This window comes from Nyctibius grandis, chromosome 4 (genome assembly GCF_013368605.1).
Source record: "Nyctibius grandis isolate bNycGra1 chromosome 4, bNycGra1.pri, whole genome shotgun sequence".
In the NCBI taxonomy this organism is placed as follows: Eukaryota; Metazoa; Chordata; class Aves; order Nyctibiiformes; family Nyctibiidae; genus Nyctibius; species Nyctibius grandis.
In genome coordinates this window covers 970776-1089599 of record NC_090661.1, presented here as the reverse complement: position 1 = coordinate 1089599, position 118824 = coordinate 970776, and the positions used below count along the sequence as shown (strand labels likewise).

Here is a 118824-nt window from a genome sequence, read left to right as displayed (position 1 = left end):
TCGTTCCGGCGGCGCCAGGAAATCACCCAGTTCTTCATCCATGTTTTTCACCCATCATTTCTTTTCAGCAACCTACTCCAACAGATCTGTGTGCATCTTGTACCATCTCATATAACGTAATTACTTGTGGTTTCTTTAGGGATGCGAAAGAGCAGGATGTACGTCTGTCCCTCTGCAACACCCCTGAGGTTTTTCATCCTGAGAGTAAGAGCTATCAAGAGCAAAACCTAAGAGATAACTTAAAATAACTTAAAAACAGCTTAAGCCAATAACAGCTTAAGCCAGTAACTTAATAACAGCTTGAGCTTAATAAAGAAGTATTGTTCCTCCTTATTGCGCGTGTCAGGAACGCATCACTAGCACAATAAACCATGATCTGTGGTGGTTGGGCTTCGTGGGAAGGCTTCTGGTGTTCGGTTGGCTGAGGAGGGACTTCGTGTACTTGGAGCAAGGAGGTTTGAAACCCAGTGCTGCAGCTGGACGTGGCCTCTCGGCTGGGCGTTGACAATTAGCCGACATTTTGACATTAACGCCTGCTTTTTCATTTCCAGTCCACAACGTGGTGTCACATACTTCCCCTTCTCTGAGGTGGGGTGGGCCCTGTGGTAAGTCTTCAGTGTTTCAGCCCTACTGGGTATCAATACCAATTTGATGAGGAAAAAGAATAAAATATATATGAAAAAAATGAAAGCCCCATATAAAACTTGATGAGGAAAACAGCTGTACTGCCAGTGCAGACCTCCTAAGGACGCCACCACGCTGACTATTGCTGTCTGAAAAGCAGATTTGTGCCAGCGTGCAACAAACCAATCTCACATTCTCAGGGGAGATATTGTATTTATTCTGCGCAGGGTGCGCGGTGGGATCACCCACAAATCAAGCACCCCTACTGCAACTCCCAGTACATCTTTTATCCACAAAGGATTACATGAAATCATCTGTCTCTTTGCATAACATACTTTTCATTGGTTAATATATGACTCCAATTAACATAAATGCTTAGTCATTCTTATACGCCCTACACATGCTCAGGGGACGGGTCTTCACCTGGGCGAGGGTCTTTTTGATCTGTGGGTGTGATTTTTAGTATTATGATGTATTATAATGAGCACAGTTTACTTCAGAGCATCCTAAAACTAATACCTCTGTCAAGGTTGATTTACATTAAACAATAGTTATTAGTTTGCTTTAAACAGGCCGCAGATTAAAGTGCTTATGTTCCGAGATAGTCCTTTGTTCTCCTTCTAGCTAGTCTCCCAAGATGTAGATAAGGGCAGTATCTTATTTATTTTGTTCTCCTTCAAGCTAGCATCCCAAGTGTAGATGAGGACAATATCTTCTTTCCCTCCAGGTGGACCAGACGTACCCTGACAAAATGCACCTCTAAGCAATTAGCAAGTACCCTCAGCAAACGTTCAAACACCACTACAGAGGTTACTACATCACTATGGGGGGGAAATAAAGCAGCGGGGGGGACGTGCCGCCAGCTGATCCGCTCCTGAGGGGTTAAAAGGCACCGCGGCCGCCCCCGGCCCCTCACGGATTCCCGCCCTCCCGCCGCTCCCCTCAGCGCTCCCCGTCAGGCGCCGCCGCGCGCACGCGCGTCTCCCGCTCTCTCCGCGCACGCGCATGAGGAGACGGCCGCCGCCGCCGCCGCCGCCGGGCCCCGCTGCGCCCCGCGCCATGTCGGACCGCCTCGGCAAGCCCACCTGCCTCATCGTCGCCAGCGCCGCTGCCGCGGGTGAGACGCTTTCGGGGGGATACCCCCGTCCCGCCGGGCCGGCCGTGCGCGCTCCTCCGGCCTGCGGGGCCCCCCCGCCCCGCCCCGGGGTGCGGCGGCCGCGCTGTGTGGCCGGTGCCGTGCCGGCGGGGCCCTCGGCGCGCCCAGCGGTGCCTTGCCGTGCTCCTGTCGCCCTGTGTCCGCACCGTCTTTAGGTCTAGGCCTGTCCCGCGTGTGCCCGCGCCCCCCCTTAAAGCCCATCCAGCTCCAACCCCCTGCCACGGGCAGGGACACCTTCCACCAGACCAGGTTGCTCCAAGCTCCATCCAGCCTGGCCTTGCCCCCTCCCTGGAGGTGTTGTTCATCCACAGCTTCTCTGGGCAACCTGGGCCAGGGTCTCACCACCCTCACAGCAAAGAATTTCTTCCTAATATCTCATCTAAATCTCCCCTCTTTCAGTTTAAAACCATTACCCCTCGTCCTGTCACTGCATGTCCTTGTAAAAAGTCCCTCTCCCGCTTCTCTGTAGCCCCTTCAGGCACTGGAAGGCTGTCTTCTTTCCCTCTGCCCTCCCTGTAACCTCCCCAGCCCAGACAAGCAGAATACCTTCATCATGTATTTTTTAATACATAACTCACCTATAACGAAGGTTGTGCATTTCTTGCATCTTAAAATAACCCTCTGAAATTACTGAGAGTTTTTAAAATGAGCAAAAAACCAAGCTCGTGCACTTTACTAGATAAAATGAGCTGGTGTGGTTGGGATTAAAATATAGCTGATGTTTCCTTAAGTTGTTGGACTCTGTTTTTCAGGTGTGTCAGCCCAGTCCTTCCTTCACTGCTTTACACTGGCTAGCTCTGCTTTTAATCTGCAAGTTGCGACTCCTGGGGTAAGTAAAAATGGGCAGTTACTGTGATTTTAGTCAGAAACCAACTGATATCTCAGTTGACTAGAGGGAATTATACTAAACTTTTTTTGAGAGGTTATTTGTTTTATAGATTAAGGGAGTTTTTAAAAAAATTCTGTTTTCTTAATATTGAAGTGAATGCATGCTTCCTATACTATGGTTCTGAACTTCTCTGTCCTTCTCTGTCACAAAGAGTGAGGGGAGAACTATTAGAACTACTTCAGTGGGAAAAATGAAAGCTTAAGTTTTTTTGAGAGCTGAAGTATCTTAAAATCCTGCCTGGTTATGCTTCAAGAAACGTAGCGGGTGTCTGTGCAGTGATGCTAACCACAGGCTTGGAACCGTGTTTCCCCTAGGGGAAGTCAATTGATTTTGTGGATGTGAATGAGAGCAACATGCGCTGGGTCCAGGACTTTCGTATGAAGTCATATGCAAACCCTGCCAAGCTGGAGTCGATTGATGGTAAGGGCTTTACTGTCAGCCAGGGGGTCATCTCCATTCATCAGAGCAACAGATGCTTTGTAGTGGTAGGTCTTTAGGCAAGAATGACACAGAAAAGGCATAAAACTTGTGTTTTAAGAGGAAGCCATGGCAACTACAGTTGTTATTTTTGTATTTATCTTGGATTGGTAATTTTCCCTTATTATATATACACACAAGACATATATTCTCTCTGTTGTATACACACACACTATATATTGTTATTTTTTTAAAATAAATATTTTACTAAAGTAGAAGCTAGCAGACAAAGCAGCTTTAAGCTTTGCCTGGGTAAGAATGTCTCATTAGAAGTGCGTGTTCTTTGTCCTAAAAAGGAACTTTTTCTCTACTCCACATAGATCTGTTAGTTTCTTTAGCTCATTCAGTTTATACAGTTTTTGACTGACTTATGTGGTATTGTCTTAATTTTGTCAAATAAGAAACAGATTTATGGTCAGGCTTTTTTGTTTATTACTTGTATTACAATTAGTTGCTCCTTTCCTATTTACCAGGTGCTAGATACCATGCATTGCTCATTCCAAACTGTCCTGGGGCTATGACTGACCTTGCAAACAGTGGCTACCTGGCAAAGATCTTGCAGCACTTCAGCACTGAGAACAGTAGGTGAACATCAGTAGATATTTTGTTAAATAAAACAGTATTACTGTACTGGTCATGTAAGACCTTCCAATGACTTAAAAATGTTTACATAGTTAAAGAGCATTCAGAACTCGAAAGAGCTGCTTTAGAGAAATGTATCTTCTCCTAAAAAGTCTCCTCTTTCTGTAAATATATATAAAAACAATCAGTAGCTTTTCAATGCTTGTGTCAGAAGAGGGTTCTCTGCCTTACAGAGGTACAGAAATGTCTCTCTCCAAGTCAGTAGGATTCAAGGTTCAGAGCTGAACGTGGAATGTACCAGGATCATCATAAAGGCTGTAGTTAATCAAGGCTTGTGTGTGCTTCTCATTTACCATTTGAGTATGTGTTTTTCTCTTTGGTGTTGTCTCTGGACTTGGGAGTTAACAGCTAGTAACTCTTCACAAGACTGGGACAATTCTTATTGTAGTGTGAGGGAAAATCTTACAGCCTAAGAGAGTATGAACAGTGCAGTATAATTCTGTTGCAGGAAGGCAACATGCTGTAACATGAATCTGGTGAATGCTTGTCTGTGTTTTGGCTGTTTGAAGATGCTTATAACCTCTCACACATGCTTTGATTTTCCTCTAGAGCCTATCTGTGCGATCGGACATGGAGTTGCAGCTTTGTGCTGTGCCACCAATGAGGATAAATCCTGGGTATTTCAGGGATACAGCCTGACAGGGGTAGGTCAAGCTTTCATCTGACTGTTGCAGTTTGGAGGCTTTATTGCTCTGCAAGGGCCTGTGATTTCAGGTGCTGGTGTTTCTGGTCTTACCCTAGAACCTCCTACAAATATAAATCAGTTTAGTACCCTTGGTTTATGCGCAAGATGTGGAGAGTTGTCATTGGCAAAGAGGCCCAATGCAGTGCATGAAGAGGTTGTCTCACTTCAGCTGTCATGTGGGGGGAGTTTTCCTTCTGATTGTTCTGTAGAATTTAAGCTGAATCAATAGAATGCTGGAAATTGTTGCTGCCTCTCTTTGGATTCATAGTTGAGGGCTTTTAAGAATTAACTTTTTTGGTTTCATGAATGCTGGAGGTAAGTTATGCTTCTCAAGGTGTTTTTTCATTTTAAAAGGTAGAGGAAGTTTAAGGAAAAAATGCTGTTTGTACAAACTGGCTTGTAATTCACAAAGTAGCCAGATACTATTGATGTTTTATTTAATGTATAGTCATATCTCTGACCTCACAGACCGACCATTTGTGTGGCAGTTGTACCTGTGTGCCAAGACGATGCAAACCTCTATAGTACAACTTCTGGGGTTGAAAATTTATATGCAAAGTTAAGAAATGAAGTTTATGGGACTCACAAAAGCTATCAGTGTCCTGATGTGCTTGTATTTGGCATTACAATCCATGATAAAATATTTTAAATAAGGCATGATGTGGCCTAGCTATAGTTGCTATGGAAACCATAAAATTCAAGTTTCTCCTGTGCATATAAAAACTGAACTAAGTACTCTTAATTTTTCTCTCTTTATTTAAGCTGTTTCCCATATTCATTCCAAAGTGGAGTACTGTTATTTGGACTCTGCAAGTCACACAGCATTTGTGTCCAAATATTTGTGTCCAACAGCCAAATGGCTCTGTGCTCTCACGAAGTTAATTGCACGCACGCTGTTCAGGGCCCAGTTGATGTGCAGGAATTGCTTGTTGTCATTCTTTTTATTTATCTCACGTGAGAATTTTCAGTTTGCTCCCTACAGAAAATCCATAGAAGCTGCTTGTGGTCGTTTGGTTTTATGCTTCATTTTTGTTTCGTGTCCTGTATATAGTTGGGAGAAACGTAGGGAGAACAAAAAAAAATTGCAGGGGGGAAGTGTGTGTTGGTTTTGCTTGGCTTTTTTTATAAAAAACAAGGCAGGCTTAATTCCTTTCGATCTTTTTCAGCCCTCTGTGTACGAACTAGTAAGGCAGCCGAATTTTGCCAGTTTGTCCATCATTGTGGAAGATTTTGTGAAAGATTCTGGAGCTACGTTCAGTGGTATGTCACTCTTGTCCAGTGCTTTGTGTTTTGGAAGTGAATGTTTGTGTGCCAGTTTTACACAGGTGAACAGGACTCTGACAGAATATCTCTTGTCTTGCATTGATTCCAATTTCATAGGTATAAACAAATCTTGGTGAATTAGAAATCATGAGTGTTTTAAGAATGAGTGCTATGAAATATTGTGTGTGGAGCAGTAGGGCAGCACAGTGCAGCACACTGATCTCTGTGGTTTTCCACACACACTCTTTCACCCCATGGTAAACATGAGGTCACTCGTCTTGCTGGGAAGGAAGAGCATGTACCAAAGGGCAGGGTGTGTGCAGGAGAGTTGCCAGCGAGTCCATACCTGCAGAGAATGTCTGTAGAGCAGTAGTGTGCTGCAGCTGCTTCCTTGCTGCACGGCAGTGAGTGTGTGCTCTGCTGGGAGAGGTGAAATTCTAGATTCTGGGGTTGTCTTATTCATGCAAATGCTTCATTATTTAAAGCTGGAGGCGCTATACTGAATGTTTTTGGTTGCTCTGATTAGTTGTCTTTTACCACGAAGTATTTTACTTGTAGCTAGATCTGGTTTTGTAGTATCATCTTGATTTGTTACTAGTAATTTCATTAATTATTCTTAGTCAAAATGTAGAAGTTTGACTTTTGAACTGCAAAAGACAGTCTCTCACACAGGACAGAACTCTAAATCCATTAAAGCAGAGAAATGTCACTTTTTTCCTAGATTATTTCTGGATGTGCAGGGAAAAGTGCCATTTTTCTTCTTTACATGCTGCTTTCTTGCAATACTGAAGAGCTACAGGGAGAATTACATAATAAGCTATAAATGACTCTCTTCAGTTGCAGCTGTCATTCAGTCTGCTGTTTTGTTAGGTAATTTTTTGGAATCTGTCCTTAATGAGAACAATGAGATGCCTGTGGTATTTAAGTCATCCTTTATTTAACAGAATAGTGAACTGGTAGCCCTTGAAGTGGCCACATCAGAGATTACACCCATGGCATGGACAGGAAACAGAACCAGGCTCCTAATGCCATGCATCTATGTGCCACTTTGAAGAAATGCCACTGTCTTATCAAATTGCTGTATATTCTTTGCTTAATCCTCTTCCATCCTTGTGTTTGTCAGCCTGTTTGTGTGTTTAAATGGCATCTTTCTGCTTTTTGAATGAGCTGCTGCCGCCACCTTCTGCATGATGGGTTCAGTACTGACAGCTGAAAAGCTGGTGTCTTGGTGGTACCTGTTACATCACGTGTGCTTGGGTGCAGTGGTACTGAAAACTGCAGCCAAAAGAGGAAGAGCATGTGTGGTTTGAAGGCACTTAGCCTGTATTTAGACAGTCAGTGGCTGGGAGAGGAAGAAGAAAGTGAGTTGTTTGTTACTGATAAAACAATGGTTCTGTCTGGAATGAGGCTACTTAAAATTACTGGTTGGACTACTGAACATTTGCTGGTAGATATTAACGTGTCAGGGTATTATAATTGGCCAGAAAATAAGTATTTTCCTGCAGGCTCTTTGTAGTGTGTTGATGACAACTTTGATGTCTTACATAAGAGTTTATATTGTCTTGCAGGGTAATTACAACTTAAAAAATACATACTTTGAGGTTTTTATTATGAAAATCTCTTGATATATGCACTTTACCCACCTGGTGTTAATTGAATCAAGGGACCAGTCCTGCTGTCCTTTGAGAAGGACTTTCTAGTGCAGTTGTTTCAGGACTGGGGGCTCAAGATTGTCCCTGTGTGGGGTTATAGATCAGCGTGTCAATCACCCAGCAAATATGGTCAAGATAGTTATCTTCTGTGTTAGTTCTGTCAGAGGGGTGATACTGAAACTGAAATAGTGTCCACTAACACAATGCTTGTTGCTTTTTCTCCTGTGTTTAGCCAGCAGTCCTGATGCTGTACATGTCGTGCTGGACAGGCACCTGGTGACAGGACAGAATGAAAATTCCACTCTTCCTGCAGTCCAGAATCTTCTTATTCTTTGCAATGTCAGGTGAGGCAATAAGGGTGATAAGAACTAGGCACAGACAGTGGTGTGAGCTCTTTCAGTTTCAGGAATATTGTCCCCCAAAGAAATTTATTTGTCTAAGTTGACTGCTAAAGTGCACATTGTCTTTGTTTGATCTAGCTGTTCAGTCAGTTATGTCTTTTACTAAAAAGCATTTGTGATTATTAAAAAAATAAGGTAGAGTGGGTTTGGAAATGCACAACTATCTATCAGGACTGGGAAAGTAAAATGCAAACAGGCTTCACTAGGCATTTATGTTGAGAAACATTTCTTGTGTGGTGTTATTTGTGCGTTGGTGAGTTGGAATTTAGTCAGCTATGTTTTAGGATTCTGGGAATGAATGGATTTAATTTCTTTGCTAATGGCCTGGCTGTTTGACTGTCTTTCATCTTGTCAGATAGAAGAACACATATAAATAACCACAAAAATCTTCTTTCGTTCAGGTGAATGTGTAGAAGGCCTTTCCTGGCTGTGGACTAACAGGTCATGTCGTTTTGGATGTGTTTCATTCAGCAGGAAATGAAGGAGCAGGTCTCTTTGCAAATAGGATGAGTGAAGAGCCATCAGGCTAAGGATTTTCTTGTCTATTAACGGGATAAAACACCCCTCAAGTTCTGTCCTGGACTGTGAAGTGACTGTGACAGTGAAGTGGCGATGTCAGGTTTTGCATGTATAGCATGGATGAAGGTTGTGGATAAGAAAACTTTGAAGTGCATCACACTTCTGAAGCAATTATGAAACCATCTTGCATTTTTGTTGCTACATCTTTACTGCTGCTCTCTAGACCCTTAATTTACAGATGTGGGAACTGTATCTGGTTTAAAAAAAAAGTTGGTGCTATGAATACAAATTGCTGAAGACGCTGCTCTGTGCTGACATTACACTGACTGTTAGTAACTCTGTCCCAAAGAGCACTTGGAACTCTGTGAACCATCTGGTGTTTGTTTCATGTATCAAAATCTACACCTAGAGCTTCATTGAAATGCAATTTCAGTTGTGTTCTCACCTGTATTTTGGTAGGTCACGAAGTTACTGTCTGGGACACTTGGATGTACTTGGAATAGGATGGAAAGTGCTTATCTGAACTGTGAATAAAGCAGAACCAGTTGTTTGAAGGCAGCTCACTGTGGTGATTCTCTTGGCATAATGTGCCCTTGTTTTCTTCCTTGCCTGTCCACATTATTGGACTTCTGTTGAAAAAGTTTGCTCAGCTGTTTTTAAGTCCATCTAACTGCTTATCTGTTCTCCTTTGTGGTGCTTATGTTAGGATTTTTGTTCTCTTTGAAATGTTTGAAATATTTTTCTGGCAAGTACATTGTGGTTGTCTCTTGCTGGATTTTTATGGACAAAAGAAAAATGTAGGTGGCTGATGTGGATCACCTCTTCTGAGGAACCAACTGTAAGGTGGAATCTGGCTTTCTCTTTCCTTTTGAGCAGCAGATGTGGCTTGAAGTTGAGCATGGAAAGGAATAATCAGACCGAGAATATTTTTCACTGTTCTGTAGACCAATCAGTATTTTTCCTTCCCTCTTGGAACTGAGGGCAACATTTCTGCAGTGCTCTGTGAGAGAAAGGACCTTTGTGGCTGCATTCTTTTTCTTTACAGGATAATACAATAGATTTGTTATAACCAGTCATCAAGGAGGGTAACTTTATGTATTATGTAGAAATTCAATTTTTTAGTTCTGTTAAGAATTCAGTGTGATTTTAAAAATATAATCTGCTATGGGATTTGTTGAGTCTTCTGTTATATTGTGGAGCCCAGCTTACAGATTTCTGGCTTTGATAGAAATTAAAATTAGAATTTGAAATTAAAATGGACCTTTGATAGAAATTAAATTAAATACAATATTGCTGTCTGCCTTAAAGCCATGCTGCTCCTGTCCCTAGTTCTAAGAATACAGTGGGCTCAAACTGCTCAGCAGCCCAATTTTAAACACTTTTCTTACCCAATTATGCATAACAAGGCTGTGAAAATAACAGCAGCTGGTTTTTTTTGTGGGGGGGGGCATTAGCATAGATGAGAAATGTTGCTGCTTATTGCTGTGCCTGCTAATCTTTAGCTTAAAGTTAATTTGAATGTAGAGAGATGTGTTTGTGATCCATCTAGTGATGTGGGTTAGAAATCATGTATAGCTGACTCGATCTGGTGAGAAATCAGCTAGAGACAGTATCAGGAGTCCTCCAAACAGGCCAGCTCTTGACATGCTCAGCATGTGCTCTGCAGCGTGGTGGCTTTCCCCCCTACCTGGTGTGAGTGTAGCAGTTTGAACACTGCAGGGCAGCTGAGCTTTGCAAACACTTGGTGTTTCACTGTCTCTGTCCTCGGTTGTTTATAGAGGATTCTGGGATTTAAACCCCATGACAGGCCCTTCTGTCCCAAAGCCAGAAACTGCTGCTCAAACACATCAAAAGCTTCAAATTCTGGAGGCTTTCAATCCACACAAATCCTGATTGTTTCAGTGTTGTGCTCTGGACTGCTTGGTGCTTTGGTCCTAGGGATGTTATCAGCCAGGCTGATTTCCTTAGAAATCTGTCTGTTCCTGATCACATCCAGCTGCTTTTTTTTTTATTTAGGGAACCCCAGAAACAAAGAGTGTTATATCTTGTCTGGACTTAACACATGGGAGCATATTCTATATTTTCCTCTGTTCTTACAGGCAGACATTGAAGGATCTGCTAGAAGCATCAGAGTGCCTCTGCAATACACAGAACAGAAACATTTGTGGGATGAACCCAAAGGGACAAGGGGCTTTCTCAGATGATTTATCCCTCACAGGATCTTTGAACTCAGTCCTTGTCGCTGTCTGCAGCTAATGGTTGTTAGTCATACTAGTGTGCATTAAAACATTTAAATAAGATTCTTTTCCTGGAGCTTCCACAGTATAATCTTTTAAAAAATAAAAAAATTATGAACCTTCTGCTGAGGAAGACCATCAGCCTGCAAACAGCCGTGCTTTGCTTAAAGAGCAAAGGATTCGCTGAAGAACACTGCACTGAGAATAGTTCTTGCTTGCTTTTAAGATAAAGGAACTGTGACCAGTTCACAGGGCCCCTTGAGGTGTGAAACAAGTAAACACGTGTTGAAGGTCAGTTCTGAACACAGAACTGAAAACAAGGAATGGTTGTTGATGTTTGGAGCCCAGAACACCGTAGCTCAGCATGTGAATGTTGATGCATAGTCCGGCTCCTGCTTGTAGTATTTAAGTAAGGTAGTAGAATAATAATAAACATCTTTGCTTCCTTGAGCAGCAGAGTCCAGGCCTTCTTTCCAGCTCGCAGCAAACGGCACCTGAACATGGTTGAAAACTTATGAACAGGCTTGAAAACAAACCGGCGGCGACTCTGTGGTTGAACGACTGTCGGGTGATAACACGCCGAGAGCCACAGGGACCGGTGAGTTCCGTGATCGCAGTAACCATGGGACAGGCTGGTTCCCAAGAGCACAAGCTCTACCCTGAGGTATTACAGTGTATATTACGTGAACAGGGCTGTAAGGTCCAATTAGTGAAATTGGTGCGGTTATTAGTATGGATCAAAGACAACTGTGCCTGGTTCCCTGTATCAGGGACCTATGATGCAAAGATCTGGGCGAAAGTGGGGGAAGAAATGCAAAAAGAGAAGATATTGCAGTTTGATATTCCAGAGGATTTAGGAGCAACGTGGAGGGTTGTTTTTACATCCTGGCCTCTATGAGGAATAGTGTAGCCAGCTGGTCTAGGGAAGTGATCGTCCCTCTCTACTCAGCACTGGTGAGGCCGCACCTTGAGTACTGTGTCCAGTTCCGGGCCCTGCACTTCAAGAAAGATGTTGAGGTGTTGGAGTGAGTCCAGAGGAGGGCGACTAAGCTGGTGAAGGGTCTGGAGGGTCTGACCTACGAGGAACGGCTGAGGGAGCTGGGGGTGTTTAGCCTGGAGAAGAGGAGGCTCAGAGGTGACCTTAGTGCAGTCTACAACTACCTGAAGGGAGGTTGTAGCGGGGTGGGAGTCGGCCTCTTCTCCCAGGCAACCAGTGATAGGACAAGAGGACACAGCCTCAAGCTTGGCCAGGGGAGGGTCAGGTTGGACATTAGGAAGCATTTCTTCTCAGCAAGGGTCATTAGCCATTGGAAGGGGCTGCCCAGGGAGGTGGTGGAGTCACCATCTCTGGAGGGGTTTAAGAAAAGCCTGGACATGGCACTTAGTGCCATGGTCTAGTTGACAGGGTGGTGTCAGGGCAACGGTTGGACTCGATGATCCCAGAGGGCTCTTCCAACCTGAGTGATTCTGTGATTCTGTGAGATACAGCACTCTCTGCACTCCAGCCTGCAGAGGAGCATTTCCAGTCCCAGGCATCCCCTCCTTTTAACACCTTGGTGGATGTGAAGGAGCAACAGGAGCCTGTACATGAAACAGTCTCTGGAGAACCAGACAATCCTTACGATCCTGGTTCCACAGATCCAGAGATACAGCCCGATTTATACCCCCCATTAACACCAGTAAAAGAAATGGCTGCAGCTCCTCTGTATCCTGCATCTGCTGTGCCACCTATTGGCTTTTCTGAAAAGATACCAGAGTGAGTCCCATGTAATGAAATGCAAAACGCTGGCAGAAAAATGTAGAGAGGAAGCCGCTCGTAAAGGAGATTTTACCATGCTGACAGCGATGTCAGAAATCTATTGCCCAAATCATCCTCCTGAGTATCACTACCTTAGTTATGAAATGATTAAGGAAGTACAGGAGGCGGTGAGAGATTATGGCTTGCAAAATACCTATACTTTAATAACAGTTATTGGGGAATGCTGTACTATGACTCCACATCATTGGAGGTCACTTTTACAGATGATTTTAACGGCTGTACAATACTCAGTGTGGCTGGCGGAGTACCAGGAGGCTGTTATGCTACAAACTATGGATAATCTGGAAAATATGCAAGTGGGGCATGGATGAATATCTGGGAATTAATTGTTATGTGACTCCAGAAGCACAGGCAGGGCTATCTCGACAGCTTTTACAGCAGGTCTCTACGTTGGCTTTAAAGTCTCTGAAACGCGTTCCGGAGGCAGGGAAACGCCAGCCCTCTTTTGTGGCTGTCAGGCAAAGAGCCCTATGGTACATTTATTGATCGGTTACAAATTGTTATTGATGATGAGAATGCAGCAGAAATGCTGTTATTACAGCTGGCTTATGAAAATGCAAATGCAGATTGTCAAAAAATTTTGGCACCTCTAAGAAACTCTTCCAAAAGTGTAGTGGAATTTATTAAAGCCTGTCAGAACGTTGGTTCTGAAGAGCATAGGGCTACTTTACTTGCAAGTGCCTTGGCTCAGCAGCTCGTCATGGGACAGCAGAAATGAAATGTTTCAAGTGTAATCAAATGGGACATATTAGAAAGAACTGTCCAAAGCTGACAGTAAAGAAAAAAGGATGAGCAGAAAGGATCAAAAGGACCTAAACACTTGGGGTGTCTCTTATGTTGCAGGTATCCCGGACAAGCCATAATTGAACGGACACACCAAAACTTGAAACACATGTTACAAAAACAAAAAAAAAAGGGGGAGTGTAGCCACAACTCCTCAAGAACAATTAGATATGGCTGTGTTCACTTTAAATTTGTTAAATCTGTCATCTTATTGATTAGATACCACAGGAGTGGAATGACATTTTCAGGGTTTATGCAAAATCCTAAGGTTTGGTATAAAGATCTGCCAGGCCCGACTGATTGGCGTGGACCAGTAGAGTTGTTGACACAGGGGAGGGGATATCCTTGTGTTTTAGTCCCACAGGTCCTCGGTGGCTACCTGCGAGATGCGTGAAGCCATACCATGAGCTGGACAAACCACAACCAGAAGCCAGCACCGGAGATGCAGACGCTGAAAATACAGGGACCACGCAAGCGACGTAGAGCAGTCAGCTCGACACCAGACATCACTTGGGGGATGCTGAAACGACTGGATGAGCACACAAGTAGCATGCTGCGAGGGATTGGGGCCGAGCCTACACCCTGTAACACCCTTCTAGCTTATTTTGCCTTGATCTCTGTGAATTCAAAGGTGAGTATAAGAAGCTGGTTGTCCATTTGATTTATCAACATAAGGACACAGCCAGTTCATGGGGCAATTTAATATTTATTTCAATTCCTGGAGTGAATTCTGATGTGGAAAGAATTGATAATTTGAATTCTCCTGTACAGCTTCCCATATGCAAAATTGACAAGGAAGCAAAAGAAATCTGAAAAATTATTTGCAAGGTACATTTGCCGTGAACTTAGATGGCCAAGTGTGCAAGACCTAAAAGCTGCCCTACAAAATCAATTATCTAATCTTAAGGAACTAGCAAAAAAGAGTGTCTTGGATGATATATTGGACAATGTTAAGTGGTTAAATCCAAATAATTGGTTTATGGGTTTAAATTTATGGTTATGGGTGTTTGTCATAGCGGGAGGTTTTATACTCTTGTTTTTTGTAGGCTTTCACTTTACCTGGTCAGCAATCAGAGGACTCTGAAAAGCCACAACCCACATCATGACCACCCTTGTCATTGAAATAAACAAAAAAGGGGGAAATGTGGAAGACCATCAGCCTACAAACAGCTGTGCTTTACTTGGGGAGCAGAGGATTCGCTTGGGAACGCTGCATTGAGAATAGTTCTTGCTTGCTTTTAAGATAAAGGAGCCGTGACCAGTTCAAAGGCCATGAAACAAGTAAACACGTGTTGAAGGTCAGTTCTGAAGACAGAACTGAAAACAAGGAATGATTGTTGATGCTTTGAGCCCAGAACACTGTGGCTCCTGCCAGGATGGGTGATGGGTGCTCAACGTGTGAATGTTGATGTTATCTTGAACTGCATAGTCTCGCTCCTGATTGTAGCATTTAAATAGGGCAATAAAATAACAATAAATGTCTGCTTCCTTGAGGAGCAGAGTCTGGGCCTTCTTTTCAGCTCACCACAGAGTCCCACAACTCTGTAAGAAAATACCTGGCTGCTGCAGCTGTCACACCACTGTCCCAGAATGCTACACCCAGGGTGTTGTCCTTTGCAGTGCCAGAGTGTTCTTTACAGGAAAATGTCTAATACTAGCAGGAAAGAAAAGGATCCTGTTGTCAAATGCAGACTCCTAGGTCTGTAGGGTGTTTAATTTCAGCTCAAGGGTCAGTGTGTTCCCTCAGTTCCCCTGTCTGGGATCTCCATGTTGTCCCCTAGGCTGCAGAAGAGAGTGTCAAAAGCTGACCTGTCATCCTGCTGAGACTAGGCAGCTGGGAGCACTGGGGCACTGCTTTCTCCTCTGTAATGCCAGTGCATCAAAACAAGTATCAGAACAAATGGAAATGACTCTTTGATCCTGATTTGCTTTAAAATTTCAGATGCTACCTATGAGATACTGTCTGGCTTGTTTAATGTAGTCTGTAATAGCCTGTGATGGCTGTATTGGATAGTCCTTAAAAATGAATCTCTAGGGACTAATTTCAAAGTGAAATTCTATGTTGGCAGGCTGAAAATAAATGACTGTACTTACTGTGTTGGTTTTGTGGACCCTAGTGGCTGTTTTCCCAACAGCTCTGCTCTCCTGTACCTCTCCTCTTGCACCCTTGTTTCAAGAATACAGGAGGTGCTGAGAGCAACTGTTGGGGCAGCAGCGTGTCTCCCTCAGTGTGTTGCATCATGGAATGCAGGAGGGAGCTGGAAGAGGAAGGAAAAGCTTTTTCTTCACCCCCACAAGCTTTGCATGTTTGTGTACAGCTGGATGTTGAAATTGGAGAGCTGACACCACGAGGGAAGGGTGAGAGCTTTGCTTTTGTGCTCACCAGTTGCTGCTCTGTGAATCTTGGAAAGGAAGAGGTGTGGTGGGATGATGCAGCCTCTCCCCAGGGTGGTGGGACTGCTCTGCACAGAGCTTCGCCTTCCTCCTCAGACACCACCAAACTCCATCCCTGGACACCAAAGACCTTATTTTCCTCTTGCAAATTCCCCAGGAAGGGCCTGCTGCTTGTCTGTACCTGTGCTGGGCAGGTGGGCCACGGCTGGAAGAGGGACAAACCTGGGACAAAGCTGATCTGAGCTGCCAGTGAGTTATAGTTGTATAGACTTAAACTACTAATTCTATCTAATCCTACTCATAACACTTGTCATATGCTATTTCCTATATTATCTCATACTAAATATTATTTATAGGTCTATCTTCTATTTTTTTAATTCATTTGCTACAGATTGTACTTGTGTTAAACACATTTTCCACAACTTTGTACTGAATATGACAAACTTAACCAAGAAGCATCAAAATCACTGAAATTGGTTATTTCACATTTTCTCTTTGAAATTTACTGAATCACAGAATCAGTCAGGTTGGAAGAGACCTCTGGGATCATCGAGTCCAACCATTGCCCTGAATATATATTTTATATATATATATAAAAATATATATATATAAAATATATATATAATATATATTTTTAAAGGCTGCAGAAAAAGCCAGGAGACAAAATGTTGCATATGACCCCAAATAAAAGGTATTTCAGCTTTTTACTTCCATTTATCCTGCTTCTTGTAAGTCCCAAATTTATTTGTTTCATGATTTGCATGTCTTGTGTGGGTTGTTTTTGTTTTTTTTTTTAAATTCTGTGAGCAAGCCAGAAATCATTTACTTGCCAGCTGTATTCTGTGCTCCCAAGCTAAGCTGCCTGCACAGTCTGTTAAACAAAGTTTGCTCTTTCTCCTGGGGGTTGGTTTTCTGAATATTTCTGCCACTTATTTCCCTCCCTGAGCATTACAATGAAAATAAGAGTTCACAATGTCTGTTTCGATCACTTGCTGACCATGGAATACAGTCTGCTGTTGTCGGAGGCTCTAATGTTTTAATGAATGTTTTTCTCTTGCAGGAATACCCCGGGACTCTGATCCATGTGAAGATCTCTGATGACAGGCACTACTTGCACAGGAACTTATGGGATCCTGCTGCGTAGGCAAGACCCACGTGCACGGTGAGATACAGCACTGTTTCCTCTTGGAATTTGGGACTGGAGGATAGAAAGAACGTCCTTTTCCAGCCTGCTCTGCCAGCAGACTCATGGGGCCTGTTTTCACTCTCCCTGCAGTTGCAGGAGGTGTCCATAAACTCAGATGTGGGTTTGCCCGAGGGTGGCCTCCCACCTGGAGAAATTCCAGGCCCAACCTACTACCTGAAGGGAGGTTGTGGTGAAGTGGGAGTCGGCCTCTTCTCCCAGGCAACCAGCGACAGGACAAGAGGACACAGCCTCAAGCTTGGCCAGGGGAGGTTCGGGTTGGACATGAGGAAGCATTTCTTCTCAGCAAGGGTCATTAGCCATTGGAAGGGGCTGCCCAGGGAGGTGGTGGAGTCACCATCTGTGGAGGGGTTTAAGAAAAGCCTGGCCATGGCACTTAGTGCCCTGGTCTAGTTGCCATGGTGGTGTCAGGGCAATGGTTGGACTCGATGAGCCCAGAGGGCTCTTCCAACCTCATTGATTCTGTGATTCTGTGAAATTCCTGCTTTGTTTGAAGTGTGGGGGTCTCCCTCCCTGGCTGCCTCACAGGGCAAACTACCACTTTACGTGTACGTGCAGTTTGTAGCACTCCACGGCCTTACCCTGGGCCCTGGTGCTTCGACTGCAAACTCCTGGAGGAAGGGGGTTGATGGCAGCCCTCTTGTGCTGGTTCTGCTCCTGGCATGGGGCTGGGGAAGCCCAGGTGAACCCTGTCTCGTGGGGAGGGCCTGGTAATGGGGCTCAGGTGTAGAGCAGGTGGTAAAGGGAGACTTTCCGTCCCAAGGGGTTGGAAGGGTTTAGCCTTTGTGGCTGGGAAGGATTACTGGCTCTGGGTGTGTTTAATAGAGTGCAAGGGCATTTTTAAATCAAATTTTAAAGTGTAAGTATTAGTTCTTTGGAATTTACACATCTTATTTGCCAGTCTGAGCTTGTCCTTGTGACTGTGATAGCTAAAAACCTTTCTGGGAGGCAGCAAACATCTCCTGCTCCTGATTTCTTAATCTGAAGAGGTATGGAGATCTGGGAAGCCACTAGAAGAGTTTGTAAGCTGGGTTCAGACAGGATCCTGGGAGAGATCTCTTCATCTCCTGAAAAGAGATGAACTTGAGGAAGAGTTATGGGGTAAAGGTGCTCTGTGTGACTGGATAAACAGGTGTATAGGCTGAAGGTTTACGTGGCTGTTGGGTTTTTGCTCCATTTCAGGATGGATGTGGACTCTGCGACTTAGCCATGTGCACCAGTCACCTCACAACATCTAGCCTGTGCTGAAGAGAAAGGGCCCCAGTGCTGAAGTGGGAAACTGCAGCTGCTACCAGAGCAGGTAAGGGATCCTGGGACAGGGAACGTTTTAAGCATAACTTGTTCATCTCCTGCTCGCTCAGCTCTTGAGGGACCATGTGTCTGTAGGTAAGCGGAGTAAGGTTTGACTGTTACTGAGGCACCTTTTCCTGCCTCCTCTCCCCCTTTCACTGCAGTATTTTATTGTCTCTTGAGCAACTTTTGGAATGCTTCAGAGTTATGTTTGTTACGTTTGAACCCTGTGGTGTTACTGACCCTGGTCAGCTGTGTCCTAGCTAAGTGAGGTGACAGAACCTGTGGCTCTGCTGGTGGTGTGAGGGTGCAGGGCACTTGCCTCATCCAGGAGGATGAAGGGGTATTTCATGCAGAGGCTCAAAGCCAGTCATCTCTGATTGCTCTGGCTGCCATGGGTCTCACTGCTCTCATCTCTGCAGCTGTCAGTCTCACAATGGTGCTGTGCAGGTTTATTAAAGCTATCCCAGGGACGTGTAATTCTAGCCTGGCTGAAAGCCTCATCTTCTTGCCTGAGGAAGTCATGACTTCATATTTTTGTAACTGTTAACAGTTGCATCCAGATGTGCCTGTTTTGAAAATTGTGGTCTGCTAAGAAGCAAGACCTCTCACTTCATATTCTGGAGCAGAAAACATGTTGAGAAAGCTCGACCCAACCTGAGAGCCTACAGACTTGTACTTGGTGCTTTTGTACTTGATGTTCAGTTCCCTTTTCAGCAGGATCCAAGTACTCTGTTAACAGTTTTTTGAATCACAGCACACACTTCGACTTGCAGTGGTGGGTCAGATGGCCATGTGGCACAGTGTAGGGAGGTGGTGGCAGGGTCAGCTTGTAATGCTAGCTTGACCTTTGAAAGGGAAAAAGGTCACCTCCCATGGGACAGTTTGCTTTCTACTGTGGCCTGCTTCTCACTGTTACCTACACCTGTAGAGCAGAGGGGTCCAGATCAGTCCCCGAGGTGTTACTGACCAGTTGTTGCCTTGGCTTGTTTTTCTTGTATCGTTCAAGCTGGATGTAGCACGTGTGTGTAAGTATTGTAGCCTTAGTGCTGTGGCTGTGGGGTTTGTAACAGATTAAGTTCAGGCAACTTTATCAGGAAACAGTTAATTATGTTTACATATAAACAGGAACCTTTTGCCTATTCTTGATGAAACTGGACCTATATAAACTAATAACAGATATATTTAATTAGTCTTAATGAAATACAACACACAAAGTGTAATCACATGCATGCCAACTTAATAGAAAGCCCTGTAATGGGTAAGTGCTGCCTTAGGATTAGGTCATTCCTGAGGAAGGCTGGCACAGAGCTCCTCCTCTTCCACAAAAGCAGCAGCTTAAGAATGATGAGGAAAGGAGTGGTGAGAGAACCTCAAAAAAAAACCACAAACCACAAAAACCCTGCACAAACCCCCCTCATTTGTGGGGTAGAGTTGGCAGCAATTCCATGACTGTTGCATAAAGACAAGTAGTAACTCCTCCAAAGACAATATACAAAGCTCTAACAGACGAGCTGGAGTTGTATCCACATGTTCACTCTGTCAGCTCAGATTAACGAATTGTCAAGTTATTTCTTAACTGCTTGAGAGGCTTAGTTACTTAATTTTGAATTAAGAATGAATTAATATTGAAGCTTTCAATAACATTGCTGTACTTGTAGCTTATGCCTGTGTTGTAATTGCAGTCGCATTTTCAGCTTAAATTAATTCCGTGTTCTTGCTCTTACCTTGCTTTGGGCTCTTAGGCAAGTGGTAAAAAACCCTGATATTTGACAAAATTCCTAAAAATTGCTCTTGATACAGCTTTTTCCCCTGTTACAAAGCCTTGAAATACCAGTTGTGATGGCATTCACCAAGTTTGCCAACCAGTAAGTCACTACTGCTGCCACCTTGGCTGCAGAAAGAGGAAAGGGACTGGAGCCTAGTTGGTTTAGTGTGTATACATACATCTCTCTCTCAGAAGAGTACTTGTGGGTTGTGTACAAGGAGGGATTTTGAAATCTATGTCTTCTCTTAGTCACAGTAAAACAGCATGAAAGACAAAACTGCTTTCTTCATGTGTTAGGGCTGTAGACTTAAATAGGAATTTAATACAAAAGGTTAAAAAATTAAAATGCTGTGTCAGGTTAAAAAAATTAAAATACTGTGTCAGGTTAAAAAAATTAAAATACTGTGTCAGGTCCCCCCTGCAGCAGTGAAATGAACACGTTACAAGACAAGGCTGTGTTAATTTGCATGTATTGACAAAAGTGCCACAAAAATTTGAAATTCTATTTGTCCCTTTGCAAATTGATAAAAAAGCATGATACGGAAATCTATCCATACATAGCGTAAGACTTTTACAGGTAAGACATTTGTACATCCATTTAACCTCAGGTGATCCACTTGTTCACCCTTGACCACTCAGGAGAATTCTGATTTTTTTTCTACTTTCCATTTTCAGCACTGAACATTCGCTCCTAGAAAGAGAGAAGTAAACAAACAGCAGCTCAGTAAGAGTTTGGGAACTGTGCTTTAGCAACACAGGCTTAAGTCACTATTAATTACTTGTTGGTCAACAAGCACCCAGATCAGGTGTATTTGGCGTGTGTTTTTCCCCCCAAAACACACAGTTTTATTAATCTACTTGAAAGATTCTCCATAAAGTGACAGAAGACCATCGTGTGCCCCGGCTGTACTCAGAGTATCTGTTCTTGGTGCCTCCTAATGCCAAGTACAAACATGAATTATTTCCAGCTCACTATCTGAAGATTATTTACGTGTCTTGTACCACTGCTGATGCTAACAAGTTTAGAATTAGGCTTAAGGGACTTTTCACTTTGAGAGCAGTGTTATCTTGATTAGCTGCCAGTCTAAACACTGTCTCGGGCCTCAAACAGCAGGTGTGGCTGCATACATCTGGCATGAATTCTTTCTTGAGTGAAGTTTACCAAGTTCACTTCATTTCGGTGGCCAGTTTGCTGCCTGTCCTACCTAACTTGTACCACCTATATAAAAACCTGATGGGACTTGCTTACAGGTTCCTAATCCTTAGCCATAGCACAAGGAACTGTGGGTTAGCTGCAGTACTTGGAGGAACACGAGAGGTGACAGGAGGCAACATCTACCTTTAACATCCTCTCCAGTTTAATTGCATCTGCAGCAAATTTTCTGATCCCATCAGATAACTTCTCCACAGCCATTTGGTCTTCATTATGGTGCCAGCGGAATGCCTTCTCATCCAGGTGGATCTTCTCAAGCTCACATGCCTGAGCTGTGCAAGGGCAATTGAAAAAGAAACAAACCATCTTACCAGGTTATTACCAAAAACTTCCTAAAACAGTCTCAAGATTCTGACCATCTCCAGCTGTTGAAAAATTTCCAACACCACTTTCAACATCAGCACTTTGGGATGCAAGACTGAAAATGCTCCTGGAGAAATATTTCTCTTAAAATATAATGTTTATGTGGATGTCATCTCATATCTGCTTCTGAAGGGTACAGTACTTTCAGGCCTATTCTAAAGAATTATGCAACAGTCCTACTGCAGTGAGACATTCTAAGCAAATATGCTGAACAATTAGGTCTTTATTTGGCCAGTCCCTAACAAAAGCTCAGTTGATAACACGCCTACAAGCCAGCTCGCACCCTGTAAGCACCAACCCATGACTACGGCTGTGCACGAATCTCATTTTCTGAGTTGTGAAGTAGCATTTTAATAAGGCTACAGCAAAGGAAGAGTAGTGCCATAGAAACATACATTCAAAGCCATTGTGGCACAGTATCACTAGATCAATTCACTTAGTCTTGGGTACAATTAATTTCTAGAGTTTATGGAGGGAAAACCCATCTTGTGGCATGTCTAGAGTGAACTGCATCACTGATGCAACATAAGATTAAACCAGGTTTGGCATCTTTGCTAATAGGCAGTAAAATTTCATCCTGAGCTTATGAAGTATAAAGTTCTTCCTCCTGCTCTCCGTGTCCTTTCAGGGGGGGTGCACAGTATTTAAGCACACTCAAAATGTATCATAATTCTAGTTAGTGTACTCAGTGGGACCCAAGACCCTCAAGAAGCGACTATGTGTGTCAGCAACTGTAGCAGCACTGTTGTAGTGAGGCTACAGTATTTCCTTCAGAGAGGGGTTAAGGCTTACCCTTAAAGCAGAGCAGAAGCAAGCACCACGGAGCTGAGTGAACAACATGCTCTTAACATTCAAGAAGGGAGGCTGAGCAAGCCCATGTTACGTAGAAGTGGACTTCTGTGGACTTACCCTCCTTTGCACTGAGCGTGGGAGTTAACTTGACGTACTCTTTGCTGAGCTCTGCCAAAAGCTTGGGTGAAATAGTGAGATAGTCACAGCCTGTGAGCGCTTTTATTTCTCCTGTATTTCGAAATGAAGCACCCATCACGATAGTTTTGTAGCCAAACTTTTTGTAGTAGTTGTAGATCTTAGTGACGCTCTTGACTCCTAAAAACCACAGAATCACAGAATCAGTCAGGTTGGAAGAGACCTCTGGGATCATAGAGTCCAACCATGATTTAAAAACATCTTTTTTGGTAAGAGGGTTTATGAGTAAACTGCAGTTTGAATGAGTAGCTACTGTACTTTTAAAATACATATTAAAGGGAAAGCTTACCTGGATCCTCTGAAGGCTCATAGGTTTTCTTATCTCCATTTGCAACATACCAGTCCAGGATACGTCCTACGAATGGGGAAATCAGAGTAACTCCAGCTTCAGCACAGGCAACTGCCTGAGCAAAGGAGAACAGCAAGGTCATGTTGCAGTGAATCCCGTACTCTGCTTCCAGAACCCTGCAGACACAGGCTGGTTTAAAACAGCAGTTTGCTCACCTACTGAATTTATATTCCAGTAACAAGCTAGTAGGTTAAAACTACTGAATTTCTTGAGTTAAATTAGGGATGTGGTACAGTTTATAAGCTTTAAAGTCTTAAGCTAACAGCAAATGTTTTGTGCTGCCAGACTCTGCTTTATTTAATGCTGTTCCTTGAACCAAACGCACACAACTTAGCCTGATATTTCAGGAAACTCTGTGGCCTGGCCCTTGTATGAAGAAACTTTTCCTATTTCAACAGAAAGCTGTAGCAGAGCACCTTGCTTGCTAGCTGTAGCCCTAGCAACACATTTCCTGGTGCAGTGCTTTCAAAACAATTCTTTATTTTAAATGCATTTGTCACGTGCCTGTGAACAGGCAGAAGCACGCTATGAATCAGCATGCCAGGTACAGAAACACTTACTTGCCAGCCTGGATTCCTTCCCATGTTGAAGAGAGCTTTATGAGAATACGATCTTTTCCAATTCCTGCTTCCTTATAAAGGTCGATGAGGCGCCTGGCCCTTTGAATCATTCCTTCCTTATCAAAGGACAACCTTTGAGACAAGAGCAGGACTGCTTAAAACTGACTATTGTTTTTTTAAATGCTCTCCCCCCTAAACCTCACTGAAAATCATTGTCTGTTTTATCAGCATTTATGTTCTTGTTCTCAGAGATACTTCCTGGATTGTCAACCCATCAAGTAGGTATATGACAGCACCGGAGCTCCAGACAGCTTCCCTTGAGAAAGGGATAAAGTTTTCCTCAAGTTTTTCATAATGAATGCAGAAGCTGAGCATTCAAAGTGAATGGCAATGAGTAGGTTAACAGACAAATCCTATTCAAGTCTTGAAATCACAGAATCAATGAGGTTGGAAGAGCCCTCTGGGCTCATCGAGTCCCACCCTTGCCCTGACACCACCATGGCAACTAGACCAGGGCACTAAGTGCCATGTCCAGGCTTTTCTTCAACCCCTCCAGAGATGGTGACTCCACCACCTCCCTGGGCAGCCCCTTCCAATGGCTAATGACCCTTGCTGAGAAGAAATGCTTCCTAATGTCCAACCTGACCCTCCCCTGGCCAAGCTTGAGGCTGTGTCCTCTTGTCCTATCGCTAGTTACCTGAAATCAACTGTTAAGACAGATCTCTTGGTAAATTGAGAAGACATTATCACACAGAAGAGAATGAGCAAAACTAAGTGTAGTGGAAGCGTGAGGTTTCCCTCGCTTAAGAAACAACAGGAAGATTACAAACATTCAAGCTCAGCATTACTTGCTTTCATTAATTTTTATCACAGAGTTACAACCAAGCAAACTAGGGGAAATCCATGCTCTAATTAAACAAGTATTAACAATATAAACTCTTGCTAGTCTTTCAACAGTGACTTGTCTAGTCAAGAACATCGTTTTCCAACTCACATCATGTCTCTTTTTGTATGTACAAATATCCAGGGTAACCCAGAGGAAAAAGAGCCAACCTTGCATCTACTTCTGTGGACACACGGCCAGGTATCCTCTTCAATATTTCAGCTCCAAATAATACAAAAAGTTTGTCACAAGCATTTGTGATCTGCTCCTCTTCTGACCTGCAAACCACAAAGAGCAAAATCACTTCTATGGAGGGAAAAAAAAGTGCATTTACACCTTGCCATGGATTTGAAGATCAAATTTCACAGCCCATTTAACATTAAATTCCAGAGTTCAAACAGCCACTTCTGCTCTGCTCCATGTTTCTGTTCTGCCCTCTCTTTACCACCAGCAGTATTAGCCTTTGGACACGAGTTCCTATAATGCTGTAAGTGTTGAGGCTTTTTGGGGCAGGAGATACACCCACGAGCACATGAGGGGAAAACCCTGGTACATTGCTAATAGTATTAAACATTATTTCTATAAATAAGGCATCTTAAATATAGATCTACTGAGATAAAACCCCCTCTTTACTTACCCACCAAGCTTCTTCCCATAGGCAACAGCATCATCCACAAGTTCCTGGTAAGCTGGCATCTGAGCAGCAGCCAGTATCAGAGATGGGTTTGTGGTGGCATCCAGGGGCTTGTACTCATCAATTGCTAGGGAAGGAAAAAATAGCCTGTTGAAAACAACCAGCAAGCCTGAGCAATTAAAAGGATTTTGCTCAAATACATGTGAATGTAAGTACTTATGGCTGTGGGATAGTGGCCTTCGTGACAGAGCAGATGTGCACAGTGATGTTTAAATACCCCTGCCTGAAGGCTGGCTTGTGCCAGAAGTACCAGAACAAGGTAACAGCTACAGTAACAAGGTACAGCAAAGGTTATTCCCTACTATAGACATTGCCCAAAATCATATTCACCAGCGTAGCTGAGTTCCAGGAATGACAGAGGGGGAGTAAAGACAAGGGGATCCTTCTTCCCTCCTAGCAGTGAGGCAGCTGGGTTCTTGTTTGTCTACGACTGAGAACCAGAACAGAACTCATCTGTTAGGCTCTAGCAACTTTTCTTACTGTGTTTTAAAACTTTTTCAACTAGTTGCAGGTCATTTCTTAGTATCTATCTTGTAATTTCCTCGTATTACCAGGCTTCCTTCCTTCTAGGAGATATTTGAACCTTTGGCTTACCTTAAGCCCTGGCCTACACCTATTTGAGGTGACAGCAGTTGTTTACCAGAGTAGGCTGTGACCAGGCATTGTCTGGCCCTAATCACAGCAGAGCTGCCTGGCATGCAGAGCCTGACTCAGCAAGCAGGGGAGAGCCCCTGCAGGCCCTTCAGCCATTTCTGCTTACAAGCTCCCTTGTTAACACAGCTAAACATGAAAAATAACAAAATATTTATTACCAGCTCATTTTCCTCAGCGTTAAACCTAAGTTAGAGAGTGCAACTTTATTTTTTCAGTCATAGAAGAAAATCAGTATTGTTTTTCCATAGCTCCCTCCTAGGCAATGATCATGATCCTGGAGCAAGTCCATTCCGTACAAACAGGTCCTTTAAAACACACTTTGGTTCTCGTGGATGCTGCTTAAAAGCAGCACACCAATGAAACTCTGAAGTGTATGTACAATTTTAGAGAAGTCTTTTGACAGAGTTTATTATTTCTCTCCAGCCCTGGAGCATTTGAAGACTCTTAGAGGTCTCTGACAACATGCATAAAGTAACCTCACTGCATCAGGGCAACGGTTGGACTCGATGATCCCAGGGGTCTCTTCCAACCTGGTTGATTCTGTGATCTGCCACCCAGGTGTTAGCAACAGCTGCCCCAGAACCAGCACCAGTGTTTAACCTGACCAGGGAGGGAGTCAGAGGCTGACTGTAGCCTTGTCTGGACTGGAAGACAGACCCAAGGTGACAACAGGCAGCCAGAGATCAACTGCAAAACTGTTTCAAGGAGCTTGTTAAGACTTGCTGTTGGGCAGTGCCCAGCTTCCTTTTGCCACCTGTGAACAAACACCCCCTCGGCCATCACAAGGGGTTTTTTTTTCATCATGCTTTTTTAAAACCAGGGTAGACAGCGCAATGTTTTAATTCATGCACTTTCAGCATCCACGGGGCTTTAGGCAGGTTTGTTGCTACCCAAAGGTCCACAGGTCTGACAAGGCCAAAGTTACCTTGTCACTTAGTGTCTCCTTGATGCAATGCTTGATAAAGCCACATCAATGCTCCACACCTTCTGTGGCTGTCACACCAGACAGACTCTTAAAGGCAAGTGACAGTTTCTCCCTAAGGTTTCATGCAGCCTGACCCTTGGAATCGGGCAAGCCAGAGCTCTTAACAGGCACACGTTACCCGGAGTCAGTGCAAGTACGTAAATACACACACAGCGTCATGAGGCACGTGTCTGAGCTGCTGCCACCCCTCTGCATCCTTAATCTTAAATTTACTAATATCAGACATTTGATGGTTGCTGTTTAGGATTGTTTATTCATCACCTGTAGGATTAGGTAAGCACCAGATTACCCCAGGCCTCGGTGACGGCAGAACAGGATCCAAGAAGCGTTGCTCTACGCAACCAGAGACTTTCAGGGGAGGGATTTTTCAGCTCTGATGCACTGAGACAGTTGCATGCCCGTGCAGGCGCTCAGGCGGTGACAGCTGTGGCACAAGTGGCTTTATAATCCAACGCCACCTCCCTTCCTCGGAAAGCAGAGTGCTTGCTCATTCTCATGAGATAAGGAGGACAAAAGCACTCTTGCATTATTTTCTTTGCTTCACAACCGCTTTGCTTCCGCCATTAGGAAATTCTTTGCTGTGAGGGTGGTGAGACCCTGGCCCAGGTTGCCCAGAGAAGCTGTGGCTGCCCCCTCCCTGGCAGGGTTCAAGGGCAGGTTGGATGGGGCTGGGAGCAACCTGGGCTGGTGGAAGGTGTCCCTGCCCGTGGCAGGGGGTTGGAACTGGATGGGCTTTAAACCAGCTTCGTTACCCCCCAGAGCTCATCTTGGAGAGTCTGGCACTGACTAGGGACAGCGCGTGGAGCTGAACACGGGGGTTTGTGTACACCCCAGGGAAACAATCGCGGGAGGGTTTGGCAAGGGCACGGCACGGCCCGGCTCAGCCCTAGGAGCTGCCAGGGCCGGGGTTCACACGAAGCGTGTGGCAGGAGGAGCAGCGGTAACCGGCACCGTCGGGTGCGGCGGGGCCGCCGGGCTGCAGCTGCGGGACGGGCGTTACTAAACGCCCAGCAGCGGGGCCCGGCCCGGGGACACCGGCCGCCTCGACAGACCCTCCGCCAGGGCCGGGACCCCTCCGCAGCCCCGACAGCGGACCCCGGGGAAGCCACCGGCACCGCGCAGCAGCGCCGCTTCCAGCCCGGCCCTTCCGGTAGCCGTGCGGCAGCCCGGCCTCGCGTACCGGCCGCCCCCCGGGCCGGGGCTTCGGGGAGGGCGGAGCCCCCCGGGAGCAGCCACCCGGGGTGCCGCCGCCCCGCGTTCGGTAACGGCGCCTTGCGCAACGCACCGGCACCCCGCGGCCCCGCCGCCTCCCGCGCGCGCGGAGATCTCACCCCCCCCCCCCGCAATGGTTCGCTCCCCCTCGGGCGCTCGCCCCTTCGGCCGGGCGCGCCCACTCTCCACGCAGGGAGGGGGGGGGGTGGGGGAGAAGTGCGGTGACAGGGTCCCCCCCGCCGCCTCTCACCGTTGAAGTCCCCGGTGTCGGCCACCACGGTGGTGTGGTGCTTGAGCTGGTCCAGCGCCGACTCCATCTTCTGCCGCTTCACGGGGGACACCGACATAATCCGCGGGGCGGGGGGGGGCTCGCGCCGCCTATGAGGAACGCTGCGTGCCCGGAGGGGAGCCGGCCTGCGCGCGCACCCGCCGCTCGCCCGCTGCCGACACCCGCCGCCAATCCCCTCCCAGCAGGGAGGCGGCGAGCCAATCGGGAGCGCGGAGTCAAGACGGGCGCGGCCGGGAGGCGGGAGAAAGTTTCTGATTGGGTGGTTCGGCGGTCGGGAGGGCGGGGAGGTGGTTACCGTGGTGACGGGGATGAGGGTACCCCTGCCCGCCATTGCCCCGAGCGGGGAGCGCGGCCCCCGGGGAGCCGCTGTCCCGGAGGGCCGGGGCAAGGGGGGCCCTCCTGTCCCCAGTAGCTCCCGGAGGGCCCCCTCAGGGCCGGGCGTGGCGCCCGAGCCGCCCCGCAGACACCCGTCCCGCTTGGGCCTCTCGGGGGCAGGGCCCCGCCGATGACACAAGATGGCGGCGGGCGGGTTGCTGGGGTGAGGCGCTCGCCCCCGTTAGCAGCCGTGGGGAAAGACTCGCAGCTGGGCCTCGCTCCGTTGAAGGAGCCGAGTGGGGCGTTTCCTCCCTCGCTGCCGTGGCAAGGCTCAACACAGCCTGTCAGGCAGGGCTTGGCCTGTGCTGCTGGGCCGGAGGGAGCCCCTGGCCCAGCGAGGCCCGCGTTCTCCTCGGGCACCTACAGCTCTTCACTGGCCTGAACTTCAGCTCTAGCAAAGGCGATCCTGTTCATGTGGTTGTGCTTCTGAAATAGGGAATGGACCTGGCTGGAAATGTTGCAGAATCTGCCACCTGGCCTTTAAACAGAGGCTCTTCGGATCATGTTCTTCCCCTCATTTTGTCTTGTATTGTTTTCACTTGTGGAAGCTGCCACAGTAATTTCCATTCCTGAGATACAAGAACACGCTTTTGCACAACCTCATGCTTTGTCCACTCCAAAGAGAAGGTAATGGAAAGAGGCATTAAGTCCTGTTTGAATTCCATGAATGTGGAGGAAATGTGTTCTCATTGTCTCCAGAGGAATAAAAGTGCCTCCCTTGTATATCCCTTCCCTTCCCTTTGTTCTTGGCCCCACGTTAGCTGGCGTTGACCACGGTTGGGTGTTTTTAGCTTGTCATTGCATAATGTAGTCTTGGACAGTGCCTGTGTCTGTAAATGCTGGCCAGACAACATGCAACTGGCCTCTTGTCTCAGTTGCATGTTCCAGAGGTAAGAGATGATGAGAAAGGGGAAGTTTTGGATTCAGCTGGTGGCTTTCCCAGCATTTGATTGCTATCATATGTGGGATTTTCACCCACCCCTGTTTTTAGAATGATTATCAAGGCCATAACACCCTGCCTTTTGAAGGGTAGTCCCCCAGAAACAAAAGGAAGCGGACTCACAGTGACAAGCCATTATGAAGAGCCAGCCCTTAACAACTGTGTTTTGTGTCCTGATGCTTTAATTTATATCCAAGCAAAAGAGACAGAGTTATAAGTATAACTTAACTATTTTAATAAATCTTATACAGTGCATGGTTATATCATTTTATCCTTCGTTCAATTACATTAATGTACAGTACATTGTAGCGTTATCTGCAGGCAGTACAAATATAACAGATGCACAGCTCAGTCGTGTGGAGATTTTTTAAAAGTGACTTCTGCAATAAGGTCTACTGATAGAGTTATTTTACCAAATGCTCCCGTGGCTCCTGGCTTTACAGAACTGTTGTGTGTGCTTCTATTAATTCCAAGTAGCTCTAATTCTGTGTGATTTGTTTTCCTTTATACCCAAAGACAAGACTGGTGATGTGTTTCCTAGCTCACCCTTTGTTTTTATTTTCATTTTAGAAACGATTCAGCCTCCTGTGCTTGTGAGGCCGATGGTTTGCCAGCATTCCCACCTGCTTCACCTCTCCACCCTAACCCAGAGCCAGGGCTTCTCAGGAGGATTGTCCTCTTCATCCGTCCCTGACAAAGTGTGTGCCCTCTGCGAGCTCCAGCCGCCGTGGCGAGCCGGCAGCGTCGCGACTCAAAACAGGATCCTCCTCTGTAAGTTCCCTGCCTGCACCCTAATTCTGCTGGTGCTAACAATGTCCTATTTCAAGAGTAAGAAAATAGATCATCCATTAGAAACATTTTTGGAAGAACAAAGCCAAAACTGAGAGGTGCATCAGTGTTGTCAGGTTTAGACACGTGTTCCCCAGCCGCTGCTTTATAGCTGTAGAGCTTTTTCTGTTAAATGTGCAAGGACAGGCCCAAATTATGCAAAGACTTAGGCAGGTGCTTAACCTTCAAAGGCAGTGGGACCATTCACAGCACGTAAAGGAGAGCACATGTGTAAGTCTTTGTGGAGTCTGGGCCTGAATTCCCCTTCAACCAAAGTTTAATGTGTGAATGAGAGAGAAAGACAAAGGCTTCCTGGCCTGTGAGCAGCTCCTGTAGGTGTGTTTGCTTTACTGGGTTCTTATCAAGTTGGTCTGTAAGTAAAATACAGATATAAATGCAGTGTGTACTGAACTGGCTGTGGGCAGGAAATCTGCTATATGCTTGCTTGAGTGTTTAAAACTTTTAAGTAAATTGTTGAGGCATAACCACTTAATTATGCCTCTAGGGAAAGGGATTTTTTTTTTCCTCATCCCTATTTATAGATTGTAAGAGTGAGGGGATATTTCACTAGATAGATACATGCATATGCACATAGCGTTATTAAGGAACAGGAGGTGAAGAACAACAGCCTCTACTAAATAATTTTATTTTTTTCTGGTGGCCATTTATTGTGTGCTAAAACAGCCTTTCCAAGTGTGCTTTTGTTTCTTAGATATTTAGGAAGCACTTCAGATTACTCTGCAATGAAAACGTGAAGGTGGGGATCACCCTGGGAAGGGCTTTGGGTGTGACTGGGTTGGGAGCAAATGGTAGGGGCTTATTTTCTCCTTGTTTGAGGCCTGGCTTTGGCAGTACTGCAACTTTCCGACAGAGGATCAGCGCCAAGGTGACGGGCTGCACAGCCCTCAGCCCCAGCCTCTCCGTAAGCAGGGATGATCAGGCTGAGCTCGCCTATTTGCAGATTCAAATCACTTCAGTTGTCACTCGGATCCTGCTCGTTATTACGCAAGGAAAGCCCCTTTCCAGTGTTCAAAGACAGCTCTAACTGGTACAGGTACTTAAGGAAGCAGCCAGTCTTAGGGAATGCGTGTTGAGATTGGTGCCTGGTCCAATGAGGGGGCGTGGGGGGACAGAAGGACAGTGAATTGCCACAGGGCCTTTGCTAGTGGGCTGCAGGGGGTATCTGCCACAGAGAAGGAAAGGAAAAGTGAGGGAAAAGACTTATTTCCGTGGTCCAGACGCTAAACAGTCAGGCTGGCTTGTTCTGTGCTCTGTGCCATGCCCTCTCCTCCCGAGCCACGCTGGTGGGGGGCTTGGGAGCAGGCACAGCCCTCTGAGAAAAGCTTTTTGCTTGAATCCAGCCATTGTCGTACGTTCAGACACGTGTGAGTTCTGATCTGCTCTGACCGCGTGCACGTAAAATTTCAGTATAAAATATATAGTTATAAAAAAAAAAATACTTCATGCAATATTAAAACACCTTTCCCAGTGGGACGTGGTCTTATTGTCTACCCTTATCAACGGTGTTGGAGGAATTGTCACTTGGGTGGCAATTACACCGCTAAGTGTGGAGCGCTGCTGTCTCTGGTCTGGCTTGGGGATCATTGCTTTCATTCCCTTTTTCTGCACTACTATGACTAATAGCTGAAATAAAGCAGATGATAGATTTTAATTAGCGGAATCAATCCTTTCCTGGCGACGCTTCATGATTTCTTGGAGCTCTGACTCCCCTCTGCTTTTCTAGAATGGAAACAAAAGAGGGAGTTTGAATTTTAAGTTCAAGCTGTAGTTAAATTATAATATTTAACTAATGCTGTAAGAGAAGAGCTAGTTTCAAAGGGATGAGTGATACCAGTAAGAAGGCAGTTCATTAGTAGAGACAGGGTGATCTGCCTTACAGATTTGGGGGCCTTTTTCCTTAAAAGACTTCTCAGCTGTTTTAGGTGGTGTGGGTTTTTGGTTATGTAGGTTTTGTTTGTTTTAAATTGGGTTTCTTAAAATGTCTGTTCAATGGGATGTCTGACACTGCTGGTACAGGCCCCCGTTCAAGTAAGGATTGTCCAGAAAGCTACTTACCTCCAGCTGGTTTTTCTCCACTGTGATTTTGCTGTATACTCTGTTTCCCTCATCACCACACACTTTCTTCAGCTCCTCTCTGTTGAGGGAGAAGAGCTGAGCTCCAGTAAGGATGCCAAGGTGTTCCACTGTCCTGGGAAGACACAAAGCGAGGAGATAATTACGCTACATGTGGCTTCTTGCCAAAGGTGAGGAGTCAGAGATAGGAGCAGCTGATGTGCAGCCCCTGCACCAGGACTGTGTCACATGCAACTGTTGGGTGACCCAAGCTCTTGGTGGGGATGGCAGCAGGCCATGAGGAGTGGGTGAAGCCAGCATCACCCTGGCATCCACTGTGTACCCAGCCCCATGGGGATTCCAGTGGTTTCACTCCAGTTGCATCACGTTTGGGAGCAATCCTGGAGCTCCCCTGAGCTCGCTGTGCAGAGCGTGAGTTGTAGTGTGTAACCCTTGACCACGTGCAGCTTCTTGGTCCTTCCCTGGTGGCTGGGAAGATTTGCTAGCCCCAGCTGAGGGTCTGGCTCTTCCTCAGAGATATTTACGCCAGCTTCTCCAGAAACAGGCAGTCATCTGGAATTTGCATTTCAGGGTTTAGTTGGTTCATTAATTATTTTTCTCTTAGTTCAGCACTCTGAACTGGCTAACTGGGGCCAGACAAGCACCAGTGGTAGGATGTCGTGCAGTGTTTGGCTGTGAGTTGTGTCAATAAGCAAGATCATTCCTTTATTTGCAGCTACTCCTTAGGTCTTTTGCTGCACTGTAAGACAAGCTTTATTTGATAGTGTATTAGAAAGGGAGCCAGTTTGGGCTCTGAATGTACTGGTTGTGTAGCCTGGATTTCATATGATTGAAATCTAATTTGCAACAGGCTTTGTAAGTAAATACAAGTGACTTGTAATCCAGTTGCAATGTTGCAAGCTGCCTCCCCCGCTCCTTTTTAAATGAAACACCCTCATTTCACGTGGTAGTAAAGCAGATCTTACTCTTTGCTGAATGACTTTGCCTCCAGCCAAGCTTTGACTTCTTCAGTGCTGGATTCGAAGGTGAGGGGCACAAAAACTTCCTGAGGCTTTTCCACTTTGAAATTCCTCTGGGGAGGCTGAATTTTATTGTTTGTGATCTTCTTTAGCAACTCGTCGTTCAGCTCGTCCATTTGATGAATAAGTTCTGGGGAAACAAAGCACAAGGTAGAAAGCAGGGAAAGAAATCAAGTCTTCAGTCCCAAATCCTGTTAAATTAATGTGTTTGTGGGGAAATGTAAGGCAGATCAAAATGTGGCTCAGCGTTTTTATTAACTCTATAAATACACCAAAGGAAAGTGCTTACTTTTGTGTTTTAGTTCAAAAGAACAGGCTTAAGTGCTTTGTTAGAGCAATAGGTGGAGCAACGACATTTTGACCTTCCAGCTCCCAGCAGGAACAAATGATTGCCACAGTGGTGGAGGCTGGCAGGCTGCGGGAGCAGGCTGTGGGGATCTCCCATTCCTTCAGCTTTTGAAACCTCTCTTGCTCTTTGGGAGAAACCTAGATTGCTGCAGTTCTCCTCCAGAGTGATAGAGGAATCACAAAATAACCACCAAGTGCTCGTTGTCCACGCAGCGATCACTGAATCTAAAAAGCTGCTTCAGGGTTTCTTGCAGCGTGACTGTCCCCCAGGACAAGGGCACACGGGTTGATACAAGCCCTGCATGCCTCAGAGTTTGGCCTCATCGCTTCAACAATGGCCATTAGGCTCATGGGAGAGTCTTGGAACAGCTGCTGCTGTTCCTGGGAGAAAGGAAATCTCTGGGTCTGATGTTGGCCAGCATTGATACAGCTGTATATTTTATAGAGAGAAGTGTATTCTCTGTCATGGTACATACCAGCAGACTCTGAGCTGTCCCATTTAACAAGCATGTACTCCCCAGTCCACGTTTAACTGAGCAGAGATTGATCTGGTGTGAAAAAGGAGAGCTCACATCTGCAGAGGCTCTTGCATTTAGCCAGCAGGAGCAAAACTACCCATCAATCTGCCCTGAAAATTTTTGTTCAGAAGCACTTATTGGGGGAAAAGTGTGTTTGATAAGAACACATTCATTTTGTGTGACTGCTGTCTGTAGCAGGTGCTGGTAAGGACCTATATTTTCACCTGTTGTAGATACAAATTTCTATTGGGATGGATCTTGTTTCTGATGTTGCTAACCTATCCCTGCTCATCACACCTCATTCAAGGACATAAACCCCTCCAACACCAACAGAAGTTTGGCTCTTTTTCTGTCCCTTTTCCCTGATGGCTGGTGTTGCTGTTGTGTTTTTGCTTTAGTTTGTCACCTTCCTGTTTTTCAGTTACTTAGTTCCCTTTGGGCTGTTGAAATAAGGAAACAAATGTAACAGCAGGGAGGGGGAAAACCCAGACCACGTGAGACAGCAGCGGTCAGGGAGGCCTGACTATGCTTCTGAGAGCGAGGTTCCCATTTTTCTGTGCCCCTGTGTTGCCATATGTTTTCTTCCCCTTGCCCCTTCGCTGTTGCCTGATGTGGAAGGCCAATTCTGTGACTACCTACAATTAGAGTCTTGGATCTGAGCTGTAGCCCTGCTCCCTCTACTTTTCAGTCCTCTCTGCTACTTCTAATAATTAACTTGCTAATCCAAGTCCTCAGAGCTCCAGCTTTTGCTGTGCAGCTAAATAAAAGTGGCAGGAAGCATGGACTGGGAGTGAGCAGCACACTCATAAAACTCCAGTGACACATCATCTAGTATCACTTTTTCCATGAAACTCCTGAAGACTGTGGAGAATAACTCAGTGTTATTAATAGATACGTGTCTGTGATGCTGGTATTATGGGGCTTCCATCGTCCCAAAAGGGCTCCTGCTTCCAGGAGTCCACTGTAGCTGGACAGGGGATGATGGCCTTGGGGCAACAACCACTTGTACACTACAGGTGTATGCAGGGTGTGATAAGGGGATGAAGTGAGCAGGGCTCCCGGCCTTTCTCATGCTTTGTGACCCTGCATAGCACGTGCAGGGTGAGGGGGGGATGTGAATCTCTCCTGGCAGATCTGCTGGCTGGGATTCCTCTGAAAGCACTTGAAGGAACAGGCCAGGCGGGCACTGCATGTGTGGTGGGAGACAAGAGCAGAGGCAGCGAGAGAAAGGGATTGACCTGGATGTGGTGGTTGCTTACACAGACTTAGACGTGTTGATGGGGAAAGAAAACTCTCCTTGGGAGGAGGAGGAAGGTCAAGCTGGGAGGAAGGTTAAGGTGATCACCTTTTTGCCCTCCTTGTCCCAGGCTGCCTGAGAGCCTGTGACGTGAGCTGGCTGTTGTACTACCTGGAACCTCCTCTGTACATCTCCAAACCCACTGCTGGTCTGTTGTTTATCACTACAAGGTGCAGCCACTCCTCGTGCAGAGCCTTGTGAGGGAGCACACACTTGGGTAGGTCTGGTTACGTGCACACAGCAACCAAAAACAGTGGACAGACCGTTATGGTGAAAGGAAAGAAAGAAAGACAACCACTGGGACAGAGAGCGAGCAAAAGCGTGTGCTCAGACACTTTTCAGCTAACCCTGAAGTGCAAAGCCATGGTGCCAAGCTCTCTGGCTGCCCGAGGCTGCTACGTGTGGTGTAGAAGGTGCCTTTTTGGGAGCATGGCGTGGGACACGTACGTTCTTTGGCGTCCTGGGGGGAGTTGCGTGATAACATTTCACTGCCCCATTTATCCCCAGCGTAGCTGGCAGGTAGCTTGTGAGTTGGGCTGGATGGTCCATATCCCCTGGGGCTCAGGTCTCCTTTGTACCTCTGGTTAGTCTAGGTAATGAGACACACAAAAAAAAAAATAAGTAGGATTTTTTTTTTGCCATTTTTCATTTTCTTATACTTTTTGTCTCCCACCCACGACGGCAAATTGAGGGACAAATTGCCCTGTTCTCCCTGTGCTGCTCTGGGGCTGAGGCTGAGGTGACCTCAGGTGGAGCTGCATGGGAGAAGGGAATTTCTGGGGAAAGCAGGAGGCTGCCGTGCGGGTGGGAAGGACAGGCCTTTTTTGGGGAGGGAGAAGGTAAATGGTGGCAAAATGGGAGAGTTTTATCGTAGGAGACTCGGGAATCTCCAGGATCCTGGTTTGTCTGCTTGTGAGGGTTCGTCCTGGTGCACAGCAGCCTGAGGAACCCAGGGAGGTCTAATGACAGGACTGTTCTCAGAGGCTGATTACACCCTGCAGCCGGCTCCCAGTTAAATATCCCCTGACTACAGACCTGCTCGAGCTCCTCCAGTTTCACCACATCCAGGATGTTATAAGGGACGTAACCAGCCTGCCCGCTCCGGTTGAGCAATTTCCACCACTGCTTATTATCTTCCAACACCTGAGAGAGGGAGAAAAATAAATTTGCTAGCAAGAACATCAGATTTCTGGCATCCATAAGTGGAAATAAACCACCCAGTGCTGGGAAGTTGTCAGAATAACATCACTGAGGCCAGGGGCTGGCAAACAGAGCTGTTGTGCTCATTTGCAGTGCAGGACTGAAGCCTTTCCTGAAGAGCATCAGAACTTGTCCTAGTGATGAACAGAACATCTCTGGGCTGTGGAAGAACTCACAGTTCCTACTTCATTTGCCTGTTTCTCCATCTTCTTTATTTTTTTTTGCCAGTGACTGAGTTTGTGTTGTCTTTTTGCATTAAAAAAAATAAATCAAGAGTGACTCCTGCCAAAGATGCCCGAGTGTTATCGTATAACTTGATCACATCCTAACACATAATCACATCCTAACCATCATGTGGCAAGGAGATGGCCCATTGCTGAGGTATCTCCTGTTGCATCTGCCCCCCTGCTCCTTTCAGCAGGCTTTTTACCCAGAACTATGTTTTTTTATTTATTTTAAGTAATTCTCCCAGAATGGGTGAGCTTTGCTGGCCAGACCCACACACGTGTCTCATCCTAGCTACGTTCTTGAGCAGAAGTCTTTTTCTCAAGCCATAGATCTGTTACAGCAAGTCATGTCCTACACTCTCCAGCTGCCAACAGTACAGTAGTAAGAGAAACATTATAAAAAAGGTTGTTTTCATAGAAAATAATTCCTTTGAGTGGTAATACTGAACATCAGCCCAGCAAGTGGGTGAGCAGTGCACTACAGTGACTTGTTTTCCTTCCCCCTCATTGCTAATTAAGATGTGAGTGATGTGTTTCAGCTGAGCAAATGACTCCATGCATCCAGCCAGCCTGCTCCAGCTCAGACGTAAAGCTTTAGATTGGAGCAAAGCTTTGTGTAACTGCTCAGAAAACACGGAGCAAACCGAGTTGGCTCTTGCCAGTCTCGAGATCTCCCTGGGGTTCCTGGAAAGGGGAGCAGGGCGCACCTTTTCCCCGAGCACGTTCACGTACCTCCAGGATTTCATCCTTAAGCACTGAGAGCTCGTTGGCATTTCGCGCGGTGAAATCGTAGCGGATTTTGGCATATCTCTTCGGCGGAGCCATTCCCTGGGCCTCAAAATTCCTGCAGGAGGGAAAAAATGGAGTATTATGGAGGCCCATGTAGTAACTAGAGCAATACAGGTTCCCTGGCAAAGGAGAAGGGGTGAAGGCTGGGTGCCAGCACAGGCAGAGAGATGCTTGTGTTAGGAGGGGGCAGCGCCTCTTTGCTGCTTTATTTTGAAGAAGATTTTCTCCCCTCACTTTAACGAAACACCCTGGGGTTTTCTGGAGAAAAAAAAAGCTGTAGGGCTGTTTGGTTAGTGGCCTTGTTGGGGGACTGTGAGGCTGCTGCTTTCAGGGTGGGAGAAAAGAATTATTCCCCTGTCAGTGGCTGCTTTGCTGGGGAGACTGAGAGAGCACAGACAAGATGCTCTGATTGCACCTGGGAAAAACAAGTGTGAAGCCCTCGTAAGTGGAATCAGCTGCCCCACATGCCAGGGCAGGGGAGAGGCAGCACCAGTGCTGGGGCAAAGGGAGTTGAAAACCAGTATAAGTAGAGCTGACTGCAACTCTGTGCTTTTCTTCATCAGGCAATGAATGCTGAGCTGCTGAACCAGAATTCTCCAGAAAAGTGAGTCTGAATGTTTCTATTCTATGTTTGGGGGGGGAAGAAGAATGTGTTTAAGTGTTTTGCTTGGGAATTTCTGACACGAGAATATATGGTTTTCAATGTTGAACTGGCTTTTCATTTGGAGAGACTAAATAAATATGGTAGATTGGTGAAAAAGGTGAAAAAGTGGAATGAAAGATTTCATTTGACCCAAACTGGTTTATTTTTTCATAGTTTTTTTTGCCTGGCTTAGGAGAATTTTGCAGTTCTCATCTTTTCTTCTCCAGTTAAGATGGCTGTAGTGTTATTTTTTTAATTCCAAAAATGTTTGCAGTATGGAAAACCTGTCTTGCCTTGTTCTGTAAGGGCAGGTAGGAACTATTTTATTGCACCTTCTATGAGTCTCTCTGCTTATGACTTGCAACTGGCACAGCTCCCCCGTGCAGAAGGCTCCTGGGTGCTGTATTCACAGTGGGCAGGTTCTCCTTCAGGTTATGTCAAGTTCTGTGTAACTCGGTGCTTCCAGCACTGCTAGTAACTATGGGTTTAGTTTTTTTCTGTTGCAGAATTCTTGGGTTTGGTCAGTGATTTTAAATCTACGATCTGTGGGAACTTGGCTCTTTGTGGACTTTGAGGTATCTGTAAAACCTGATTGTGAAAAGCAAGCCCATTGTGCTCAGTTTCAGTTCATTTTACTGTCTTCGTTAGATAGCTTTTGGTGGTCTGAAAAATGAGATATTAGGAAGAAATTCTTGACTGTGAGAGTGGTGAGACCCTGGCCCAGGTTGCCCAGAGAAGCTGTGGCTGCCCCCTCCCTGGCAGTGTTCAAGGCCAGGTTGGATGGGGCTTGGAGCAACCTGGTCTGGTGGAAGGTGTCCCTGCCTCTGGGAGGGGGTTGGAACTAGATGGGTTTTAAGGTCCCTTCCAACCCAAACCAGTGTATGATTCTATGAAAAAGGGTTGAAACTACTGGTGCAGTGGTTTGATGTCATGCCTGTGGCTGTGGTGCTGCCTTTAGTTTGCTTGGTGTGGGACAACTCTTGGTCTAGTTATGGCCGTGTATGATATGTGAGTTGTAAATCTGCTGTGGGGGAGAGCTTGGAGTGGACTCTCAGGTTGAATCCACCAGTCAGGAAAGGGAGTGGTGGCCTTCCCCAGCAGTGCCCTGAAGGCTGGGAGGGGGAGGAAAGCCCAGTTAGGTAGAAATTACTTCTGTTGTAGCATTCCAGAAGGTAAATGAGTCATGAGGAAAGAGGTGATGGCTGGAGGAGTTGGAGGCTGATGTGTACTTTGCATGCACCCAGTTTTTACACACGCAACCTCTGCCGGTTATTGTAGTGTTGCTTGGGGCTTTCGTGACACTTCTCTGCAGCCAAAAGCCCTGGTGGAAATAACAATACTGCTGCGTGGGTATTTTTGTTAATATAGGGTCTCTTGGTTGGAAAACTAGTTCAAACTACTCTGAAAAATGTGTGAGTACAGCAGGAAATATGTCTGTCCCGGGCCTGTGATCTTGGCAAACATCTGGGCAGACGTGGCTGAGGTCTGCTGTGGACTGAAGGTGTCTAAGCATATTTGCAATTTTAGCATCTGTTTCAGTGGTGTTAATTTTGATGTTTTTTCCTTAAACATTATCCATAAGGAAAACTTGCTGGTGACAGCCTGAAAGGCAGGTAAAAAGGTACGACACCCATCCCAGGAGAACACAGAACCTCGTCTGGACTCACACTGTGGTTAGGCTGGGTGGTGTCTGGGGGAAATCCTCACCTTGGTAAGAAGGGATGTTGTTAATTTGTGTTCCAGGCCTTGATACTGTTATTTATAGTTTGCCTGTGCTGAGACTAACAGATGAAAATGTTTCCTTAGGTGAATTATCTGCCAGTCACTAAAGATAGATTTAAATGTTCTCCTGTAAACTAAGTTCTTATTTTTTATAACCTCACTGAGAAAAATGGAATTGGAGAAGAGAATTTGTTATTGTAATTCTTTCCCTGTGCAACACTGTGTCTGTACCACTTTATGGTCCCACTAGGGCTTTTGATGGGGTGAATGGGAAGAGTAAGTTATTTTGCTGATATAATTTAAAGTATTTTGCTGTGAGTGTGAACTTTGCAGCAGTAGTAGAGCTTCTAAATCTTTTAGATTAGAACATAAAAGCATGAAAAAATAGTCTGGCTTGAAGGTTTTTCCCCAGTCAAGAGCTGGCTACAGGGAAGTGCCTGGTTAAGTGCTTTGCTGGGTCTGGGCTTCCAGTCCTTACTGGTTTGGTAACGTCGTGTCAAATGGCTGCAAAGTGGAGTGTGGCAGAGAATTTATCTGCAAGTTTGTTGAAACTCGGAGATCTCAGAAACATTTCAAAGGCGTAAGCCCATGTAAACAAGCAAGCAGATGAAAAGCCTCTAAACTTTGAACCAAAAGTACTTTCATAAAGATTTTATACCACCGAGTAACTGGTGATGGAAAACCAGCAGCGGGGCAGAGGGGTTAAGTTGTGAAAGAGCCACGTTTCCCTCGGGGAAAAGCCTGAAGCAAAGGGCTGGGCTGGTTGGTTCTGGGTTGGGAAGCGAACCTGCCAAGACCCCTGAGGAAAGGGGAGGAGGGTTTTTCTCCCCATTTTCTGGATTTATCTCATTAAGAAGAGTTGTATGACCTCAACCCCCTGTCAGTTCCCTGATGGAGAGATGGGCAAGACCAGAAACAAATTCTCATTTTATTCAGCCTCTAATAAATGGTTTTTTCCCTCTGATTGTGTGTAAAAGCAAACGGAGGAGCTGCTGCCTCCAGTGAAACAAACTGGCCCTGCCTCAGGTGGAAAGTTTTCCGTGCAGTGCCGTTGAGGTCAGGCTGCTCCTCCCGGCACTGCCTGTTTCAACAGCAGAAAGCTTGTACGTGCTCATGCCTTACTACAGATCCTTCCTATAAGCAGGCTCTTTCTGTGCAAGCTGTTGCAGCTGTAGGATGGATGGAGAGATAGTAACTTCTCTAAACGTACGGAGAACAAAAGTGCAGTGCAGTGTCTTTGACACACGATGCTTAATACCACTTTGGGCTGATGTCATGAAACAAGACATACTGATTAAGGAAATCAATCAGTATTTTTGCCTCTTGTGGTGGAAAACACCAGTAACCCGTTTCCTTGTCGACCTGCTGGTGATTAAAAAGCAGCCAGTGTTTACCTGAACAATCCCTCATCTGATCTTTGAGTTCTCTTGATCTCGTTAACAAGTCTGAATTAATAATGGCAGAGTTATCCACCAGGATGCCAGAACATTCTGGTGTCACCCGTGGCAGTGGGTGCTTACGAGGTTACAAGGTGGGGGCCGGGGTGGTGCTGGTACGTTACCTATTTACGTGCTGAGTTACGTTCTGTTTAAAGGCGTCCACAGCTTGTGTCTGGTCGGCGGGCTGGCCACGCTTGAGCGAGGAGTTACGGTAGGGGTAGCCGTTGGCTGATGACAGCTGGAAAGGTAAAAATGGAGTCAGTGTTACCAGGAAAGGGGAAAGCTGTATCAGAGGAGAGTGATAGTGGTGGATGAATCATGGCCTGGAAGCTTTTGGTCATGATGAGGTGCACACCAAAGAGATGTTCAACAACCCCATGTACCAGTACAAGTTGGGGGCAGACCTGTTGGAGACCAGCGTAGGGGAAAGGGACCTGGGGGTCCTAGTGGACAGCAGGATGACCATAAGCCAGCAGTGTGCCCTTGTGGCCAAGAGGCCAGTGGCATCCTGGGGTGTGGTTAGCAGGTCGAGAGAGGTTCTCCTCCCCCTCTACTCTGCCCTGGTGAGGCCGCATCTGGAATATTGTGTCCAGTTCTGGGCCCCTCAGTTCAAGAAGGACAGGGAACTGCTAGAGAGAGTCCAGCGCAGAGCCATGAAGATGATTAAGGGAGTGGAACATCTCCTTTCTGAGGAGAGGCTGAGGGAGCTGGGTCTCTTTAGCTTGGAGAAGAGGAGACTGAGGGGGGACCTCATTAATGTTTATAAATATGTAAAGAGCAAGTGTCAAGAGGATGGAGCCAGGCTCTTCTCAGTGACATCCCTTGACAGGACAAGGGGCAATGGGTGCAAGCTGGAACACAGGAGGTTCCACTTAAATATGAGGAAAAACTTCTTTACGGTGAGGGTGACCGAACACTGGCACAGGCTGCCCAGAGAGGGTGTGGAGTCTCCTTCTCTGGAGACGTTCAAAACCCGCCTGGACGCGTTCCTGTGTGACATGGTCTAGGCAATCCTGCTCCGGCAGGGGGATTGGACTAGATGATCTTTCGAGGTCCCTTCCAATCCCGAACGTTCTGTGATTCTGTGATTCTTCAAGCAAACCTGTATCCATGGGGCTCAGTTATGGTATGGCATCCTGTTGATCAGGAGGTGAGGCTGGTTGTTGCTGCCCTTTTCTGGCCTTATTTTCTTTCCATATTTAACTGGATGACCAGATCCAACTGAGTTTTGAGCCGACTACTTGTTATACACCACTGCAAGCTCCACAGATCATCTCTCAGTCTGAAAAAGGGGGAGGGAGAAGGAAAGGAAGAGAGGATGATGGGGGCACCAGGCTAACCTCTTCTTGCAGGTGTCCGATGTCTATTTCCCAGGGAGCTCCACGGAAGATTTCCATGGGTGGTTCCCAGCCGTTGCGGAATTTGGGGATGTAGGTGGAGATATTTGCTTCTCGGGGCCATTCAGCTCTAGGACAGAAAGCGGTGAATATGTGGTGAGATTCACAAAGAACATGGCAGGGAGAAGCGGGGGCATCAGGGCGTCCTTGACCCTCTGACACGTCTACACAATCAAGCATTCTGTCTGCCTTTCTCAGGAGCTTGGGGAACCTGGTGAGATGGCAGCTCTGTCCTCACCTGGACCTGGTCCACGTCTCTCCCAGGGACTCCCAGAGGTTGATCTCTTTTGGTGTCAGGTGTCCTCTGAGGAAATCTGTGGCGTCTTTAGAAAGAAGTGGGCTGACGACAGACCTGGCGAGCTCAGGGCCACCACAGCTACTGACGATCTGGATTACACACAAACACACAAAAATATGAGAGATTTTGCAGGAAATGTTCAAGATACCAAAGCAGCAGAGACACACACAGAGGAACAGAAATCAAAGACAAAAATCAGTGGCTCTGATCCTTCGAGTCTCTGTGCCTGCCCACCCCAAAGGAAGCCAATGTACCCTCTGTGGTGAGCACAGAATTTATTAAGAAAAGGCAAATAGTTCCCGAAGTTCTCCAAGGTATAAAAAGAAAGCCAGAGGGCAAGGCTTCACACCAAGGGATGGCCTGACTCCTGTTGGCAGCACCTAATCCTTAGATCAGCTCAGTTGTCTTGAGAAACATCAGCCTAAATGTTTGAAGAAGAGTGGAGAATTCAGAGGAACACACGAATTTTTCTGTTGGAGTCAAAGCAAGGTCTGATCTAAAAAGGTGAGAGCAGGCAGATTCCCAGTGGGGACCACAGCTGGCTTGCACTTTTGTTCACAGCAAGTCTTTGTTAATGGGCTGGAAAGTTTCATATTTGCCAGGGTTTGTGTATTTAGTTCAAGCTGGAAATCAGAGCAGAGGCCAGAAGCACCGGTGTTATTGACTCTAGACTTTACTGAGAAAGCTTTAGCCAGTTGTGAGCTGTCTTCTAACTCTTCTGCATAATCTAGCTGCCTGTAAGTGCGAAAGAAACATTAGAAATAAAAAAGTGAGTTCACAGTGAAACCTGTGACTCGGGTTTACCAGTTCCAGCGGCCCAAATAGGAAATGCACCAGCTCCGAAGCACTGGGGTTCTGGATGTGCTTTCTCAGTTTGGCCTGAAAAGAGAAGGGAAAACCCAGTTTAACCCTGACCTGATTTGGCTTTTCTGTCACATGGAGGGATTGTTTCTGGCTGATATTGGCCATAGGTAATAACACAGCCTAAAAAGTAAGGAAAGTTCTGAAATCATGGGATGGAAATACCCTCTGTGTCTTACCAAGAGGTTGAAGGCCAGTTTGGTTTTCTGGAAGCAGTCGATGAACTCGGCCTCGCTTGGGGGTCTTGCTCGAAGAGTCAGCACGCCCTCTGTTAGGAGAAGGTGGAGAGAAAGACACTTTTATTAGAGCATCCCTTTTCGGGGGAGTTTCATCTTGCTGGCATGCAGAAGACATGGCAATAATGGGTGTTGAGACTAGAACGACTTAAAATCAAGGGTTCAAGAAAAGCCAGCAGCCTTTCTCTGTGATGAAGGCTTCCCTAGGCTCTGTCTGCTCTACAAGAGGTCCCCACAGACCAGCAGCACCCTCCAAACTGGTGTAGCTGCTGTTGGGTCCGTAGCAGTGCTGCTGCATCAACCTGGCCTTGCTGGGGTGTAAGCTGAGGTCTCCCAACCTTCCTCCGTGCCCCCGCGTTCCCTGTTCGTTCTAGCTGCTGCGCTGTACCTGCTGGCCCTTTCTTCTTGTTCTTCTTCCCTTTCTTCCTCTGGTTGAGCTGTTTGAACGCCTCTGCAGCCTTCTGAAGCTTGGCGACAAACACTTCGATGTCATCCAGGGTGCAGTTGAGGATTTGCTGTGAGGACAGAAACGCAGTGAACCAAGGTGAAAGAGAGCCCAGGCTGCACGCAGCTGGGAAGCCCGAAACCCGGAGCACGCTGCTCTGTGCCCGCTTCGTGTCCTGGAAGGATGCAGAGGAATGGGGAATCCAGGCATGAAACTAAGCAGAATTCATCACTTCCCAAACACGAGGCTGTGCCTGGTTGTGTGCTGTACTGTCAATGTGACAAGTGACCCCTGCTAGTGGACGTCTGGAAAATAACCCCAAGACCAGACTGTGGGCTGGGGAGGAGCAAACCTGAAATCAGCAGAGCTACTTCAGGTCAGAGGAGATTGTAACTGACCCAGGGATGGAGCTTTGCTTCTGTTCACCTTATCACAGAGTCACTGAATCAATGAGGTTGGAAGAGCCCTCTGGGCTCCTCGAGTCCAACCATTGCCCTGACACCACCATGGCAACTAGACCAGGGCACTAAGTGCCATGTCCAGGCTTTTCTTAAACCCCTCCAGAGATGGGGACTCCACCACCTCCCTGGGCAGCCCCTTCCAATGGCTAATGACCCTTGCTGAGAAGAAATGCTTCCTAATGTCCAACCTGACCCTCCCCTGGCCAAGCTTGAGGCTGTGTCCTCTTGTCCTATCGCTGGTTGCCTGGGAGAAGAGGCCGACTCCCACCCCACTACAACCTCCCTTCAGGTAGTTGTAGACTGCACTAAGGTCACCTCTGAGCTTATCTTTATGAACAGTAGGTATCAGTTTAACAATGACCAGACTATGCATAAAATGCCTGCTCATGGAGGAGCCCTTTGCTTGCTCCCTCATCTCCCTCTCCTTCTGCCTACTCTCTGTGCACCGTTCTTGTTACCAACCGTTTCTTTTTCAATCTTCTGTGCTAAGATGGCTCGGGACTCTTCGTGGTCATGAGAGCTGGAGCCTCGTCGCTCATAGTCTGCGGACAAGGGAGGGAGAGAAAAATATATTTACTATCAGGGGTTGAAAATAGTCTGTGTTAAATGCCGGGGCCCATGGGGTGGTAACTCCCAGCTTGGTTGTTTATTCTGGGTTGTGAGAGCACCTCAGGGGATCACAGAGAGTAGGAGGTGATCAAAGTTGCCGATTAAATCTCCCAAGGTCTCAGCTCCTGCCTGCCAGCCCTCGCTGTCGATACGCTGCCTGCTTTCAAATATAAGCAGTGAAGAATGATGAAGAGCATCCAGCTGCGGGCAGGGCCCTGCAAGCCCTGGTCTCCAGCTGCTCTGAGTCACCCACTCCTTTGCCTTTGATGCATCTAAGCTGACTTTCACCCGCCGAGGAGCTGAAGAGCCCCTGCACGCGTTGCAGAGCACCCCACACCTATGGAAAGTGCCATTAGATTCACTCCCACCCTCTCTTCTAACCCCCAGCTCGCGGCAGGAGCCTTCCTTGTCCCAGAGGTACCAGTTTAACTAAATAGTAGTTGAGAAAGAAGAAATAAGAGTGTGAATGTGACTGTCACTTGCTCGAAAGCAGCACGCCAGGAGCTCTGTGACTGATGTTCCCGCAGGCCTGTGCACAAATCAGCATTTTTTTGTACAAACTTGTGTAATAAAACACCTCCTGCAGTAAAAAACTACAGGCACCTTCCAGAAGACAGTCAGTCAGTGAGGGGGTGATATTTCAGCGCGAACAATTGCTCGGGTGGCCTCTTGTGAAACAAAAATAGCGTGTCAGCTCAGTGAAACGGGGGTTGAAAGGGCCAGCACAGCAGGATTTCTAAAGTGGGAGAACTGGGGAGGCAGTTTTGGCACAGGACCGTGAAAAACGTGCGTCACCTTTAAGCGTTAAGATGGGTGATTGGTTTTGACAGGTTTTGTAGACAGAGCAATAAGGCGTGTTTCAAAGGAGAAGCGATCTCAGCAAATAAGCATCGTTTGAGGCTTCCTCCTCTCATCTGCTTTCGTTCTCAGGTCCAGAAATCCTGCCTGGGTGAAGGCCCAGCTCTGCTGATGTAAGCAACGGACTTAAAGCTTTATGCTAAGCGTCCTGGGGAGGGCAGAGTGAAAGGTGGCTGTTCAATTAAACATTATTTTCATTATGCAAAACTGGACCTGAAATAGGCTCTCTGCTCAGGAGGCCAGAGCAGCTGCTTGGCTTCGGATCCCATCCCAGGGAAATGAGCGTTTAGATTTTCTTATAGTATCCTGATTGTGTTTTCCTTGAACCTACAAATTAATCCTAGAGAAGGTGGTAAATAGGCAGCGATGAAAAAGGCTTAAAGTTTGCTTGTCAATTTGAGCTCGTGTCAGAGAAAGAGCTTATTTCTGTTACTGGGAGCTTATTTCTGTTACTTCTTTCTCCAAAGGGACATAAAAGTGTTTTCAAGCCAGCTCAAACAGGCTGAAGTCAGGATGGATTTGGAATAAGATTTTAGATTAGCACATGAGAGGAGTTCAGATCTGCATTTCCACACTCAACGATAGAGAGAATTGGTGCAAACCACTTGATTTCTGAGGGTGAAGTGTTGACTCCTGAGAAGTCAGCAGAGCCAGGAATTTGCCTTTCTGACCAGCTCTGTCTTGTCTAAGACCACTAGTGCCTGGTCCAGACTTCATGTGATGGCTCAGTTTTATGAGGGGCTTTCACCTCTTCTGGGAATTTCACTATCCCCAAAATACTGGTGGTGTTACAAGGAGTTTCTAGGAGCTGTCGTTTATTGAGCTGTCATTGAGCAGATGGTGCCTGCTGCTAGCCCAGTGGGCACAAACGTTTGCTGTGGCCAGTTTTTAGCCATTTATAAAGCACAGCCAGCGAGGCAACAAAATGTTGTGCCTTTGGTGTGTGTCTGTGTTACTTTATAATAAAGTGAAAAGACACGGGGCTTCCCCAGCAGTAGAGCCTGAAATGACCACAGGCCGCTTCAGGAGGCCGGACTGTCCAGGCTAACGAGTCCCCCGTCCCCAGGACAGACCTGCTGAGTGCTACCAGTACCTGGGTTGTGCTGGGAAGGGGGTGCCACCCGGTTCCTGTTCGCCCCTGAGCCTCGCGTGTCGTGCTGGATGGGGATGGGCGCTGGCCCTTGCGGCGGTGGGAGGATGGATTGTCTCTGCTTGATCTTTTCTTGGTTTGCCCTGCAAGGGAAGCAGTGCAGAACGACCCTGTCAGTGGCTGCCCGTCCTGTTCTGACACTGGTGTGCCAATGCACCGTTGTAAAGCTTTTTATTTTTCCCACTCCCAGCTGTATCCTGCAGTACTTACTTGAGAGTCTGTGGCCGTATCTTCTTCCCATGCTTGTGGTCTGCCAGGGCGCTTTCGATGTCCTCGTGCACCATCTCCGCCTCAAAGATAAAACAGGGATGTTTTTAAGGGCTTTGCTTCAGGGAGGACTGAGGGCTCTAAGTGGGCAAAGGAAGGAAGGGGCTGGCAGGCAGCTGGGAGCACATTTTGTTCTCAATTTCACACGAGCTCTGCTCACCTCCACCTCGTCGCAGTGGAAGAAGTGGATGTCGGGTTTGTGCTGCTCCGAATCCTGACACACCAGGAGGAGGATGGAGGAGTAGCGCATCTGGTTCAGCACCGTTTGGCAGTGCTGGACTGTGGGCAGAGGGAAGTCCTCCAGCTCCTCCTGGAAGAGAAAGAGGAAGGAATCAGGCAATGGGGAACTGTTGAACTGACAGGGAATGCTCCTGTTTGAGGAGAGAGACCTGGCAGAGCTTGTGCTTCTCAGCAGTGGTTTGCTGGGCTCTTCAAAGATACACATCAGGGTTTGCAGAGGGGCGGCACGTTGGGACTGTGGAACAGGAGAGAGGGGGATGGCAAACAGAGGTGAGCTCTTGTTCTCCTCTGAGCCCTGAATATGGGGCCCAGCCTGAGCTCTGTTGCTCACCATCATCTTATTGCTGTGCTCTACCTGCGCCAGTACACTTGTGCATCCCAGCAGAGCACTGGGAGGAAGGATGATTTCTGTGAGGCGCTTACCCTCCCGCTGTCTCCTTGGATGACCTTGGGCTGATATTCTTCAGTGTCTCATTGCTAAAATCAGGGCAGCACCATCCCTGTCCCACTGTCTGGCTGCTCTTTCCCCTCAGATGAGGTGCCCCGTGTGCACGTACATGTATCACCTGTCAAACTGGGGCACTGCTTGCAGGCAGGTGGTCCTGTGTGTTATTTTAATGCAGTATGTCCTTCCCTCTCTGCTCGTGCTTCGTGCAGCTCTCGTGGGCCTGGAAGTCTGCATCGCTCCCACAGAAAGCAGTTGTACTGTTGGCCTGGAGCACGGCTCAAGGTATCTTTCACCTGGAGTATCCGTGAATAAATCATCCCACACCTACCTGCCCTTTGAATTAGAGTCAGCCAGCCCCCCCGCTCCCAGGAGTGGATTTTGGTGGTGATTTGCCCTGCCTTGGGTTCCCCCCTCGCAGGTGGAAGGGGAAGGGCACCCGCTGCACCCCACGCATCAGGCTGTGGGTAGCTCTTGCAGAGCTCTGGGTACCTGCGACTCGCAGTCCAGCAAGCGGATGGACTTGTCGTTCACTTGCAGGAGCATCTCCTGCGCCCAGATCTTCTCCTTTGAGTTGAGCAAGATGAGTTTCCGGATAGCGTCATCCACTGTCACGATGGACTCGCTCTTGTCCATGATGAAGGTGGCCAAGTGCTAAAGTTGGGGGGAAAAGGAGGAAAAAAACAATTGAAAAAGCTTTGATGGTGTGTGTGCTGTAAATCAGTGTGAAACCATCCCTGAAGGCTTGAGCTCTTTGTCTGTTCGTTAGAGCACAGGCGTGAAAGCGTCGCTGCAGAAAGTGGACGTTCTGGCTGTTAGTGCCAGCCTGTCCGTGGTGGTGCAAGATTAGGGTTTCATAACAAGGGTTTTCGTAACGAGTGTCACCACTTGTACATTTATCTCCTCGTATGTCAATTCTAGCAGCTCTGGCCCTGTCCAGCAGCGCGTTTGCAAATGTTTTGTACACATGAGTTAGTCCCCTGGCTTTTCTGAAACTGGCTGGGAAGTTTAAATACGTGGGAGCTGGCCTCTTCTCCCAGGCAACTAGTGATAGGACAAGAGGACACAGCCTCAAGCTTGGCCAGGGGAGGTTCAGGTTGGACATGAGGAAGCATTTCTTCTCAGCAAGGGTCATTAGCCATTGGAAGGGGCTGCCCAGGGAGGTGGTGGAGTCACCATCTCTGGAGGGGTTTAAGAAAAGCCTGGCCATGGCACTTAGTGCCCTGGTCTAGTTGCCATGGTGGTGTCAGGGCAATGGTTGGACTTGATGATCCCAGAAGGCTCTTCCAACCTCATTGATTCTGTGATTCTGTGTAGTTAAACTTCACTTGTCCAGCTACAAGCACTTGCATTTTGCTCATCTCGTGTAACAGATTTCCCTGCGTGGGATTTGTCCCAGGCAAAGAGCTCACACAAGCCATGGGCAAACGTTAGTCCTCTGTGCCGAGGTGGGATCCGTGCGACGCGTGGGCTTTGGCCCTGGGTAACTCAACGGGCAGCCCGGCTGCCCCAGAGAGCTGCTGCGCTGCAAAGCTGCCCGGTCTGCGAGGCAGCTCCAAAGCTGGCAGCTGACTCTGCGCCAGCCCAGACTGTGGTCTGTGCCGTTGTCCCCGTGCGAGTGACAGCACAGCCAGGCCACGTGTTCGGGTGACAACAAGGGAAGGGAAAAAATTGAGGAAGGAAAAGGAAACGGTGCTGTTTCACCTTGTTCCCCCTGCTGCCCTGCTGTGTTCCTGGTGAGGAGAAGGGAAGGAGAACGTGCCCAACTGGGGAAGTGGCTGAAGCTTTTCCCTGTCGTAACCAGCTTTCTCCAGGAGAGAAAGGCAGTTTTTCGGATGGGCAAGTAGAGGCATGGCCACCGCGTCTGTGCCGCAGCTAGCCCCACCGCCTGCTGCCGGGAGGTTTATCGGGCCCGGTCCCAGCTCTTTCTCTCTTCCCTGGAACATCGGTGGCCCACCCACCAGCATGACCCTCTCACCCTGCTTCCCCTACTCAATAGCATTAGGGGAGATAACCCGTTGCTGCTGACTCAGCGGTGGGTCAGCAGAAGAGCCACGGAGCAGATGAACCCTTCTGGCAGCGAGCCCCAGGTCCTGCTGGTGGAGCAGAGGCATCGCCCGCGTTCGCTGTGGGGCCGGGGACAGCAGTGCGGCCACCCCAGACACGGTCCTGCCGGGTGTTTGGTGTTGGTGGGGATGGCAGCAGTGGAAACTCCTGCTTGTCTTTGGAGCACAAATCCTGCAGCCTGGTTTCAAAGCAAGAGCTGGACAAACAGGATGAGTTTAAAGCAAGCTGCAAATGGGGATGTGAAATTTGGAGAGGCTCTTTGTTGTCTCTGGTTCAGGGATGAGTTTTGCCTGGCTTCTCTCCCTCTGATCCCTTGTGATTGTGCCTTCTCCCTTAAAGGCACAACCTTTTTAGGGTTCAAGCAGTTTGGTTCTGGTGCTGACTCTTTGCTACAGCGGTGCCGTATCAGGGGTCAGGGTCTGGCGTGGCACAACGAGACAGTCTTTGTCCCAGAACATGAGCAAGCAAGAGCTACCAAATGCAAGGAGAGAAGGAGAAAGGGCTGGGGGAAAATCCAGCTGTTCCCAGTAGCAGCCTCAGCTCACAAGCTGATTAAATCCCAGAATCAGTGAGGTTGGAAGAGCCCTCTGGGCTCATCGAGTCCAACCATTGCCCTGACACCACCATGGCAACTAGACCAGGGCACTAAGTGCCATGTCCAGGCTTTTCTTAAACCCCTCCAGAGATGGTGACTCCACCACCTCCCTGGGCAGCCCCTTCCAATGGCTAATGACCCTTGCTGAGAAGAAAAATAACCCAGTGGTTACTGTCCACAATCAGCGTGGGCCTGAGAGGGCAATGGAGGAGGGTGGGAGGGTGGCTTGGGAAGGAAGGAAGGCCCTTTGTACCTGTGAAAGCCCAGGGAGATGCAATGTGGGAAGCAGATGAAGAGGCAGCAAAAGCTGAGCCTGCTCCAGCACCAGGGGGGGAACCAGCACTGTGCTGCAGTGGAGATGGGTTACAAAGGGACCTTGGTGAGGCCATGAATGTTGGGGCCTGGTGCAGAGCAGGTGGACCTGAGGAGGATCCGTGTACTCAGAGCAAGGAGCCTCGGATGGTTGTGTTGAAGCACAGGCAAGAACCGCTGTTGCCGTCGGCTCCAGACGAGGTGGATGCGGGGGGAAAGGCTCAGATTTAAAGCACTGGGAGCCCTGACAGGCAGGAAGGGACAAGTCTTTAACCATGATGGTCGATGGTGGGAATTAGGGGCGGAGAGGATTTGTGGTGACCCATTTGGTGTTGAGGTGGTTGCCGGATAATTCACAAAGACTGGCAAGAGCAGAGGATAAACACTGCCGAGCGTGAGACCCAGTCCTGTGTTCATAAAGCGAAGGGACTGGGTGAGGCACTGTCTAAACAAAACTCCTGGCAGGTATTTGAGCTGGAAGCTGAGATTAGCTGGGCAATCAGATATGAAAACCATGCTGGCGTAGACGTTACTGTAATTGTAAAATAGTGCACAAAAAGGTATTCGCAAAGTCAATATTATCTGTGCAGAGGTGACAAACCCTCTGCTTTCTGAGCAGTGAAGGGAACTGGTTTGTGCCTGATGAGGGGCATTCTTATCTCTTCTATTATTTTAACTGCCAGGTTTACAATCTTCATAAATTCCTTTGCTGTTTACTGTTAAGTAAGTTAATTTTAATGGAGGGGAAAGCTCCTTATCTAACTCATTAGCATCTTTTTTCAATTTTCTTTAGATACTGGTGGAGTAAGAGGGAGAGGAGCTTGCTACTGGCTTGGATTTATCTCATTAAACCCCTTTTCATCCAGATAGATACTCCAGATGTAGCTTTTGTAAGGATGGGCAATGACTCTGTCCACCATTAAACTTTGATCAGCTTATAGATTACTTCAAAGGGTGTAAAATGCCTCTTGTGAGGAAACCTCTTCCTCCCTCACTGCTGCCACTGAAATCCTGTTTGCCTCGGTCAAAGTTCAAGGCAGAGTCTCACAAATGGGTGCCACAGGGCATAATTAATGAAGAATTCACGTACGTGTCACTGTTTAAAGTCCCCTCTCTGCTTCCATGAGTGACTTTATGTGGTAGGAGTCACTGGTGGGGACAGGGCCACCGGTGGGGCAGCTGGCCCTCCAGTTAGTTTCTCTGATGGAAACCAGGGGCCTTTTCCCAAACGAGCATTTTTAAAATTAAATTTAGACTTTTAAGCACCTGAACAGGCTCCTTTATTTCTAACTGCGTGCTTAAGCTCTCTGCTGGACTGGGGTCTCAAACCAGAGAAGAGGGGGTCCTATCTATGAAGTATGAACCTCATAAAGTGTTTTCCTTTCTCGCCTTGCCCAGTTGTCAGCGGTGACTGGTCCAGCTGGCCTCAGGCGGACACCAGGCTGGCTCCTCTTTTTTAAGTGGATGCTGTGATACTGGGAGATGACTTTGGCTGAGTGCCTGTCGTGGTTGAAGGGTTTTGAATTCCTTGAGAGGACACAGGAGCTGAGGGAGAGCTGAAAGGTGATAGTGGATGTGGTCTCTGTTGGTTGGGCAGGTGAGTTCCTGTAACCACCACAGGAACCCTGCGTTTAACCTGTCCGTCTGAGCTGACCAAGAAGGGTTTGAAGCACGGGGTGATGAGAAGGGAGAGAGGACAACAGCTTCTCCATTTCGTCTTCCCTTGTACAGAATTTCCCTTGTCTTTTTGACATATTTTTTCCCCCCATTCTCCTCTCACCAATTAATCAACACTTTAATTTGCTGAATCTTGATTTTTCAGAAAGGAAATAAATTGTTGATAAAGGATGGCTTTGTATGCCCTCTTCAATTTAAATTTAAAGTAGAAGAGGTCCCTATGTAATTAAACCAGCTTCATATTCTTTAATGTTCATTTTTGTCCTCCCTTCTCGTCAACCATTTCCCATCTACAAGCTGTAATGACACAAAGTGTCTGGCTGAACAACTGATTAGTGCTGGCTCCACAGCAAGTCCCTGAGACAGTGACCTCCCAAGCACATGTCACACCTCATAGCAAGAGGACAGAGTTGCTGACCTCAAAAATGTCCCCAGATGCTGGTCCTTGATGTAGCCCAGCAAGGGAAAGGGGACAAGCCAGGAAGTCCCGAGCCTTTCAGCGTAGGTCAGCACATGGGACATGCAGAAGCAGTGACCAGTCCCTGTTTCTCTCCCCATCCCCAAAGCAGTCGGTCTAATGTGGGTGTCCTCCCACTCTCCAGTTCACAGAAACGTGTGGGATCCATGGGAGGGACAGTTAAATGGTCGGGGATGACCTGTGTCACACAGAGAAGCCATCGAAGGCTGGACCTGGCTTTGTTATGGGATTTGAGCACAGCTCAGAGCTGTGCCATGGAAAGCTGTTGGTAGCCTTGGGGGAGGATCTGTGAGCTGTTCCAGAGCTTCTTTGCTTGGACTTTCCCATAATGTCATGAAACAACTGCTCCTCTCCAAAGCAAGGAGTTGGGGAGGAGCAGCAGAGAAATAAAAGATGGCAGGAGAGCTGGTATTGACTGGAGACAGAGCGGGCAATATGTGAGAGGAGCGAAAGGAGGGATCCGGCTTAGCCTGAAACCTCTGACTCGTAAGGAGTGGGGTCAGCCTTGGGAGAGGAATTGTCTCAGGACTCGTGCTGCTCTCAGAGTCCTTTAGTCTTATCTCCTCAGAGTGTCAGTGGTGAAGAAATTCCTGTGCTGCACCTACATGTGCTCTTTACTTTCCTACTCTTTTGTGCCTGAAGGAAGCCCAGATGACCCCAGCTTCAGTAGCATGTTACATGTGATTGAGAGGACTCACATGGTCGCAGGACCATGGTGACCTGCAGCTCAGGAAGGGAAGTTACAGCAGATGGCTGAGTCTGACAGCGTGTCCTACAGACCAGGAGCTAGAAACAGTGGGTGGACCCAGCTGGGTGGGAAGCTCAGGAGACAAGTTTATCTACAAGCATCCAGGGCCAGGAGCTGGAGGAAAGAAATAGGAGGCTTCAAGCAGCTTTGCTGTTGGCCTCTCCCGGGCTGGGAAGAGTGACTCTTGCTTATCTAAGAAGGTTCCTAACTCCTCTTTGGCCTAATGAGGGTCTGGGACAAACGAAACCCATTGCATCACCAGCACCTACCGCTGGCATTGGCCTTTCAGCCCTGTAACGTTTCACTGCATACTCACCTGTACGTGGTACTGTGAAGTCTCGTGCATAATGACGTTGGAGTTGGAGTATTTTTTCCTTTGTTCTGCAAAAAAAAAGAAGAAAAGCCTTCATTGTCGTGGCTGTTTATCAGTATATCAAGGTCTGAGAATTACAGCTCTCGTGATGGGGTGCTACAGTCTTTCTCACAGTCTCTGAGCTTCCAGCTTCAGTCACAGTGGAATTTCATGTGCTATTGACTATAATCCTATAAGAATTTACCCCACCGGCTCTTATGTGCTGTTTAATTGGTGCTTGTCCAGGGATTCCCTATAAATACTGAGCTTGAACAGCAGAGGAGGAACTATCCAGGCTCGGAGCGATCTGGGAGCATCCAAACTGAAAGCTCCTTCCTCGCCAGCAGAGGACATCCTGAGATCTCCGGTTGGCTTCGGAAACACAGCAGCACTTTTATGTTTTACCCTTCTTCAGGCCTGGGTTAGAACAGCCTGTCCTCTGCAGCAACAGTCACAACCGAGGGGATTTCATAACACAGCAAACACAGGGCTCCTCGTCTTTTAAAGTATATATTGATCGTAGTTATCTGTGGTTTACTTCAGAGCTCTCTTTAATGCATTCTCTGGGACGTTGGCTTCTCTCTTGTTTTCCCCTTTTCTTTGAATATATGGTCTCATTTTAGCCTGGAGAAGAGGAGGCTCAGAGGTGACCTTAGTGCAGTCTACAACTACCTGAAGGGAGGTTGTAGTGAAGTGGGAGTCGGCCTCTTCTCCCAGGCAACCAGCGACAGGACAAGAGGGCACAGCCTCAAGCTTGGCCAGGGGAGGTTCAGGTTGGACATGAGGAAGCATTTCTTCTCAGCAAGGGTCATTAGCCATTGGAAGGGGCTGCCCAGGGAGGTGGTGGAGTCCCCATCTCTGGAGGGGTTTAAGAAAAGCCTGGCCATGGCACTTAGTGCCCTGGTCTAGTTGCCATGGTGGTGTCAGGGCAATGGTTGGACTCGACCAACACCCCCAGCTCCCTCAGCCGTTCCTCGGAGGTCAGACTCTCCAGACCCTTCCCCAGCTTGGTCGCCCTCCTCTGCACTCGCTCCAACACCTCAACATCTCTCTTGAAGTGCGGGGCCCAGAACTGGACACAGGATTCAAGGTGTGGCCTCACCAGTGCCGAGCACAGAGGGACAATCCCTTCCCCAGACCGGCTGGTCACGCTACTCCTCATAGAGGCCAGGATGCCAGACACCCAGCCCAGCACCCTGCTCAGCCATTAGCTTCAGAGTGACCTTGAGTAAATTAATGAATATTTCAGCACGGCCACTTCCCACCTGAGGCTCGCACTGAAGGGTCAACGGCGTTTTCCGTTTGCTGGGTGTTTTAATTGCAGCCTGCCCTACTTCAAATGTGGGGCAAGGTCTGGGAGAGGGCACACGGCACCGCACACCGCAGGGACTCGGGTCTGATGTGGGTGACTTTTTTTTCTCTCTCGGTAACCTCAATTTCCTCACTGAGCAGTTCTCGTGTAAATAGATGACACCAATGGAAATGAGAACAGTGAGTCTGTGTGGGATGGAGACAAATTTGGATTTGAAGACATCCCGTCCCCTCCTTTTTAAAAGGGAGTGGAAAAGGCTGAAGCGATCGGTCTGGAAACAGAGAGCTTTTACATTAGGACAGGCAAATGTCTCCAGCCCTGAAAGGAAGGGTGCAGAGCCGCGTCAGGAGCTGGTAGTGCTTGGGGAAGGGAAGGTATACTGGGGGGACGGGAGGCTAGTGTAGGACTGGGTTTTCTCATAGGAGAGCAGCCCCTGGAGCTGTAGCGATGGTCAGGGCTGCAGCTGGCTCCCTACGGACTCGCTGGGGTCCCCTCCGATGCCTTTGCCCCATCCTCCAAGCTCAGAGAAGCTGCACGTGTCGTGGGCAGGGGAGTTCTCTGCATCCACCTCTGACATGTTTGCCGAAGCCCTTGGAAATCGTGGGGACCTGTCGAACCCTCGGAGCTCTGTGTAGCCCCCGCTTCCCATCGCCTGCGCTCAGGTTAAGCTCCCTCAGAGGGGCCAAAGGCCCCTGGAGCCATTTGCAGCCTTTTCCATCTGGAAATGCAGATGTTTGCCCTCCCCTGATGATGCAGAAATGCCCCCAGGGAGAATCACCTTTAAAAGTCACAGAACTAGAACAAGGTGCCTCTGTTTTGTCTCAGGTGATGTCCCAGAAGCTGCCCAGGGTGAGGAATGGGTGTTTCTGCACATTCTCATTCCTGACCCTTTCCCTAAGCTGTCTGCTCGTTCCTTCTCCTGAAATCCCTTCTGTCTCGTTGGCTTCTACCTGGCCCCCACACCCATGGAAACTTGTATTTTTGTGTTTCCTCCTGGCATCTGCAAATATAACCCCACGGCCTGAAAACAGCCGGGCTTCCCGGGGACAGCGGGTTGCCACAACACTGACATCTCCTCCTTCCCCAGCGTTTAGTTTTGATTAACAGGGGAAGAAGTAAAGATCCAGGCTGCAAATCACAGAATAGTCAGTCTTGGGCCACATCTATCAGAGAAGTGTGGGTGCTTTCAAAAAAAGTGGGGTTTTTTGTTTGGTTACTTCAGAGCAATGTGGTGAAACGCTGCAGACCTTTCCGTGGGTGCATCAATATTTGTCTTAGCTTAAATCTGGCTCTGGTTGTGCTGGGCTGACACGAATATACCGCACACAGAATGCAGCCTGCAGGGAGATCTGTGGTGGTTTGACCCTGTGGGTCGAGGGGGATCCTTTGCTGGACAGGTGAACTCCCTTGGCCAGGAAAGGCTTCAGGAGATGGGTCGCTTGGCCTGGGTGGCTCCCGCGCTGCCCTTCCACCCAGCCTCTCCTCTCGCTGCTTAATTTTGTATGAACGAGCGCTGGCGCGTTAGCAGCGGTAGCTAATTTCCTCCCGGTTTACCTGACACCTCTCAGACCAGGACACTTTGCATTTCCACGGCGTCTTGCAACAGAGAAGCCCCGAGCACCGTACGGTGTTATCCAACCCCTGCCCTGGCCCCAGGAGGTAGAGAATTTGCATAATCCCCATGTGATAAATAAGCTTTACAGGAATATAGCGATGATTTACCCAAAATTAGGTGGTGCCTGCTGTCAGAGCGTAGTCACCAGTCTGGTGCTCAGACACCAATTCTCCCAGGCAACCAGTGCTAGGACAAGAGGACACAGCCTCAAGCTTGGCCAGGGGAGGGTCAGGTTGGACATTAGGAAGCATTTCTTCTCAGCAAGGGTCATAGCCATTGGAAGGGGCTGCCCAGGGAGGTGGTGGAGTCCCCATCTCTGGAGGGGTTTAAGACTGGCCATGGCACTTAGTGCCCTGGTCTAGTTGCCATGGTGGTGTCAGGGCAATGGTTGGACTCGATGAGCCCAGAGGGCTCTTCCAACCTGGTTGATTCTGTGATCTGCACCTCTGTTTAAATGAATTATCTTCTGCTGGGCCCTAAACAGTGCTGTGGGAATGGTGTGTCCCACTGGCACCAGAGGCTACGTGAGGAAAGGGAAGAAGCTCAGGCCACTGCAGAGGCAGCGAGGTGGATTTTACCCAAGGGCTCAGAACTGGGTGCTGGGCTGACGAGGCTAAATCTTGGCTGGAAGGGAGAGAGTCCTGATTGACTTTGTGTTAGGAGTGGAAGGGATGAAAGAGAATGATAAATAAGGGGAAAAAAAATCAGGATCGATGCACATCCTGGAGGGCCGGGGTTATCACCTTGGGCCAGGAAGCCAAACCACATCTCTGGTGCCAAGTTCCCTCCCTCTTTCCCTGCGACACCCTTTTTGGCAGGGAGTTGGGACGTGGCTGTGAACGCTCCTTCAGCCCGACGGATTGTGTGCACAGGAGATGGGCTAACGGGGTAAACTCTGCCCGCGGGGACCAGCCTGGAGCTGAAAGAACTGGGTTAACGTCTCTCGGGGTGTAGAGCAGTGCCAAGGAGGGCAGAGGCTTGTCTCTCCGTGCGTGGCCTCTGCTGAGGCGGCGGGGCAGAGCATCCCAGTACAACGTACCAGTGGTACCACGGGTGGGAGAAAGTGGGGTCATGGGGGTAGGACACCCAACGGGGCGCCTGGGCTTGGGCCCTGCCTCTGCTGCCAGCTTCCAGCTCTGAACTAAGACTTGCCTTCCTGTACGCCGGGGCCAAAGTCAGCTGTGGTGTAAAGAGGTGCCTCCGTAACAGATGCAGCCAGTTACACCGTCGCTGCGAAGGCCTCAGCCTCCCCTCTGTGCACATCCTTCGCTGATTAATTAGCGAGTTTTATCGCGCAGGATCCTCCCTGTCTCTCCCCGTGTTTGTTTTCAGCCGTCGCTGGGCAGGAGGCGCAGCAGAAACCTGGGGGATGGACAAGTGGTATGTGCAGCCGTCTGTAAGGAGCCAGAGATGCGCTGGGTGAGGTTTATTTTCCTTGGCAGACCGAGGATTTCTCCTTGATTCCCTGCATCACACTAGCAACCTCCCTGCCCTCCTCATCCATCAGAACAGGCTAAGGAAAGTCCTGGCTGTTGCCTTCTGGAGCTTGCCAAGTCTTTACATTATCTATACGTTATCTAGCAGTGCACACGCTGTTCGTAGTAACCTGCCAGCGTAGCATGAGCTCATCTTCGTGCCAAGGCAGCAGGTCAGGACACAGCCCTCCAGAGGGGGAACAGAGCAGCAAATGCCTCTCTGTGTAATGGCAATGATGCAGATCTGCCGGGCCTGGGTTATAAAGCAGCCTTAGGAAACAGCATCCGTTCCCTGGACACGGGCCCGGGGCCAGGTCTGCTCCGGCAGCCTGACCGTGCACCTGCAGCAGCACAGCCCACCTGACAGGTCCCTGCCTCCTCGCCGAGTGGGAGGATGCTCCAGGTCACAGAATCACAGAATCAGTGAGGTTGGAAGAGCCCTCTGGGATCATCAAGTCCAACCATTGCCCTGACACCACCATGGCAACTAGACCAGGGCACTAAGTGCCATGGCCAGGCTTTCTTAACCCCCTCCAGAGATGGTGACTCCACCACCTCCCTGGGCAGCCCCTTCCAATGGCTAATGACCCTTGCTGAGAAGAAATGCTTCCTAATGTCCAACCTGACCCTCCCCTGGCCAAGCTTGAGGCTGTGTCCTCTTGTCCTAGCGCTGGTTGCCTGGGAGAAGAGGCCGACTCCCACTGCGCTACAACCTCCCTTCAGGTAGTTGTAGACTGCACTAAGGTCCCCTCTGAGGAGGATTCTGCAGGTTTAGGCAAGGATCTGGTTTTGGGCACTGCACAGACCCGCTGTGTCTGCGCTCCCAACACAGAGGCGTCTGCTAGTCCGTACTTTGCTTCTGCTGCTGCAGAGACTTCCCTGCTCGGGGATCCCCGTGGCCGGCTGGCACGGGGAGACCTCCAGTTCGGACGCATCTTTGCAGCTTCTTATGAAGCATCAAGCTCCCTGGTTCTCCTGTTGGGACCGTGGTACTTTCTGACCCACCAGAGCTGGTCTGTGTCGGTGGCTGTGACGCTGGCAATCTTTGCACAAGGCAGGTGGCACGTCAGCGCACGGTCTGGGAGCTCTTGAAGTGAATGAAAAGGCTCTCGTTGAGGCTGGGGCAGGCAGAGGTATGAATGGTCTGTGGCAGCAGGGAGGCACTTTCCTGATAGCAGCTGCTGGTAGGTGTCACGGGGCTGAATTCCTCCTCGGCACGCTTAATGTTTGCCTCTAGCTCAGAGCCGAGCGCTCGCATTCCTGGTTTATTAGCTGAAGACACAACCCACTCTAGGAGAGCAAATAAAAACCTGACCCAGCTCCCGGGCTGTGCAGGGACTGAGCACATGAAGAAACACTGCGTGATTGTGTCCGGCGTGCCAGGGAGCCACGCAGCGGAAGGGAATCAGGGTATCGAAGGGCTGCAGGGGTAGAGGTGTTGCCTTTTTTCCTTTACAACCAGAGCTGGAAGAAATATGCCAAATTGTTTTTCACCAAATGATCCAAAGTGGTGTTTTCTGAGCCCAGCCAGTGTGGATTCCCAGCCAGCGGCACCCAGAGCAGAGCCTGCTCATCCCAGTAGCTCCAGTCAGGGCTGAGCTGAGCCTGCGTGTTCCCCATCTTACCCACCACGGGGCTGTGACCTGCAGGGACCAACAGGAATGCTGCCTTCCTATTTTTCTGTTTCCAGTTGGAGTATTAAATGTCCAAGGCTTTGAATAAGAGGGTCACCCACGAGGCAGTGTGGGAGGGGAGCCGGGGTAATCTGAAGCTGGAATCTCGGGTGGGAAAGGGGACGTGAAGAAAGAAGCTGAACTGGCACCAAAGGAGCGGTGGGGGAGGACAAGGGAGTTATTCAGCGGAGGAGATGGGGAATTAATGTCTCGGGCACTGCTGTGCCTGGGACCTGTGACCAGCACTGCCCAGGGCTTCCCTGCCATGGTGGAAGGTGTTGGCTGTGGCCGTGCAGCTGGTTGGAGATGGCCACAGCTGTGTGTCCGCCTGCCCTGCGTGTGCTCTGGGGGCCCTGGCCAGCGGAGCAGGTCCCTGGGGAGGAGAAACACTGGGCCTGGGAGATCCCTGTTAGGAGGCACGGCTGCAGTCATTTCCCACGTGGGAATCTGCAGGGCAGTCCGAGGGAAGGGTTCCTCCTCTCTAGGACAAGGAGTCCTGGTCTGTGCTGGTCTCAGCCTTTCTCTCCCAGGGGATGATGGCTTTGAAGGAAGCGGTGGCTCAGTCAGGCAGGTGTGAAGTTGCTTTATCCAGAACTGCAGCCTCGCTGCTTTACTGATGGCAACGCAGGCCTGCAGGTGACCAACCATTGCCCTGACGCCACCATGTCAACCAGACCATGGCACTAAGTGCCCTGTCCAGGCTTTTCTTAAACACCTCCAGAGATGGTGACTCGTGAGCTGGCACAGCTCCTGTCTGCGGTGGGTATCTCACAGCAGTGACCCCAAGGCCCTGCTTCTCCCTGTGCTCACCCAGGGTGCAGGAGAGCCAGTGACAAGGAATGACAGGCTGGGGGCCATGCCGGGGGCTGGCAAGTCTCATCTCAGAGCCCTCCCCACCTGGCTGGGGGCTGCAGTCCCCATTGGCACCCAAGGGAGGTCTGTGGAGACCCCCACAAGTTGATTTGTGACCATTAAACATAATTTACTCCTTCGCCATCAGTGTATTCTGCCTAGCCAGGGCCAGCGTCCCCTGCCAAGCCTCTGCTGGTGGCTCCTGGGTGCAGCCGATTCCGGTGGAGTCTCCTCTCCCCTGGCACATGATACCTGTCCAGAGCGGTGCCGGGCAGGCGGGGATGGCTCTTCTCTTTGTGTTAGTGCCCCGTGTCCTGTTACAGCGCCGGAGCCTTTCTTGGGTTACCGGGGATGTGCAGTGTCAAGTGATCGCGCCTTGCAGCCTGCCGCTGGTCAGCACCATGTTCCTCCAGCATCACTCGTGCCACAGGCAGCTTCTCTTCCTCCAAAATCCCCTTTCCAGCCCTGTACCCCTGACAAGTTTTGGCCTTTCCCAGCAGCGAGTGTTTAAAGGATGGGGTGGGCAGGTTGGAGCCCACTGGCTGGTGTCTCACAGGTTTGGATGGGAGACGGGTGCTGCCCTCCTGCCAGGCTGGGGTCTGGCACCTCCACGGTGCCCCCCACGTCCCACCCCGCTGATGGGGTGGCATCGGATCTGTCGGGCACTTCTGTGCCTGAGCACTCGTAGTAAGAGGCAAAGACACTCAAGGAGTTGTCCAGGGGTGCTGGCAAGCAGCTGAGCACCGCAGGGACAGCTGTGGTAGCCACATGGAAACGGGCTGTGCTGGATGCTCCTGCAGAGCCATTTCCTTCCTACGGCCCCATGAGAAATCCACTGTAATCCTTAAACTGCCCTTGACTCTGGGCAGCTTCTCATGGTTACACTGCCGAGTCCATCACGAGAGACAGCGCTGTCTGATCAGCCACGAAAGCCCCTTAGATGAACGCCTGCAGCAGTGTCCCTGGTGTCACCCCAGAAAGGGGTGGCAGGAGCCTGCCGTGGGGAGCACTGTGCAGAAACGCTTCCTTCCAGCCCTTCCCCTGGCTTCTGCCGGAGCCACACTAGTTTCCCTCCCCCCAGGCTTTCATCTAGGTTCAGAAGAGATGCCAGTAAGTGGAGAAGCAGCTTAATTTATTTATGGTGTGCATTAACATTTATTCGTAAGGTGGCAACTTGATAGGTGCCAGCCATTCCCCCTGCGGCCAGCGGAGCTGGGGCTCGCTCTGCACAGGCAGCCCCAGACTCTTCCAGAACCTGGGGCTGAGCAAATGTGATGCCATTTTGGTAAGGGGGGAGGAAAGGATGAGTATCCTGCTCCCATGACAGCCAGGAGACCACTGAGGACAGCTGAGCACCTAGAAAGTGCACCCACCTCTGACTGTGGTAGGGATGGAGCTGGGGGAAGGTCCTCAGGGCTTTAAGCCAATTTCTTTGCAGAATTCCCTGGTGACTCTGGTTATCTCTCTGCATCCTCTGTGCTCGCCACAGAGGAGGAGACAAGGGGGCATGCCATGTACCTGATGATCACGGCAATCACAGCAGGCCAAGGGGGACACCAGAGCAGCCACCTTCCCCACCCGTCACCAGCCGCGAGGCTGTGTCCTTCTGGGTTTCCCACCGTGTCCTTGAAGCCCCCAGAGCAGGTCCCCCACCTCGGCCATCCAGTTGGCTGGCTGTGCATGGCCTGGAGCCGCTGCTCTGCCTCAGCCTCACCACGGGGCTTTTAAATGTCACCTTCCAGGGTCTCACCTGAGGTGGCTTTAACACTGCCAGTAAGTCCCTGTTGATCCTGGGGCCACCCTGGCCCCCCCAGAGCAGTCGTGTCCCTGCAGTTGACACTCCTGTCGTGTTGGCCAGTAACGAAGGCTCAGGCTGGGTTAGAGCCCGAGTACCTGAGCTGATGGTTTAGTACATGCCCTCCTTCCTCCCACCCCTGATGGTGGTGAGAGGTGCTCTGTTGTAGGAGAGTTGAAAGGCAGCTTGTCAGCCTTGCCCTGTGCCAGCTCCTGCGGTGGAGGCATCGCAGGGTGTCCTTTCATCCACAGACCAGTGAGGGACGTTCAAACCCCCACTTGGCACCTGCCCATCACGCAGCATCCAGGCCCCAAACAGCCCTGGCCAGTAACACCAAGTTTCTGTTCTACCTTTATTCCCATGTTTCACTTCTTTGCAGCTAACTGAAGTTAACAATGACTTTGTTTAACGCCTAAGCACAGCCGCTGCCTTCCCACCAGCACCCACTTCTCCCCAGGCAAGACAGGTCACTTGTGGGACACTACTCCAGGCCACTCCACACCAATAAACCTCCAGCCAAAACCATTCAGCAACCAAAGTCACTTCCCAGGGACAAATAAACCACCATCACCTCTGCAAAGGGAGATTTCCGATCAAATATAAGCTTTCCAACAAGGGGCACACACAGAATCACAGAATCAATGAGGTTGGAAGAGCCCTCCGGGCTCATCGAGTCCAACTGTTGCCCTGACACCACCATGGCAACTAGACCAGGGCACTAAGTGCCATGGCCAGGCTTTTGTTAAACCCCTCCAGAGATGGTGACTCCCCCACCTGCCTGGGCAGCCCCTTCCAATGGCTAATGACCCTTGCTGAGAAGAAATGCTTCCTAATGTCCAACCTGACCCTCCCCTGGCCAAGCTTGAGGCTGTGTCCTCTTGTCCTAAACACAAGGACACACAGCCTGTTCACACCCAATGAACGCATCAACCAGGCAAACTGACAGCTCTCAGGTGGGACACTTTGCAGGTTCGGACTCCCCGAAAGCTGCTGGTGTTCCCCCAGACAAACCCCCATCCACTTCTCGAGGGAGCGACTGAGGGAGGTGACTTCTCGCACGACTTTCTGCTTGCTCTGCCTCCCCACGGGCCACATCTGCACCTGGGATGCGTTAAGGGACCTGCTGAGATGGGGAATGACTGTCATTGATACCTGCGTGTTCTCGGTGGCTCTTCACCCCGGGACTCTCTGGCTCCTCTGGAGCTGGGGTGGTTTATAAACAAGCTGCAGATCAAGCCCTGCACAAGCACCCGTCCTGCCTCCCCAGAGGCAAAGGGCACCGGGAGTTTTCATGGTTCGCTGAGTAGTTAACAGGGGATAATCATTAACCTGCTGAGGACAGTCTTTCTTTTGTTGGGCCCTTTATCAGGTTATCTTGTGCACATAACGAGAGGATCTGGGCGAGGGGAAGCAGTGCTCTGCGTCGCTTGTCTGTCCTCACAAAAATCACGGCCGTGCCCAGCGTGGCAGGCGGTGGCACAGAGCTAAGGTGCGTTTTTGCTGCCACGTCCCGCCAGCCTGTTACCTACAGAGGTCTGGATTCACATGGCTTTGATCGAGTTTCAGCCTAAAACTCCCCACCAGCCGCGTCCAGGTCTCCAGAGGTGCTTTTGCTGTAGGAAACTTTAGATGTGTTTGTGGGCACGACTTACCGTACAGGTCCTTGGCGCTCAGCTTGGCGGCTCCGTCCGCTCTGCCCATGCTGCCGCTGTAAAGGAAGGGAGGCACAAATCAACCATCAGCTCCCAGATCTTTTTAATATCTGCTGTCATCAGCACAGCAGCCCCGCAGCCCTCCCGAGGGGACCAGCCCTGCCCTCCTCATCACGTCTATCAGGTAAATGGAGACCCCTCCATGTTATACCTGAGTCCACCTGGACCTGAGGCCGTGTAAGTGCCAGGATTAAGATCCCTTATTAATGGACCCTTTTGAGATAATAGAATCATAGATGGTTTGGGTTGGAAGGGACCTTTAAAGGTCATCTAGTCCAACCCCCCCTTGCAATGAGCAGGGACATCAACTGGATCAGGTTGCTCAGAGCCCTTGAAGGCAGGTGCTCAGATGCAGGGTATGTCCCATGTGGAAGGACGTAATTGTGTGCAAACACTTGAGTTTTGGGGTGTCGGGTCTCCAGGCATGGGTTATATCCCCTGTAGGGCCACCCCCCATGCCCGGGTTGTGTGTAGGAGTGCACAGCCAGGAGATAACGTTTCTCCGGCTCAGGTCTGGCTGAGGAGGATCAAAGCAGGACCTCAGGGTTTCACACCATGTCCCCCTGAGGGCAGGCGGTGGTTTGTGGTGCTCATACATCTCCACCCTGCTCTCCAGAGCCCAGGAGCGTGCAGGAAGGAGGGAGAGAGCTGGTGGCTCTGGCTCCATCAGGAAGCCATGGGCTGCATAGCCCCCAAGCCGCAGGTGGAGAGGCTCCTGGTGTCCCTCTCCTCTCTCCGCACCCAATGTGGCATTACCAGGGCACGTGAGGTGTGAGGCAGGGCTGCTGGCTATGGCCACGGGTTGTGAGGTGCCCAGGAAGGGTGAAACAAACACCAGGGACTTGGGGGGGAAGCATGACTGCCAGGAGCGTCCCCTGGGCTGGTGGGAAGGAGTGGTGGTGCCGGCCACGAGACGGAGGGAGCCCACCACGGAGATCCTTACTTGGATGAGCCAGGGTTGCTGCTGAGGGATCCCTTGAGACTCATGTCGCTTCTCAGGACAGGCAACTGCAGCAGAAGCAGAGGAGACAGGGTTAGCGAGGAGAAAACACGCGCTCAGGTGATTTATCTGTGTGCTGCTGCCCTTCCTGCCTCCGATTTGGGGTCTGCAGGCAGCAGGGTGGGAGGTAAGAGCATTTCTCATGCCTATAGTGCCGTTATCTTTTGTTACGTGGCAATTTTAAGCTCTATACCAGCTGCTAAAGTATCCTTACCAGGGTATGGCCTGCACAGGGAGAAGGGAGAGAATTGTGGATGACAGAATCAACCAGGTTGGAAGAGCCCTCTGGGATCATCGAGTCCAACCATTGCCCTGACACCACCATGGCAACTAGACCAGGGCACTAAGTGCCATGGCCAGGCTTTTCTTAACCCCCTCCAGAGATGGTGACTCCCCCACCTCCCTGGGCAGCCCCTTCCAGTGTCTAATGACCCTTGCTGAGAAGAAATGCTTCCTAATGTCCAACCTGACCCTCCCCTGGCCAAGCTTGAGGCTGTGTCCTCTTGTCCTATCGCTGGTTGCCTGGGAGAAGAGGCCGGGATGCTGCTCCACTGGCAGCACAAGGATGGAGAAAACCTTACTGTAATGGCCAAGTGCTTGGTGAGGGGCAGACAGGCTCAGGGCGTAGGGTTTTGTCCTCCTCTTTCAGGGGAGAGTTGTAAATAATGCTAGAGAAGATGTGAGAGAGATCCAGGCCCTGCTCGGAGAGTGTGCAAAGTGTGTGTGCGGGGGAAACAGAAGGGAAGACAAGGTATAATAAAACCTCAGGGGACGCTTTGTGTTGGCATCCAAGACATCCACCTCTGCCCCGGTGCGTGAGTCCAAGGAAAGCCAAGACAAAGTCTTCAAGTTTTTTGATGCTGCCCAGGGAGGTGGTGGAGTCACCATCTCTGGAGGGGTTTAAGCAAAGCCTGGCCATGGCACTTAGTGCCCTGGTCTAGTTGCCATGGTGGTGTGAGGGCAATGGTTGGACTCGATGAGCCCAGAGGGCTCTTCCAACCTCATTGATTCTGGGATTCACTTTTGAAAAGCTCCGGGGGCCCCTGCCTGGGGGCTGGGCTCTCTGCTTTGCTCTGCCTGGGTCGGACCCCGCTCACCTCGTTATAAGGTTGTCAGGATTCACAGGTCTGGCTTTAAAATACTCCTCATCAGCCTGAAGGAAGGAGTTCATCAGTGTCTTCAGTGGGATTCCCTGTGAGGGGCCCTTTGAACGCGCTTGGCTGTGCCGCGGGCCGCCGTGACAGCTCTCCCCGGCAGGCAGCGGAGCTGCCTTGTGAAGGGTTTGTTTGACTGAGCTTAGGCTGAAGCGTGTGTAATCCCTGGGGAATACTTCGGAGTCCTCCCTGGCACCGGGGGTTTCCCCTCTGGAGGCTGGTTTTGGTTGGTACCAAAGGCTGTGCACACACACACACACAAATATAAATTCATATACACGTTGGAACAGAACCTTGGTCTGCTGCCAGCCCCTCTGAGCGTAATAAAACCCGTCCCTGGGCCCGAGCTCGGGTACCTGTGAATTTTTCCTCTGTTAATAGCTGTCTGCTGGTTTCCTTTTACAGTCCTCCAACAGTTCCTATCTCCCAGATCTCTCTGTGCATTAGCATGAGATACCTGGAACAGGGAACACGCTCTAACAAACCGCCTCTGCTCTGTTTACACCGTCTGCTCCCTCAGTCCCACGATGATCACAGCTGGGAAGGTTTCTGCCTATTCACGCAAGATTTCTGGCTCCCTTTCACTTGCTGCCCCAGGGCCGTGTCCTTAATGGGCTGAAATCCAGGTCACTCCAGTGGGTAACTGGTGCCCAGTTTGGCCCGTGGAGTTCAGAGCTTGCTCCCAGGCCCCAGCCGAGAAGCAGCAGGAGGAACCAGCCAAGGTCACGCTGGGTTTTGTTTCTCCTTCACAAGCTCTGACAGACAAACCCCGGGGGATCTACCCCTGCTTGTAGAGGACCCCCTGGTCAAAGGCGGTGTGGCTGTGGGAGGAGCAGACCCTGTGGCGATGGCAGCGGTTGCTTCGGGGGGAAGTGGGACCAGCCCCAAAACGAGCCAGTCCTTCATTCATGCTATTTTCTTTATTTACCCCTTACCTCATTCTTGCCGCTGCCTCAAGGGCCCTGGCTGTGTTCAGACTTGTGTTAATCGACACGAGGGTGTGGTGTGGTGCTGGCCAAGTTAAACCAGGACAGAGCCTCACGCCAGAGCTTTTAATTCAGTTTAAATTGCCTGATGTTAATTGAATCCTAGCTGGCAGACTGGAGGGGGGGACACGCTTCTGAGAGGTTGGAGACTCTATAATGATTTTGCTAAATTGAGAGACAACCAGGCTTGAATCAGATGAAGGAAGGGCTGGGAGCACTTCACCTGTACATGTGGACCTGGCACCATGACCCGTCCCAGGCCAGGAGATCTCCTGTGCTGAAACAGAGGGCTTCGGGGGGCCAGCAGACAGCAGTGCTGAAGGACGTCGAGGTGGGTGAAGTCGTGTTGTACTTTAAAGCAAAGGAAATCTCACTCCCTGACTTTCCAGACCTTGGAGGTCAAATATCCTCCCAAAGACACACAGAGCCACGACAGGAGCCTGGCATTGTTGTCTGTGCGCCGTTTCTGTACTTTTATAGCAAATGGAAGTGGGCCATACATTGTTCTGACTTTCTTTGAGTGTCTTTGAAGAGGGAGCTGCAACATTGCAAGGGTGGAGGAGCTGTATGAGAGAGGAAAGAGTCATAGCTCTTCTCTGTGGGCTGATCACTACTATTGTTGTACATTTTTATTAGGAATACTTCTCCCTTGTCTGCTGTGGTCGTACATTTTTGTTCTTCTAGCAAATGGAAAGGGAGTGTGAGAACTTCTGGACTTTGGGTGAAGATTGGACAACTTGAAAATGTGAAATGCTCGTGTCTTCTTTAGGGCTATTATTAGCATAATCACTGTTAACAGCAATAGCAGCACGTAGTGTGTGTGAGTGTTTTTCATCATGGGTTCAACTAATCACACCTTTAAGAGGGCGATGAGGTAGAGGGAGCTGGGGAAGGTTTGTTGGTGTCAGAGGCCGTTAGAATATATGGTTGTAGCGGTGGCGAAGTGCTGAGCAAAACACAACAGCTTTTGCTGGAACAACAGTAGAAAAAGATGGCAAAATCCCCCAAAGTTTAAAAACAAACTACCTGGGAGTAACAGTAAGCTTCTTCCTAGCGTGCTCTAAGCCATTTCTAGGAGACCTTGTCTTTGTTTCCATCAGTCACCCCCTGAAATCTGGCCACAAGCTACTACTGAAACATGTTTTCCTACCTGTAGCCATGGTGCTGCTACTGATGGTTTAAGCGATGTGTCACAAAAAAGGGTCAAATCAGGTTTGATGTCTGTAGCCTAAAGCGTTTCTTGGCTGGGATGGGCCACCTGGGATGATGCCAACCTGCAAAGTGGTCCCTTACGCCCTGTCGTGTCAACCCAAAGGTGGTGGTGGGGAACGGCTTCATTCTGCAGCACATGTGAAGTGCTCGAGGAGCTGGCGAGGGAAGTCTCTGCACCAAGTAGACTATGGGGCTTGGGTGCTGGTGAAATATCTGGTGAGTAATAGTGGCCAGGAAGGCCAACGGTGTCCTGGGGTGCATTAGGAAGAGTGTGGCCAACAGGTCAAGGGAGGTTCTCCTGCCCCTCTACACGGCCCTGGTGAGGCCACATCTGGAGTAACTGTGTGCAGTTCTGGGTCCGCCAGTTCAAGAAAGACAAGGAATTACTGGAGAGAGTCCAGCGAAGGGCTACAAAGATGGTCCGAGGGCTGGAGCATCTCTCATGAGGAGAGGCTGAGAGAGCTGGGGCTGTTCAGCTGGAGAAGAGCAGACTGAGAGGGGATCTTATCAACACTTACAAATACCTTAGGGGTGGGTGTCAAGAGGATGGGGCCAGACTCTTCTCAGTGGTGCCCAGTGACAGGACAAGGGGCAACGGGCACAAGCTGAAACATGGGAAGTTCCATCTGAACATGAGGAGGAACTTCTTTACTGTGAGGGTGGCAGAGCCCTGGCACAGGCTGCCCAGGGCGGGGGGGAGTCTCCTTCTCTGGAGATATTCAAACCCACCCTGTGCAACGTGCTCTGGGTGACCCTGCTTGGGCAGGGGTTGGACTGGGTGATCTCCAGAGGCCCCTTCCAACCCTTAACCATTCTGTGATCTGTGCTGGAAATGCTGCCTGGGGGTCCTGCCTGGGGTGTGGGGAGGTATAACAAGGGTGCTGCTGTCTCTGCGTGTAGCCTGTGCCGACTGGACGGGTCAGAAGTGCTAGATTAGCAAGAGCCTGGGCAGGTAACATAAAGCATCAGTTGAAACATTAGCTGTCGACCACATGATGTTATCTTTTAAACTCCCCAGGACAGCGAAGCGCCGGCTGTGAGGGCTGCTGGGTGTTTTCGTAAGGGAATGTCACACTGGCGAAAGTCTGCTTGTACCCACACAAGAGCAACGGGAGCACAGGCACCGTGTCCTGCACTGTCCATGCTCCAGACAGCTCCCCCAGCCCCTGAGGGCATCCTGCCAACTCCTAATCTCAACCTGGGTCTCTCGTGTCCTGTTCCAGCCTCCTGATGATGAAACCCCCCTTCTGCTTTTAGTTGCTTTTCTTTAACCTGCCAGTAAGGATGTCTGTCAGCGCTCACCAAAGGAAGTCAGACCTGCCTGGTAGGATCTCTACCAAGAACATGCACTCATGAAGGAAATAATCTTTAGGTTAGTCGGGAAGCATCAGGGGAAACCCAATTGCAGAGCAAAGAGGCTTACGGCCAAACAAATGAACGTGGTGGTGGGGTTGCTCCTCTGTAAAAGCAAACAAGCAATGGTCTCGTCCCATCTGAAATTTCCAAACCCCATCTTTGCAAATCAGGCCTTGCAAATCATGGTGGTTCAGTGGGACCAAGTCGGAACTTCACGACTCTGTTTTAACCTGTCGCTGGTGATTCCTGCTTTGAGAAGGGGAACAGAATCAACCAGGTTGGAAGAGACCTCAGGGATCATCTAGTCCAACCGTTGCCCTGACACCACCATGGCAACTAGACCAGGGCACTAAGTGCCATGTCCAGGCTTTTCTTAAACCCCTCCAGAGATGGTGACTCCACCACCTCCCTGGGCAGCCCCTTCCAATGGCTAATGACCCTTGCTGAGAAGAAATGCTTCCTAATGTCCACACATCCAACCGATAGTCCTCAGAGAGTCTGGTGACCCTAGGAGACCCCATTCTTATCTGCTTTGTTTGAGATGTCTTTACAGTGCCCCAAGTTTTGGAAAGTGGTGAGTCCTGTTGTCCTTTCCTTCCTCTCTCCCACCCATGGCACCCTTTCAAGTTGTCTTGACAGTGATGGAGCCACTCAAGATCACTTTGAGCAGACTCTAGCCCCTGTGGAGGAGGTGAGCGTGGATGCGTGTGTAGTTTCAGGGTGTGAAATGTTATGGTAGGCAGAGTCACAGGCAGCGAGTACAACCTGCTCAGTGTCTGGAAGAAACACGCCCTGCTCTGTACATGGCATTTTTCACATTGTGGAGATTCTCCACAAGACAAACATAACCCAGCCCAACAGGTCAGCGTAGGTCCGAGCAGAGAAGAACCAAGTGTTCTTCAGCCTCCACGGGAGAAGTGGCAGCAGCTCTTTTAGACTGAGGCACCTCAGCTCTACAGCCACCCCTCTGCCAGCACTGATGGACCTTGATGGCCACTTCTTGAGTCCCTCCCTCCTGATGTGCTGTGCCCTTCCATGCTGCGTCCTGCAGAGCACCAGGAGAAGGTTTATACCCATGGCTGAGGATCACACCCAAGTAGGCTGTGCCTTGTTCCCTCACCTCCTCAGAAACAGTAATTTGTGCTTAAAAAGTATTTCCTGGGAAAATATTTAGGCAGAGTTCCCAGCGTGGAGAGGGGAACACCCACACGCTTGTCCGGCAGCTGGGCTTGGCCTGAGTGGTCCCTGGGAGACCACAGAGCCCTGCTAGGCTGAACTGGAGATCTGGAGGTGATACATCTGCTGCCTTCACTGCTGGTCCCCCGAGGGGCCAAAGCAGAGGCTTGGGAGTTAATGCTCACAAACACAGACTGATCCCACGGAGCAAAAGTGCTAATATTTACAAATTCCTGATGCGAGATGCACAAACTACCCAGAGAGACCACGGGAGGTCACCCCCCTGTCCCCCCAAACACACACACGCTTGTGCGTGGCTCTTTCCAGTGCGTAGGTGATACACAAAGACCTTCATTTGGGTCCAGGCAGCGCTGGAGGCTCTTGGTGCCCCCAGAGCGGGAGGGCAGAGCTGGTTGAACCAAACTAGGAGCTTTTATATTCCTGCCAGGAGGTAAAACCTTCTTTCAAGAAGCACAACCAAAAGCATGTCTAGACGGTGCCTTGCTCTATAAATACCCAGGGAAAATGCACAAATAGCCACAATCTCCGTCATCTCGGGAAAGAACTGGAAGCTGACCCCACTACCCCTCTGAAGACGTGTTTGCTGAGTCACAGCTCCTGAATTTACACTTTTCCTCTCCGTTGGAGGAATCCCGCGGAAGGTGGGTGGGGGAAAAACACGGAGCAGGTTGGGGCTTGCTGTGTGTCTACTGAGCCCGTCTCAGCCCAAGCTGAGCCTTCTCTGCAGTTGGGCTGCAGTCTAGCAAGCTTGGGAGCCAGGAACAGCGTGCCAGAGATTAATGGGTGCTTTGGGCAAGATGGGAGGAGGCGGGTGAGCCAGCGTGTATGAAAGCACACCTGGTACCCAGGGGGTTTGCTGAACAAATGCGCTGCTCGTTGTCATGCTGAAGGTTTCTCTGCCCTGCGTCCTTATTCAATGCCCCCCTCACGAATTATCCCTTTTTCCTAGCCTGGTCTGGGAGCTGGATCACCAGCAGCAAGGGTGTTACAGCGGTGATTTTTAGGAGGGGGGAAGGATTTGACCCTGTGACTCTGTTGATGAAAGGGATCCTTCTTATTTTCTCTCTGTAGAAATGAGGACTCGGACATCAGGCCAGTAAAAATAGGGAGTGACTCTGTGTGTGTCATATTCCAGAGCAGGACGGATAACGGCCCGAGGCGCTGCCCTGCTCTGCTCCAGCCCAGCCTGAAGGAGGGCATTGAATCGCCTCCGTGGTCGGGCACAACACCAAACCCTGTGTGTCACCCGCAGCTCGTGGCTCCTGCCTGCAAGCGCCGGCTCCCAGAGCCGTTCCCCGCGTGCGCCTCGCTGTACAGTGAGAATCTCTCATGGCTCTTACGGCTTTTCCAGGCTCGAAGGCAGTTGTGAAACAGCCGGGAGACTCGGCAAAAGGCTGGCACCGGCGGGGTGGGATGGGCCAGCGGCCGGGGATGGAGAGGGTGGCAGAGGTCCTGCCGTGTCCCTGCTGTTCCCGCAGTGATGTTAAGGCTCTGACGGAGGGCACAGCAAAGTGCTCTTCTGTGTGGTGGGACTTCAAGGAAAAAAAGCGGATTTGCTCAGGGCTGTCACATTGAATCCTGTGTCCAGTTCTGGGCCCCGCACTTCAAGAAAGATGTTGAGGTGTTGGAGCGAGTCCAGAGGAGGGCGACCAAGCTGGGGAAGGGTCTGGAGGGTCTGACCTACGAGGAACGGCTGAGGGAGCTGGGGGTGTTTAGCCTGGAGAAGAGGAGGCTCAGAGGTGACCTTAGTGCAGTCTACAACTACCTGAAGGGAGGTTGTAGTGGGGTGGGAGTCGGCCTCTTCTCCCAGGCAACCAGCGATAGGACAAGAGGACACAGCCTCGAGCTTGGCCAGAGGAGGGTCAGGTTGGACATTAGGAAGCATTTCTTCTCAGCAAGGGTCATTAGCCATTGGAAGGGGCTGCCCAGGGAGGTGGTGGAGTCACCATCTCTGGAGGGGTTTAAGAAAAGCCTGGACATGGCACTTAGTGCCCTGGTCTAGTTGCCATGGTGGTGTCAGGGCAATGGTTGGACTCGATGATCCCAGAGGGCTCTTCCAACCTCATTGATTCTGGGATTCTGTGATCCGTGCTTGAAGGGTGGGGGTGTGTTTGTGCAAAGCACCCACAGCAAAACTGCTTCTTCAAGAAGCTTTGAAGCTCTCTGGTCCAACCACCAGCTCCCGTGTCCGCACTGACAGCCCAGCTGATGGTACCTGGATGGTCCTTGTCAGCCCCCGACGGGTATCAGTCATTTATCGCTGACTGTGGCCATAGAGGTAGGTAAGAGATTGGCCTTCACTGTCACGATGGCTTTGAGCTAATCACCCAAGTGCCTTAATTGTTCATTAAATGATTGCTTTAATGTCTAAGTACACTGTGACCCCACCTCGTATTAATACCGTGCAATCCTTACAAGCTAGCCTCAGCAGTCCTGGGTTGGTGCTGCTTTTACAGGAGATCTGTACAAATAAATACCTTTGGCAGGGCGATTAATTTTCCACGTTACTTCCCAGCAAAGGCCTTAGCCCCAGGAGGACCGTGATACTTAAACCTGAACATCACTTGCCTGGCTAGTGCCAGCCCAAACGTGGCTGAAATGCTTCAAGGAAAGGGGACTGGGTGGTACGGCTGGTCCCTCACTGACCCTCAGGTGGGGCAGAAGGAGTTTTCTTTCTGAATTAACTCCTCCACGCCGAGCGGTTCATGAGCAAGGCAGAGGCGTTGAGATCACTGGGATGTTTCCACCACCCCCTCCTAAAGGAAGGGCATCTTTGGTCACTCCCTGAACCGCTGATTCACTTGCCTGGCAGAAGTTCAGGCACGCAGCAGGACAGTCAGTGTGCCCAGAGCTTTTTCTCCAGCAGAGAAAAGCTTGTTCTTAGGCTGAGAGCCACTTTGGGGGCCATGGTCAGCTTCAGGTTGTCTCCAGCATGGTCACCTTGGAGTCTTGGGTAAATCTGAACCAAGAGATACTTCTGTCCCTGTGCAGGAAGGTCATGCCATGGTATCTTGGTATCATGGGAGGGCTGCAGCCTGTCTCCCTCTGCCCATCCCAGTGATTAACAATTTCACTCTGCTCCCTACTCCCTTTCCAACCGTCTGCCTGCAGCGGCTGGGGCTTGGGCAATAATTATCAATAATTGTAATTTCCTGCTGTAAAACTTGCCCCGGGGTTTTTGCAGAAGATTTGAGGGAGGAGATTCATCTCTTGAAAATCCCATTTGATGTTTAAGGCTTTTCCAGCCTTTCTGAGGTTAATCACGACGACATTCGTTGCCATCTCTTCCCACCCCGTTTTGTGCTTCCTACTCATATCCTGGCTGTGTATTTTTGGCCACTTGCTAACAATTCATTTGAGCTAAAACTTGGCACGTGGGAGCTCGGCTCTGAGTGTCGCTGCGGGAAAACAAGCTGACATCAGTTTAACCAGCTCGGTGACCTGGTGGCAAACGTGCAGGGCTCTCTGTGAGAATCCCAAAATCTTACCATTTTGCAAGTAAAACAAATAAATGACCGACAGCTAAAGTGTGTTTTGATGAACTCCCATTTCTGCCTTTCAGAGATAAAAGTGATAAATCACAAGTTTCCTTATAGAATTTTATCTACTGTGACGTATATATGAAAATACCAACCACAGAATCCCAGAATCAATGAGGTTGGAAGAGCCTCTGGGCTCATCGAGTCCAACCATTGCCCTGACACCACCATGGCAACTAGACCAGGGCACTAAGTGCCATGGCCAGGCTTTTCTTAAACCCCTCCAGAGATGGTGACTCCACCACCTCCCTGGGCAGCCCCTTCCAATGGCTAATGACCCTTGCTGAGAAGAAATGCTTCCTGATGTCCTTCCTGATTTCCAACTCTTGGGCTTTCAGCAAAGCTCCCACGCTCCGTGGAGGGGTTTTTGCCACGTGAACAGCCAGTTACACAGTAACCAGACCCGTCCCATGAGAGAGTGTTCCAAACCCAAAAAAACTTGTGTTCCCTTTGCCCTTTGTTTCGTTTAGAATAGAAGGATGTGGGAGGCTGGGTTATCAAAAGAATTTAAATGGCACTTTCTAATCTTACGGTGCAGAAATGTTTTGACAGTCTTGCCGCAAAAAAATGAATCAGCTGCAAGAGCGAGGAGGAAAAAGCCCAACTGGTGCCTGCAGCAGAGGCTGGGAGGGCAGCTGGGCTCGGAGCAACCAGGAGCGACCACAGGGCTGCGAAGGGGAGAGGAGAGTTTCCTGTAGTGCCTTCAAGAGGAAAGGTTTCCCCAACCGCTCCCGCAGGCCCACAGGGGCTTGGTACAGGGATTTCCTGTCCTGAAAAGCGAAAGCTCTGCAGGGGGACACGAAGGAGACGCTTTCTGCTGCAGGAACCTCAGCATGGTGGAGCAGGTTGCCCAGAGAGGTTGTGCCATCTCCATTCTTGGAGATGTTCACGAAGGGACTGAGTAAAGCCTTGTGCAACCTGTTCTGATTTCAGAGCTGACCCTGCTTTGGGTTGGACTAGAGACCTCCTGAGGTCCCTTCTGAATGACCCCGTGATCCTCACAGAGGAGAGGGGGAAGGAGCAGGAAAGCCCTTCTATGCCAGGTGGGCAGGCTGTGTTGGCAAGGGTTGGGGCTGTCGGAGGATGGCAACCCCAGGCCGTGTGGATTCTCCTGCAGCCGAAGGAGGAGGCAGGGGTGGTGTTTACCACAACGTGTGGTTTAAAACCAGTGAGCTCTCCTCACTGGACTGTCTACAACTACCTGAAGGGAGGTTGTAGTGGAGTGGGAGTTGGCCTCTTCTCCCAGGCAACCAGCGATAGGACAAGAGGACACAGCCTCAAGCTTGGCCAGGGGAGGGTCAGGTTGGAATTAGGAAGCATTTCTTCTCAGCAAGGGTCATTAGCCATTGGAAGGGGCTGCCCAGGGAGGTGGTGGAGTCACCATCTGTGGAGGGGTTTAAGAAAAGACTGGACATGGCACTTAGTGCCCTGGTCTAGTTGCCATGGTGGTGTCAGGGCAATGGTTGGACTCGATGAGCCCAGAGGGCTCTTCCAACCTGTTTGATTCTGGGATTCTGTGATATGGTTGGACTCGATGATCTTAAAGGTCCTTTCCAACCAAAATGATTCTGTGATTCTATTCTAAGAACGATCTAAAGCAGCGGAGAAGGCTGCGGGAGGGATCTGGGCTGTCACCACCCTCGGCAGCCCCTGGTATTTTCCCTTGCCGAGACTAACCTTTGCCCATTTGCTCACGAGGCCTCGGCAGGCAGGGAGCAGAGAGCAGGAGTGTCTCTGGGCTTGGGCCAGGTGTGGAGCAGATGTTCTGGGGACCTGTCTGGTCTAGTTTGCATGTGATTGTGGCAGGCGGGCTTTGACCGCTCAGCTTCTTCCTTCCAGCCACCCTCAGTCCCCACTTCCCAGGCTGTGATTAAACTTGCACAACCCTTCCTTCCACTGGGGCCGGAGCTCCTCTCCTCCCTTCCATCCTCCCTTTTGGCTCAGAGGAGCCAGAGGGAGCTGCCTGGACACGGGGTGGTCCATGCCCTCTCCCATCACCCGTGCTCAGCTCCTGCTCGGGCGGCAGGTTGGGAGCACACGCACGGCTGTAGCACGGGCCGTGCCCAGAGGAGAGGACAAGAACAGGACAGACACACGGGGAGCCTCTCTCCAAAGTTTCCCAGCCTCCAGCAGTGGGATTGAAGAGCTCTCTGTACCCTTCTTCATCCCTAAATTTATCCAACTGCATTTGGCCAACCTGTGTCAACTTCTGACATCCCGGATGGCCCGTGGCAAGACGCTCCGCAGCTCGGCTCTGCCACCTCCCTTTGTTTGTGCCACGCTTGCCAGCTGCCCGTCCCACGGGATGCCCCCCAGCTCTGCTGTCGGTGACCAACTGTTCCCTCATTCACTCCATGCCACCGTCAGCATCTTGAGGAGAGCAGCATCTCCGCTGTCTCTCTTCCAAGCTGAAGAGTATTAAAGTTTCATAACGAAGGTCACGTACACGGGGGCCCTTCCTTCGTTATTTTTAAGCTCGGAGCAGAGGCAGCAGCGCAGAGGAGCAGTGGGAGATGGGTGCTTCCATGGCAAGAGCATTGCTCAGGCAGCCGATGGCCCGGCCACACCTAGGGTGTTACCTGCCCGTGCTGGCAGAGCCCAGCGCACACCTCGGGTACGTTTACTCTCAATCCATCCTGTTGAACCTGCTCCTGCCTGGTTCAGTGCAGCAGCTCAGCTGAGCTGCAGCTTTTCTGGCATTTCTTCTTTTTTTTTTCAGCTGGTGAAACTTTACCAACTTCTTTTTCAAGCAGTAGCAACTCTCAGCAACAAACCTGCCAGTCCTACGGACCTGCAGTTAACCCTGAGCACCTTCCGTGTCACGTTGGCTCTCCTGCTCTGCCCCTTCTACTGCAAAAAAGAAAAGGGGGAAAAAATCCAGTCAACATTTTACCCATGTTGTTCACATCCAGCCTGCTCTGGCTTCATTTGATGCCTCGTTGGGGTGAGTGTGTGCCTGGATGCTGGCCTGGACCCTCCCTTTACCACCTTGGGTTCTCTGCTGTTGAAACTCTGCAGGGCCTGTGGAGAACGCTGGCTTACACCGTCTGGGAATCAGCCCCCAAACTGCCCTTTCCATAGCTCACATGTACTACTGCCCTGCTGTGGTTTAGAGAAGGGTTTGTGTTCTCAGGAGGTGGAAAAATAGAGGTGAATCAGCAATGCTCCTGCCTGCGTGGTCAGGTGCCAAGCCCATCTGGAGATCATCTAGAGATGCTGGCGTGCAGGTGCCTGGTGGTACAAGACTCCTTCTCCTGCCAGCCCCGGGGACCTGACTCTTCTCATGTGGATCTGAGCATGGATCAAGCCTGTTGAAGTCCATCTAATTCCGATCAGAACTGCTTGGGTGCAGTCTGGGACACGCTCTCCATCACAGAAGTCCTGCTTGTGTCAGGTATTAAGGGCTGGAGTCTCAGCAAGGGACAATTTGGGTCAGTGTGCATCGACTGAGGAGCCATCACCTACCACCTAACCTCCCACCAGGCAAGCAACATCCCCACCTGCACAGGCTACCTGGACACGTGTTATTCCTCTTCCTTCTTCAAGGAGTTTCAAAAGTCCTATATCCCAACCTGGAAGCAACGCCAAGAGCAGCAGGTGCTGAAAACAGGACGAGCTGCCTGGCTGTGGGAAAGTCAGCGCTGGAGATTAACCCCGGGGATGGCCACAGACAAGCCCATTCGCTCCTGCCCCCGAGGAAAGCATGGAGATCGTTGGAGGGAACAGCGAGGTTTTAATTAGTGCTCCCTTCTGCATGAAGCCTGGCTCTGCTGCTCTGTCTCCTCAACGAACACAGCTCTAATTAAGAGGCAGCAGTGGCAGGAGCGAGAGCAGGCTCCAGCCTGTGGTTTATGAAGGGATGTCGTGGGTGCAATTACCTTCCTCTCTTCTCCTCTCCCCAGTGCTTTTATAAAGGGAATTTACTGATGAAAGGAGCGTCTCAGGCTCAGGCAGATGGACGCCGCTGTGTTTATCTACATCAACTAGTGATAGGACAAGAGGACACAGCCTCAAGCTTGGCCAGGGGAGGGTCAGGTTGGACATTAGGAAGCATTTCTTCTCAGCAAGGGTCATTAGCCATTGGAAGGGGCTGCCCAGGGAGGTGGTGGAGTCACCATCTCTGGAGGGGTTGAAGAAAAGCCTGGACATGGCACTTAGTGCCCTGGTCTAGTTGCCATGGTGGTGTCAGGGCAAGGGTGGGACTCGATGATCCCAGAGGTTTCTCTGATTGATTCTGTGAGTCCTGTTGGTGCTCCACTTGCATCGTCCACAGCAATGAGGTGGGTCAGCGTTTGGGTTTTGCTTTGTATGTGCTGGTGTGGGAATCTGGGGGAGCCCATGGCTTTGGGTGGCAGCTCTAGCTCTCCTGGCAGCCAACACCTCTAACGTGTGAAGAGGTTAGAGCTATCTCGGCTCCAAATAGTTCCTACTTGTGGTCATCTTCAGCGATAGGAAAGTTACGTGTGACAGTCTGGGGGAGGGCAGCGTTGACTCGGACTCTGCCTGTTCCCTTGATCTAATCGCCGTCCTGCCAGCAGCAGGATTTCACTTTCTGAATTACTCAGCGGTGGCGAGCATTGCTGCTGGGTGGCTGAACTTTGGTTTATTGCCTTTCAGATGCTCTGCACTTTACCTTTGTAGGATATAAATCTGGACAGGCTGAGCCTGATAAGGCAGTGGGGGAAAAAGAAATAAAAAGGGAAGCAGGAAGAACAAAATTCAAAGAGGTTCCAGTTGTGCAAAGCTTTTGGGGGCCAGTACCCCAACTGCAAACCAAAAAAAGGAAAGTGTCCACTGGCCCTTTCCAAGGTGGTGGTGAAAGACCCCAGCCCACCAGATGTGGAGCGTTACTGCTCCACCAGCCACCAAAAGAGCTGCCTTCACCTCGGGAAGGCTGGGCTGGGGGCCTGAGAGCCACGAGGGCTCCTTTGTGCCACATCTGGTGGCATTGGGTCGATGGTTGGACTTGATGATCTTTTAGGTCTTTTCCAACCTATGTTTCTATGATTCCTGCCCGGGTCTTGGTGCCCATGGCCCTGGGGGTGCTCAGCTCCTCCACCCCAGCTGAAATGCCTGGAGAAGCCGTGGCGGTGTGCTGGGGAGTGGGAGAGGAGAAGAGGTGGCTAGGTGGGCTGATGCCTCAGCGGGTGAAGACCCAACCGTGGTCTGGGTGTAGGAATGTGCCCCTGGCACCTGAGGTGAGGATTTCTGGCACATGAGACGTGTTTGCTCATCTCAGCAGGGTAAGGAAATCCTTTGGGGGAGATGCCTGTGAGCGGGGTTGATGTGTGACCCTCTGTAGGCAGCGGTGGATGGAAGGGTGTGGAGCACCCTGAGCAGGCCCTGGGTGCCACGCCAGCCGGGGCTGTGCCTTGGCCTCTGGGCTGGCATGGAGCAGCCTCTTGCCTTGTGCAATGTGAGGGTCCCCCTGCTCCAGTCGTGCCTGCAGGAACAGTCACCTCCGGGCTCGGCTCGGTGCTTCCAACCAAATCAGGGCCACAGGAGCTTGTCTGGCTGCTTCTGTCGCCGGCCCGGGGCCGCCGAGCAGGCAGAGCCTGTGACTCCCCACCCTCGGCTTCCCCTTCCCGTGGGCTGGGGAGCCTTTGCTCTGCTCCCTCGTGGGCTGGCGGCGGCGAGCACGGTGCAGCAACGCCCTCGGGAGCGTTTGGGGAATGGGAATGAGGGCTGGGGAACGGGGACGATCTCCAAACCGGTCCAGCGCGCAGCTACACACCCTCCCCTCCCTCCCTAATTGCGATTCCTCCTGATTTAGCTGGATTACCAGGAAAATGCCAGGGCTTTTTTGGTTAACCCCCCCCAGCATCGTGCATTTCAAGTTTGTGGACTAAATGTTTTAGGGATGGCTGACGGCACACTTTCCCTGAGCTTTGCCTTTCCAAACCCGCTGCAAGCAGCCAGAGCTGCTGTTCGCAGCCCACCCGCTTACATGGGAGGGCACGTGAAATCCCCACCGCTGTGACCCTGGCAGATGGAAAGCTGGGTGGTCCCGTGGGCAGGTGGAGATCCGGGAGCCAAATCGTGATCTCGGGCCTCCTTGGATCTCGTCTCCTGCCTCGCTCGGTGCCCGGCACCATTTCTGATGGCGCAAGGACTCTTCTGTAACGCGGTCGGATGAGCAGGGAGGCTTGCTGAAGGTACCACCCTTCCCCTCCCTTCGAGTGGGAGGCTTGAATTCCTCCTGGGCAGGCAGGTGGGTATTTTTCTGGGCACCCGCTGAACCTTGGCCACAGCAGGGTGGTTGGGGAGGCTGCGCTGACCGAGTCACGTGCTGCTGGGTCTGCCCGGTGCTGCGTGCGTGCCGCTGTTCAGGCGGGCAGCCTGCTGCTGACAAAGCTTTACTGCAGTGCAGGAAACCATCCCTGTCCCTCCGGGAATCCTGTGGACTTTCCTTGGCACTTGTGCTTGGGGGACACTAAGGAAGGCTCATAAGGCTTGAGTATTTGTAGAGGGTGATTAATTTTATTGCCAATCAGATCAAACTCGGAGGCTAAAGGCCGTGCAGCAACGTCTGCCCTGGAGTTAAGAGCAGTGCTGCTGACTGCTGTCTGTGAAGCAGACACAAGGCCAGGCTCCAGCCCCGCACGAGGAGAAAACTGCTGAGTCTTCAGCAAACCTGCCCTGACCTGGCACTTTGAAGGAGACCATGGCATGGAAGAGAGAAAGGAAGGAGAGAGTGTGATGGAGACACGGCTCCAAAGCAGCGCCCGGGCTCCAGCCCTCTGGGAATAATACTCCGAGGCTCCCCCACGCACTAAGCTTTGCACCCGGACTTATTTTATATGGATGTTTCTCAAGCCCACACAAGCCAACGCGTATATTCTCCCTGTTTCACTCCTTCCTTTGTCTACCACAAGGACTGAAACCTCCCGAGTCCTTTAACACATCGGGGTCTCTCCTAAACCTCTTAATTCCAGCCTGAATTGTCCCGTGACCCTATGAAAGGCGCATCCAAAGCCATCTCACCAAGGGTCAGATGCTCACAAACATCTGGTGGGTCTGGCCCCGAGGCTGTCCCTCAGCAGGGTCCATCTGTAGGACCTGTCTCACCAGGCTCAGGGCTGGGTTTTGTCACTCCAGCTGATGGTGAGTTGTTTGCAGTCAACAAAGGCGGGCACCGAAGGAGAGAGCCCGTCTGCCTCTGTGAGACGAGCCCGTGGCCCAGGAGACGTTTCCCCCTCATGTTGTGCAGCGCCCAGGCTGCTTGCCTCTCTCCTGGGGTCTTTGCCCACCCTCGCGGTGGGTGGTGACTGGCGGAGGGGCAGAAACCAGCGCTGAACTTTTTCTCAGGTGCCTGAAAACGCTCCTGATAGAGCTGAGCTCTGTTGTTGATGGCAAACGCACCGTGCCCTGCAGCGTGCAGCAGAGCAGACCCTGCTCCGCACTGCCTGCTTGTGCCAGAGGGCTGGGAGCCAGCCAGGAGCACCAGGTCCTCGGCCAGCCTGGCCTCCTGAGGCTTCAGTGGTGGAAACCAGCAGCAGGTACGACCCAGGCCCGACCGTGGCGGGGATCGAGCTGGTGGTGCTCCCCCAAACCCCAGTTTAAGCCTTGGTTTTAAGCAGGGTGAAGCAGTGACCACTCACAGACACGTTCCCACCGGGATCCCAAGTCCCTGTTGTAAAGGGCTCCTTGCTTCAGCGCCGCTGCCTGCCCTTTCTGCGTGTCAAGGACTAATTTTTCTCCCAATCAACTGAAGACTCAATCACTCGACTAAACGGAGCCAGGAATGTGCTACGGCGCGTGGTGATCGCAGGTGAAACCCCGTGTGGGTCCCTTTGTCAGCCAGCCAGGCTCCCGTGTGTCACCTGAGCCTGCTCCTGTCACTTCTGTAACTCAAAGTCCTTTTTAGGGGCAGATCCCCCCAACGCAGCCCAGTGCCGGAGCTCTGGGACGAGCACCCACCGCCAGATCCCATCCCCGTTACAGCACTCGCTTCGTGCAGCCTTTCAGAGCAGCCCAGCAACGCAAGCGTTACTCCCCGTTGCCCTAATTACAGCAGGGCAATCACCGTATTTTACTACTGTGTTGTCTCACAATTATTTCCAGTATTTAAAAATAACATCAGTGAAATCACTCGTCCCTGAGCCTTGGCCTTGGTGGAGTTTGCACCGGCGTTTTCCAGGCAAATAAGTGAAAGGGGACAGGAGAGCTGCGCTCCAGCTCGTTAACACAGACGTGAGGGAACGGGGCAGCTCGGCGTGATCCTTCCCCTCGTCTTGAAATACAGGGATGAATCTTGCCAAGGTCACGGGCAGGGAGGTCTCACCCCCGAGAGCAGCAGCTCGCCGAGGTGGGGAACAGCAACAATTCTCCGCACGCATCCCGAACGGAGGAAGCCCCGAGGTTTGCCAACAAACAGCTGCTCCAAACTGCGCTCTCCAGACTTCATTAGGAACAACAACAACAACAAAAAAAGCCCCGTTCTGTGCCAGACGGACATTTTGCTGCCAAGAAAGTGCCGCCTGCGGGACCTGGCCTGGCGGGGAACCGCGAGAAGGGGAAACAGCCCCAGAAAACATAACGCTGGTAAATGGTGTTTCTTCACCCTTTTACACAAGCCCATAAAACCGTGCACTCACAGTCACCCCGGCCGCAGCCCCTCTCCCGTCACACCCCCTCGCAGCTGAATCAACCAGACTTTTGAAGCAGACAAATATTGGGGGGGTGGGAAGTTTTAGGGGTCGCGAGGAGGGACTCACCGGTGCTGAGAAGCTGCTGGTCTCCCGCAGTTCCCTCACGCCCTCTCGCAGCTCGCCGTGCCCTCAGTCAAATCCCGCTGCCATCCTCCGGCAGCCCGGCTCCCTCTGCCTCCCTGCGCTACCCCGGCCCGAGCGAGGGGGGAGAGCGAGGCAGAGCCCACCCGGCGCCCCAGCCTGGGGGTCCCGGTGCCGCTGCCTTCCCTCTGCCCTTTCCTCCCGGTGCCGCTCGCCCCGGTTGTCTGAAAGCAGGTGACAGAGGTTTCTTGGCAGAGGAGAGAGGAGGGGAGGGATGTGGAGGCAGCGAGAGGTGGAGCTGGGACCCGGAGCAACAGGTTACTGTATAACTAGGAGCCGGCTGCGGCCCCGCGAGGCGCCGGGGCCTTCGCCCACTCCCGCTGCGAGGGGGCCAACAGCTGAGCCAAGGTGCTGCCCGGGAGGGACGTGTTAAACTTCAGGTTTCCTCCACCCGAGAACGTTTCGTACCCGAGGGCGAGGTTGGAGGTGGCAAAGGAGAGCTCGGAGCTGGGTTTCCCATCGCCGGCGAGGGAGGGGACGCGCTGCCCGACCGCCTCGTGGGGGGAACAAGGCGCCTTTTGTGCGGCCCGGTGCTCTCCTCCGCAGCTCCGCGCTGGCTCCTGGGTTGTTTTCCTTCAGCTTCTGTCTGCCCTGACATCTGCAGCGGGGAAAGGTGCCGTGAGATGGAGGAAGAGGGCAAAAGGTCCTCTCTGTCCAGCTCCCCGAAGCAGCCGGGGGTGAGGAACAGAGATACCCCACCCCGTGGCACTGTGCTCCTTAGGGTTACACGGCCATAAAGCCCCTCGTCTTGAGCTGGCAGGAGGTGGTGGGAGAGGGGAGTGATTGCTAAACCCACCCTTGGGAGGAACAGAGGTGAAGTGATTGCCACGGCACAGGAGGGGAGCAAAGGGCTCGCTGGCCTTGGGCACCAGGCAAAGGTTTGGGCACCAGGCAAAGGTTTGGGCACCAGCGCGGTGCAGCCCGAGCGGGGCTTGCTCCTCGTGGGAGATGCTCCTTGTTGGCTCTGCTCGGGCGACCACCGTCTGCAGGACGGTGTGGCCAGTGCTGTTTCCACGCTCTCTGGGAAGGATTTCTTTAGGAGCCCCAGCCTCATCCCATAACCTCTTGTTGCTCCTCTCTTGCTCTTCAAGAGCCAGAAGGAAATGTTAAAAGGTGGCAAAGGCCACTCCTGAGTTTCTGTTGCCGAACTGCGGGGAGAAGGTTTGCATTGTCCTTGGGGTCTGCCTTGCTGCCAGCTCAGCCCTGCAGACCGGGCTGGGGGGCCTAGAGGGACCCTGAACCCTGGGAAATGGTCTCTTGTGTGGGCAGACTTGGTACTTCCACAGAACTTTCATTTGTCTCAAGATTTAACATTTTTTCAAACAACGGGGGCAGTTCATGAGCTGATGGTTAAGCTGGACAACATCAGCTCAACGCATGGGTCTTACAGACGTGTCCGTGGCGGTGTGGGATCCATCTGGTTAGCTCGTCTGCTTGGAAAAGTGAGGCTTTGGAGAGCATTTTATTGCGTGCGTGTGCATCGCAGGCCTGCCCAGCGTCCCCACGGCGTGTGCTGAACCCACGGCACGTCCCTGCTAGAGAGACCCCTTGTCACTGGCCCCAGGGAAGAAATAGCTGCAACTCTGACACCAGAGAAAGAAATAAGGCTTCCACCCCGGGACACGGGGCTGGAGGAAGCCCGGCTTCCTTAGCTCGGCCCTTGTCGAGCTCCCTGCTGCCACGGTTCTCCTCGGTGCCTGCCATGCTGTGGGGGCTAGCGCCCAGCTTGCTGCCTGGCCCCCGTCCAGACGCCGGCTGGGGGAACCGCCCCGGGTGAGTTACGGCAGGAGGAATGCCGCCGGGGGAGCTGGGCAGGGGCAGAGCCAGCTCGCTGCAGGACAGGTACCACTTCGGTTTTGACAGGAGAACGTGAACTGATAGTGCAACGCACCCTCCCGCACCCCGTCATCCTCCCCACCGCGGTGTCGGTGAGATCCCAAGGGGCTCTCGGTACAGGATGACCGTGAACCAGTCCAGTTTGAGGAAGGAGGCACCAATTCCGACTAGCTTCCAAATGCTTGGTGGGCTCTGGGTGCAGCTGGTTACACTAAACTGCTTTGTTGAACTTGTTTCACAGAATCACGGAATCAGTGAGGTTGGAAGAGCCCTCTGGGCTCATCGAGTCCAACCATTGCCCTGACACCACCATGGCAACTAGACCAGGGCACTAAGTGCCATGTCCAGCCTTTTCTTCAACCCCTCCAGAGATGGTGACTCCACCACCTCCCTGGGCAGCCCCTTCCAATGAGGAACACGAGCAAGCCCTGGCCCCACAAAGCCCTATCTCTCTGAGTATCTCCGAGTCTGAAATCCCAGGAGGCCAACTTGCCTCTCGGGATCAGCCTTTTAAATCAGGTTGGCGGCAGACACCCCTGTGATGGCTTGAGAACAAAGACTTCTTCCTCACAGAGTAAACAACACCCAAACCGAGCTCCTCAAAATATGTGTTCCTCTAAATTTTTAATGCCGTTTTCATCCAACTTGCTCATCCTGTTTCAGAAGGGCTGGGCCTCATAATTAAAAGCTCCAGCGATCTTCTGTCTGGCAAATGTCATCAATGGCTTCACTGTGCCGTGCCCTGGCTTCTCCAAACAGTGGGAATGGTTTGGAAAGGAGCTCCTGACTAGAGGAACTCTCTGAGGTCAGGTCTCAATTCCCTTTGGGTCTTTGTACCAGCTCGGCATGGAGAGAAGCTGTCAGGAAATCAGGGTCACCAGCATCAGTGACGATTCCCAGTCAAAGCCTGGCAACACCCCAGATGAAGGAGTTGTCTGAAGCTTACAGACTTCATCCTTCTCCTACGTTCATCACAGAGCAGGGGGCTGTCAGCAGCAGCAGGACCCCAGTATCTCCTTATCTAATCAGAAAAAAAAAGATCATGGACAATTTTATCTTCAACTGGGAAACTGAAACAGAGCTCTGCTGCCCTTTGAGGGTGCAAACCCAGGCTGGTGCCAGCTGACCCCCAGCAAGCACTGATGGCTGCCCAGGGCTCCCTGAGCAGCCTGAAGCCATCAGGTGTGCTCTGAAATGAACTCAAAACTGTGTGTTTATATTGTGTGTATATTTGTGTGTTTATATATGTGTATATTTACCCCATTGCTGACTATCAGCAAGCCTTGTCGATTCTTGTTTTTCATCTAGGTGGTGATTAGGGGGCAAAAGATTCACCATGTTTTATAACATTATATATATATATATTTAAACCCCCACTGTTTTATAGAGCTTGAGGAGGAGGCTGCTTCGTCAGGGGAGGGTCAGGTTGGACATTAGGAAGCATTTCTTCTCAGCAAGGGTCATTAGCCATTGGAAGGGGCTGCCCAGGGAGGTGGTGGAGTCCCCATCTCTGGAGGGGTTGAAGAAAAGCCTGGCCATGGCACTTAGTGCCCTGGTCTAGTTGCCATGGTGGTGTCAGGGCAATGGTTGGACTCGATGAGCCCAGAGGGCTCTTCCAACCTCATTGATTCTGGGATTCTGTGATTTTACTCTGTGTGGCCCAGCAGACTGTCCCAAACTCAAACCATGCTGTGGGTATGGGCAGAAATCTGGCAGCCGTCACCTAATTAACCCCTTCATCAGAACCATTTTGGAGAGCACGGATCAGACCAGGGCTCCAGTTTTAGGGCCGTAGCCAAGGGGGTGGTGATCTGTGGTGGGGTCAGACACCTTGGGGCAGGAACACCTCCCGCTGGCTTTACTGAGTGTACCCCCTGGGTCTCTGCTGCCTCCAGCTGTGCTGATATTTTGTATTTATTGTGTTTGTAGTGAGCACCACGAGAAGGGAGGAAGGTAAAGCGCAGCGGCTGCAACTTGAAGTTAACGTGTGTGACCTTGGCTGCCATACCACCTACACCCAGGTAAAAAATATTTGCAATATTTCCTTTGAAACGTGTCAGATGTTCTATTGCCAGACCTTTGCATAAGGCAGGTGTGAATACCAGGAAAAACTGGTGCTTTTATTTGTGCTCATGCTCGGTGTGCGTTTGTCATGAACGGGGTAGGTACAGCTCGGAATGTTTGTCCCTCCTCGTCACAAGTATGTGATGAGCACGGGCCGTTACGCCAAGCAGATCTGGAAGGACAACTGGGCGGGTGTTCGATTCACTCAGATCAAACACAGAAATATTTGGTCCTTCCATTTCCTGGCTGTTCCTCAGCACCCGGTTCTGCTGCTTGTACGTTGTCATCGTGGGTGCAGCCTGGCTCCTGCTGATCAACAAAGGGCTGGTTGTGCCACCGAGGTGGCAGGAGCCAGCCCAGGGGGATTTGTGCCAACGTGGGTGATGGTTTGATTTTGACTGCGACCTGGCCTTGGGAACCTCCCCCGGGTATGACCGAGGGATGGAACCGGGCCCTTCCACAGGAAGCATTTCTTCTCAGCAAGGGTCATTAGCCATTGGAAGGGGCTGCCCAGGGAGGTGGTGGAGTCACCATCTCTGGAGGGGTTGAAGAAAAGCCTGGCCATGGCACTTAGTGCCCTGGTCTAGTTGCCATGGTGGTGTCAGGGCAATGGTTGGACTCGATGAGCCCAGAGGGCTCTTCCAACCTCATTGATTCTGTGACCTTCTGTGTCTTTTCTTCCCTTCTACCACCACTGCAAAGAAACCAGCAGTGGGGCTGAGGCCATACAGGGCCTGCACCATGGTGTTCTCAGCCCCTGGCTAGTGCAAACTGGCTCAGACCTCAGGTGCTCTTTCCCAGAGCGGGAGAATGGGCTACACAGAGCAGTGGCAGCAGGACCAGTGTCTCCTTTGCACACATCCAGCCTCGTGCAAGTCTGCCTTCGCGTAGCTGAGCCATAGCCTAGGATCTGAACAAGATGCTCTGCACTTCAAACACTTCTTAAATCTAATACATTATATATTTGAATAAATAAATACAAAAATAGGCAATTCTGAATATAAAAAGTGCTTGTACAAAACCCCCACAAACTCCCCAAGCTTTACATTAATACAGACATGCTTCTGGTATAGTAAAAACATCTAAAATTACACAGTTCTTCATTTAAAAGACAAGGCTTGAATGTAGTAAGTTTTGCAAAATCATGGAAATAAACACATTTAACAGCAAACAAATACACCTGACAATGTTAGACCTTTACATTGGACAGAAGGGTGAGTGAATGGTGACTTTATGCTCATCTTAGGGCCATCCTATTTAAACAAACACACCCTCACACTATTGCTGTCCAGACCTTGCAGCTTGGCTCTCTGGGTACCTGCAAAACTCAATTCAAACCTCTCCCCCTGGGATAGATCAGGTACTGCCCTAGTACAGTCCAGGAAATTACTGCAGGGGGCTGAGGACACAAATGAGAGCAGGAGAGAAACTGGGCCCTCGCACATGAACAGGTACGTGGCGAGGCAGAAATGAGTCCGTGCTGTGTTGGCCTCATTCATTTCTGTGTCACTATGGTTGCACGTTGCTGCTATGCCGTGAAAACTCACGTCATCTCGACAGTGTGTAGCTCTCTGATGCGCTGGCTACTATTCTGTGTTGGAAATGAGTAGTTAGTGTTGATCCCTGATGAATACCAGAGCGTGAAGTGGTTTGCCCACGAATAAGCTGACTGATGAGACAGTGACAGAGCTGCTAGACAGGGTATTTGACCTACCACTCGGGGAGATCTCAAAAATTTGTACTTTAAACAGAGGAAAGTCTTACAGGATTTTTATATGCAAAAGAATTAAATATTTGAAATATGAACCCACTCTTTTGTAGAAGAAATGTGTTGAAAACGTGTTGAAACTGCTCAGGTTCACCTGACAAAGGCGGCGACGGCTACGACCTTTAGCGCTGACTCGAGCCCGTACATAACGAGAAGAACAGCGTTCAGAATGACGTCTGCTTTCAGCACGTAAGTCTGCCACACCAGGAAATACACAGAGAGAATCACACTCCCGACCGTGATCACGAGACTGAGCCCTAATGGAGCCTCTTCTTCTGTCAGGTTACCCTTTGAACCTCGAAGGAAACAAAAAGCCGATATGAGTCTTTGATTTCTTCTGACAACATCACAAGCCATAAGTCCTGTTCAGAAAAGGCTCCAGTTCTTACAGCTCAGAGTACCTTGAAATACTGGCCTGAATCGAGGAAACATAAGAACAAACCCAAACACCAATGGACAACCCATTTCTTGCTGACTGAGGTTAATCCCCTGCCTTTTCTCACCACAGATAATCAGTTCTGAAGCTACAACCATTTTTGATCGCTCAGTCAACCATCAAACTTTCCCCCAGTCCCCCCCAGCCCCGCACTTAGCGTGACAACTTGGTGACTGTGGTGCACATCTAAGAGCATCCAATCCTGATTTTAAAATCTTATGCAATACCGAATCTACGTTCCCTGCTCCTCTATTCCTATTTCCAATTACTGTCGTTGTGGAGAAGCTGCACTTATCTCTTCCTTGCATCTTATTTCCAAACTAGTCTCAGTAGATTTTGCTGTTTAACTACTTTAGACTTGCAGCTCACTTCTTTATTCATCCACAGGCTCCAAGCAAACATGCAGAGAGCTTTAAGCAGCAAGCTAAATTCATCCCTGCAGCAAGTCAGCTGAATTCACCAGAGCCCCACCTTGCATTAATGTCTCAGGAATATCGAGCGTGGATTTTAATAGCAACTTGGTTTTGAAAAACGGACTTTGTGAAGTCTTAGCAAGCTCTGGACAGGGGTCAGGGGGGCCTTTATGCTGTTCTTAGTGGCCCCAGTTATATTGCTTTTGGATCTGTTGATCAGTCAGATAAAGTTTAATGACATAAATGAACAACAGTCTCCAACTATCTGCTACTCTGCTAAACTGGCATGTTTTGACACCAATTTCAGAACGATTAAAGATTATATTCCACTGAAAAGGCACAGTGATACCATGACATACCCAAGTATAATCGGAGCACCTCAAGAATGGCCATAACGAAAAGCAAGGCAAGATCAGGAGCCAAAAAATCATCTGGATAACTGAAAACTTGACCTGTAGAATAAGAGAGTGTAAATAAGCCAGGAAAATACAGCAGGGCCTGCTGAACAAACCACAGCCGTCTCACAGGCACACAGCCTACTCCTGTGTTAGACTACGTGCAACTTACTTTTATAAATAATCATGGCAAGAGTGGCCAAGAAGTAGAAGCTGTAATAAATCCCATTTACATAAAGTAGAATCTGTAAAGGAACAGATGACAGCTGCTAAGTGTTGTTAAGGATTTCTCATGGCAGTGAGGTGGGACCTGTTTCATAAAACCGCCCCTTCCCAGTAGCCTCAAAATACACTTCGGGGCCTTTTTGTACGAAATGGTTCAGCTATGACTGGCCTGCTGGGTAGGGTTCAGAACGTAACTTGAGATTGCAAATAGCAAGAGGTAGGATAAAAGCTCTCTGTTTCAGGTTTGGCTTCAGTTCCTTTTGAAAAAAGGTTTATTTGGTGTGTAGTGGGGCATGCGTTAGCCTGAGGAAACGAGGCGGGGGGGGTGCATGTGTACATGTACCCAGACAACTTCTCTACCTGTTAGTCAGCCTTAAGCACGTTGACCGAGGGCTGGCAGGCTCCAGTACATCAAACTCCTGCCAGTTTTTGAAAACAGGCGCCTCTGTGAAGCAGACAAGCCCAATTACTGCCCATGTGACGGCGAGTCTGGGAGCTGTGCTCTTTGCTACGTGCCTGAGAAAGGCCACGAGCTCAACTTTGACATGTAAATCCCTAAGAAACAGACTTCCCTAATTCAGTGCTCGCAAAACTAACTCTTGTGTACCATGAGATAATATTTAGCTCTGGTTGTCTGTCTGTGTGGATCCACTGCCAAGGTATCTGAGAGCTCCACAATCCTTAATACATCCTCAAAATGCCCCCCACGGACGGGCACCGTTGCGATACAGCAGGTACACACACACTGAAGGAATAATTTTCTCTTGTGGCACAGCAGCGTGTTATTAATGCAATATAGGAGACGTGCAGGACGTCCTGGGGCTCACCACCACGTGGAGAAGTTGGGATGTGGCTCCAAGAATCCAGAAAGTTTGGCCATTCATATGTATTTTTGATAACCAAATGATACTAAATGCCTTTCTTAGCCTTAAATCATACGATGTCATTTATATGAGTTCTCAGTGCAGATTTCATTAGTATTTCCACATCTTTCTATACTTAAAATATTCTTTATCCTCCTCCCTCTCCCCAGCCTTTCTCAAATCCTCTGTCTCCAAGCAGCGACTTCATCCCAGGCATCTTTTACAGCAACAGCCCATCCAGCACCCACCCACACGCGGCGGATGCCTTCCAGTTCCCAGAGCAGCTCATTTTCTTCAAACAGAACCAGGTTTTTGTGTTTTTCCAGTTGAAGGAAGGTGGGGCAAAAAATTACTAGATAGGTTCTAAGCCTGGAAACCTCTGAGGCCAAGGGTGTCTCCTCTTAGGAGGTTACTTAGATCTTGGCAGGAGTAAAGGGAGGGTGAATTAACATGAGAGAAGAGGAAGTACTACTGAAAGCTGCTTTTCCTACCCCTGTCGGCTGTGTCAGCTGTCTGTCAGGTGTGCTGCGTGGGGCTTGTGCCCATCAGTCCACAAAGGCAATTTTTAGCTTGGCTCCCTACAGAAATGAGAGTTATGCGATCGTAAAACGTGGCTGCCAAGACTGCAGGGTGGGTTAAAGGGGTTTGTGCGTGAGTGGGAGCCGACCAGGGCAAAATCGCAGCTAAATGCCAGCTAATGGGGGCTGGAAGAAATGTTTTACTGGTTTTGCTTCCTAGGGATGGTGCTGGGGATAGAAAACTCCAAGAATACCACAAACCAGCACTGTGCAGATTTATTAGGTAGGGAGATGAGGATGCATTTCAGCCGGCCTTCCTGAAGGTTCCCGCAGGTGAGGGATGAAAGGTCCAAAAAGGATACAACTGAGGAAGATCTGCCTTTCCCTTGAGAAGGAAAATACAAAGAGAAGAAAATAAGTCTAAATATTTACAGAAACATTCAAACAGCTGATGTTACTACAAAGGCCAAGCATGCTCCTAGGAATTTTTTTTCAGTTCACTGGAAGACTTGCTGTTTTCTCAGATCACACAGTTCAGGTTCCAAACACAACTTCTTCAAATACATGAATTCAAAAATAACTTTGGGGAAATCCCTGCTGTGAGAAGTCCCTTTCACTGAGGAACCCATCTCTTTCAAAACCTACAGAAGGACACAAGCACCACCTGGAACTTGTTGGTCCTGTCCTTTCACAGCAGACGACACTTCATCCCCTCTAACTATGCAGGAACAAGGGAGGCACGCAGGCAAATCAGGATGTACCACTTGTTTTTAAATCGTGAGAAAGCATTTGTGTAGAGCACAGGCCTCCTGGTTCCTCTAAATAACATCCTTTCAAACCGGTTCCCTTCAAAAGCAAAGTCATTCTGTGTTAAACCTTAGTGTGTTCTGATCACCCACAGGAATCATACAGAATATTTTCTATAAGTTAACCAATATTTTCCTTTTTTTTAAAAAAACACAAATAAAATTCCCTTGCAACACAGTGGCACTGACCTACTAAGTACCTCTTAAGTAACTCATTAATATTCTTAGCCTCTTTCAGGCACACGAGGAACTGAAGTTACAATCTCTGTTTCACAAAGCTGCCTGTGAGAGGCCGTTTCATCCATCTTCTGAGCCAGCTCATCATCATCCCGTCAGTGGGACACACTCCCCATCTTCATCCCTGGGCTTCTTGAGGTTAACGTCCTCATCACCTAATAGTTTTATGCAGTTGGGCCCAAATTAATCCCCACTCATTTCAGACACCTAATTAAGGTAGCCAATTTGGGAGCGCAGGGGAAATAGGCGAGCCATTTTTGGGGGTGATTCATGCTGTCTGGGCTGTGCAATGCCTCCTGGACGCGCTTCAGCTCCTCTCTGCTTCCTCTACAGGGAGTGGAGGCTCCTCACAGCCCCGTCCCTTCCCTTAGCCAAAACCCTTGGGATGAACGTGGTATTTCTCTCTGCAGAACGGGAGTTAAAGGTTTCGTTACGCATCGTGTTCTGTGGTGATTCACGGTTAAAGATGTGTTTGTATTTACACTCCAGTGTAAATCCTTCTGTACGTCCCTTCACAGAATCACTGAGGTTGGAGGAGCCCTCTGGGCTCATCGAGTCCAACCATTGCCCTGACACCACCATGGCAACTAGACCAGGGCACTAAGTGCCATGGCCAGGCTTTTCTTAAACCCCTCCAGAGATGGTGACTCCACCACCTCCCTGAGCAGCCCCTTCCAGTGTCTAATGACCCTTGCTGAGAAGAAATGCTTCCTCATGTCCTTCTTGTGCAGCAATAGGGAAATATCTCCATTTTAAAGCTATTTTAGACCGTGCGGGAGGATGTTAATTTGAAATACCACCACTGAGTGTGCAGATGGGTTATTATTCCCCAGGAACTGTTTGGATATTGAACTTTTTCTGTATAACCAGACACGAAGCTGTACCAGCGTAGCCTCATCGGTGCCGGGCAGCTCTGCCGTGATGCCAAGGGTATAATTAGAGTAGTACGATTTGACTGAGTGAATTCCCTAACGGCAGTTCCCCAACTTTCTTTTTAAACTATTTTTATTTAAAAATCATTTTCCCCAAGGGAGCACTGACCACATTCCCCAGGAGGGCTTCGATCGCCACCATCATCTGGAACATGCTGCCTCCCCCTGAGCAACAGGGGACATTTCACACGGGTTAAACGCCCAAACCCCACAACCCCCCTGGGACAGGGACCCTGCGGTTCAGCGGTACTTATTGTGCAGCTGAATAGATATTAAAATAGAAATTAGATAATTTCAGGTGCTAATCCACACCCTGGGATCGGCTCACTGCTGGGATTAAGGATGCCTGCATTGCTGCTGGGGGGGTAAATTGAAAGTGAAACCGGCTTTGTCTACCTAAGGCTGAATTTATATTTGGGGGAGAAACCTTTGACCTCTGACAGAAATAGAAATTAATATTTTTTTTTTTAATGAGGAACTGTTTTCCCCCTCTGAATCTCAGCGATTTGTTAATTTGAAGCCAGGGGCGTCACTCGGCCTCAGGAAAGCGATTTGCCTGCGGGTAAAGGTGCCACAAGCGCCAGGCCCCCGCTCACGCTGACACGGGGCCCGCAGCCGCCGGGATTTACCTCAGCGTGTCGCGCCTGTCGCGATATGCCTATCGCGCGGGGCTCGGCGCCGACGCCCAGCTCGATCTCGGCCCCCTGCCTCGCTCGCCCCGTGTCCCCCCGCCTCGTAACCGAACACGGTGGGAAACAGCCACCCCCGGTCCCCCTCCGGGCCACCGGGCCAAGGGCTGTCGGTATCGATGGCAACTCGCCGCTCACCTCGCCTCGCCACCGCCATCTTGGCGCCCCGCCCGCCAGTCCTCCACCGTCCCGGCAGCCTCTGCGCCGCGACCGTTCGTCCGCGCGCGCGGGGGCGGAGCTCGGTGCCCTCCTCTCCCCTCCCCTCTCCTCCCCCCGCCTTCGGGTGCGATCGGAGCGCTCGGCCCGGTTCGGCCGCTTTCGGGCGGATTCGGGCACTGCCCGTTCGGGTGTCTCCGTTCGGGCCGGCGGAGGGAGATTCGGGCGCGATCGGAGAGGACTCGGCACAGCTCGGCTTTCCCCGCGCCGGCCTCACCCCCGCCTTCGGGCGGGATCGGAAAAGACTCGAGCGGACTCGGGATTCTTCGACCCTCCGGGCCGGACCGCTCGGGGACTCGGGCCTGTTCGGGCGGGCTCGGGTTCGCACCCGATCTGTCAGGTACCGCTTCGGGCCGCGCTTCCACGGCCTCGGCCGAGCTCGGCTGCTTCTGCCTCGGGATTGGCCGGCCCGGAACGCGGCCCCGCTCGGCGGGAGCCACCGCCCGCCTTCGGCCGAGGCCTGGACACGCTCGGGACAGTTCGGGCACCATCGGAAGCAGTTCGGAACCGCTCGGATTCCGCCCGGTTCGGAAGCGCTCGGGCAAGCTCGGCACCGCTCGGCTAAAGCGCTCGAGTGACCTCGGAGAACCGGCTCCCCCCCCCCGCCCCGGACCCTCCCCAGCGGCGGTCGCGGGGGGAGCGGCGGGCGCTGGCGGCTCCCCCCGCGCATGGAGGACGCCGACTCGGCGGCAAAGCAGCTTGGCTTAGCGGAGGAGGCGGCGGCGGCGGCGGCGGCTGCAGCGGCCGCGGAAGCACCCGAGCAGCAGCCGCAGCCGGTGGCTTCGGCATCGGAGGCGGAGCCCGAGGAGGCGGCGGCGGCGGCGCAGGTGACGGCGGTGACGGTGATGGCGGCAGATGCCGGACAGATGGAGATGGGAGCGGAGCCCCTGCGGAGCGCCGACGAGGCCGCCGCCGCCGCCTTCGCAGGTCAGGGCGGGCGGAGCGCGCAGGCGCAGCTCCCTCGGCCCCGCCGCCTCCGCCGCGGCGGCAGCGGCGTCCCGGCCCCGCCGCTCTGCCCGGGGCTCCCGCCGCTGGGGCCGGCCCGCTGGGGCCTGCCCGCCCCCTCGGCCCCCACCGCCGCCTCCGGTGCTCGGCTCTGCGGGGGTGGAGCCGGCAGCCCCGGCCCCCGGGCCCTCCCCTCCAGCGCTCCCTCAGGGGGGCGGTGCACAAAGGGCAGGTCCCAGCCGAGGCTTTGCTCACTCACAAACTCTTTGAAAATTACACGCTCCTCACTTTTACACCACACACCGTGAAGTAAAATGAGCAAGAGCTGCCTTTGTGCATCTAAAATTCCTTTAACCCCGTGTCCCATTAACAAAGTGCCCTAAAACACGCAAAATTTTGAAGGCGAGCTCTGATACACAGACATTTCAGAGCCCTTTGTACCTAGATCGGTGTCTCCACGTGAGCTTCAGTGTTGGCTTTTCACTCCTACCCCACGTGTGGTACTGAAAAACCTCTGAGTTTAGCTAGGCAGTCCGATGTGCTACACATAGGGACACTTGTAAGTTTGGACAGTGTTTAACTGGAGCAAGCGTACAGGTAATAGCACCCTAGAAATTATTATATGGCAGAGGGAGAGTCGGTTGTTCTCATAGTCTTGATCTTTGCCAGTCACGTCTCTTTGAATAAAAAGCATCACAGTTGGGGGCTCTTTAGTACTGATGCAATATTAATTTTTCCTTAGTTCACCACATGGTGATGGCCATGGTCTCAGGGAGGTTAAAGAAGTTCAACCTAAAGCTTAATAAAAATCAGAATTATTGTGTTTATAACAACCTAGAGGTGTCATCAAAAATGAAATTAATTTTTAATAGGAAGAAGGAAATGCAATTATATTTTTGATGTTTAGCTGTTTATCAGGCTCTCTGTATGCAGCAGAATATTAACTTCGTGTCTGTTTTACATTTCAGAAGTCACCACAGTGACAGTAGCCAACGTTGGTGCCTCCGCAGACAATGTTTTCACTACATCTGTGGCAAACGCCGCTTCAATTTCAGGACACGTGCTGGTAAGTCTGTCCATTCACCTTTCCACCCCCATATACTCATTCTCTAACGGAACTGATGACCTGGAACATTTGAATTTAGTTGGCTGAAACCTCAAAAACTGACCTAATAATTGCCATACTGATGGGTGGTTTAGGGTACCTTTGAGCAGATTTGGGGGCATACTAAGATACATTGGTATTTTAAGTCTATCAGTGTAAACTCTTTATTTCTTCTGCAGTCTGGGAGAACAGCCCTCCAGATTGGGGACGGCTTGAACCCTGAAAAAGCCACTCTCATAGTGGTTCACACGGACGGCAGCATTGTAGAAACCGCAGGGCTGAAGGGGCCGTCAGCACCTCTCACACCAGGTATAAAGCAGCCTGGTTTTGAAGTGTCATCACCCGGCGGGGTTGCTTTTTCTCCATTTTAATTGTGTTGCTAGGGTTAAAAAACATTATGTGCACAATATTGTGCAGTTGCCTTATAAGGATCATTTGTCCCCTCTTCACATGGTACTTGTATTTCTTGGGAGTAGAAGAATATTTTCTTTTTTTTGTTTTTTTCCTGTCAGAAATATATTCCATTTGTTTATTCTTTGCCTTAACCCTTGTCACTAAGCTTCTTGAAAAACCTTGCCTTGCTGGTGGGCTGTCACATGCCTTCCTACACCCATCCCACCCCCGAAGGCAGATGGATCATTTTAATATCGATAATAAAAATGAGTCTCCTAGTTCTGACCTGGGTTCTTTTTAAAGGGTCCTTGAGTATAGTTTTACCTCCATTCAGGCTGTTTGCTGGTATTTAAGTGCTGCAATAGCTGGTGGCTTTGTTGCTAAGGTTTTGTTCATGGCTGCGTGGCAGTTTCCCTTCTGCCCACAAGTCGGCATGACAAACCAGTGGTTTAAAACACCTTACAGGCTCGGCCCCTGGGAAGGGGAAGATCCAGCCAGCTGCTTCCCCCGCTGCAGGTTACCCCCCTCAGCGTTTAACGCGCTGTTAAAGCCTCTTTCCTAAGATGCAGTTTGCTTTATTTTCAGTCACTTGCAGAACGTTCAAGCTGGATTTTTTGTGGTGCTCCACGTAACTCGCGTTGCTGTCGGCTGCTTCAGTTAACCCCTCGGCACTGCTGCCCGAGCCGAGCGTGTGCAGGTGTAGCCAGTGTGCTTTTTGGCTGCTGTCACCTTTCTTTTCCTTTTTCTCAAAGGACCGCAGTCTCCTCCTACCCCTTTAACGTCTGTCCAAGAGAAAACTGGAACCAAGTATAACTGGGACCCGTCTGTGTATGAGAACGAGCTCCCGGTGAGGTGCCGGAACATCAGTGGCATTCTGTATAAAAACAGACTCGGCTCAGGTAACAGCAACCCTCTTGGGAGAGGAAGTGTGACAGCTCCTCCTTCCCTCGCTGCACTCTTCTTTTAATCTTCTTTTAAAGGGCTGATGGCGAGGGAAAAAAAGACAGTTTCCCAGCCAGCCTAGTCCCTTTCCATGTTATTGTTCTCTTCTGTTTTGCTCTTTCTTCAGAGGCTTTTAAACTTATTTCTTAACTCTGAAGAAACAGGCTGCTGTGCAGTGAGTCTCCCCAGTAGCACATTGACTCCTCTAACGTCCTTTTTGTCCCAGAAGTAGAGCCGTGTTTCTCCAAAGCTCTAAAGAATCCCTGCTGGAACGGAAAGTAGAGCGCTGGTCTCCTAATGGGACTCCTCAGCTGCCTTGGCCCCTCCTCGACTCTTTTATCTCTGTGGGAAAGCTGGAGAAGCAGCAGCAGAAGTTGTCAGCAAGGCTGAGTGCACAGCGCTTGCCTCATGGGTAGAGAGTTTTCTTCACAACCAGAAGGATTAGAAATTTAAGTGCAAATTAAGGAAGGGCTTAAATTCGTGCTGTTTATCCAAGGAAGACTTGCCCTTCTCATGGATGAGTAATTTTTTCTAGCCTTTTGATGCATTGGTGAGGCCCAGAGTTGGAGCTCTCTAAACATGCACATTGTCACAGCCATGATAATAACTGGGCATGGTTATCCTAGAGTGATGGGTGTATTTGGTGGTTGCTATAGATCAGCTGCTATTTTGTCCAGCAATTTCAGTATTTACTTCTTTATGAAAGTGGCAAATTTTTTCTTAACCTTTAGTAACAATTTCTTTCTTCTGTTTTATTCCAGGAGGCCGTGGTAGGTGCATTAAGCAAGGGGACAACTGGTACAGCCCCACTGAATTTGAAGCTATGGCGGGACGAGCCAGCAGCAAAGACTGGAAGAGGAGCATCCGCTACGCTGGGAGGCCACTGCAGTGCCTTATTCACGTAAGGTTAAGTTTGCTTCTCCCTTTCTGCTGGAAGGGGCAGGGGGAGCCCAGGCAGCGCCCGCCCGGCGCGGGTCCTCTGGAGAGTTATGTGTGATGGTGCCGTGGGGCAACTCGGAAGCAACATCTTGATTTGGTTGAGGGTCGGTGATGTGAGAGGAATTTTTCTAGATATGTTTTCAAATAGCACAATGCAAATCTTGCTTGTCCTTGGAAAGGGGTTACAGGATGAAGTCCAGCCTTGAGCTGTATCACAGAAGATGAGAAGTGAGCTCTCACCCATGATACTGTAATTCAATAACCTGATCTGCTTAATTCTGTCTGCCTGACAAACCTGTTCTTCACTTGCACCATTTATTGAGTATGGCTTTGGGTCCTTTATTTCCTGCAGTGTCCAGGAGTCTCATGGAGAATTTGGCATGGGTGTTAGGTTGACAGTTGATTTCTGCTTGGGCAGAAGCTTTATAAAGTCTCAAATTCACGTATCTGTGACTTTTGATTTGAAAATGGTTTGTTTTTCCTTCACTCTCCTCCCATCTGCTCACCCCATCACCGTGGTGCAGGGGAGCTGGGCTCTGTTGCTCCACAGGGTCCCTCGGAGGGAGTGGGTGCGTCTCCCTGGGTCTGAATCTTTCAGCAGGACACAGTCGTGGTTTTGGTGACTCTAATGCTGAACTGGTAAATCTTTAATTTCAGGATGGGATTTTAAACCCTCACGCTGCCTCTTGCACTTGTGCTGCCTGCTGCGACGACATGACTCTGGTGAGTTGTGGGGTTTACATCCATTAGTGTAAAAACAATTAATCAGTCAAGCTGCTACAGCCATTTGGGAGCAGGTTATGAGTGTCCTGGAAATGGTCACAAGGACTGGGGTTGCAGCGTGTTTTGTGCTTTGTAAAGAAAGGAGATGAACTGCTGGCACTGTTGTGTAGCAGCCTCAGTAAAACTGGATAATAGTTATTGCTTTTTAGCTTCTTTTTTTTCCTCTTCTAAATAATGTATTTATGTAAAATGCCTTTTGGAGATGTTAAAGCTATTTGTGATTTTTGACTCAAATTTCACGATTTTTTGAGCTGGAAAAAATGTTTTTATAATGAAGTAATGTCATACTCTATGGTGGATCCATATTTTCATACTAAACTGCTTGGGTTTGTTGGTTGGTTTGTTGGTTTGGCGTTTGGTTTGTTGGTTGATTGTTTCAAAAATGAGATTAAAGTCCTGAGAGCAGAAGTCTTTAGCTTGATTTGAGGTAGTGTTTTGCATTTCTTTCCTGCTATGACCTGGATGATTTGCTTGTTTCCTAGAACTGAAATTAGCTGCATCTGGAAGGATGAGGAGTAATCCCAAAGTCCCCAAAGAGGTGCCTCAGCTCATGCCTTTTCCTTTTGTGTGTGTTTTTTGCCTAGAGTGGCCCTGTGCGCCTCTTTGTACCGTATAAAAGGCGGAAAAAAGAAAATGAAATCCCTGCCACTCCAGTCAAGAAGGATTGCCCCAAAAACATCACTCTGCTTCCCGCCACCGCTGCTACTACATGTAGGTTCTGTGGTAAAAATCACTTTCCTTTTTTGATGAATTGCCACACTAGAGGTTTTATGTCTGTCAGTGACCCCTTGGAACGAGCCAGCTGAGAAAAAGGTCTTATTTTTTGCCACTTTGTTTTCAGTGGATGATTTTATTTGCTCAGTGTCTTTAGCTAATGTCACTGCCACGCTGGGACTGCCAGTCGAGTAGGAAAAAGTGCAGCTCTAGACCTGCAGGAGACTCGGTTCTGAGCATCTTACCAGCCTTCTGCAGTGAGCAGTAGGTTTCACGTTCTGTTCTGAGAGAGGTCTGGGTTCTATTTCCCCCCTCTACGTGCTCTCTCAGCCTGGCAGTGCAGGGGGAGCTGGAGAGTCCCGGCCTTGATCCGTAGTGGGTTTCAGGTAGGTTTTTCACAAATGACAATTGAGAAATTTCCTCCTGTTGAAATTAGGTTGAGGGGAAGGCTGGCCCTTCTCTGCTCTGCCAGAAATCCCTGTTCCATCCCCTGGGCTTGGGTTTTGTCCTTTAGAAGCTGGTGGGGGCTGTGGAGTAAGATTTGTGCTATTTCTTGAAATACGTAGAAAAGTAGGCCCTGAGCAGCTGGAATGAAACCCACAGCCTGAAAGCCATTAAAGAAAGAGGCAGAAGGTGATGCTTTCATGTGCAAATTCCTCTCTAGCATTCAGGGCCTGCTTTGTTACTTACTGGGTGTGATTTTCAAACCATCTGGGTGAGAACAGAAATTAATTTCCAAGCTCATCCAGCTCACACGTTCCCAGTCACGTTCCTGTGTCCTCCTGCTCTCACCACACTGGCATCATCTGGACAGTGACATTATGAAGTAAATTGAGGAGAAAGCAACAGAAATCCAAAAAAGAACAGCCAAAAGTAAGATTAGATTACCAGCAGCAGCAGGAAGAGAAATATGCAAGGATTCTCTAGAGCATTGGGGTTTTTTAATCCCCCAAAGAGGTTTAATCTATATTGGTTTATTAATGTGAGGTGCTGTGCAGGGAGGAGGACTGCTTGTCTTGGTAGTAGCCATGTATTTCACCAGGCATGAACCTCTAGTCTCAGTGTCTTAACATTGAATTATTGTTTGCAAAAAGATCCTTCTGGCTGAGCAGCGTGCCCCAGAAGCAGCCCTTTACCAAGTAACCGTGCCAGATTAATTAATCCTGTTTAAAAAGGGGTTTAAATGTTTTGGAGCCGCTCAGATATATTCATCCAAAAGGATTCTGTGACTTGTTCCTTGCATTGGCCAAGCATGTTGTATCCCTCTGTGCAGACAGATAGCTGAAGTTGTCCAGCTAATCATAGAGTTAGTTGTAATCCACAGGTTTTTTATGTTGATTTAAGTAGGAAGAACCACTCTTGCTGAAGTTGTAATAAATTAGGATCAGCCAGAAGCTGATGGGTTTTGTGGCCCTGCTGAACCTTTCTGGTAGGTGTTAGGTTATTGCTCACACAAGGATTGACAAGGTGGTGGTTTGGGAGGCAGCATGTTGGAAGTGAGCAGTCTGGCCTCGTACACCCAGAGAACAGAGGCCTGCAGGAGGCCAGCAGTGCCTTCAGGGGCCAAGTGGGGCTTCTGTTCCCATTTCCAGTTGTGTTGGTCATAGGTGTGATCCACGCTCGGGTTATCACAGGCTGCTCTGTGAGCTCTGTGGCTTTGGGTGATGCAGAACAGGGATATCAACAGCTAAACAACGAGGCGGCTGCGCTGACTGTTAATTATGAAAGTACTTCTACTATTTCCAGTCACCGTGACTCCTTCTGGACAGATCACGACCTCCGGGGCTCTGACGTTTGACCGCGCATCGACAGTGGAAGCCACAGCAATTATCTCGGACAGTCCGTCCCAGGGGGATGTCTTCACTGGAGCCACTGGTAAGAGTTTGGGTGTACGTCTGCTAGACATCCGTGAGAGGAGGAGCAAAGGTTTGCATGCCCATTGCTACAGGAAGAAGCATTTTGAATGCTGCATGAAGGATTTATTTCTCAAGAGCTTACAGAGAGGCTGTACATAACCCGCTGTCCTTCCTTGGAAATTATTTCAGCAGCTGAAATCTTCCCAGTTGCACAAAAGGAGTTGGACATTTTGTCCAGATGTTGCAGCTGCTCATGCACACCTCTGCTGATTTCTAGGGTTTTATGGTCATCTGTCATTTTTTTCACTCCTCCTTCGTCGTAAAATACTACCAAAACCAAAAACCCAACTAGCTGAGTGTTGAAATTAAGTGAAAAACGCTGAATAAATGCTGAAAAATGCCAGAATAAATCAAACAAACTATGAAAGCATGACATTTATTTTAGTTCTTTCAGTTTGATTCATACACGGGGTTGTGAGCTCTGCTGAGGGAACTGTCCTGCTCTGAGAACCAGATTTGGGGTCCTGTGATGATTGTAAATGTATTGGTGTGTGGGAGAGGAGGGGGCAGTAACCTTTGCCTTTGAAGGTGAAAGCAGAGATGAAACCAGTACAAGGTTGCCTCGCCTGCTCTCTGTGGAAGATCATGCTACTGTTTCTCATTTGCCACCCTTGGAATTACCACAGAATGTGGGAACTTGTATAAAATGTAAGAAACAAGGGTGAAAGCAGCACAAGCAATGCTGGCAGCTGTGTTACCCAGCGATCCGTAACGCCGTTGTTCCTCTGCAGTGCAGGACGCCAACGTGCAGCAGCCGTGCCGGGTCAGCCACCCGGAGCCTCACTACCCCAGTTACCAGGACAACTGCCAGATCTCAGCGTTCCCCGAAGCTGCGCTGCCAACATCTCATCCCAAAATCGGTAGGTTTGCTGTCCGCCAGGGGAGACACAATTAGCAGTGCTTGAATTTACCCTCTAATCTTCTGTCTCAGCAAAGACTGAGGCAACATAATAAACTTTGCTCTGTTTTCCTTATGAGTTGTGCAGCTGCTAAGATTTGGACAAGCAGATTTTTCAGTATGTGGAAAGTTTTTCCCTCTGTTATTGAGAACTTTGATTGTTGTGATCCTGCTTCCTAAATCACCTTGCAGTGCCCTGCCCTTCCTAAGGCCTTTGCTTCAAGGCTTTTTGGGCGCAGTGGCTAAACATTTATTTAGTGTTTGATCTGAGGAGACCATCCCCTTTAAAATTCTGTCCCAAAACCTTTTCTAAAAGTTCCCACGTCTCTTTGTGAATCCCTGATAGAAGCTGGAGGCGGTTTGGGGCAGGCTTGGTGTGCTGCTCTCGCATCCAGTGTCAGTTTTCCATCCCTTAACACTGACGTTTGTGCTGGAATGATGGGTGTTGGTTAACAAGGGCAGCGAGAGCTTCCCCTGCTGTGGTCAGACAGACTCTGGAGTAAAAAAAGAAAATATGAGATGAAAAATGACAAATGCAAATCAGCCCCTTAGTGCTTGACAGGGCGGGTTCAACTGATTATCGAGTATCTCTTCAAATGTAATTATATTACATAAACTTAATGAAAGCTCGTTTGTAGAGCTGACTGATAAATTCAGTGAACTACAATGCTGTTTGAGTGCTGCCTGTACTGGTAGAAACTGGAAGTGTTGAAGAAACTGGAATTGCAGACTTGGGGCGTCATTCTTGCTTTATGTGGTTTTATCCAGCCTGGATGACACAGCAGGGAACAGTGCCACTGGCTGGCTGATGGATTGGGTGATCTATAGGCCCCTTATTTCTCTAATTGCTGTGATCCTGTGAGGTTACTCTGATAGTTACTGACCTGGAGGAGCTGTAAGGCAGGTTTTGATCCCTGTTGCTGTTCTCTCTTACTTATTTGGAGCAGCACAGTGTGTTCCTGCTCTGTCCAGAATGAAATCTTGTTGTTGGTTTTAAGTGTTAGATCTTAACGTTGCTAATTAAACAATGATTTTTTTTTTCATCAGTGAATACTTTCTCTGGACTAATATACCTACACCAAAATGAGGAATGGGAAGTAATTCCTGATAAGTTATCAAATGTCACGCTGGGATAAATACTGTGCTGGAAATGTAGCAGTGGGAAAGGCTCTTCTGCAAACAGCTACTGATAAAGGACCGGTTTATCTCTTACTCATATCTAAGTGCAAATAGTTCTACCCCAGTCATGTGCAAATTGATTGAAATTACTATTTTAATTAAGGGCTGTTGAGCATAAAATGTCCGTTTGCCTGCATTGTGGTGCTGTCAGCCAGAAGAGGTTGCACATCTCACACATGGTGCCCTGTAGTGCCGTGGGTTTGAGACTTGTTCTCTCTCTCCAAATCTGTGCTGGATTCTTTCAGCTTTTGCAGCTTGCATTAAAAACTACCAGAGAGGACGTGAAAAGGGTTCAAGTGTTAATACACTTACATTAATTGCTGTCTTGGAAGATATTTGGTGTTCAATGCAGTCTTGCAAGAAGCCTTGTTTGTCTGCAGGTGCTTTGCTCAGGGCAGGTTCCCTGTGAGTGGAGCTGCTGGAACTGCAGCCTGGCACGGCAAGGTGTGTCTGCCCTTTGCTGTTCAGGGCAGCAGTTACAGCTGAATTGTTTCAGGATGGTATTTACAGCTGAATTTTAAGTACCATTTGAAGTGTAGTCAGGATTTTTTCCTGAATGGAGGGATCTACTGTTCTGTTTCTAACTAGGCTGGGCAGTTTGCTGTTCTGTGTCCCTGTCCGTCAGGGAGAGAGGTTGGGGGCTTGTTTCTGCCTTTCTGGAGCCACCTCAGACAGACCAGCGAGCCTGGAAAGGCAATATCTGTAACATCCAAAACAGATTGTAATAGCCTAAATGAGAATAAAGTGCCCTTCAGACACTTCAGCCTCTATGTTTGGTTCAAGAACTTCCTGCCTAGTAAATCTGAAGTTACATTCCCAGCTGTGTTCAAGGCTTCTCTGAGGGCCACAGCATCCACCAGTTGGAATGGGCTTGTGTTTGCTATGGGGATGTGTCACTCACTATTTAAAAATGGCAACGCAGAACTATCCCGGGAGGAATGTGGTTCCTGAGGTACCTCCTGCTTCTTCTGTGTGCTGAATCCTTCTGAAACTCCTACCTAAAGATGTGAGGAAAAATCCTAAAAAAGACTATTAGCAGATTTTGGGGTAATAAGACTGCACAGCCCCCAAGCTGGTGGTGCCCTCTTTTTTCTAGTAAAGAATTTAGGGAGGAATTTAGAGGTCAGCTGTTGGTAGGTGTGAATGTCTTGGACTTAATTGGTGGTGATGGTGACTGTCTAGGCTTTATTCCAGTCTTGGGCCAGGGTTATGAATAAGGTCAGACTTTGGGCAGTGCAGGGGAGCGCGGTGTGGATCAGTGCCTGTTTTTTGTAGTTTTGCCACCTGAGAATTGACATCTGTGTAGTGGCATCAGAATATTTCAGAAAAGTTTTGGGTCACTGAATGACTTGTTATAACCTTAGCGATAATGAAGGGAGACATTAGGTGGAACATTGTGGTGGTAGTGGCAGAGGAGTCCCTGGGAATGCTGCTTCATTGTGCCTCTCTGCAGCAGTGCTGGGGGCTGTTAATTCCTTCCCTGATTAAACAATAGGGCCAGGAGTACATGTTCTTCCATCCTCTGGGTTTGAGAGTCCTGCACAGACCCATTCTGTGCACTTTGGGTCACAGCAGGTCGGGCTGTTCAGCAAAACTTGGCTGGATTGGAAAGTTTTGCAGACCGTATTTTTTAAAAAAGCAACAAACCACCACCCCAAAAAAGGAAACGCCACACACACACACACACTTTATGGAATTGAAATGCCCTAATTCTATATATTTTTCTTTTTCTTTCTTTACATTCAGTGCTAACCTCAATCCCTGCCCTGGCGGTGCCCCCCCCGACCCCCACCAAAGCCATGTCCCCCTCGGTGGTGAACGGGCTGGAAGTGACGGAGCAGCGGAGCTGGCTCTACTTGGAAGAGATGGTCAATTCATTGCTCACCACGGCCCAGCAGCTGAAGACTCTCATTGAACAGGCCAAGCAGGCCAGCTCCTCCTTCCGCGAGGCCGCTGTCACGCAGGCAAAAATTCAAGCTGATGTGGAGAGGAAAGAGGTAATTACGCCAGAGGAGGGGAGATGCCTCAGCCAAGGGCGTCTTTTTGGCTGAGTGATGACCAGAGTGGTACCTCGCTGGTTGTCACTGGCTCTAGCAGTGGTAGCCCTTAGAAATTGTTTCTCAGTGTCTTGAGAGCAGCGTTACCAAGAGTTATTTGTATCATGGGGAAAGGAGTAGGGTGCTCTGGGATCCCAAGAGCTGTGGGCAGCAGGCCAGCAATAGGCACTGTTTGGTGTTATGAGTCCTGAGCTCTCCCATCAGCCATCCTTAAACTCATGAGCCGTGGGCCCTGAATCCTGGTATAGGGAAGATGGTGAGTGTTCAGCTGTGTGGTGGCTGCTTTCTTTATGTCAAGTGAGCAGGGCTACCAAAGAGGCTTTTGGTGGCCTTAAGAGGCAGGGGGATAAAAAGAACAGCAAGCTGTGGAGTTTATGGGGAAGATAAGCAGTAAAATGTAGAGGTGTCTGGCTGAGCATTGTGCAAGCAAAGCTGATCTCGCCTGAGTCCTGTGGTAGGGCTGCAAGGCCAGCTGGCATTACAGGAGTGGTGGCTTGTAGCCAGTGGCCCTCCTCTCCTCTGTGAGGGATTATCTACAAGGACTGCCCTGTTCTCCCTGCTTTTCTTCTCTTTGGTGGGTGCATGGTGGGGACCCTGGATTCTTCTTAACACCAGCTCATGCATGTACCCTGAATCAGGCTCCACGCACTGCTGAAGGCATTCCCCTTCTCCCCCAGATCCACAGCTGCTGGTGTGGACTTGAGGGGGAGAGGTGGGGGGCAGCGGACCGTGGAACTGGTGTCATTGTGGGTAGCTGAGGAACTCCCTTCCTGCACACACCCTGCCTGCTGTTGCCGTCGGCGTTAGTGCTAACGTCAGCTTTCTGCTGAATCCATAGGCACGAGTGTGAATCTGCTGAATCCATAGGCACTTCAAGACCTTGAAGTGTGTGTGGGAAGGCTTTGCTGAGAGCTGAGAACCCCTGTGACAGCCCTTGCAGCGTCTTTGATAGTCTTTGCTCTCTGCTAAACCCTCCTGTACGTTGCATCCTTGACGTGCAGGTGTGTGATACGTTGGGAGTCTGATTCTTCCCTGCCTTTCTCCTGGGAGGAATGGGTGTGCTGCTGTCCAGGTGTGGGCTGGCTGCTGCCACAAAGCTGTGTAGGGCATGGGATGAGACACTGGAAGCTTTGGCACAGTTTAGAGATGAACATCTGACTTTGTTTAAATTTGCTTTCTGCTCTTGTTCCAGTTTATGTGCTGTCTTCCCTTCTGTTTATCCTTACAGTGGTTCCTGGAACGGTTGTCACCCTCTGATCCAGATCCAGCTCACTTCAGTGTACTTCTAGTTTCTTCTTGCCCTGGGAATGGGAGTTAAAATCACTCCTGTGTATTGACTTTACAAGGCAAGGATGAGCACGTGTGTTTCCAGGGGACGTCCCTTTCCCAGTAACTACTGAGTCCCCAGTTATACAACTGGAGTTGTTACCATTCCTGCTGTGTAACGGGTACCTCAGCAGCTTTGCATGTTGATAAAAACACTTGCTCATGGTGCTGGTTTTTTACTGTCCAAATAACAATTCTCAAGCTTGCTGCTGTGTGCCAGCATCTGGAGCCATCTGGCTGATACTGCAGATAGCTGTTGCTGAATTCCTTCTAGAGAATTCCATTTTTGGAAGAAACTCTGGGTTTCTGGGGACAGGGCTGCCAATGGAAGCAATTACAGTAAATGTCCAGTAATTGCCTGTCTGCCTTTGTGTTGGGCAATGATGCTTTTCCCATTTCATGAGCGTTTCCCTGGTTTGTAACGCAAGGCTCTTTCCCACCCTGAGTATGTGTGTGGTCAGACTGCTTTATTTGACAGTGAAGGTGTATGAGAGAAAAGGTCATTAGCCATTGGAAGGGGCTGCCCAGGGAGGTGGGGGAGTCACCATCTCTGGAGGGGTTTAAGAAAAGCCTGGACATGGCACTTAGTGCCCTGGTCTAGTTGCCATGGTGGTGTCAGGGCAATGGTTGGACTCGATGAGCCCAGAGGGCTCTTCCAACCTCATTGATTCTGGGATTCTGAGAGGGAGAAAGAGGTGTCTTCCTGCCTTGGTGTTGATTTTTGCTGGACTAGTTTAATACAAAGGAAACAGGTGCTTTGTCACCGCTTTGTGACACTGACAGAACTTCCAAGGGCCAGCAAACGGGGGAACCTTCTCATCACCTCCTCTGTTCGCACGAGGCAGCAGTGTGGCTGCTCTGGAGGAGAGCCACCAGCCTGCAGCACGTCTGCGCAGCGGCGTGTTCCTGGGTGTTCAGAAGGGAAAGGTTGTGCCGTTGTATCCGAGCTGCGGAGCAAAGGCTGTACCAGAGATAAATGACAATGGAGCTGCAGACTCAGCTCTTCCTGGAAGAGCGACTTAATACACAGCAGGATTAAAGAGATCTGGTAGGAGCAGGCTGGTGCCCAGCTGGATACACAAACTTCATGGCAAGTCTGAATGGGCCCCGAGTTTAAGCAGAGTAAAGAGGTGGCAGGAGGAGCAAACATGTAGGAAAACTTACTTGTGTGCTAGGTGTTTCAGTCTTCCTAGAGAGCAATAAATTAAGCATTAAGAATTTTTAATCACATCTTATATGCCTTGTTGTATATTGCAAATCACTCACTAGAATGCGTTTCATTTATCATACTTCTTATTTAATGAGCTTTGGAGTTCATTAAACATCACAAATGAGCCAGTCGGCTCCCATGTAGCAGCAGTTTGGTTGACTTAGCTTTGAATACCAGAAGTTGTGCTGTGTGCTGAGCAGTGGGGGGTGCCGGTGGGACACGCAGAGCTCTGCACTGGGGAAGGCAGCCTTTTGCTCTGACTTTCCTTTGAGCAGGGCAGGCATTTGTGCTGCCTGGAGACTTCTGTTACCTGTGAAGCCAAAGAGCGGACAGCACCATTTCATTCTGATCACACTTGCTAATGATATCATCCAGGACTATTCAAAGGAGGTTTAGGAATACATTATTCCCCTCATTTATATCATTTTGAAGGTGGAAATGCCACCATCAGAGAGGAGTTGTGGCAGGAAGGGGATCTGCTAAATGCAGCAAGTGAAAACCGTAAAAAATTATAAGTGCAGTGTAGATAAGAAGCGTCTACAGCCATGTTTCTTCCTTAGGATGTCATGTCTAATCTGAATTTTGCAGGAGGATTGGATCCCTAATTGCAGCTCCAAACCTAGATGCAGAGTCCTCGAAAGCAGCAGGGAGGCTGGACTGAGCGCTGAGGCGTGGTGCCGTGCAGCAGTGGGATACGGACGCCCGTCTTCACAGGCAGTCAGAGAAAATACAGATGATTTCCACTCTTTCCCAGTGTTTGCCGTGAGGTTTTTTTCACTCTGCCTCCCTGTACGATCACAACCATGTAATGCCCTGGGTCAGGGTCTGGTGATGTCCTTAAGGATTGTGGTTCGCTGGGCAAATTTCAAGGCTGAGGATCTCTTCCAAATTTTGTTTCTGTCTTTGCCAGAAGTTCTGTAGATGCCCCTGGGTAAGTCCTTGGCCTCTCTGGGCCTCCGAGCCTGCTCTCTGAAATAAGGGTGACGCTTCCTGCGCTGGGGGCTTGCGTACCCCTTTACAAAGTGGGGTAAAAGGCTGGGTTAGAAAAGTGTGAACCATCAAAGTCCTAGAAATAAGGACAATTTGTAAACCGAAATCTACAATTCCCACATTTATGAAAATATCTCTTTTGCAATAATTTCTTTTGAAACAAAATTATCCTGGAGTCTGAGACGGTGATTAAAAATAACTTTGCTGTTGTGTATCACAAAATCAATCAGGTTGGAAGAGCCCTCTGGGATCATGGAGTCCAACCATGCTGTGTGCTGCCTGCAGTACCTCACGTGCCTGTTGATGACGAGAACTCCTTAATGAACAAGCAGAGCCCTCACAGAGTTAGTTCCAGACCCGAAGGTGGCTGTTTAAGAAACGTTGCTGGCCATAAGCCTTGGGCTTTCGTGTGGAAACAGGCACATACGCAGCCGGCGCTCAGCCTGCGTACGGCTGCACGTTGGCAGCCACCAAATATAAGTTGCATTTATGTTGCCTCAAGTCTTGGGGAATGATGAAAAGCAAACCATAAACCCTCCAGCTCAGTGTTTATATTAACTTCTAAAATGCATCATGCTTATTGCAAAGTATAAAAGTATCAAAATATTTGTCAGTGGGGCAACAAAGGCTCAGCATCTCTTGCAAGAGGTACTTGAAGCCTCGCAGCGCTGGCCCAAAGGAAGGGGTTAAGGGCAGCGCTTCCCACAGGGGTCGGGGTGCTTTGGCAAGGTAATTTTTGAGTGTGCATTAAGCCATCATTTGTATCAGATAAACTTTAGGAGGGGGAGAATACATGAACTCACCGAATTCCGTGCCAGAAGACATCGCTGGAAGATAAAGGTATTCAGGAACTGTGTTAAACAGCTTTTCTGTATAAATTTAAAAGAATCAGTGTTGAAATCTGACAAGTGTTTTAACTGGAATAGCTGCCTCTGTGTAGTGCAGTGATGCCTTCGGAGCCCGGCCCACTGGAAACAAGGTGGGAGATTAAATCAGCTAACAGCTGGGCCAGCTGACTGCTTTTTTAGAAAGATTAAAACAATTCAGGGCTAGAGAGTATGAAATTAACCCAAAAAGGGTCGGGCATTAAGTAACGTAGCTCTAGTAAGCAAATAATGGTTTCTGTGCTCCAGAGCAGCAGCGGAAACAGCTGAGAGCTGGAGGTTACTGGTTTTCTGGAGCCGCTTTTGTGAGAGATCTGGATGTCTCTGGTTTGATCCTCTCTCTTACCACACCTTTTCCTTCTCCATAGTTTCTGCAGGGCTTGAGTTCTTCGCGCCGTGGGCTGTGCAGAGCCAGAGGGCTGGCTGGGCCGGTGGAAAGGGGACAGAGGGGGTTAAACGTGTGGTTTCCATCAGCAGGGTTTGGGGGCTGAGAGCAGAGGTGGAGGAGCTGCTGTGGCTTAGACAAGGACGGAGGTGGCTGGGCTTCCTCTTGATGTCTCTCGCATTGGCAATCTCCCTGAGAACAGGGTTAGCCACGCTTGTGGAGGGTGAAGTGGAGTGTGGTGGTGGGAAGGGTTCTGATTGTGGAGCTGTGGCACGAGGCGTTGAGGCCCGGCTTCTCCACGGCCGGTGCTCACGGGCTTTAATGGTTCTCTCAATAATCAACGTCATTTTCTTCCTTAGACATAGCAAGACTGATTCTTAGGCCAGAGGCCTGCACTTGCTGGTGTATTCCCTGTCTTCACAAGGATGCTTATGGCTTGGACACAACTTTGGTTTTCAAAATAGTAATTTGAAATATCCCTCCAGGCGACACACGCTCCGCACACGGGGACACCTGCACGCATCCTCTCTTGCTAATTAGCCTGGTCTTGCCTAATTGTCAGTGGCAGAACCCAATCCCACCTCTGCGGTGTGCAGCAGGAGGTTTCCCTGCCGCCGCCTCCATCTCCCTCGAGTTTTTTGATTGGAATTTGTGTCATGGTAATGTAAAGGATTCGAAGGTTGTGATTTCACAGGAGAATAAATACCGTGATGTCAGGTCACAGAGACACTTGTAAATCAAGCCTTTAATCTCCTTATGTGTTGGGTCGTGGTCACTCCTGGATAAACCTGCTTGGCCTCAAGGTGGGGCTTCGGGTTTATTCTTACTTTTTAACTGTTCCCAATAAACTTAAGTCAGGGTTAGCACATAATCCAGTCGGGATCGGGTTTGAATTGCTGTGTTTTAGGGCTCCTGTGTCCCCGCAGCGCTGGCTGCTGAGCGTGGCAGGGCAACAGGCGGAGCAGCACCTGGTTGGACTCAACTGGTTTGGAGTAAACCTGCAACACGCCCAAAGCGTGCTTTAAAAGCCACCCCAGGGGACTGCTTAAGGAAAAACTGTTTGAAAGCCCCTTTATGCTCTTACTAAAAGGAGAAACAATGGCGATGGTTGATTCTGTTTCTAAAGTCTTGAGTGTGTTGATTTTGCTGTTTCTGTCCCTAATCGCTCTCTTGGGCTGTGCCACCCCTTCAGACTCTTGTGCCTGTTAGTGGATGAGGATCACTGGGCTTGGCCCAAGAAGATGGCGTTTGGCCCTGTTACCTTGGCGTTGTGTTTCCTTTGCTGGCTCCTTAGGTGCTGTGGGGGGGTGCAGGTCCCTCGGGGCAGTCAACCCCCCTGTTTGAAGGAGTGCTGGGCTGGACGGAGTGGGGAGAGCGGGGTTCGAGTAAGTGCTGTGCTTCACTGGCCGTTTGTCTTCTCACCAACTTCTTCATCTGTCTCCACGTAAGGTCACAGTGTCCCTCTCCTGGAAGGGAGGAGGGAGGTTCCCCGCTGTCCTCTTGCAACTGCAGTTTTGGGCTTGCCAGTAGCGAGCCCAGTGTGAGGCCCCTCCATCCAGAGCCCCCTTCTCCAGCCCTCACCTCATCCTCTGGCTGTGAAATGACAAGTCTGGTGTATTTTTCCTTGCAGCAGTATCAGAACCAGTTATTTCAACAAGCAGAAGATGTGGATGGGAAAACAGAAATCATCATCAAGGTAAGCTGGGGATGTCTCATGTTTTATGAAGTCTTTTGTTTTTTGTCTTGTTCATTTTAAAGATGCAGAGGTTGTTGTCATTGCTACTGCAGCCACGTGTTCTGTGTCTGGCCGTGCCTTCTGGCAGGGATCTGAGCTTTCCCTCGCAGGACTGATGCTCTGTTCCAGCAGTGTCCCCTTGCCCAAGTCTTGAGGCTTTCACAGTTATTTCTCGTCGTCTGGCCAGGTTAGTCAATGTCACTCCCCTCTGAGGACTGGCACTGCAGCTCTGAGGATGGCTGGCACTGAGGTGTGATCGGAAGGAAACCCTCTTCCTTTGTGTCCTGTTTTCAAACCAGTGTGGTTCTCCCTGGCTTCTGGCATGGGAGCAGGAGCTGAGCTAGTTCAGGACCCGTGATTTAAGCCCTCACAGCTGTCTGTTATCCAGCAGTCTTTCTCAGATCAGGTCCAACTGCACGCTCTGTGTATCTGCAACATTTTCCAATCCTGTACAGGTTATGATCAGCCTCAATCAAGTATCCCTCTGGGACAGGCTTTGCAAGTCCCAAAGAGCAGCTTTAAGTCCCTTTTTGGTGGCCTGAATCCCCGGCTGTACACCAGGAACACAAACACAGTTCACTTGCACCACCCATTAATTGTAGGTGTGTTGGTAAGACGTGAGCAGACGGTGTGGTGCACTCGGTGTTAATCAGGGCACTGGTTCTTGGGTTGGTTGTGCTCAAAAGAGAGAAGGAGCTGGTGGAATAAAGATGCCTGCGATACTTTCACAGCCGAGAAATGCCTCCTGTCACGGCCCCACACTGCTGCTCCGACGTGCTGATGATTTGTCAGTAATTTACGTGGCTGGAAACAGAATGCTCTGTGAAGTGCTTATTGTTGTGGTGCTTCAGTGATATTTCCACCTAAATATACAGGTTATGTTAACTGATGTCACTGATACAAGATTAAAGCAATAGACACAAAAACGAGGTGTGATTTGTCATCCATGTATCCTATCACAGAATCAACCAGGTTGGAAGAGACCTCAGGGATCATCGAGTCCAACCATTGCCCTGACACCACCCTGTCAACTAGACCAGGGCACTAAGTGCCATGGCCAGGCTTTTCTTAAACCCCTCCAGAGATGGTGACTCCACCACCTCCCTGGGCAGCCCCTTCCAATGGCTAATGACCCTTGCTGAGAAGAAATGCTTCCTCATGTCCAACCTGAACCTCCCCTGGCCAAGCTATCTCACCTTACTTCCAGGTTTAAGTCCTTGCTCCTGTTACAGACTTTTTAATTTTACTCCTCTGTTCTGTTCCCCTGTTGGGACACTGCTTACGTAGTCGTGCTGCCAACTGGGCTTCTTGCCCCCCAGGAAGGCAAACTGGTGCAATTCATTGTCCCAAGTGATCCCTGCTAACGTGGCAAGGGGAGTGGGTCTCTGAAAGCATGGCCAGAAGCCACTGGGCCCGTTTGTTTTGTGTTGGGAAACAGGGGGTTTACTCCTGCTCCTGCATCACATGTCACAGCACCTGTGTTGCACTTCAGTGCTCTCCCTGTTGTTGGTATCTCTGACGTGGTCGCTCTGCTGTCTGTTTTTACAGCAGTCCTGTGCCAACTGCGGCCGTGAGGCGACGAACGAGTGCACGGGATGCCACAAAGTCAACTACTGCTCCATCTTCTGCCAGCGGAAGGTATGGGCTTGTTTGTGAGTTGCAGATTCAGTTGGTTAGAGGGGGCTGCGTGACCCTGGGGAGAGCCAGACGGCTCTGCCTGTACCTGGTGGGCATCTCCTGAACCCCCTCCCGCCAGCTGGGTCTCTGAGCAAGGCGGTAGTGATGGGGCAGCTCTGCAGGACAGGGTCCAGATCAGGTAGGGAAGGAAGGTCCCAAGGTTTGCACACACCTTCTCAAAGGTGATCTAAAACTCAGGGTAACACCAGAAATGAGGGCGTGGGCACCTCGCTGGGTGAGCTGTGGGGACCAGTTAGCTGGGAGCACTTTTACAGCCCTTCGCTGCCGCTTCCTGCTGAGCTGAACACTCCCCAGCGCCTCTGCTCCTGCTCTGTCGCTGAGGACACAGTTCTCTTACTCTTTACATTATTTGTGATGCTACAGTGGGACAAACCGTAAGTTTTTGAACACAGGAGGTGGAAACAGGTATGAAGAAGTGCGGTGAAGGGAGCTGCTGTGCTTCGTGCTTCACACCAGTTCCTTCCAAAGCGCCTTGGCACCCTGCTCTAGAGGGAAGGGTCACTGGGTCTGGCCAGGGCTGCAGGGCTGTGGGCTGTCCGAGCTGGAACCGCCTGAGGCCGGGTGGATGGAGCAGCTGGAGAGTTGGGACTGTTTCCTTTTGCCGGTGTCCTGGTTTGGCCTAAACCAGGCCAATTTTCCTTTCAGTCATTTGTTCCTCCGTTGGCTTTTTAATCTTCCTGCTCCGCAGGCAGGGAACTTGGCCACCATTACACTTTTGTCTGGTGTAATGTCATTTCCACGACCTGGCATTGGTGCCCTGGATTGGGTTTTGGGTTGAGAAGCCAGCGTTCTGCTTGGTTTGTGTCCTCTAACACTGACCCAGTGTGCGGGTCCTTTCCTGTCCAGCATTAGTCTGGTTTGACCGAGCACCAGAGAGCTGCCGTGGCCCATCCGTGCTGGAGAAAGCGCTGCTCACACGCGGCTTCTGCTGGGGCCCCGCGCGTTCCCAAGGGCCCTTTCTCCTCATGGCCTTTCCCTCTGCTCTCCCCTCGCAGGACTGGAAGGACCACCAGCACGTCTGCGGCCAGCCGACCACGGTGACGGTGCAAGCCGACGAGGTGCACGTGGCGGACAGCGTCATGGAGAAGGTCCCTGTCTGAGCACACCTACCTCAGCCGTTCATGAGCCACGCGGCGCGGCCGGCTGGATCGGCGGCCCGGCGTGAACGGTCTGTCCTTTGCAAACCACACTCCTCTCTAGCAAACTCGTTTTTGAAAGACTTTTTGATACTGTGACAGCGTTTGCCTACTCCTGATCCTCTTCCAAAACTTTGGGTGATACAGAGACTGTGAGAGCCTCATCTGGACAAAACAAACCCCGCCTGACTGCAGCCTGGAGCCACCCTCGGCAGACTGGAACCTCCACCGGGTGCGTCACAGCGACCTCATCATCTCTCTGGAGGTGGATCTCGAGCAGGTGCTGCAATGAGACTGGCCAGTGTTTCCTTCTCCCTGTGCCTCCCTACCTCGTCTGAACAAGGAAATGAACTTTCATTTGGGTTATTTAATTGCCTTGAAAAAGTGAGTACAAGTTCTTAGTTTGCCATCAGGACTTTGTTTTTCACAGAATCACAGAATCAATGAGGTTGGAAGAGTCCTCTGGGCTCATCGAGTCCAACCATTGCCCTGACACCACCATGGCAACTAGACCAGGGCACTAAGTGCCATGTCCAGGCTTTTCTTAAACCCCTCCAGAGATGGTGACTCCACCACCTCCCTGGGCAGCCCCTTCCAATGGCTAATGACCCTTGCTGAGAAGAAATGCTTCCTAATGTCCAACCTGACCCTCCCCTGGCCAAGCTTGAGGCTGTGTCCTCTTGTCCTATCGCTAGTTGCCCAGGAGAAGAGGCCAGCTCCCACTTCACTACACCCTCCCTTCAGGTAGTTTTAGACTGCACTACGGTCACCTCTGAGCCTCCTCTTCTCCAGGCTAAACACCCCCAGCTCCCTCAGCCGTTCCTCGTAGGTCAGACCCTCCAGACCCTTCACCAGCTTGGTCGCCCTGTGTTCCCTCTGTGCTGGGCAAATACGGAACACGCTGGAGCTTCTGCACTTGAGTGTAAGGGGAAAATAACATGTTGTTAAATAAAAGGTGGTGAAAGCCCCAGCGTGCCCGGCGGTGCTGCTTCATTCCCAGGACAGCACTTTGCCGTGCTGGTAAACGCAGCATGTGGCTGGCGGGAGCTGGTGCAGCTAGAACCCTACGGTTCCACGCGTGTTTCCTCGCCGTCCCCGGGGGAGGCCGGCTGGGACACGCTGTCCCACCCTGTGCCGTGGCTGCAGCTCGTAGCAGCCATCTGGCCAAAATCAGACCCGATCAAACCCAAAGTAAGAGCTCATTAATAGAGTGCTGGCCTGTCATTGCCACTTAGTAGCTACTAATTAAAGAAGTAGTGAGCATTAGGAAGTTATTATTTGCTTCATTCACTGCAACAAAATCATTTAATTATTAATGTACTTAAATAATTCAGGCTGGTCGGATGTCTTTATTCGTGTTTGAAGGTTAATGCCCCAGGCTGGAGGACTCTCAGCAGCCACACACACCTCCCCGGTGGTATTTTAGCCCTGTGAGGGGTCACTCGTCCTGTCTGGGTATTCACACCGATCTAGTGCTGGTGGGTGAGGAGGATCCCTCCAAGCGGGGTCACCTCTGAATCACAGTGCCCCAACCCAGCATCATAAATGGTGCCAAAAGGAGCAAATTCTGTCCAGAGTTGCAGGAAAGTTAATA

The 118824-nt window shown here is 49.9% G+C and overlaps 5 protein-coding genes and 1 long non-coding RNA gene across 12 annotated transcripts; 3 read left to right on the top strand and 3 right to left on the bottom strand.

The window, feature by feature from the left end:
* Positions 1-1629: 1629 nt before the first annotated feature.
* GATD1 (glutamine amidotransferase class 1 domain containing 1) lies at positions 1630-8866 on the top strand. Of its 3 annotated transcripts, none has more exons than XM_068397813.1 (8): positions 1630-1741; positions 2533-2609; positions 2984-3089; positions 3620-3727; positions 4338-4432; positions 5640-5733; positions 7621-7732; positions 8264-8866. In XM_068397813.1, the coding sequence occupies exons 1-8, from the start codon at positions 1630-1632 to the stop codon at positions 8268-8270; spliced, it is 711 nt and encodes a 236-aa protein (XP_068253914.1). In that variant the 3' UTR covers positions 8271-8866. The 3 variants fall into 3 exon arrangements, with proteins under 3 accessions (XP_068253914.1, XP_068253913.1, XP_068253915.1); XM_068397812.1 differs by having other exon boundaries at positions 8261-8866; XM_068397814.1 differs by having other exon boundaries at positions 8191-8866.
* A 4297-nt stretch (positions 8867-13163) lies between these two features.
* On the top strand, positions 13164-24520 carry LOC137662005 (uncharacterized). Its single transcript, XR_011047931.1, has 6 exons — positions 13164-13778; positions 14194-14445; positions 15699-15790; positions 16602-16703; positions 17928-18045; positions 24303-24520. It is a non-coding gene; the product is annotated as an uncharacterized lncRNA (long non-coding RNA).
* TALDO1 (transaldolase 1) lies at positions 20258-28137 on the bottom strand. Its single transcript, XM_068397786.1, has 8 exons — positions 27954-28137; positions 24796-24919; positions 24329-24436; positions 23276-23407; positions 22656-22831; positions 22289-22486; positions 21143-21288; positions 20258-20494 (listed from the first exon to the last, which is right to left on the bottom strand). Exons 1-8 carry the CDS (start codon positions 28048-28050, stop codon positions 20462-20464), a joined length of 1014 nt encoding a protein of 337 aa, XP_068253887.1. The 5' UTR covers positions 28051-28137; the 3' UTR covers positions 20258-20461.
* Positions 28138-29566: 1429 nt separating this feature from the next.
* Positions 29567-84754, bottom strand: EPS8L2 (EPS8 signaling adaptor L2). Of its 2 annotated transcripts, none has more exons than XM_068397728.1 (21): positions 84523-84754; positions 66305-66369; positions 65302-65357; positions 54892-54956; positions 49191-49352; positions 48174-48323; positions 47957-48036; positions 47690-47829; positions 45592-45671; positions 44612-44738; positions 44167-44255; positions 43931-44005; positions 43067-43215; positions 42772-42898; positions 41554-41669; positions 37571-37682; positions 36447-36554; positions 35859-36000; positions 33195-33378; positions 32212-32344; positions 29567-31875 (listed from the first exon to the last, which is right to left on the bottom strand). In XM_068397728.1, exons 2-21 carry the CDS (start codon positions 66346-66348, stop codon positions 31804-31806), a joined length of 2211 nt encoding a protein of 736 aa, XP_068253829.1. In that variant the 5' UTR covers positions 66349-66369; positions 84523-84754; the 3' UTR covers positions 29567-31803. The 2 variants fall into 2 exon arrangements, with proteins under 2 accessions (XP_068253829.1, XP_068253830.1); XM_068397729.1 differs by having other exon boundaries at positions 48174-48320.
* A 4735-nt stretch (positions 84755-89489) lies between these two features.
* TMEM80 (transmembrane protein 80) lies at positions 89490-95993 on the bottom strand. Its single transcript, XM_068397835.1, has 5 exons — positions 95918-95993; positions 93478-93500; positions 91682-91778; positions 91474-91566; positions 89490-90561 (listed from the first exon to the last, which is right to left on the bottom strand). The coding sequence occupies exons 1-5, from the start codon at positions 95934-95936 to the stop codon at positions 90356-90358; spliced, it is 438 nt and encodes a 145-aa protein (XP_068253936.1). The 5' UTR covers positions 95937-95993; the 3' UTR covers positions 89490-90355.
* A 670-nt stretch (positions 95994-96663) lies between these two features.
* On the top strand, positions 96664-118559 carry DEAF1 (DEAF1 transcription factor). 4 transcript variants are annotated; one of them, XR_011047927.1, is made up of 14 exons: positions 96664-96922; positions 97909-98006; positions 98225-98354; positions 99191-99337; positions 100142-100281; positions 100977-101042; positions 101687-101813; positions 103563-103691; positions 104464-104592; positions 107556-107806; positions 114292-114357; positions 115945-116034; positions 117090-117262; positions 117378-118559. XR_011047927.1 is itself a non-coding variant. In XM_068397738.1 (13 exons), exons 1-13 carry the CDS (start codon positions 96664-96666, stop codon positions 117192-117194), a joined length of 1737 nt encoding a protein of 578 aa, XP_068253839.1. In that variant the 3' UTR covers positions 117195-118559. The 4 variants fall into 4 exon arrangements, 3 of the variants coding, with proteins under 3 accessions (XP_068253839.1, XP_068253838.1, XP_068253840.1); XM_068397738.1 differs by having other exon boundaries at positions 117090-118559; XM_068397737.1 differs by lacking the exons at positions 114292-114357; positions 115945-116034; positions 117090-117262; positions 117378-118559 and adding an exon at positions 110991-112931.
* The last annotated feature ends 265 nt before the right edge of the window (positions 118560-118824 follow it).

What these genes read in the sequence shown, in the direction of transcription:
- GATD1 (XM_068397812.1), top strand. Translation starts at nt 1,630, where the DNA reads ATGAGGAGACGGCCGCCGCCGCCGCCGCCGCCGGGCCCCGCTGCGCCC. An exon ending in CGCCAGCGCCGCTGCCGCGG is followed by an intron (nt 1,742 to 2,532) that starts GTGAGACGCTTT and finishes TCTGTTTTTCAG; the next exon opens with GTGTGTCAGCCCAGTCCTTC. An exon ending in TTCTGGAGCTACGTTCAGTG is followed by an intron (nt 5,734 to 7,620) that starts GTATGTCACTCT and finishes TCCTGTGTTTAG; the next exon opens with CCAGCAGTCCTGATGCTGTA.
- TALDO1 (XM_068397786.1), bottom strand. Translation starts at nt 28,050, where the DNA reads ATGTCGGTGTCCCCCGTGAAGCGGCAGAAGATGGAGTCGGCGCTGGAC. An exon ending in CGACACCGGGGACTTCAACG is followed by an intron (nt 24,920 to 27,953) that starts GTGAGAGGCGGC and finishes TTCCTTCCCTAG; the next exon opens with CAATTGATGAGTACAAGCCC. An exon ending in GAAGGAATCCAGGCTGGCAA is followed by an intron (nt 22,832 to 23,275) that starts GTAAGTGTTTCT and finishes CTGTGTCTGCAG; the next exon opens with GGTTCTGGAAGCAGAGTACG.
- EPS8L2 (XM_068397728.1), bottom strand. Translation starts at nt 66,348, where the DNA reads ATGAGTCTCAAGGGATCCCTCAGCAGCAACCCTGGCTCATCCAA. An exon ending in CAAGAAGAAAGGGCCAGCAG is followed by an intron (nt 44,256 to 44,611) that starts GTACAGCGCAGC and finishes TTCTCCTAACAG; the next exon opens with AGGGCGTGCTGACTCTTCGA. An exon ending in TGGAGAAAAACCAGCTGGAG is followed by an intron (nt 31,876 to 32,211) that starts GTAAGTAGCTTT and finishes TTTCCATTCTAG; the next exon opens with AAAAGCAGAGGGGAGTCAGA.
- TMEM80 (XM_068397835.1), bottom strand. An exon ending in TGCCATGATTATTTATAAAA is followed by an intron (nt 91,567 to 91,681) that starts GTAAGTTGCACG and finishes CTTATTCTACAG; the next exon opens with GTCAAGTTTTCAGTTATCCA. An exon ending in GGTGCTCCGATTATACTTGG is followed by an intron (nt 90,562 to 91,473) that starts GTATGTCATGGT and finishes GTTTCCTTCGAG; the next exon opens with GTTCAAAGGGTAACCTGACA.
- DEAF1 (XM_068397737.1), top strand. Translation starts at nt 96,664, where the DNA reads ATGGAGGACGCCGACTCGGCGGCAAAGCAGCTTGGCTTAGCGGAGGAG. An exon ending in CGCCGCCGCCGCCTTCGCAG is followed by an intron (nt 96,923 to 97,908) that starts GTCAGGGCGGGC and finishes TTTACATTTCAG; the next exon opens with AAGTCACCACAGTGACAGTA. An exon ending in CGCCACCGCTGCTACTACAT is followed by an intron (nt 101,814 to 103,562) that starts GTAGGTTCTGTG and finishes TACTATTTCCAG; the next exon opens with TCACCGTGACTCCTTCTGGA.